The sequence below is a fragment of the Prunus persica genome, chromosome G4, assembly GCF_000346465.2.
Source record: "Prunus persica cultivar Lovell chromosome G4, Prunus_persica_NCBIv2, whole genome shotgun sequence".
Classification (NCBI taxonomy): Eukaryota; Viridiplantae; Streptophyta; class Magnoliopsida; order Rosales; family Rosaceae; genus Prunus; species Prunus persica.
Window position 1 is genome coordinate 16,135,575 of NC_034012.1, and position 131,988 is coordinate 16,267,562.

A 131,988-nucleotide genomic window follows, 5' to 3' on the forward strand; every position below is an offset into this window, starting at 1 on the left:
TCTATCCAAGCAGTCCATCAATAGAGATGAAAATCTTCTAGCTGCTGCCCTTTGCTTCTGGAATTCTACCAGCAAAACGTTCGATTTTCGTGTGGGTCCTATGACTCCAACTCTGCTGGACATGGCTCAGATGCAGTCGGTGATTACCATAGAAGGAAGAATTAGGAAAAGATAAGGAAGCCCTTCACTATCTCTCTAGTCACAATTAACCAGAACTGCTATTTCTCCAACTACCTGAAGAAATTCGGTACCGAGAAGGACAAGGATCAGCAGCATATGTTGTTCCTCTTGTACTGGCTGAACATGATTATTTTCCCAATCGCTCGTCGGCAGTTCTGCTTGAATACAGGCATCTGGCAGAAGCCCTGCACAATCATACTGATGTGGGGCTTGGGCCCACAGTTCTGGCTCATCTGTTCAAGAATCTGCACACTGCCACCTTGGAGAATCCTTTGAACCTGTCTGCTCTTGGTGTGTTTTGGATGATCTAGATCTGGCCACAAGTCTACTTCCCAAAGTTGAGATTTCCTGACATAGTTCTGCCTGAAGACCAAGTTCTGGCTCTTCCCCTGATGTCGGCAGAAGTGCCCAAGGGTTCCATTGAAAAGTATCTGATGTTCTTCCGGCACTGCACTAAGAGATTTGCAGCTCAGTGGCAGGTGATGATTAGAAGAACATATCCTTGGTTCCAGCCTCGATTCAGATTATTTGAGAAAGAACCATAGGAAGAAGTGGCCAAAATTGACTTCAGGAATAAGTTCCTGAGTGTGACACTGCCAAGGGGCCTACCTTTTGGAGGTGGGAAGCCTCCTAACTATCACTTGGGGGCAGAAATGTACCATCTCAACTTCTCCGCAAGACAACTTGGCTGCCCTCAGCGTATTCCACTCAAATCCTACAGAATCTGCAATCGGGCCACTTCCTGGAGGGATTTGGATGATCTGGAAGTGCATAAGGATGCCAGATGTGCGGTGAACAAGATAAACAATAATGCAGATGCTCTTTATCCATCCTAGGAACCTAATTCGTGCAGTTCTGCCGAGTTCGATGCTTGGTGGAAAGCCAGATTCCAAGGTCTGCCTGCCTCAAGTACTGCCCTCAAAGTGATTTTTGATGGCTGGATTTCTAGGCTGTTCATGCAAGGGAGGAAACCCGCAGATTCATGGTGCAGACCATTAAGGACATTAATGCTCAAGTCATAGAAGGTAGATCCCTAATTCTGCCTATTTTCCTTCACTTTTTCTGTATTTATTTTATCCTGCTCATGTGATGGTGTCTAACATCTTGTTCTTTTTGCACCAGATCCTTACATTACAAAAAATATTGGCGGTCAGGCTGTTCAGGCTGGAGAAGTGATTGGTAAACTTCTGAATTTTGTCTTTTCAGTCTTTCTCTGCTGGATTGCTTTTTTTAAACCCTTTCTTTTTTGTGCAGTTACTTCTGTCATAGCCGCTGGGGATTTGGAGCTCCCTTTTGGTGATGAGGAGGATAATTATCAGACTCTGGCAGAACCCAGTGCCAAGGCAATCCTTCTATCAGACAGAACAAAAGAAAGGAAACTACTTAGGCTCAGGACAGTGCTGTCTAGCCAGAGACTTCAGGTAAAACTTGAGAGTTTGAGTTTTCCTGATCTTATTCTGCCCTATCTTATTTAATTCAGCTCAGGTTCTAATTATTTTATTGCCTGTTCTACTAAGTCAAAAAGGCTTAGGAAGATAGTAGTGGCAGAATACGTAGCCATAAAATCTGCAGCAGCTCCTACAACTTCTGAGACAGATGAAGAGCTGAGAGAGGCCTTCGAGGCAATGGAGCAGGAAAAGGAGCAAGAAAAAGAAGGGCCCCAAGAAAAAACAAAAGAAGTAGAAGAGGAGGTGAGTCTCGTTTTCCAACTACGAAAGTAATTATGTCCTGTTTTATTCTTCTATTCTGACTTCTGTCCTTCTACAGGAGGAGATTTCCGTTAAGGTGATAGCAGAGAGTATTGCCTTAGCTAAGCAATATCAGGAAGCTCAAAGGACAGAACCCACTAGCTCAGAATTGGCTTTATTCGATGAAGTCGAGGCAGAACATTTTGCTGCTGTTCCAGAGCCTGAAGGGGAGGCAGAACACCCAGTTACTGTTCCCGAACCTGAGATAACTTTTGTTTTGCCTTTAACTGCCTAGTTTCTGCAATTCTGTCTTGTCTTGCTTCTAATGCCTTTGTCCTTTTCAGGTGGAAAAAGATAGAACAGCTGGAGTTCTGACCGTGGCAATCAGTCCTCTCAAGCCTCCTATTGTAGCTGTAAGTATTTGCTTGTTCTTGAGCTCCTTTTTTATTTTAGTTTTGCATGAAACTGACTTGAGTTCCTCTTGTATATGCCAATCCATTCTATCCCTAGTTCACCAGCCAGGCCTCATTTGCTTATCTAGAACTGGCAGAGTTTGAAGCCATGGATCTGGATGCTTAGCTGGAAAAGCTAGAAAAGCTCAGTTCTACTCCTGGCAAGGCTAAGTCCGAAGCGGTGGACGAGGCAGTAGACAGAGTAAAAATATGGCAGTCAACCGAGCTGGACTTGGATGAGAATAGAAAAGCTGTTGACCAGCTGATGAAGGATCTAGATCTGTTGCACAGGGATAAATGGCTCCCAGACCTATCCTCGAGCATAGCTGAGGCCTAGCAAGAGATGTGCTCGACCTCCACACTCGTTATGAAGATCTTAAGTCATTCTTTAATGCCTATGAATTCTGCAAGGCTACACATGAAGCCAACCTGGCTGATTATCAAAAACAAAAAAGCAAAACTGGATCAGATGGTGGCAGGTTACAAGGAAGCCAAGACTACTACTGATAAGTTGGAGAAACATATTGAAGAACTTCAAGCGCAGCTGGCCGGACAGAGAGAGAAGCAAAACAAGCTTGGGGCTGGACTAGGCACCAAAAATAAGGCCACTTTCCTTGTGCAGAATATGGTCTCAGCCTCTAGGCCAGCATTGGAGACTGCAAAGGCCTCCCTCTATCAAGGGATGCTTCTCAAGTAAGAAATTTCTACTAAGAAGACCGGATTGCAAAAAACCCTTAGAAAACTAGGGCTTTAATTTTGATTTTCTGAATGTAATAAAACTTAGTCATGGAAAATGACTATATTTAATAAAAGCTATTTATTTTTGTGGAACTTTTGCATTTTCGATTTCCTTTGCCTAAATAAAACGAAAGAAGGCAAAAATATACTAAAGTAAATTTAAAGCACAACTCTGAACAAGAATTTACACAACAGTTCTATCCTTTTCTTTTTCAATCCCATGATCTGTTTGCACTGCCCGTGAATCCCACATAGTTGGATAGAACTTCTTCAACCATTTACCATTGGTTAGTGCTGCATGGATGTCTCCATCTTGATCCTGTAATCTGTATGCCTCCAATCCAAGGACTTGCTTGATTATGAAAGGACCTTCCCATGTAGGTGACCACTTTCCATAACCAGCTATGTGTGCTCCAAGGGGCAGAACTGCTTTCCAGACTATTTCTCCCTCTTCAAAACTATTGTTTTTAACTCTTTTGTTGTAGGCTCTTGATACAGCCTGTTTTCCTACTAAGAGTTTGTTGAGGGTGTCAATTTTGTTGGTATCCAAACCTTCTAGTTCTAGCAACATTGCTTGAGAATAGTCTTCTCCAATCAGATTGTGTTGCTGAGCAATTCTGAGAGATTGGACTGCTATTTTCATAGGCAGAATTGCATCATGACCATAGGTTAGAGCATATGGGGTCATGCCAGTTGCCTCTCTCTTTGAAGTTCTATATGCCCAAAGAGTTTCTGATAATTTCTCATGCTATTGCTTTGGATTTTTCTCAAGCATTTTCCTGATAATGTTGATGATCACCTTGTTACTTGATTCTGCTTGTCCATTAGCTTGGGCATAATAAGGAGTGGATTGAAGTAGCTTGAACTTGAATGCTTCTGCCATACCTAGCATTTCCCCAGATATGAAAGAAGATCCATGTTGCTATTTGAGCCATTTCATTAGTTGCAAAGTTTTCTTCTCTTGGGATATGTTCCCAAGTAGCTTCCCTGAATTCTGCCAGAAGGTTTCTGGCTGCCACCAGATAAATAGCTAGCGAAGGATTTAGACACTTGTATTCTCCAGTAATCTGTTTTTACACTAATATAGAATCTCCCAAAATTTCTAGAGACTGGATTCCTAATTATACCAGCATTTCAAGGCCAATGATTAAAGCTTTATATTCAGCCCTGTTGTTGGTGCATTGGAAGTCTAGCTAGAAAGAATAACAGTGTCTGATTCCTAGTGAACCCTCCAAAACAATCCCTGCCCCAGAGGCTATATCAGTTTTTGATCCATCAAAGTACAGTTTCTAGGGTGTGAGGTGAACTGAATAGATGGGATTGTTAAGGCAAGTATGAGCTCTATTCAGTAGATCTGCATTTGCTATATCCAAGGAATCCATGTTTTCAATCTCTTCCACCCTGGATGATCTGCTAGGAAATATGCTACATCTTGTCCTTTGACAACTTTCTGAGGAACATATCTGAAAGCAAATTATGTCAAAGCCAGGGTCCATTTGCCAATTCTGCCTCTCAACATTGGCCTTGTCAACATGTATTTGATTAGATTTGTCTTGGCAATGATGTAGATGGTGAATGGCAGCATGTAGTATCTGAGTTTCACAGCAGTGAAATATAAGGCTAGACAAAGCCTTTCAATTGCAGAATATTTCCTTTCTACTTCTGTTAGAATTCTGCTCAGATAATAGACTGCCTGTTCATTCCCTTCCTTGTTAATCCTAAACTAACAGACTACCAATGGATACTTCTGAAGCAGAAACATATAATTTGAGTAGTCTGCCTTTCTTTGGTGGGGACAGAACTGGTGGATTTGAGAGGTAGTGTTCGATTTCCTCAAAAGCCTGCTAGTGCTATTCCTCCCACTTAAATATTTGTTCTTGCTTCAACCTTAACAAGGGGGAGAAAGGCTGGATTTTTCCTGCAGAATTGGATATGAATCTTCTTCGAAAGTTGATCTTTCTTGTTTTGAGGTGGTAGTGCTTCTATGATGGATTTTGCCTTATTTTTATCAATCTCTATGCCTCTTTGGTGGACCAAGAAACCTAAGAAATTTCATGCTTGAACTCTAAAAACACATTTCTTGGGATTCATTTTCAACTTGTGTTGTCTCATTATTAGAAATGCCTTTTTTCAGATTTGATACATGATCTCCTTTTTCTGGGGACTTGATCACTACATCATCTATATATACTTCTAGAGAATGGCCTATCATGTCATGAAAAACAAAATTCATTGCTCTTTGATAAGTGGCTCCTGCATTTCTCAAGCCAAAAGGTATTACAGTGTATTCAAAAGCACCTATATGTCCTGGACACATGAAGGCTGTCTTGTGGATGTCTTCTGAACCTGGTTATGTAGTCTTGGGCAGTCTCATCTTCACTATGTTTGAGGGCAGCTAGATTACTAATGGTGACTTCCGACTGAATCCTAAAATAGTAGTAATGGAAGACATTTTCCATATGCTCCCAAGTTTGCACAGAATTGGCTGGTAAGTTAGTATACCAGGTGAAAGCTTGCCCAGAGAGAGAGTTTCCAAAAAGCCATAGTTTTAACATAGGGTTATTTTCTATGGCTATGCACTGGACCGAGAATTTGCCCATATGCTCAACTAATGAAGTGTAGGCGTCTTCTCCATTGAAGAAGGTGAATTTTGGTACCTTAAAGCCCGGGGATAGAGGCATTTGATCAACATAAGCCGGATATGGCTTTCTGTAGTTGGGCCTTTCTCATCTTCTGGCTTTAGGCTCCATTATCTCCTTAATCATTCTCTGAAGTACCCCTATGTCATTCAAAGCATTGACAGGATGCGGATTTCGCCCATGTTTTGGCTGGTTGTTCTCAATCATGTGCCCCATTCTGCATGGCCTGGGCAGAACTTCCTCCCTGTGTTCTTCCTCTTCTACAAAATCTGGATGGTTCCTCCAGTTTGCCTCTGGTCTGTTCCTGTCATTGTTTGCAAAAGGGTTGATTCCCCCTCTACCTCTTTTGCCACTTGCTAGTGGAGGGAATGGATTGGGGTCCATCCTTTTAAGTCTGTAGGGCAATACAACTGGTTGCTCAGGCAGAAGTGCCAAGGGTTGATCACGTAGGGCCATTGGTTGTGGAATATGTGGAGGTTCTAGCCGGTTCTAGGGGACCTGAACTAGTGCAAGGCCTTCTGGACTAACCGGAGCCTTGTCCTCTTGGATGGGAAGGGCTCCTCCCCTCTGTCCAGCTTGGATTTCTCCACGTCTTGGCATTTCAGCAATCTGTGCGATGAGAGGGTTCTCTTGGTATGGCCATGCCAGTCCTGGTGGAGGTCTAGCTGCTGAACCACAACATCTGGGTTTGTAATTCTGGCAATAGCAGCCTCATAGTCCTTCTTGAACTGCCTGTTGACTTGCCATTACATCATGGCTGTCATGTTGTTTAGAGTATCCCGGCTCATTTGCATTGTGGCCTCTTGTCGGAACACAGCCTCCTGTATCTGGTTCGACCTTCTAGAACCAGACCTGGAACGTCTACTCCTGGTACTGCCATGGGCTGATTGGCTAGCATCACTTTCTTCATACTCAAGTCCTTCTGGGAGAGCTACCTGATCTCTTTCCATGGCACAACGTGGATTCTGGCTAGAACTTCCAATATTCATATACTAGAGGATTTTTCTAGGAATATGTATACTAAGAAGTCCCACTGGGCGTGCCAAATTGTTCACCCGTTTTATATTTGTTCCTGTGATGGTAGGGTAAAGTTCCCCATTGTCTCAAAAACCATTGACTGGTCAACAAGCCAACTTTCTTTTATGTGCGAGTGTGCCACTGCTAGTAATAAAAATCTTAGCAGACTTCTTAAAAATAGATAACTTGCGGCCCAAGTTACTGATTTCTAAACAAGCGATTGTGAATTCGGGTAAGGAATATCTCACAAGTAAGTTCTTTTCTTGCCACAGACTGATGAGGACTTCACAATTTTTCACAGTACAAAATTGGTCGCTCTTGCCAGAATAAATGATAAGAAAGTGAACTATTTTAGGCAGAACGGCCTTTTACAAAGCTCAAAACAGGGAAGACCAACTCTAAAAAGACAAAATAACGTTGGACTTCAGTTTCTGCCTGGATAGATGCTTCTGATCCGAGCTGGATTGGGTATATCTGTGCCGGATTGGACTGTCAACACCTTCAACGGTCAAGTTTCAACTATAAATCGATACCAACGTTCGAGTTTGGCAGAGCTTTAATTTATTTCAAGCCTTGGAAGGCTTTTGGCATGGGCAGAATTGGAGCCTCCCCGATCTGAAAGGGGCAGAAGTGGCTAAATTTGCTGATTTTTGAGCTGGGGTTGCACTATAGTACATTTTCTGCTTGATCAAGGCTCTCCATAAATTTGTTGAGGTTTTCATATTTGTAAAATCCGAACTCTGCTTGATTTGGCTTATGCTGAACCAAATTTGTAACGAGAGAAATCTCGCTTTGAATGACTATTTCTCTGAAACTGAACTGAAGTTAGAGATTCTGGATTATAGCTGACTTTTTTTCTGTGGCTCAATAAGCTTTTGGTTGCTTCAGTGTTTTGAAGGTTTTATAAGATCAAGTGATCATTTTGAGTTTTTGTTTTTGATTGATTTTTTTGGTTGTTGTCGTTGATCTGTTCACCTCCTCTCATATTTATGGAAAATGCTGGAATGAGGCTTCTAATCTTTTAATAATGGGCGGCAAATTTTCCAAAAACAAGATCTTTTATTTTAAATGCAAAGAAAAAGGGAAGTTACCTGTTCTGACAGAGAAGAACCATCAGTAGTCAGTTTTCATAGAGGTCTTTTCTTTGCTTTTTCTGAAAAAAGAACCAACTCTTCTTTGTTCCCTGTTTGTTCCTTGTAAAGAGAATGAACACAATCTGCTATGATGGTCAGTTTGCTTTTCCTATTGAACAACTCCCTCATTCTCTATTTATCTCTTGAAAGCGTAGCCTGCTTATCTCTTGGAAAGGTCACCTGTTTTGGTGTAGAGCTTCTATATATATATATATATATACATATAAAAAGGGATTCCGATCTTCTTCTTTTGGCTAAAAAAAATAGAGAAGTCTTTCTGTAAGACCTGCCTTCATTAATTTCCTATTAACTTCTCTGTAACAGTTGAAAATTTTGACTTTAAAAAGGCAGGTAGTCACATGGGGTTGTTTAGAAAAGATCTGTTGATTCTGTCAATTTTTGGGGTTGAGATTAAATGGTGCAAAAAGGCTGGGCCAGTCTCTTTTATTGGACAGAAACCCATATGTTTCATCCCATTGCCCTTTCCTGAAAAAGAAATGGGCTTGGGTGTGTTGAGAATTGGCCTAATCTTAAGAAAGGCTCTAGTGGCTGCCCAAAAATTGACATGGGCTTTTTTTTTATTTTGGGCTCCTGATTCCAATTTGAACGAAAAGCCCAAACTTTTTGGATCCTGAGATTGCTTTGTCTTTCTGGGCCTCCAGCATTGGGCTGGGCGTGCAGATTTTTGGCCCAAACAGGACGATAAAGGAGGTCGTATAGGATTAGCTTTATAGCCCACTTCATAATTCGTTGAGAAGTGTCAGGGCAGTGGAGGATTGATCTCAAAGGAAAGTCAGTCATGACGATGACTCGGTGAGGGTCTCAGCTTTTTCGCAGAAACTACAAGGGCTAAAATGAGCTTCTTCAATTTTGTGTAACGAGTCTCTGCATCAAGGAGAGCTTTTGATGTGTAGAATAACAGATGTTGGGCACTACCAAGTACACGAACAAGTCTTCCCCCGGAACTGGCTTTGAGTGCAAGAGACGTGAAGTGAGGTAAGTCTTCAGATTCTACTTGTCTTCATATTCTCCTCGTCCTACTTGTCTTTTTGTCATAATTCAAAGCTTTGAAGAATGGTCTGCACTACTTGGTAGATCTCAAGAGGAATCGATTGAGGGCTGCTGCTCTGCCCGTCAAACTTTTTCTTTCCTTCACTGTTGGAGCATCTCGAGAATTGCCTTGATTTGGTGTAGGTGTGCCTCGATACCTCATTGAGTGACTAGATATCCTAGGAATCGGCTGGACGATACACCGAACGTGCATTTACTTGGATTCAGCTTCATGCAATACTTGTACAGTAGGCTGAATGTCTGAGTGAGGTTCTTGATATGGCCTGCAAGCTCAGGGGCTTTGACCAGCATGTCATCCAAGTAGACTTCCATAGTTTTGCCAATCTACTCCTTGAAAATTTTACTAGCAAGCTTTTGGTAGGTTGCTCCAGCGTTCTTCAGCCCAAAGATCATGACCTTGTAGCAATAGGTCCAACTTTCGATAATGAAAGAGGCCTTCGCCTTGTCATCCTCGTGCATCAGGATTTGATTATAACCAAAGTAGGCATCCATGAAGCTGAGCAGCTGATTGCCGAAAGTCGAATCCATGAGTTAGTCGATCGTCGGTAATGGGAAGTTGTCTTCAAGGCATGCTTTGTTGAGGTCAGTGTAACCGACACAAACTCTACATTTTCCTTATTCTTGTTTCGCCACCAAAACAACATTGACTAGCCATTCTGAGTAGGAGACCTCTTCGATGAAGCCGGCAGCTAGGAGCTTGTCTATCTCGGCTTCAATGATCGCGACTCCCTCGATAGCGAAGTTACGTCTCTTCTACGCCATTGGCTTGTTCGCTTGGTTGATGTGGAGTCGGTGGCAAATGATGTTCAGGTTGATGTCAGTCATGTCAGATGACAACCAAGCGAACATGTCCTTGTTGCTCTGGAGAAAGGTGGTCAACTCCACCTTTTCATTTGGGCTTAGGCACAAGCCGATCCGTGCTTTTTTGTCTTGCTGGTCAATATTGAAGGGCACTAACTCAACGTCATCCTCAGGCTTCCAACTTTTCAGGGGAGTCTTCTGGACGAATTCCTTCGTCTCGATCCAACTCATTTAGGTTTAGACACGACCCGATCTACCCTTCTCTATCTGGCGGGCCAGAATCATGGGGTACTAACTTAACGTCATCCTCAAGCTTTCAACCCTTTTCAGGGGAGTTTTCTCGGTGAATTCCCTTGCCTTGATCCTGGCTCCTTAATTGCTATTACGAGGTAGCAAATCCCTTCCCTTTCGGGTTTGCTTGTGCATCGGGAGTATGACATGCCTCATCGGCAACCTGCATCACCGGTGTGAACTATAACTGCTTGCTCTTCTTGAGGCCTTGGGTTGTGCATCTCCTTACTAGGCTTGGTCACTGTTGATATGCTTGATTTCGCCCCTAGGGATAGGGTAGCAAATCTTCTGGTGTGAAGCAGATATGACTACTTCAATCTTATTGAACCATGGTCGGCCCAAGATCCCGTTGTAGGGGGATATCTCGTCGATGACCATGAAGGTCTGCAAGCAGACCATCGGGGATAAGTGGATGTCAAGGTCAATCATTCCCATAGTGATCGATGTGCCCCATTAAATTAGGTGAGCGATCTGACAAGCTTGTTGTTCTTTGGCTCCAATCCCATTTGCCAGATAACAGATAGTTGCAGGATGTTGGCTGCGCTGCCCTCGTTCACTTGAACTTGCTCGATTACAGCTTGTTCAATCTGGATGCAGATAGCGAGGGTGTCATTATGCGGCATATCAAGCCCAATCAAGTCCTTTTTCTAAAAGCCGATGACATGAGTGTCCTCAATGGATGGATCGCCGGTTGTGACTTGAGAGATGAAAGTCGTCTGCTTGATCTTTCTTTTTCGAGCTTAGGCGTTAGTTGATCCACGCTTTTCTCTCTAACTTGTCAGGATCAAGGGGTATTAGCTCAACGTCCTCGTCGGGCCTCTATCCTTCTTCAGAAGAGACCTCTAGACGGATTCCCTTAGCTTGGTCCTAACTCTTTGATTGCTATTATGGAGTAGTTATTCCCTTTCTTTTCTAGTCTACTCGACTATTAGGAACAAGATCAGCTTCTTTCTCTGTTTGTTCTGCTCCCTTCAGATTTGCTTGACTTACAGGGACGAACTGTGCTTACTTGCTTTCTTCGTTGCGATATGGTCTTCATTCCAGAGTGCGTAGCGCTCTACCTTCACGATGAATTCCGCCAGGGTTTCGCTTAGAGCGATGGTCTTCTCACGGTATACCTCTTGCTCAGCAGGCAAAACCTTTTTGAAGGCCAAGGACGCTATTCGATCATCACATTGTACAACGTTCGCTTTCACAGTCTTGAATCTCTTGAGGTAGTCTCGAAGAGACATGTCAGGCTTATTATGTAGGTTGAACAGGTGGTCTGGCTGTTTTCTAACCGTTTGGTAGGAGGTGTACTCCTCTGTGAAAATAAGGGCAAACTCCTTGAAGCTACCGATTGACGCAGACGGTAGACTGTGGAACCAGTCCTGGGCTACTCCTTACAAAGTCATTGCGAACACCTTGCACATGAAGGCATCGTCTGCCGTGTATAGGATCATAGCACTCTTAAAGTGCTTCAAATGGCTCTCAAGGTCAGAGTCCCCTTTGAACGGTGTGATAGATGGCATTGTGAACCGCTTCGAAGGTGTAGCCTACTCCACCTCGTCACTGAAGGGAGAGAAGTTGACTCGATCAATTTTTCGGCGCAGGAATTTATCTGTGCTTCCTTTAAGTTGGAAACTTTGGAGTCAGTCATTCACTAGCCTCTCGATATCTTCTGCCCGCAAGGCTTGCAGCTCAAGTCGGTGTCTTTGGTGCCTCGAGCGTCACTAGTTAACTTCCTCCTCAGCTTCCAAGGTCGATTCCCTTGGTTGTTCTGCCTGAGAGGCAGATTAGTAGATTGAGCTTGCAAGGATTCCTCTACAGCTTTTCGCATTGGTCCTTGGATACTTCCTTGTAGGCCCAACCTCTCGCGCACATTGGTCCTTGGACCTGACCTCGAATGGATCATCGACCGGCTCAAAGTATGGCTCGCAGATGTCTGTGTCTCGTCAGCAAGATCTCATTCTCTCCCCGGCCCTTTTGTTTCTATCCGACCAGCCTGGGACCTCAAGAACTGTGCGTTGACATGCTCGTGTCTCCTCCTCCTCTCCTCGTCACGGGATCCAAGGTCAGGGCCTTGACTCAAGTTGATCTGCGTTAGGAGCTGACCAATCAAATTGTTTTGATCATCAACCCTCTATGTGAGTTAAGGTCTACCTGACTGCGCAGGTCGGGAAGAGAGGTGTGCATCAGGCCCAATAGCATATGGGCTAGGGCTCTATTAGACGCGTACACGGGTGCATACGTCAAGTGTGGTTGCAAAGAAGGGATGGAATGGATTTGCTCCAAGACATGGGAATGGCCCGAGAAGGCGTTGAGGTAGCCATGAATAATGCTGCTGTCGTAGGTGGTAGTGGGGTTGTGCAGTAGTTATGGCAAGGTGAAGGCCGGGAAGCCGTGGGGTTGTGTAGTAGTTGCGGCTGCTGCTGTGTTACAGCAGCAAGACAGCGCAGCAGAGCAGCGGTGGCTGTGAAGCTCCAACTATGTAGTTTGGTGACTGTACAGCTGTTGCTGGCAGCTGTGAAGCTTCGAGAGGTAGCTTGCGTTGCATTGGCAGCCATGGAAGGCTGCTAGAACTCCCTTAGGAGCTGCTGGAAAGCATTGGCAGCCATGGGAGGCTGTTGGAATTCTCTGGGGAGCAACTGAAACACTCTGGCAACCATGGAAGGCTGCTGGAACTCGCTGGGGGCTGTTGGAATGTGTTGTAGCCATGGGAGGCTGATGCAAAGCGCTAGCAGCAGCTGTGTGGTGGCCGGAGCCTTGTGTGAGAGAGAGAAAGAGTATGACATGACAGCTAGGGTTTATGAGAGAGTATTTCTGCAGAGTTTAAGACAGAAGTTTAGAATTTTCTCAAGCCTTGGTGTAGCCATGTATTTATAGGAGCATCGGAGGCTAGAGTTTCAGAAGAATAATTCCAGAGATGGAAATGAATTATTCTTCCCCAATTTGGAGAGATTGATTTAATTCGGGATTTGATTTTACGGTAAGAATAAAATAATTCCCAATTTGATCAAATAATTCCCAAATTGATTGGTTTAATTATTTGACCTAGGATCCGTAGATGTTTTGCTTCCACAGCTTCCATCATTGGGATGACGAGGAGGTATAAGGAATAAGCTTGAATGACAAAAATTGCATCCATATCAAGAAGATGATGTTGAAAAAACAAAAACAATCAAAGAGAAAATATTGAATGAGGTACTATGTAAGAATATTTTATAAATATTCTATGTGGCCCACATGAAACCTATGTGGTAAATAGATTATTTAATTGGTTTAATAAATATTATTCAAATAATTATATTGGTCAAATAAAGAGAAGTAGTTTCCTATTTTATTACTGCGATTGGTGGTAATTGATTATGGGCTTCACTAGGAAACGGGTCATCTTTCTGCCTATAAGGTGCACATACCCATCTTATGAGTACACTAATGAAGACACGTGTTAGAGTTTTTCTAACATGCAAAAGGCTAGAGAGAGAAACCCATTTCCTTTACACTAACGACTCGCCTATGGATCGCTCAAGACAAATATCTTGATATGGTAGAAGACTAATCATTCAAGGTATGTATGTAATTTAAGGCCAATTGAATTTCCACATAATGCTTTTGTGAAAATCATGAAGTTCAAGATCTTGGATCATGGATTGGGTCTTATGATTTTACCTAATATTAAATTTACACTTCAGTCTAAAATTCGATGAACAACTATAATTTTTTTATGCGGTGTATGAGGTTTTAATTTAAAGATTGACCAAGAGTAGTAGACTGCTCCATTACATTGCACATTGTTTAAATACAAAGTAACTTTTTTTTGAAGTTATTAGTAAATTCATTTAGTTTTTCTTAATCATCATAAATTTATCATTTATCATTTCTCCACATTTGGGTATCAGAGCAAAGAATGATTTGATGTTACTCCAAATTGTGTTGCTCCACATTAGGATAAAGAGAGTTTAATAGAAAGACAAAAAAATTTGATCACTAGTTTCTTAATAGTTTAGAGAGAAGAATTATCAATGAGGAGTTTACCTCTTTTTCAGCTTAACTATAAGATTTTTCAAGTAGTGATTCTATAAAGGATAGATTTTATATGCAACCAATGAAATGATAGGTTATCCATGGAGCTTCCACTCCAACCCTTTAAACTTTGGCTTTGGAGTTACTTGGAAAACCTTGTTCATCCTCATGTTGGAGTACATATATTTTTGGGCATTCTTTGAGGAGGAACAAGATAACACCACAAAGAGTCGAAGATTTGATGTTTATTCATAATAATCTCCGTCTTCTATCAAGAAAAATATCAATTTACAAAGAAGGTGAGACTAAGATGTGGGTTGTTCATAAGGATGGATTTGATACAATAAACATGACAAATGCAGGTTTACTCGAAGTTGCAAACCTTTCATTTGATGAACCAGAATTAGAGCCCATCATGTTTTCTAATAACAATGAAGAAATGCTTGTCTTCGGGCCTTTTTCCGTCGGACTGCTTGGTCGGGCTTTGTTGATTCTTGGACTGCCATACAGTGGTAAATCGAGCCTTCATTGTCCTTTTTTATGAGTTAGTGAGAACTAGGCCCAAAGCATCCAAAAGGAGAAGTAAGTCTTAGGGGAGTACTCTGTTGTTCTTCCAACGGTGGCATGTTTTGTGTTGACATTAACGACATCTCTGAAAATGGGTAAAGATGATTTGATGATGTTCAATAGAGATTGTATGAGCTTGGCATGAGAGCTTGGAATATGGGAGCTAAAGACCCATAAGTTTAGGAAATCAAAATGCATGTGCTTGGCTTGGTGTTGGATATGCTTGAGTTTGGGTGTTGAGAATTTGTTGTTTGAAGCTCTGACTATGGTGATTTAAGAGTTTCAAGATAAGGAGAATGAAAGGAAAAGCTTAAGGCTTGAAGGCTTTGGTGTTTATAGCTGGGCAGACTATGAAGAGGAAGCAAAAGCTTAGTGTTATGCTTGGTGAGGCTTTATAGGGAAGATAAAGGATTTCAAGGCTGAGAAAGTAGAAGAAATGGTTGTGATGCTTACAGCAGCCAAGAGAATAGGTTGATGGTCGCTAGATGCTTGTAGTAGCTAAGAGAAGGGTGATGGTTGCTGGGATGCTTGCAGCAGTCAAAGGATGGAGGTTGATGGTTAAAGAATGATTGTGATAGCTGCTAGAATATTTGCAGCAGCCGAAGAAAGGTGCTCTGATGGTTTCTGGTGTGCTTGGAGCAACTCAGAGGAGAAGGGTGATAGCCAAGGAAAGAGGTCAATGGTTGGTTAGGAAGCTTGCAACCGCTAAGAAAAGGAGGTTCTCATGGTTTCTGAGAGACTTGCATCAACCAAGAGAAGTTGGTTTCTCCCTGAGTCATGGCTTCTAATTTATAAAAGGCAAAGGTTTTCCCTTATTTCCAATGGGTAAAAGGAAGGGATGAAACCATCATATTTCCAACATGTAAAAGGGAGCAATAAGGCATACTTATTTCCTGCGAGTAAAGCTTTGTATAAGAAACTGACTATTTCTTATCAATAAAAGGAAGTGTCGGAATTGGCTTGTTTCCATCGGGTAATAGAGAGTGCTTGAAAAATATCTCATTTGCTCACCCACATGAAAGAACTCAAAGTAATGATCTTGGACTTTGGTGCTCCCAAATAGCCCAAAATCTCTATTATCCAAGAGTTTTCGTGGACTTTGTGGACCTTCTCAACCTTCCACACCACAACCCCTCATGTAAGCCCCGTGAACCATATGACTTGGGTTCATGTGAGCTTAGTAGGTGATTAGCATAAGAAAAATGTATTAGTTTTGCATGGAGTTATTTGGCATGTGCTTGGAATGCTTTGGCATGTGTTACAGTGGCTTGGCCTTTTGTGATTGAGCTTAGTGACATATCATATTTAAAGGAATGGGTTTTTGGCATGGCATGGATACTACTAGAATTTGTATTAAATTTTATGTACATATTTATTTTGTCAAATTAATTCCCAAAAAATATAATTGGAATTAATACAGAACTAATTTATCTCTTATTTAATACATCATATTGGACTTTAAATGCATGTGGGCTTCTCATGACTTTTTGGACCTTAACAAGATGATTGAGACTTGAGATCAATTTATGTTTTGTGTTGTGATGTATTAATTATGTAAGGTGAAAGTACTTTGCTTTATTTTATGGTATTATGAAATTAAAGTATGAGCATGGTATTTTGTTGATTTAAATCAAGCTCTAAAATATCGATGGTATCGAAAATATCGGTAGTCCAAAAATATGGAATTTCGATGGAAATATCGAGATATTATCGATATTGATAAAGATTGAATAAAAATCACGGAAATTGTAAGGAAAACTTGGAAATTTTTATTGAAACTTTGGAGGATGTTTATTCAATCAATTATCTATTAGTTTATCACAAAAAATGGGAAGGAAATGCATTGCATGATGGGTTAACTTATTTAAGTTGATTATATAGCGAGCTGACAAACACTGTGAGTGTAGAAAATATGTAGTAAATAATGAAATAAAATTAACACCAAAATCATTTATATATAATAATTTACTACAATATTTTACACTTTATATATTGCATGGTAAGATACATGAGTGACTTTAATACCACACAGAGTTCTTATGAGGTTCAAATTTTTCACTATCTTCATCATCTTTATGTGTAGAGTAAGTGTATTGTGAAGAGTAGTCAAACGATAAACCCCAAAAATAGTTTTGCATGTAATTGTTCAAAACAAAACAATATAAATATACATATTTTAGTATATTATCATAAAAACATAAGCAACATGGTGATTAAGGTGTTGGAGAAGTGAAATGGCAAGGGTTTGAATCCCCTTTGTGTGTGCGCTTTGTGTTTTTTTCTTCATTTTTTCCATTACATCGATATTTTCGATATTATAGCGATATTTTGACAAAATATTTCTGAAGTGTGAGTGAAATTATCGACATAGATATTTTTCGATATTATCGTCGATATTATCAATATTTATACGATATGTGTATGGATACGTTCCGAAATATCCGTGACTCAAAAAAACGATAATATCCTCGATATTTCGTCGATATTATCGATATTTTAGACTATAGTTTAAATATATATTAGCCTCTCCGCATGCGCTTCTGCGCCTGCGAGAGGTTGTTTTAAAAAAATTTAAATTTATTTTAGAATTTAAAAAGATAATGGGTAGTTGTGTTCCATAAAAATAGGATATATTATCTTATTTTTCTTTTTATTTTAATTTTTTTTAATATGAAAAAGTGGTATTTACCATATTATCATCATTTAATTAATAATTTTAATTCTTAATGTTTGCATTAACCAATGACATTTTCTGATATTTTGAATGTTTCACCATTCTCTGCCTTTGCTTTATATATATATATATATATATAAGCATTATTATAAATTATTTTTTTAATTGCCGTGTTCATATCCTAGCTTTTTTATATTTGTCGTATCCGCGTGTCCCTCTGTTGCATTTCTTTGTCCATGCAACATAGAATTAGGGTTCGTCAATGAGTCGGGCTGGGCTAGCCTGGCCCAAATTTAATGGGCTTGGGCCGGGTTGGGTTGGACTTTAAAGAGGAGAGAGAAAATATCGGGCCGGGCCGAGCCGATTTTTCTTTTAAATTCAAAGCTCAAGCCCAACCCATGAATCGAGCTTGACAAAGCCTATAGGGCCGGGCCGGGCTAAGCCCAATGGGCTGGGCCTAAACGGGCCTTACTATATTAAAAAAAAATTATAAACTTAATCATAAGGGCATTTTAGTCCAAATTTGAGATTAAACTCACTTAATTCCAATATTTTCACATCAAACCAAATTCGTAAAACACTCAATAAAGTCACACAACTTATAAGATTTTTCACAAAAAAAATAAAACCAAGTATTATTTTTGAGGTTATTACATAATTAGATCGTAATACGTTTTAAGAAATAATTCTAAAAAATAGTAAGTAAAAAAAAATATATCTTTTTAAAGGATGGTATGAATAAATATGCAAATATTTAGTGATGTGTTCAAGAAAAGCATCATTATATTTGGTGGTACGATTATGTTTCGTGATATGATTATATTTGATGATGTGATATGTTGTTCATCTATATATATATATATATATATATATAATTGTTGAATTAATAATTGACACAAATTAATGTGCTAATTATCCAATTATAAACTAGGAATGAGTAAAGAAAAGTAAATGAAATGAAACAAATTATATATGTGATTTAAGTGATATAATCTTAAACCTAAACTCTTATTTATACATAATTATATATGTATGCGGGCCTAACGGGTCGGGCTTTCGTGGGCGGGCCGGACTGGGCTTTCTTGGGCTTAATCGAGCCGGGCCTATGGGCCAGGCCGGGCTTCAGATACCCAAGCCCAAGCCTAGCCTGGCCCAAGGCGGGCCGGGCCATCTCAAAGCCCATAACGGGTCAGGCCGGGCTTTTTTTCGATGGGCCTAGCGAGCCCCCATCGGCCCATGAGCCCTCTGACCAAATGATGAGGCCTACATATAATGAATTGAAGATTGTTTCTAGTGTTGTTAATGATTACTTTTGTTGAATAATCTACCAAAATTAATTTGGATTACTATAGGGTTGGTTTCCCCCTATTTGGGCCTATTTTCAACCGTCGTAAATAAATAAAGCAATTGGGCCAATGTATGGCCTGGGGCTCGAAACCGGTGGGTGGAAAATAAACCTTTGAGCTAGTTCAAGTGGATTTAAAGGGAATTATCTATTAAATTGATAAATTATCTAAAATTCCTAAATCATATTGTTTCTTAGCAGTAAAGACAAGTTAATTAAATTAATTGATTAGGTTTGATCCTCATGAATATCGTACCCTAGTAGACCATGGACCTACGAGTTAGGGCAAAAGTCATAAGAAAGGGGAGATAATTCATTGTTAAGACACACAACTTTTCAACAATCAACTTGTGACAAATTCTTCAAGGCACAATAGTTTTGATAATAGCTCTGTCGGTTTCAACGTTGGTATCGATTTTCAATTGATCCCTATCAATTGAAGGTGTTGTTCTTAGTTGTAGTACAAGTTCTTACCTCTTCCCTCGACTGTTACCAGATTTCTCAACACTCTGAAGTTGTTCTAGTGATCCATAGATAACTCAAAGTGGTAACTAGGTGTGGGCATTCAAACTGGACCCAAAAAAATCGAAAAAAAATTGAGTTGACCAAAAATCAAACCGAATCAATTCTAACTGATTCCAGTTTCGGTTTAACATCTCTAAAAACCAGAACACACTGAACCGGACTGGAATCAAATAAAAATTAAAAATTAAAAAATATGAATATATTTTGGTGGCCCAACTACTAATCCTATGATTTTTCTTACTTCCCAAGCGTAACTGCCAACATCTAACCTTACCTAAGCCCCACAACTAAGGCCCATCAACCAACACCTAACCTTAAAGCCACTTTTTCTTTCCTTTCTCTCTCTCGCTTATCTTTACTTTTTCTTCCCTTGCCCACCGCTTCTCTCTGTCTTTCTTCTTCACTTTCTCTCTTTCTCTTTCTCTTTTTTTCTTCTTCTTTCTCTTTCTCTCATTTTCTTCTTCTTTCTCTCTCTCTTTTTCTTCTTCTTTTTCTTTCTTCTTCCTCTTTATGATTCTCTCTCTCTCTCTCTCTCCCTCTTTATGATTCTCTCTCTCTCTCTCTCTCTCTCTCTCTCTCTCTCTATATATATATATATATATATATATATATATATTTTTGTGCTTCTCTCTACCCTCTTTCTATGAAGCCTTCTTCATAAACTGGTTGTGACGATCCAAGGGCTAGATTCAAGGATCAGAGTCTCATGCAAGGCTATGAAGAGCTGCATAAATTGGTCCTTTGTGGAGTTTTTTTTTATATTTTTTTTTATTTTATAAGGTTATGTGGAGTTTTCATAATATGCCGAATTTCTTTTGTGGGTTTCATTGGATTCGTATTTGTTTATAATTTTTTATTTAGATTCATATAGAAGGATAAATGAACTATTTTGGATCTCATTTATGTTTATTATTTCCTTTGGGTTTCTAATCTCCGGTTGTTTCATTTCCTTCTGTCTGTGACTTGCCAGAGAAAACATGGAAAAAGGAACAATGAAATGGATCTTATGATGTTCAGATGAAGGCTAAAAAATAAAAAACAAGAATTAAATGAAATGGGTTTGTATATATTTTAAGGCTAAAAAACCCAAAAAACATTATTTACAATAGGCTCCGGTTTAAACCGAAACCAGTAGAATCGAAATGGAATTTGGGAGGTTCGGATTCGTTCAGCTCTCTCAGTCATTTGTAGTAAAAACCACACCAAACTGGACCGGATGAACAGTACGGTTCCAGTTTTAATTTTAGGTGAGGATAAGAACGAACCGAACCAAACCCACCCCCAATGGTAATAGTCTTAGTTCTACCCATATGTCTATGTCTCAAATATGGCCCCTTGTTTACTCAATTTTTGTCGTTATTTTCTTTACTTTGTATTAGAGAAATATTAAAGTTATTGTAAAACTAATAAGTGGAGCCCACAACTTTCCTCTCTCTAGCCTAGGCCTTGTCAAATTAGAGACTGTGTTGAGAAGAATAATTCTCGGTTGTTATTGATAGAGCCAAAAGGCTAAGTATTTATAGAGATATTACAAGCTTAACTAGGAAAACTAGGTTACTTGGAGACTACTCCAAATCAATTACAATCAACTAATAAAAGAAAAATTAAATAACAATTACATAACGTTCCTAATTTCCAACACTCTCCCTCAAGTTGGAGGGTGGATATCAAGAACATCCAACTTGCACAAGAGATTGTGAAAGGTGTTACTCCCAAAGGTTGCTGATAATGAGGCAGTGGTGTCACTGCTGTAAAGGGGGAGTTGTGTCGCTGCTATAATTGAGGCAAATGAGACAGCGGTGTCGCTGCTATAATAGAGGCAAATATGAGGAAGCTGTGTCATTGTTGTAATGAAGGCAAATGGGGTAGTAGTGTGCTGCTGTAAAGGGGGTTGTTGCTCCTCTCAAATCCGACGATGTATGAGAGTCGTGAGTTGAAGGAAGCAGCACCAGAATAAAGTTATGTTGATGTTCAGCGTATGTTGCATGTATGGAGGCTGTTGTTGATGTGCAACGATGGTGATTTTGTTGCTGGTGCAACGATGGTGATTTTGTTGCTGGTGCAACTGATTGATGATGTTGCTGGTGTAATTGATTGATAATGTTGCTGGTGCAACTAATTGATAATGTTGCTAGTGCAGTTGTACGGAAGCGTTCACCCGTTTTATATTTGTTCCTGTGATGGTAGGGTAAAGTTCCCAATTGTCTCGAAAACCATTGACTAGTCAACAAGTCAATTTTCTTTTGTGTGCGAGCGTACCACTACAAGCAATGAAAATCCTAGCAGACTTCTTTAAAATAGATAACTTGCGCCCCAAGTTACTGATTTCTAAACAAGCGATTGTGAATTTGGGTGAGGAATATCTCCCAAGTAAGTTCTTTTCTTGCCTCAGACTAGTGAGGACTTCACAATTTTTCACAGTACAAAAACTGGTAGTTCTGGCCAAAATAAATTATAAAAAAGTGACTGTTTTCAAACAGAACTGCCTTCTTACAAAGCTCAGAAAGGAAAGGCCCACTCTAAAAGAACAAAAAAAACGCTGGACTTCAATTTCTGCCTGAATAGATGCTTCTGATCCAGGCTGGACTGGATATGTCTGTGCTGGATTGAACTATCAACACCTTCAGTTGTCAAGTTTCGGCTATAAATCGATACCAACGTTTGAGTGTGGCAGAGCTTTAATCTATTTCAAGCCTTGGAAGGCTTTTTGAACTGGCAGAATTCGGACTTCTTCAGTCTGGAACAAGCAGAAGTGGCTGGTTTTGATGATTACTGAGCTGGAATTGCACTGTGGTACCTGTTTTCCTTAATCAGGGCTCCCCATAAATTTGTTGAGGTTTTCATATTTGTAAAACCCAAACTCTGCTTGATTTGGCTTATGTTGAACCAAATTTGTAATAAGAGAAGTCTCGCTTTGAATGACTATTTCTCTGAAACTGAATTGAGGTTGGAGATTCTGGATTACAGCTGACTTGTTTCTTGTGGCTTGATGAGTTTTTAGTTGCTTTAGTGTTTTGAAGGCTTTTGAGATCAAGTGATCATTTTGAGTTTTTTTATTTTTGATTGATTTTTTGGCTGTCTTTCATCTGTTCACCTTCTCTCATTTTTATAGGAAATGCTGGAGTGGGATTTAGTCTTTTAATAATGGGTGGCAGATTTCCTAAAGACAAGATCTTTTTATTTAAAATATCAAAGAAAATGGGATTTTTATCTATTCTGTCAAGAAGCTATCAACAGTCAGTCCTTTCTCTGTTTTTCGAAAGAAAGTCTAATCCCTTTTCAACTCCTAACTGCTCTTTGCAGGAGTTCAATTTGTCGTGATGGTTAGTTTAATTTTCCAGATGAACAACTCTCTGTACCCTACTTATCTCTTTAGAAAATATAGCATGCTTATCTCTTGGAAAGGCCAGCTGTTTTGATGCAGAGCTTCTCTATATATATGTATATAAAAAGATTCTGATCTTCTTCTTTTGGCTGAAAAAATAGAGAAGTCCTTCTGTAAGACCTGCCTTCATTAATTTCCTATCAACCTCTCTGTAATAGTTGAAAATTTTGACTTTTCAAAGCCAGGTAATCACGTAGGGTTGTTTAGAAAAGATCTTCTGATTTTGTCAATCTTCTGGGGTAGAGATTAATTGGTAAAAAGGCTGGGCTAGTCTCTTTTCTTAGTGGATAAAAAGCCCCAAATATTTTGTCTCATGGCCCTTTTTTGAAAAAGAAATGGGCTGGGTGTGTTGGAAATTGGCTCAATCTTAAGAAAGATTTTGGTGACTGCCCAAAATTTGACATGGATTTTTTATATTTTGGGCTCTCGATTCCAATTGAACAAAAAACCCAAATTGTTTGGATCCTGAGATTGCTTTGTCTTTCCTAGGCTTCCAGCGGTGGGCTGGGCGTGCAGATTTTTGGCCCAAACAGGAAGCTATTAATGATGGTGTGCAGCTGCCCATGTGCAGCTAATGTGTGACAATGTGTCTATCTCTCATATCTGCCCCTCATATCCGAAGCTTGTAAAGGGTCGAGATTTGGAAAAAGAGGAGAGAATGAAAAATAATGATGAAAGAGAAATTATAAAAATAAATAAAAAAGGAGCAAATTGGAGACGGTGTTGAGAAGAATAATTCTCGGTTGTTATTGATAAAGCCAAAAGGCTAAGTATTTATAGAGATATTACAAGCTTAACTAGGAATACTAGGTTATTTGGAGACTACTCCAAATCAATTACAATCAACTAATAAAAGGAAACTAAATAACAATTACATAACGTTCCTAATTTCCATCATGCCTTTGCCTAAAAAAGAAGGCTTCCTTCTCATTTGTAAAACACAGGAGAAAGTCTCAATGAAAATATCAGATTTCTATGTTTTCTCTATACCTCAATTCTCTATACAATTCCTCTAGTTTCATAACACATTATGAGCACGAATATCTCTGAAATACCAGCTAGGATATTCGATCAAAGCACTCTGCGGCTTTGATTTTCTTTATTGGGATTGGTTGAGTTGCTCATGCTCTTCTGTGTAGCAATATAGCTTCTGTGAAGCTTTGTTCCCACTGTCTCAGATCTTTACTCTCTCTCTCTCTCTTTGTCACTCTCTATAGCTTCAAAACACAAACCCAACAAAACAAGTTCTTGAGGAAGACCAGACTAGTCAGCCCCCAATCAGGGTTTGTCTTTTTCGGTTACCGGACATCTTCAAAACTTACCAATTTCCCAATGATCAGTACAAGTTGGCTTCAAATCAAGCTGACTTCTTTTTGCTCTACAATTGCAACTCTTCTGTGGTTGAGTCATTTCCAAAGTACAAAGTCGGTTGCTTTGATCAGCCAACTAACAAAACCAGAAGTAATACTTCAGTTTTGGCTCTGCCTCGGGACGAATACCCAAAATTTGGAAGTCACAAGTGTAGATGAGAAGTGGTGGTGGCTCATGCTAGAGGAGGGTATGAGAATGGTGAGGTGGGATTAATACAAGAGGAGGAATCTCCTGAGAAGATTGACCCAGATAAGAACAATATTTAATCTGTCTCTGCACTCTGGTTAAATCTGGATTGCTTCCTTTTTGTTTTACCTTCACTTTAAAGGTCCATTCAATTGATGGTCTTCTACTTGTAGTGTTTCTGTAGGTCTAAGTGCTCTCCGGCCCACTGTATGAGTTCAACGGATTATGCTATGTTTAATGATGTTAACGTACGTGAGGAAGGTGTGCACTATGGAGCTTTTCTCTCCCAAGAGGATCGAGGCTCTCAGAGGCAGACCCATTAGGGAAGATGAGGTCGCTGCCATGGTTGAGTCCATTTTCAAGCATTGCACCAATCCTAACAAATGAGAACGCTATAGCCATGGAAACAGGGGAAGAAGATAATGTTTGTGGGTGTAGATGCCCAAAGCTTTTTCACAAAGAAAACCAGAAAAGTCGCCGTCCCTTTTCATCCAAAGGCAGAGGCTTTGGCATCTATGGGAAATAAAATAAAATAAAATAAAATAAAATATCTTTGCTTTCTTTTCCCTTTCAGATTCGAATTGGGTTTGCTTCAATGTTTGGAGCATTCCCACTCAAGCCTCTCTCTCTTTTATCACAGCCCACCAAGTTGGATTCCAAATTGCTTTAGGTGTCCTGGCTCCCACTCCATCTTTTGTCCCTAGCCTTTTGTCCCTATATGACAAATGAAGAAAGCTAGCAAATGCTGAAAAAAAAAAAAAAAAACCAAAAAGGATAAGCTTCCCTTTTATCTTTTCTATTATTTTGTTTTTAATATGACTATTAGTGCGAGTGAGCTAATGGCAGGTGGAAAAGGAGAGCGTCATATCCATCATGCACTAGTTTCTTTGTTTGCCTGATTATATATTTTATATATATATAGTAATTCTATTATTATACCTTTAACAGCAAGTCCAGCAGCAGGAGGTGGACTCGAGCTGGGGGGGGGGGGGGGGGGTTTGGGAAAAAAATGGGTTTCCAGCAGCGTGAGACTGGGTTTCCAGCAGCCTGGGCAAGAGGTGGGGGCCACGAGATTGGACTGACCCGAGGGCAAGTTCGGCCTGAGCAAGCGCCCGAGGGCGGTGACGTCATGGCTGACGCCAGGCTAGCGTCAGCCCTCCAGCGTTCGAAATTTTTTTTACCGTTGGCGCGTGCATTGCACATGCCAACGTTAAAAATAAAATTCAAACGACGCGCTACAGTAGCCGCCAACGGCTACAGTCCACGTGGCAGCCTATTGGCTCTCTGATTCTTTTTTTTCCTTCAATCCAACGGCAGCCAATTTTTCTGCAAAAAAAAATGAAAAAAAATCGAAATTTTTTAAAAAAAATACACAAAAATTACTGAATTTTTTTTGTATAAATACCAACCAATACTCTTCACTTTTAACACCAAATCCTCTTACATTTTCTTCTCCTTCTACTATTATTCACTTTCTCCTCAATATTTATTCACTTTCTACTCAATATTTTTTCACTTTCAAGTTGTATTTTTGTCTATCATATTATGGGTTCTTCTACTGAAAATGGAGGGGCATGGGGCATGATGGAAGATGTTAGCTTGTGTGAGGCTTGGGTCCAAGTTAGTCATTGTCCCGTAACGGGCAATGAGATTAAATTTTCTCATATGTGGAAAAAAATTCATCAAGCATTTTGTGAAAGGTCAATTTGTTCTACACGTACAGAAATGGAATTATCCAGTAGGTGGAAAGTTCTTAATAAAGAGTTGGCGAAATGGAGAAATGCCTTAGCAAAAGCGATGGACAACCATCGAAGCGGAGAAAACCTTAGTAGTGAGGTAAATTATTTGTCATTTTCGTTCTATTAATTTCTATGTCATATTAATTTTTATTTAAATGTTTCTTGCAATTTATATATTTTGTTAATATGTCTCTAGTTTTTTTTTATACATGCTGCATTTTTTTTAAATTTATTGAATTTGCATTATTTTTTTTTACATGTTGCATTGCCAATATGTTTTTAAAGTTTCTTGCATTTCCATTTAATTTTTTTTTATAGATTATGCAAGCACAAATGTGGTTTGGTGCTACTGGGCAAGGGAAAAAAAGTTTCAACCATACCCATTGTTGGGAGGTGGTGAAGACTTGTAAGAGATTCCAAATTATTCCAACCGGTCCGACGGTAGTCTTGAACGAGACTCCACTTCATGAGACGCCGGCATCGGATTCATCTATGGATTCCCCGATGAGTCAAGACTCACCCATTGAAAAGGAGCCAAGGCCTATTGGGAGGAAGGCGGCGAAGGCGAAGAGAGGGAGTAATTCTAGCAAGAATGCATCTAAATTTTTGGAGGAACTTTCAAAGCACCAAGCCATGATAATTGAAATGGACTTGAAACAACAAGAGCACGATATGGCTATTCAACTAGAATATGCAAAAGAAATGGAGTATGTACGCAAAGAACGGGAGTATGTACGCAAACAAAACATTGAAAAAAAAGATCGGGAAACTATGGCCATGGATACAAGCCATATGTCCCCTGAAACAAAACAATTTTCGAAGCTAGAACGAAGGGATGTTATGAGACGAAGACTTTTTCGTGATGATGGACCTAGCAACGCGGATTGGTTAAATGATGAAAACCATTAAAATAGTTTGCTTGCCTTTCATGTCTTAGTTTACTTGCCTTTGATTTCATTGTATTTTTTTGTTTTGTTTAATTCATGTATTTTAATTTATTAGTTGTATTGCTTTTCTTTTAGTGAATAAAGAAAATATTCAACAAAAATCCTTTTTATTCAAAACATTCCATACATAAAAAACAAACCACAACCAAAGCACTTAAAAAAAAAACAAACAAACAAACAAACCACAACCAAAACATAAAAAATAAACAAACCACAACCAAAGCATAAAAAATAAATGTAATGACCCAAACCTAAAATTCATATTTAATGAGTAATTTATTATGAGGAAAGACAATTTTGCCCTTGGAATAATTTATGAATGAAAAGTTGACTTTTTGACCGAAAAGGAATTTGACAATTCCACATACACCATTGCGTAGAGCACGACGAAATGAGTTCATAGACACGAAGTGAGCTCGAATCGGAGTTTTAAGAACATGCGATTAAAATATCATGAGGGGCAAAATGGTAATTAGGAAAATCAGATTTTTTTTTCAAAACCTCACTTCTCTCTCTTTCTCCCTCAGTTTCTCTCTCTCTCTATCTCTCTCCCGTTGCGACTTCCCTCTTCCCCCCACCGATCGGATTCTCACAGTCGCCGTCGCCGCCACAGACCACCACCGGCCACAAGACCAGTCTTGTTCAAACCGTCATCGCCTCCTCTTCTCATCCCACCCGGTTTCCGTCGCTGTCAGCCACTCCAACCGCCGGAAACTGCAGAAAACCGAACGGAACCGGCATTTCACGGCCGTCGTTCTCCCTCGTTTCTCAACCAAATCGGACGAGCCAGGTATGGATTTTGACCCTCTCGAGCTGTTCTAGCTGCCTGTTAGGTATGAATTAATCGGTTCTCAGTGTAGATAATGAATTTTCGATTTGGAAATTCGGCCGGTTTACGGCCTCCGTGTTCGGCCACTTCCAGTCAGTTTTTGGGGTAGGTCCAAGAACAAAAGTGGTTCCAAATATGGTGTTATACCTAGGGTAGGAGTTTGGAGCCGTGGTTTTGAGATTTTCCGGCGATGCGTTATCGCTTTGGACACCCATCGCTGCCGGCTCGTGCGGCGGAGCGTGGGCGAGGGTGGTGCAGTGGCACTGTGTCCTGATGCGATCCTTAGGTTGTCACTAGCGCATAGGAATTCACGGATCTCAATTTGGATACCGTTTGAGCCTCGAACGAATTTTCCATATTGTGCGATTATCGGGTTCAATAATGTTGAGCCGTTGGATTGTAATCAATTTTAGATATGTTACTCTAGATAATTTCAACAACGTGTAGGATTTGACGGATCGTGAATCGGAGTCCCGGATACTCCGAAATCGCGAATCCTAGGGCTAGGGTTTAGAAATTATGCGATTACACGATCGTGATTAATCCGACCGACCGATCGACACCAATACCCTCGGGACATGTGTCCTAGATGTATTGGACCTTCTAGCGGCATCCGGATCATATTGTGAGGTCATGGACTCGTGGGGTCCCGGATTGACTTTTTGGACTTTACGCTTTTTGAGTCCCAAGATACCGCTAAACTATCCCACGTGGAAGGAAAGCTTTTATGGGCATAGGGATCACTTTAAATTGACGCACGTACTTTTAGGAGCCGGGGGTAGGGTTTTTAATTTAATACTATATTGTATTAATAGAATATTATGGTCATTGAATCAGGCACGGCACCAGTTGACCCGCAGGAGAGACCTTCAAGAGGTCCAGCGAGCTCAGACTATCAGTGAGTGGACTCTTTGTTTTAATAAATGAATTTAAGCAGTTCAGTTTCAGTTATAAGCTGTTTTATGCTATTAAATATGTTATATTGCATGCTGCCAAGTGAAATTTCCTTTAAAGAATATAGGAAAAGATATTCTCGTTAATTATCAAATAAATGGCACCAGAATTTTAAAGATTACAGAAAGTTAATGATTTAACAGTTTTGCTTCAGACACTTTATATTTTCTTAAAATACCTTGTACCCAGATATTAAATGTTGCCTTCGGATTATATGTGTTGCCTTCGGTTTAGTCAGCATGCTTGACAGTTGCCCCACGAGTCCTTGGTACTCGAACTCGTGTGGAGTGAGTAATGCAGATAAAGGTGGACTACGATCCCCTGAATCCTGCGAGTTGCGGCTCGGATTGTCTTCGTGTCACTGAGACCTGCGAGTATGTATCACCCATGGTGATGCAAGGAATTGACGGATATAAGGAATTGACGAAAATAAGGGTACACCTAGGTGATAGTTTTAAACTGTTTTCAAATGTATATCATTATATACATGCATTGATTTCAGAAATAAAGAAAATAAGCTAGTTTGTATAACTGTTTTTACAGTGGGGTTAGTATGTTCATATGTTATTTTCTAAACTTTATTTTTGGGTCAACTCACCCTTTTTGTTGTTTTGCGCCCCCAGGCAGTAAACGTGCACAGGAATCCACCACCGGGCCATTTCCCATCTTCCGCGCCTTTCTTCTGATGTAGGATTTTTGTTTGTAAAAGGATTCACTCCTTCGTAAATTCTTAGTAGTCACTCTGATATTTTGCCCTAGACTGAGATTTGAACTGTTGGAATGTATATATACGTATGCCGGCAGTTGGTTGTATATAGGTATACTTGTTTGGCAGGTGAAAATATTTTGGTATTGAGCCAGTTACAAGGGAAACTCTGCCGGTTTTTCGGTAGAAGTTAACCTTATTATTTTATCGTGTTTTGTATAGAAGGGCAAATAGGTCATATGTGCCCGACATTTGCCAGGTGCCGGACACGCACAGGGTCTGGTTCGGATTCCAAAGCAGAATTTAGATCGAGTCCTGTCAACTTGGTATCAGAGCATTAGGTTTAATTTCCTGTAGACTTTGCACTTTGTGCATCCTCGTTTTCCTGAAAATCTATTTCTTGTGACAGTAAAGATGGGCCCTAAACGTGGCGGTGTCCGTAGAGGGACTAGATAGTCGTCCCGACAAAGGGGACAGGATCCCCAGCTTGGGCAGGAGGAAGTTCCTGTTCCTGCACCGGTACCTGAACCGGTAGAGCAGTCTGTTGTTGGAGGCTCGTCAGGAGCCGTACCTGCTGTGCCTACTATGCAGGGAGATCCCAACTTCCAACAGACCTTGGAGTTGCTAACGCAGGCTTTAGCCAGGACTAGGCAGCCCAGATACATCATGCAATTGAGCTAGATCTGAAGGCAAAGCAAGCCTGTAAGCTACTGGACCCACACGCTCTATAATCTCATAGGGTCCAATATAGCGAGGACTTAGTTTCCCTCGCTTCCCAAATCGCACTACACCTTTCCAAGGTGATAATTTCAAAAATACCCAGTCTCCAACTTCAAATTGAAGATCTTTTCTTCTATTGTCCGCATAGCTCTTTTGTCGGTCCTGGGCTGTCTTGAGTCGTTCTCTAATGATTTGCACTTGTTTCTTGGTCAGTTCAACATCCTCAGATACGACCAATCTGTGTTCACCCACTTCATCCCAATAGAATGGAGTTCTACACTGTCTCCCATACAAGGCATCAAATGGAGACATTTCGATATTCACTTGATAACTGTTATTATATGCAAACTCCATAAGTGGTAACTTCTCATCCCAACCACCCCGAAATTGAAGCGCACAGGCTCTCAACATATCTTCTAATGTCTGAATGGTCCTCTCAGACTGACCATCTGTCTGGGGGTGAAATGCAGTACTAAACTGCAATTGGGTTCCAAAAGCTTCATTTAACTTGGTCCAAAAACGGGATGTAAACCGTGGGTCACGATCTGAAACAATGGATACTGGTACTCCATGAAGTCTCACAATCTCATCTATGAAGATCTTAGCCAGTTTGTTCAAACTATAATTTGCTCTCACTGGCAGAAAATGAGTGGACTTGGTGAGTCGATCCATGATGACCCACACTCCATCATGCTTACTATGTGTTCGGGGAAGCTTGAACACAAAATCCATCGTAATCCGCTCCCACTTGCATTCAGGAATCGGAAGTGGTTGCAATAGCCCTGATGGTTTCTGTCACTCGGCTTTCACTTACTGACAAATTAAGCACCTTCTGACATACTCTACTACTTCTTTCTTCATAAAAGGCCACCAGTAGTGCTCTCTCAGAGTATGGTACATTTTCGTGCTTCCAGGGTGCATTACAAACGCTGATTCATGGGCCTCCTCAAGAATCTCACTTTTTCGAGCTTTATCATTAGGGACATATAACCTGTTACCCACCATTAACACTCCATCATTCCTTACGGAACAATCAGTTTTGTCGCCATTTGCAACCTCCACTCGCAGCGTACAAATCAAAGGATCCTGAGATTGAGCTGCGAGTATTCATTCTACTAGCACTGGTCTCACATGGAGAGTAGCTAACAGCGCTCCCTGATTATCCACATCTAGCCCAACTCTGAGCTTTCTCATTTCTACCATTAATGGAAAATATCTTCCTCAAAGATAAGCTACAGATCCTGAAGATTTCCTACTGAGTGCATCTGCAACAACATTAGCTCTTCCTGGGTGATGCTCGATGGTACAGTCATAATCTTTTATCAGCTCTAACCATCTTCTTTGCCTCAAATTTAATTCCTTCTGGGTGAACAAATACTTTAAACTTTTGTGGTCTGTAAAGATTTGGCAAGTTTTCCCATAAAGATAATGCCGCCAAATCTTTAAGGTAAAAACTACTGCAACAAGTTCCAAATCATGAACTGGATAATTCAGCTCATGCTTCCAGTTGTCTAGAAGCATAAGCGATCACCTTATCATGCTGCATCAGCACACACCCAAGTCCTTGTTGAGAAGCATCACTGTAGATCACGAAGTTCCCACTATCATCCGGAAGTGCTAAAACCGGAGCAGTGGTCAGCCTGGTCTTGAGTTCAATGAAACTCTCCTCACACTTATCTGACCACACAAATTTAACTCCTTTCCTTGTCAAATAAGTGAGAGGTGCCGCTATGGTGGAGAATCCTTCCACGAAGCGATGGTAATACCCGGCTAACCCCAGAAAACTCCGTATCTCAGTAACACTGGTAGGTCGTAGCCAATTTACTACTGCTTCAATCTTTTGGGATCAACATAAATGCCCTCTGCAGAGATCACGTGCCCCAAGAAACTCACTCTATCCAACCAAAATTGACACTTGCTGAATTTGGCATAAAGTTGCCTCCTTCTTAGAGTTCTCAACACAAGGTTTAAATGCTTCATATGTGCCTTTTGACTCTTTGAATACACCAGAATGTCATCTATGAATACAATCACGAAGCGATCCAAGTAACGTCGAAACACTCTGTTCATGAGGTCCATAAATGCAGCTAGCGCATTCGTTAATCCAAATGGCATCACCAGGAACTCATAGTGCCCATACCTCGTTCGAAACGCTGTTTTAGGCACATCCTCTTCTCTAACCCGTAACTGATGATATCCAGACCTCAAGTCAATTTTGGAAAATACCTTGGCACCCTTCAGCTGATCAAACAAGTCATCAATGCGAGGCAAGGGATATCTATTCCGCACTGTGATCTTGTTCAGCTGTCTGTAGTCAATGCATAACCTCATGGTGCCATCTTTTTTCTTAACAAATAATACTGGAGCACCCCACGGAGAAAAACTAGGGCGGATGAAACCCTTATCTACCAGCTCCTGTAACTAAGTCTTTAATTCCCTCAACTCTGCTGGTGCCATTCTATATGGTGCCTGAGAAATAGGCGTTGTTCCTGGAGCGAGCTCAATAACAAACTCGATCTCCCGATGAGGAGGTAATCCAGGAAGATCCTCAGGAAATACATCTGGAAAGTCCTGTACGACTGGAATATCTTCCAATCGCAGCCTATTATCTCTGGTATCAATTACATGTGCAAGATATCCTGAGCACCATTTTCTGAGCAACCATTTTGCCGTCATAGCTGAAATGAGGCAAGATTAGCTAGCGCTGACGATGTCAAGCAATTCACTATATCCACTTTGTACTGAGTCCAATAAATCTCTTGACCTTTCTGCAGAACACCACCTATCAAACGAATATCCTGTTTCAAATAATTCAACGGAAGCACTCTACGTTCGCCATAAAAAGTTACTTCAGGTCATCCGGGACTACGGAATACAACTACCTTCCTGAAGCAATCTACTGAGGCACGATGTCTGGCTAACCAATCCATCCCTAAGATGACATCCAAGTCAACCATGCCCAAGGGAATTAAATCTGCCTCCAAAAACACATTTCCCACCATCACTGTACTATCGCGATACACTGTACCTACCCTAAAAATCTCTCATGTAGGTACAAAGATCGCCAGTTCAGTCTGTAGAGCCGAAAGTCTAACATTGGCATTATGGGCAAAACTAGGTGTGACAAATGAGTGCGTAGCCCCAGGGTCAATCAAAACTCTAGCAGGAATGCCAAAAACCGGTAAAATACCTGTAATTACATCGGGTGATGCATGTGCTTCCTACTGGGACATGTTATACACTCTGCCTGTGGCTCTGGAACTTCCACCACGTCCCCTCGGCTGACTACTGCCTCGACTGGCAACACTGGTCTGAGCACCACCACTGGACGAAGCCTCTACAAACTGTGGTATCTCCTGTGATCTACCCTGCATAACTGTCTCTGGAGTTGACGCAGCTGTGGTCTCTCTAGTCTGAAGGAACAGTGGGCAATCCTTCCGAAAATGTCCAGGTTGTCCACAGTAATAACATCCGGTAGTACCCTGCTGGCAAGGCCCAGAATGGTACCTACCACACCTGGCACATTGGGGGCGACTCCTCCTGCCAGATCCTGACAGCAACTGTCTTCCAGCACCTCTAACTGCACTACCCCCAGAGCGGGTTCCAGAACTGCTACTTTGGTTGGAACCTCCGCTGGAGTTGAATCCAGGTCGGTAACCTCCATAGCTGCGACCACTAGATGATCCCGAACTGTAATTGCCTCTCTTAGATGATCCCTGACTAGGACCACCTATTTCAAACTGCTGCCTACGGAGTTCACCCCGTGGTCTGGCTGTCATCTGGCTACTTTCAATCAGCGAGGCAGACATCACCACTTCACTAAAGTTGGTCAACCACTGACTGATCACAATATCTCGGATGGAGGCCTTTAACCCCATAGTGAACAGTTGACACTTCTTACTTTCATCCTCCACCAGTGGAAGACAATACTTAGACAGATCATGAAACTTCTTCTCGTACTCTAATACAGTCATCATCCCCTGTTCCAGCTGTAAAACCTCTTGCATCTTCAAATTCTGGTATGCTTGTGGGTAATACTGACTGTCAAATGCAGCTCTGAAGACTTGCCATGTAATGGCTAAAGGATCCCGATATCTCCTCTTGACAGAATCCCACCAATGTCTGGCATTCCTGATCAAGAAGAAGGTGGCCAGAGTAACCCTACTGTTCTGTAGAACAGCCATGACCTCCATGATCCGCTCCATCCGTTCAATCCACTCCTCAGCTACTGCTGGGGTACCATCACCATGCGGATAAAGGTGGACTACGGTCCCCTGAATCCTGCGAGTTGCGGCTCGGATTGTCTTCGTGTCACTGAGACCTGCGAGTATGTGTCACCCATGGTGATGCAAGGAATTGACGGTATAAGGAATTGACGGCAATAAGGGTACACCTAGATGATAGTTTTAAACAGTTTTCAAATGTATATCATTATATACATGCATTGATTTCAGAAATAAAGAAAATAAGCTAGTTTGTATAACTGTTTTTACAGTGGGGTTAGTATGTTCATATGTTATTTTTTAAACTTTATTTTTGGGTCCACTCACCCTTTTTGTTGTTTTGCGCCCCCAGGCAGTAGACGTGCACAGGAATCCACCACTGGGCCATTTTCCATCTTCCGCGCCTTTCTTCTGATGTAGGATTTTTGTTTGTAAAAGGATTCACTCCTTTGTAAATTCTAAGTTGACAGGACCCGATCCAAATTCCGCTTTGGAATCCGAGTCAGACCCTGTGCGTGTCTGATACCTGGCAAATGTCGGGCACAAAGTCGCTCTGATATTTTGCCCTAGACTGAGAATTGAACTGTTTGAATGTATATATACGTATGCTGGCAGTTGGTTGTATATAGGCATACTTGTTTGCAAGTGAAAATATTTTGGTATTGAGCCAGTTACAATGGAAACTCTGCCGGTTTTTCGGTAGACGTTAACCTTATTATTTTATCGTGTTTTGTATAGAAGGGCAAATAGGTCATATGTGCCCGACATTTGCCAGGTGTCGGACACGCACAGGGTCTCGTTCGGATTCCAAAGCGGAATTTGGATCGGGTCCTGTCAATAAACAACCCACAACCAAAGCATAAAAAATAAGCAACCCACAACCAAAGCATAAAAAATAAACAACCCACAACTAAAAATAATAAAGTATAAAAAAAACAAAGCATAACTAAAAATACAACATAAACGTAATAAACTAAAAAAAAACATCTTCACTTCACTTCATTCACCTTCATTGCCTTTCACCGCCCATAAATGCTTCATCAAGTCAACTTGACGGTGTTCATGAATATACGACGATTGCATCTCCGTGTAGTGATCAATCATACAGGACATGAAACTACTGTCTCTAACCAACGGTTCATGCTGTACTGGTTCTCCATTTGGCCCCACTGGTTTTTCATAAATTCGTGTTAGGGCCGTGTCCATGGGATTTGGTTCTTACACTTCATCAGCATCGTAATCATATTCATCTTCTACAATCATGTTACGGAGGATGATACAAGTCATCATTATACTCCTAAGCACCTCCTCGTCAAATAGACGTGCCGCGCCCCTGATAATAGCCCACCGGGCTTGAAGGATACCAAAGCACCTCTCAACATCTTTTCTGTACCCCTCTTGATAGCGAGCAAAAAATTTTTGCTTATGGGATCGGGGATGTGGAATTGTTTTCACAAATGTTGTCCACCTCGGGTAGATGCCATCAGCTAGATAATACTCATTCTGGTAGATGTTATTGTTAATGTCATATGTGATATTTGGAGCTTCACCTCTCAAAACATCATTGAACACTGGAGATTGACCTAGGACATTCAAATCGTTTTGAGATCCGGCAACTCCGAAGAAGACGTGCCAAACCCATGTATCAAAACCAGCAACTGCTTCCAGGATTATACTTTTCTGCCCTTTTCTATTTCCGTAATCCCCTTGCCAAGCAGTTGGACAATTTTTCCACTGCCAGTGCATGCAGTCAATGCTACCAATCATGCCGGAAAATCCTCGAGACTCAGCTTTTAAGAGAAGCTGTTGCAGGTCCTTGGGCGTAGGTCTGCATAGGTAGTCTCTGGTGTACAGAGTTTCCACTGCATCACAAAATCGCACCAAGCTATCCAAAACAGTGGACTTCCCCATCCGGGCAATCTCATCCACCTGATCAGCAGATGACCCATACGCCAACATTCGTATCACAGCTGTGAACTTCTGCTCTGGAAGAAGTCCCAAATTTCCAGCACAATTTCTCTTTTGAACAAAATATTCATCATAATTGCAAATATCATGCATGATTTTATTGAACAAATGGGGTTGCATTCTATATCTCCCTCGAAAATGAACATCAGAGTACAGAGATTGTGGGATAAAATAATCTTCCATAAGATTCTTACCCCGAGAATGTCTATGTCTGTCCACATTTGGGCCACGGCCTTCTCATGAACCACGGCGACTCTGGTTTTCTTCCTCCAGCAAAGCAACTGCTATGCCAAGTTACTCATCTAGTTCTCTTTGCGCCCCTTTGCTTGCAGCTCGTCTACGCATTCTTTCTCTAATTTCTCGCTCTTGCCTCTCCAAAACCTCTTGCATGTCTGCCATTGAGAATGGAGAATGAAATCTAAAATATGAGAAATGGAAATGTAGAGAAGAACTGGTGTGGGAGGTATGAGCTGAACCTCTGGTTTTATAGAAAAATGTAGACAGATAGATATGACACGCGGCGAAATCTTAGAGGGTGAAAATCTTATCTGAAATTTGAAATTCAAATGAAATTTGAAATTTGAAATTTATCTGAAATTTGAATTTCGAAATGTATCTGAAATTTGACATTTTGAATTTATCTGAAATTTGAATTTTGAAATGTATCTGAAATTTGAAATTTATCTGAAATTTATCTGAAATTTGAAACCGAAAATCTTATCCGATATGAATAGTATTGACATGTAGGAACCCAAAAATCTTATCTGAAAATATTATCCAAATTAATTGTTTAAGTAAACAAAGTTGTGAAAAAAACAAAAAAATGAATAGTATTTGCCATGGCAAGCCTAAACTGCTGGAAATACACTTTGCTGGAGAGGGCTAGGGTAGCCACTATTCATGTGAATAGTAGCTGCCCTAGGGCTCCCCTTGCCATGGCAAGGGGCTAACTGGTGGAAATGCTCTAAGGGACGGTTTTACTTCTTATATTTTTAGTGGCGGTTTTATCCCCACATTTATTTTATCGCACATTTATTTTACTTATTGTATGGTGTAGTTTTATTACCTATATAATTATATTTGTTTAAGGTGTGGCGCGGGTTTATCATCCACACAATTGCCTTTACTTTTTATTTAAAAGTATGGAGTAGAATTAGTGCCCATACAAGCACGTTTACTTTATCACACATTGACTTTATTATTTAAAGTATGGTGCGGGATTAATGTCCATACATGAAGGAATTTAATTAATGAATATATTTTATCACACATTTACCTTTATTTAAAATATGGTGTGAGTTTATCGTCCATACCAGCAATTTATTTACAATTAATTTATTTTATGAATTAATTGTGCAGTATGATGAGTTTTACAGCATACAGAGATCAGGACCAGAAGTTTCTTAATCCTCATTATACAACTACATCAGGACTTGAAGATCCTTGATGATAATAATGATATGAGAGCTGGCAGTCTCTCCGGTACTATATTTGTAAACAAGTGATCGGACCTGAAGATCTTTGATCCTTGACATGTAAATAAGGACCTGGAGTTCCTTGATGATGAATAGTATCGTATACATGAATAGTGACGTATGCATAAATATTAACCATTATGGGTAAACTGTCATTATCTACAAAAGGAAACCTGTAATTCCTTAAACTCATGGATGAGCAATTAAATGAGAAGCTAGAAGCTCCTCAAAACATGGACAATTATGTAAGGGCCTAAAGTCCCGAAATATGTACGGAAAATTATAAAAATGTCCATACCATGAAAATATGCGATTTTGGCCTAAAGTTCAAAATCTGACAATATTGAGAACCTGAAGTTCCAATAGTTAAATGGACAATTCTTGAGGTATTATTGCAAATTGTGGTACACCACATATTTCTTTGGCATAAGAAAATGATGAATTCAATAAAGTTCAATTATGTTATAATCGACACCTCAAGGAAGAAATATATTTTGTGGATTCCGGTTGTTAAGAATACATCGTGAAATGGATAATATCAAGTAAACCTCAAAGGATGAATTGAGGATCCCCACATATTTTGTTATATTATATGATCTGGGCTGGAAGCCCATGAATCCAAATATATGAGAGGTCCTAAACCTGAAGTTTTGGGTATATAGTAGTTAATGCTCTTCACAACTATATTGCAATATTATCATGGCTTTTACTCAATTTATATCTCATGCCCATTTGAAAAGGGCAAATAAATTTTGAGGTCGTGTTTAGCCCGGGCAAAAAATTCCGGACTCACATGCATTGAAATATGTAATTTGAGAGATTTGATGTGGTTATTTGAACCTATAAGGCACAAGGTTCCAAACTGTCATTTTGAAAAGACATAAAAACCATAAGTGTAAATTTAAGAATTTACCCAATTATTATAACAGGAAAGGAGCATACAACAGATATATTCGCTTCACCTGCAAGGAAGGAGCAGGCTCTGTAAAATCTATAAAATTCCATTATGTTCTGAAAGCCTTTGAAGGAAGAGGATGGCGCCTCTTAGGCTTAGCCACGAGCCTCTCGTGGTCTTCTAGAATCTTTTCATTGGAAATCTGCAGCATGTCAAGCCTTGTTTGCATATCAATAGAGTATGAACTCACCAGTTTCAACAAGGCCTTATTTTCCTCTTTAAGTTTTTCAACCTCTTGCTGAGACACATGAAGCATTCTCCGAAGAGACGAATTTTCAATGTTCTACTCCCGAATCTCGTTCGCTCTGGCATGCAAACGATCAGCCATGTTAGAAACAGAAACAACACTCTGAATGCTAAAATCCATTGAGTCGTCAATAGCCTCTTTGTCAGACCTTCCCGTTAACAGTATTTCATCCATAGGAGTAAGGAAATTCCTAGCTACTATGACAGCAGTCGTATCATTCATCATCACATAATCATTAACAGTGAGATGACAATTTTGGGATATAAAGGATGGATGCCAGACTTTGGCATCACGGGTTATTTTGGGAGCAACATTTAAATCTAAATGATTTAGGGGAGAAGAAGAGGAAGCCATTTTAAAAGAGTTTCAAGGAAAGTCTTAGAAAAATTGAATTTTCAGAAAATGGAAGAAAGTTGAGTTGAAACGCAGTTACTCCAATCAGGCCTTACTAAGGCAATATCTATAGACGAAAATGTGGCAGTGTTTCCAGGATCCCAATATTTTCTCGAATTCCCATATTCTCTTTTTCTTTTCCATATTCCAAGACTTCACGCGGCCTCCATCAAGGTCCGCCGGCACTTTAAGGGTTTCAATGATTATTTTCGTCAAAGCTAATCTTGCTTTGCGGATTTCACGGAGTTACTTTTTCAAAAGCATCTCGATAACCTCACAAATTTATGTGGTTAATTTGAAATTTACCGGATCAACCTATTCCTCTAATTTGTGTATAAATATGTTACTAATGGAATTTTCTTTACAGAATACACCCAATTTTCTCCAATTTTCTCCATATCCAATGATGCAATATTCACTTGTTTTTCCTATCAGTAAGCGCTCGGTGTGCTTGAAAGCAAGACTATCTCTCATCATCCACTTAGGAAGCGAGACTATCCTTAATCACGTTTCGGCAATGTCGGGAAGCTTTAAGGACTACCACATGCTCTAATCTCCTAAAGTTCTTCTATGCTATGAGAAATAAGAGTTTGTTGTCTGTTACCTCATCAGTTTCCTTCCCTGATTACTTACCTACCTTGCAATCAATATCACAATTCTTTGTATCTTTTCTTTCTTTTATAACTCTCTGTTCATTAGGGATTTTATTTTTTTAGAACGAACATCTGAAGAAAGAATCCATATAGTGATCCTAACACTGAGGGTTATTTTTTGACAGAGACAGAAGAATTGTGAGTTTTTCTCTTGCAGGATATAACTAGATCATCAAACATTACATTGTATTTGCTGAGCCGATACGAGCTTGAATGATATTTGAGCGAAGTTTCTCCCACCTAAGGATGTAAGCAATACTTGTGTTATTTCATGCTTGTACTCTTATTTTGATATTTTGTACAACATCCTTAAAGGTAACCAAATTGAGAGATAAGGTCGTTCTAGAAGAACGCCATGCAAAGAACTATTCCAGAAGAATGACTTGCATTATAGATCGTTCCAGAAGAACAACTTGTATTATGCCCATTCCAGAAGAATGGCTTGTATCATTCTAATATGTATTCATGAATTATTATGCAAATTTCACAAATTGCAAGTTGAATACATTGATAATACACTGCATAGATTAAAGTCCCATAAGAATAGAACATACATGGGTATAGCAGTGATCAATATGATGCACGCCTGTTGCGTAGCAAATGATATGGATTGAAGTCCCGAAAGGACAATCCATTAACATGTCAATATTAATACGGTGCATGCCTAATGCGTAGCAAATTATATGGTTTAAAGTCCCAGAAGGACAATTAATTGACATGTATGTATTAATCTATGGCATGCTTGCAACATGACAGATATATGAGTTCTAAATATTCCAACTCCCTGAATGGAGATTATCCACGCCCTATTATAAAAAAAAAGGCTCCATTGGAGGTTAAGATCCACATTCTCACATAATTCATCCTATAAGAGATGTCTGTTTGGAAAGAGACAATAAAAGCCCCTTGAGTGTCTTGGGTACCCAAAAGCAAAGAAATGCTTATAATTGATGCATGCGCATGCACATGAGAATAGTGGGGTCACGAATTGATGAATGACAATTTTTGATTTGGAGTAGCTACTCAAATCATCAATGGGCTGTGTTGATTGGAACCACATTCTATTATTAAATGTCGACAATATCATTGGCCAAAAATGGAAAAGAGGCAATTCCATTACATATGAGAATGAACGTGAAGGAACAAACCCATAGTAGGAACCCTAAAATATGTTAACCCTGAAAGTTATACTTGGGTGTTCGGAATAAAAAAGGAATATACTCAATTTATATGACACAATGTTTCTGATAGAAACAAGGAATGTTGAGGTTCTCCATATTTACAAATACAATTGTGCCTTCTTATTACACATTTATGGAGACCAACATATTATCTTTAAGGGTTATTAAATGCACGAAGCATATCGCCAGAAGTGATTCCCTAAAGATGTACAAGCAGAACAAATAACTAGATATAAAGCTATATAATGTGTCATGAAGTGTAATCCCTTAAATAAAATCCCTGAAGGATTCTAATTGCATGAAGCAGGTCTTTGAAGGACGTGCCTGGAGCACAAATTTTGTACTCAATATTAATATGTATAAATTGTCTCGGTGAGTACATTAATTATAATATGGTTGTAATACTGTTTGGGCCTAAATTGGCACGTCAAAGTTCAAAAGACAGGCCCATGATGAAATTACCTGCCCAGCCCGAAAAGCTTGACAATAACAAAATTAGGATCCAGACAGATTGGGCTTCACGCCAGGATGTCGAAAAACAAAGCCCCCAGCCCAAGAAAGACCAAACTGTCATTTGGGCTTCAAGGATCAGCCCGTAATTTTTGTTGGGTTCAAACCCAAGGGATTAAAAACATACTCACGTGACTACCTCAGCTTTGAAAAGTCAGCAATTCCAACTAAAATAAAATATGAGAGGGACATCTCTGAAGCACTACCAACAGAAGATCAAAACCCATCTGTGTTCGGAGATTTTGCTCCAGAGCAATACACCATCTTTCGAGGAATTCACGGATCACGCTTTCTAAGTTAGAACGGGAAACAGGGAGTTGTTCAGAAAATACAAAAGAAAACCAACCGCCATAAAATTTAGCCCACACAGACGGTGGCGTTGGTTGAAATAGAAAGCTGTCGCCCAGGAAATCAGGGAAGGGACTGCTTTAGGAGGTGACTACTGAGAGCCTATCTGCCATGATTGATAAAAATCCCTTTTACTTTACATTATAGGAGATCTTTTTGCCGCTCATTATTAAAATTAAAAAGAAACCACCTCCCCAAGAGGGTCTCTTATAAAAGCAGAAGTAGGCAAGGAAGGAAAGGACACTCAATTCATCAATCAAAAAAACAAACAACAAGAAAACAACCAAAAGCTCACTTGGATTCCAAGAGAAACCAGCTTTAGATCAGAATTCCAAAGTTCAGACTTAGAAAATAAGTCTTCTAAAATGAGATCTCTCTCGTTACAAATTTGGTTCAGCAAAAGCCAAGGCAAGCAGAGTTTGAGTTTTCACAAATATGAAAACCTTAACAAATTTTACAGTGCAATTCCAGCTTATTAAGTTCTCAAGTCTAGCCACTTCTGCCCCTTCAGACTGAAGAAGCCGCAGTTCTGCCCGCTCAAAAGCCTCCCAAGGCTTGAAGTAGATTAAAGCTCTGCCAAAATTGAACTTTGGTATCGATTTATAGCTGAAGCTAAGCAGTTGAAGTTGTTGACAGCTCAGTCCAGCACAGACATACTCAGTCCAGCCTAGATCAGAAGTTTCTACCCAGGCAGAAATGAGATTCTAGCCATCTTTTTGTCTTTCTAGAGTTGATTTCTCCCTTCTTAATTTTGTAAAAGGCAGTTCTGCCTAAAACAGCCCAACTTCTATCGAATACTTCTGGCCAGAACAGCCATTTGATACTGAGATAAATTATGAAAGTCCTCACCAGTCTGAGGCAAGAAAAGAACTTACTTGGGAGATATTCCTCACCCAAATTCACAATCATTTGTTTTAGAAGTCAGTAACTTGGGGCGCAAGTTATCCACTCTAAAAAGAAGTCTGCTATGATTTACATTGCTACCAGTGGCACGCTCACACACCAAAGAAAGCTGACTTGTCGACCAACGAATGGTCTCCAAGCCAGTGGGGAACTTCGCCCTTCTATCTCAGGAGTAAATACGAAAACGGGTGAACAAATACATTACAACTCCTGAAGAGTTGATAATTGATTAAAACTCCTGAAGAGTTCAAGAAATATTTGTCTCAGCCTGAAGATCGAGAATTATGCCAACGAGATTCTTGTTTATATTAAGAAAGTATTGAAGCATTTTTATGTGGGTTATCCATTAGGCACTTAAATGATTTTCCGGAAGTATACTGGACCGGACATTATATTTTTCAGATAGAGCTCAAGTCCATCACCACCATTTTGGGATGATGTGAGACATATTTGATGCTATCTCCGCATAAAACCATATACGGGGATATTCTTTTCAAGTGAACTTACAAATAGCCCAGGTTTTGTTTGATTCGCGAACTCTAGAAATTTCTATGGTTTACATAGAAATAGCTCACTGGAAATATATTTGCTTACTCAACTACATGAATTATTGATGGCTACATCATTCACTCAGTCCCAAAGATCTTCCCTCTAGAAAGATAGTCATGAAGATATCAGGGGGAGATATTCTTCAGGGGGAGCATTCAACAATATTATAAGATTGACTCACAGAAACAGTGTCAACTATGACATTCAGAAAGATGATCAACAGTGTGGCTTAAAAGATATTTTGCCAAGCATCAAGGGGAGCGTGCTATCAATAAAGATCTTCACACACTGTACTCTTTTTCCTTCGTCTAGGTTTTTATCCCACTGAGTTTTTCCTGGCAAGGTTTTAACGAGACAGTATCGCACGCGTGTCAATATACATAGAATTTTATGTTACATATGGTTATGTACTCTTTTTCCCTTCGACCAGTTTTTGTCCCACTGGGTTTTACTGGCAAGATTTTTAACGAGACATATCACATACATTGTGGTCTCCAAAGGGGAGTGTTGTAACTAATAAGTGGAGCCCACAGCTTTCCTTTCTCCAGCCAAGGCCTTTGCAATAAAAGAAGGCTTCCTTCTCATTTGCAAAACACATAAGAAAGTCTCAATGAAAATATCATATTTCTATGTTTTCTCTATACCTCAATTCTCTCCACAATTCCTTTAGTTTCATAACAAAATTCCTAATTTGTCTTGAGGTATAGAAAATAATCAGCAGTGAATCAGTTTCCTATTCAATACACAATTGTTTGGTTAGAAGTTAGGTTTCTTGGTGCGCAAGTTACTTTAATTTCATTCAAGTATATTAGGGTTTTAAACAGCTAATAGTAGCACACTCGCAATTAAACACAATCTCTTGCCTATTTCTGAAGCTAGGATATTTGTGACCCTTTACGATTACACACAATGAAAAGGGCCTCTAACATCGTTTGTCATAAAAATTTGAAAGTGCTTATGAATTATAAAAATGTTTTTTGAAGAAGTACTGTCAAGTGCTTTTTTAGGACTCGTTTGAGCGTAATTCTAGGAGAGCCAAAATCACATATATGTAGAAGCATCTCCCACATTCTTCTCCTTATAATCACTTTAAGTAATTTTAAGCAATTATAAGAAGAAGCACCTCCCACATACTCTTATATACTTCTACATAAAATTATTTTAAAATAATTATATAAATAAATAATTATTAGTCTATCTAAAATTACTCCCAAAGAATTCTTCATAAAAACGCTTGAACTTTTGATAAAGATAACATACTTTCTAATAAAAGCACTTACGAGTTGAAACAGTTGAAAAGCACACTGAATCCGAAGTTGGGTAAGACCCAACTTTGAACAGCAAAAGGAGCACAATTATATGGACTATGTCGGCCCGAACCCTTAACGTACGTTTCTCCGCTGCACTCTATCACTAATGGCGGTCCCCCCCCCCACTAATACTCCTCCACGCAAGCCCAAACAACATTGGCAGCTATTGAAAAGCGGGACCCAGATGACGCAATCAGCGATCCTATTGGTTATGCAAATGGGTGGAACTACGTCAACCCCCATTTCGCCACAGAGTAGGTTTTCCCATCCCCACCCTTACAATTATTATTTATAAGGGTGGACTGTCGAGAGTTGGACTGTCGGATAGTGGAGCTGAACAGAGTGAAAAATCAAAGACTTGTGGAACTCGCAGCATTTCTTCACGAATTCAAATCTGTCTTAGGGTCTGTTTCGGTGCTCACTTCAGGTTCATCTTTTATACTTTTCCTATATATTTGCTTGTGTCAATAATAATATTTCAAGCTTCTTGTATCTGTTGTTGTTCTTCTCTGAAATGTGATTTTGATTTTGATTTTGATTTTTTTTAATTATCTGTTTGATGGAATTGATAGAATTTGTAATAATAGTTCTTATTGTTGCACTTGAATGGTTTTGACCTATCCACTGTTTTATTATCTGTGTGCAATGTGATATTCTAAGAAAATGATAATGGATTTGTATGAATGTTACAAAAGAATTTTGGATTTTAACGAGTGAAGTATAGCTGCCAACCATAGTGATTTCATGAATAATCGCTACCATTTTGTCAATTGGGACTGTTATTTGGTTAGGAAATCCAGTTTGCTGAGAAAAAGATGCATATTTGAGGTGTAACTCAGTGTTATCTTTTCCTTTTCTCTTTGGGTGTTTTCCTTTAGGTATTTTTGGGCTTGTGACTTCTTTTTTGGTTGGAACGATGTCAATTTCTGTAAATTCATCCGACCGGGTTTGTGAAAATGGAATCCAGCCTGTTGAATTACTTCCTGCAACCAATGATGTCCATGGAGGAGTTATTGTAGACATGAAGGATGCTATGGAAGCTCAACACTTTCTTACTCTGCTTAGGGCTTCAATCTCACAATGGAGGAGAGAGGTGCTATTATCTATTATATATTTTATTAGATGTCAACTTGTTCATTAGACAATTTTTGTTTAATAGTTTGATTGCTTTATTTTTTCAATCTAGTATACATCTAAGTAGGCCTGGGCACAATCCGGTTTGGATCCGTTCTCGCTTAAAATTGAAACCGAAACTGCTCTATTCATCCGATCCGGTTCGATCCGGTTTATAATTAAAATGAGTGGCAAAACCGAACCAATCCGGATCTATAAAGATTGGTTTGGTTCTCCCGGTTCCCGGTTTCAAACTGTTTTTTTTTTTCTTCCTTACACTCATATCTAATCACTTTCCCTACAACCCAAAACCATATAAGAATAATCTCAAACATAAACAAAGGAATACAAATAAACCAAGCTAAAAACATATTCAACAATAACACATCTAAACTGCTAAACATATTCAACAAACAAATGCCCACATATCTAATTTTAGATCTACAAGGAGAGAGAGAGAGACACATAAATAAACCAAATACCAGAGAAAGAGAAGAAAATTGCAGAGAAAGAAGGAGAAAAACCAGAGCAAGAAAACTGCACCAGAGAAAGAGAGGAAAAAGAGAGGGAAAAAACAAAGGAAGAAGAGAAGGAGAGAGAAAGGGAGAGAAAAAGAAGAGGAAGAAGAGACAGAGAGTGAGGGAAAAAAAGAGAAGATGAGATAGATAGAAAAAAAAATTAAATGAAAGAAGACGAAGAAGAGACATTTAGAGTGAGAGAGAAAAGTGAGGGAAATGAAAAGATGATATGATAGCATGTCTTGTCTTGTCGTCAGTTTTGGGAAAGTAAAAGAAAAAAATTTGTCTTTTGTTTTTTATGGTATAAAGTAAACAAAAAGTTGGGCCTGGAGTTTGTTGAAGTTGGGCTTGGAGATGGCTCAAGTATATATATCTCAATAAATAATTATATTTATATTTAATTCGGTCTGGTTTGGTTTACTGCAGTTTTGTGAAAGAGATAAAATTGGATTCAGAACCGGTTTGAACTGGTCCTATTTGGTTTTTGAATTTTTTGTTGACTTTTTAGTCAACTCAGTTTTTTCGGTTCTCCGGTTCTTATGTCCACCCCTATGTATCACTTAGATGTATACTAGATTTAAAAAACAAAGCAATCAAACTATTAAACAAAAATTGTCTAATGGACAAGTTGACATCCAATAAAATATATAATAGATAATAGCACCTCTCTCCTCCATTGTGAGATTGAAGCCCTAAGCAGAATAAGAAAGTGCTGAGCGTCCATAGCATCCTTCATGTCTACAATAACTCCTCCATGGACATCATTGGTTGCAAGAAGTAGTTCAACAAGCTGGATTCCATTTTCACAAACCCGGTCGGATGAATTTACGGAAATTGACATCGTTCCAACCAAAAAAGAAGTCACAAGCCCAAAAATACCTAAAGGAAAACACCCAAAGAGAAAAGGAGAAGATAACACTGAGTTAAACCTCAAATATGCATCTTTTTCTCAGCAAACTGGATTTCCTAACCAAACGAGAATGAAATAACAGCCCCAATTGACAAAATGGTAGTGATTATTCACAGAAATTTGTGAGGTTATTAAGATGCTTTTGAAAAAGTAACTCCGTGAAATCCACAAAGCAAGATCGGCTTTGACGAAAACAATCCTTGAAACCTTTAAAGTGCAGACAGACCATGGAGGCCGCGTGAAGTCTTGGAATATGGAAAAGAGAATATGGGGATCCGAGAAAATATTGGGATCCTGGAAACGTTGCCACATTTTCTTCTTCGTCTTCTTTCATTTAATTTTTTTTTTCTATCCATCTCATCTTCTTCCTTTTCTCTTTTTTTCCCTCTCTCTCCGTCTCTTCTTCCTCTTCTTTTTCTCTCCCTTTCTCTCTCCTTCTCTTCGTCCCTTTTTTTTCCCTCTCTTTTTCCACTCTCTTTCTCTGGCGCAGTTTTCTTGCTCTGGTTTTTCTCCTTCTTTCTCTGCGATTTTCTTCTCTTTCTGTGGTATTTGGTTTATTTATCTCTCTATCTCCCCCCTTTAGATCTAAAATTAGATATGTGGGCATTTGTTTGTTGAATATGTTTAGCAGTTTAGATCTGTTATTGTTGAATATGTTTTTAGCTTGGTTTATTTGTATTCCTTTGTTTATGTTTGAGATTATTCTTATATGGTTTTGGGTTGTAGGGGAAGTGATTAGATATGAGTGTAAGGAAGAAACAAAAAAAACAGTTTGAAACCGGGAACCGGGAGAACCGAACCAATCTTTATAGATCCGGATTGGTTCGGTTTTGCCACTCATTTTAATTATAAACCGAATCGAACCGGACCGGATGAATAGAGCGGTTTCGGTTTCAATTTTAAGCGAGAACGGGTCCAAACTGGACTGTACCCAGGCCTAGTGATACGTGTCATTTAAGTATTGGTTTTTAGTTGCCGAGCTGATGATAGAAATCATAATTAGGGATTTGAATTCACTGATTGAAGGTAGGCTAAATCTAACTGTTCTGGTCACAGTTCATCACTGTGTATACCCTGGTAGGTTGATGTGAATTGTCAAGCATGCTGCCTTTATTCCTATACAAGAAAGAAACTATTCTCGCTTTATGGATGTGTGCTGGGATTGACACGTTTTTGAAGTAATACCAAGTTGCTATCGAGTATCAATCATATCAGAGTCTTGTTTCAGCTACAACTATGTTGCAGGGACATATTTATGATGGGCATCCAATTTTATAACAAGTGTTCAAATAGGTTTACAAATTTCAGTTTATCTTGAGAAAGAAAAGGAAGATTTTCTCAATCTGGTAACATTAGCTCGGAAACTGTTACTCAGCTCTGTCACACCCTTGGCCAAACCTTTGATGGAGTCTTTAATCAATATTTTAAGGATATTAAAGGAAAGGTTGTAGAGTAAATTTCTTCTCCTCTCATTCCGCATCATCATGAAGAGCATAAAGAAAAGTATGAAAAAATTAGAGGTTGTGGATTGCAATAGTCAAGGATAACATGAAACTTTTGGAACAAGAATTATATGATGTAGACGTCAAGCAAGGCAAGGGAGACTATGAAGCTCACAAAACATGGAAACTAAGTTAGGAGTCATGCCATTTAGTGAGCCTGTCAAGGAAATGGTTATAACTATTGATTTTATGTTTCCTGGTCAATCCACTTGTATGGCTGAAAAGAATTCATCTGTTGATCTTGCTACTTGCTACTTCCGGCGCTAGATGAAAAAAATTGGTCGAAGCTCCAAAGTTGCAAACGAGTACTGTGATATTAGAAAAATTTGAGATTGATTTGAGAGTAATGGAGAACGATGAAAATCATAATTTCAGGGATTTTTATTGGGGAATTTTGATTGCAGATTTTAGTTTTAGTTGGTTTTGGATTAGCTCTATATATTAGATTTTACAAATAGACTTTTTTGAAAATATTTATATTCTTTGCCTGTCTATTGTTCTTTTTTCTTTTCTTTTCATTTCTTACTTCTTCTCTGTCTGTCTGTCTGTCTGTCTGTCTCTCTCTCTCTCTCTCTGTTCTGCATCACGCAGTGTGTCAGAGTATGGTGTACTTTGATCCATTTCAATAAGATAATAACCATGATTTATACATCACTTTTATATAATGACTGTGTACTCATTTCAGTTCTATTCTTACTTACCATCTTTCGTTTGAGAGGATTCCAAATGATATTCATGGTTATTGTTGAAAAATGGCTTTCAGTTTTGGAGAAACTGCTCAGTCTCAAAATTTGACACTGGTTTGAAACCAACTTTTAATAAATCCTTAGGTGCCGACTTGAACCCAAGTCATCTCTCAAGATTTCTGTCGGGGTTGATTAATATTTAATAGTGTAACTGAGATACGTGGTAGTAGGTAAAATCTTTCTTTGTTTACAATTTACCATCATATGGTATGATCTTTATCTAATAATTCAGCATGCCAGCCGTTTGACATATACGTAAATCTACTAATATGTATGTATGTATGTATGTATGTATGTATTTATGTTTGTGTATGTGTGTGATTAATGAATTTGGCAACATGGTTTATCTTTATCTTGGTGGATGTTCTGATTGTTTCTTCCTTCTATTCAATCATTTTTCATATTCAGGGCAAGAAGGGTGTGTGGATAAAATTGCCCATTGAGCTTGTAAATCTTGTCGAAACGACAGTTAAGGTAATTACTCTGCAGTATTAATACATTTGCACCGTAACTATCTCCATGGACATTTTAGTAAATACGTATATGTACCATGAAAAAGAAGGCAACGAGCTAATACTCTACATAGCTTCTGGCACAATAGGTTTTAACTTAAAGAAACTAAATTTCAACATAAAAATTAGTTTTATTTATTTTTCTTTCATCTTCTTTTTTTTAATAAATAAAAAATCAGGCAGTTAAGGTACAATGCAGTTATGATTTTATGACTGCTTTATGTCATGTTCTGCCCATTAATCTTGATAAATCTGTTGTCTTGGCTTACATCTATTATGTTGATGCCAGGAGGGGTTTCGATATCATCATGCTGAGCCACACTACCTCATGCTTGTTTATTGGATTCCTGAAACTACTAACACTCTACCTGCAAATGCTTCACACCGAGTAGGTATTGGGGCTATTGTTGTGAATGATAAAAAAGAGGTACTTGCTCTTATCTACCGAGTAGCTGTTGTCTACTATTGCTTATCCATTGGACAAAGGTAGTACAAGAGAATCGTGTAATAACACATCTGGATGCATTTACTGGTTTAGTTAAATGGAATGTCGCAGTCTTCTAATTCAGCCCTTGTGCATATAGTCAAGTTTTTGACTTTGTTCATCGGTCTTCTAATTCTGTGTTTCTGATATAGTAGTCTTATCTTTTGTCTTCAGTTTGTCATCCTTGTCGTCATCTGTTGTTGGTTTTGAAATTAGATTTCTTCTGCGTAGATGCTTGTAGTCCAGGAGAAGAGTGGCAGGTTCCAAGGAACAGGTGTGTGGAAAATCCCAACTGGAGTTGTTGACGAGGTATTTACCTTAAGGTCCTGGACTAAGAAGTTTTTTAATTATTCAAAACTATGATGCTTGTTACTTTTGGACATTAAATGAGCTCTTCAATATAGGGCGAGGATATTTTTAAGGCAGCTGTAAGAGAAGTTAAAGAAGAGACAGGGGTAAGTTCTCAATGTCTATCAATATATATATTGTTCCTTTCATACCTTGTAGTTTATGTTACCAATATTTTGGTGTGATGAAGACCACTGGTTTTAACTGATTCAGATTGATGCAGAATTTTTGGAGGTATTAGCATTCAGGTACAAGTTTGCACAGTCTTGAATCACTGTATGTTTTGATGGAATTGTTATATTATATCGAATTTGATTGGAGTGGGAAAAACTAAGTTATAAATGTCAGAAAAGAAAGTCGACCCAAGTTCTCCTGGTATCTTTGGCTATCTAAATTATATTTCAAAGGATGTCACTGAAAGGGGGGTCACCTTGAAGATTGCGTAATTACTGGTTCACTCTTAGGAAAACCAACCTCATACAAAGTTCTTTTGTCATTTGGGTCATCTAGATGCTACACTCTTTTTATATTGTGCTTTCCTAGAAAATGATAAAATGGAAATAGTTCTGCAATTAGAAAAAATAGGAGATACTAAATTCTGACTGAATCAAAAGCAGGCTTAAGATTAAGCCAATGGTTCTTTCTCTAATCTGGTCCAGCTCCAATTCCATCTCTGACTCCACTACTTTAATCACATATCTCAAGCCATGTTTCTGATGAACATAAATCCTACTAGAGTACTGTGCAGGAGACTGTCAATCATGTAATTTGTTGGTGTTTCTTTTACTGCTTTTGGGGTCCATCAAATGCTTTGCTTCTCATAAATACCAAATTTGTGGAACTTCAAATCTTTTCTTTTCTTCTTCTTTATATATAGTATGATATATAAACATAATATTGTGAAATAGTCATGGTTTCGTGTTACCTTCAGGCAATCACACAAGACATTCTTTGAGAAGTCAGATCTATTTTTTGTGTGTATGCTGCATCCTCTAACCTTTGACATCGAAAAGCAAGAACTGGAGATTGAGGCAGCCAAGGTACTTCTTGGTTGATAATGTGTTTGACATGCTGCTCAAATTTAATTTTTGGTAGATCATAATGTTTCAAACAATAAAAAATAAAAAATTCTCTGTGAACTTAAGCAATCATTGCTTCTCTCATACATGCCAAAATTCAGATTCTTTCAAAAATGAGAATTCAGTCAAATGCATACACCAATTGACTAAAATTTTATGGCATTGTTTTATTTCATGTAGTGGATGCCACTTGAGGAGTATGCAGCTCAACCAGTCACCCAGACGCATGCACTCTTCAAGTACATTCTTGAACTGGGCTCGTTAAAATTAGACAGAGACTATGCTGGGTTTTCTCCACTGCATATAACATCAGTTTTTGACGATAAGTTGAGTTTTTTATATTTGAATAGGCAGCAGATGCAGTGCCTAAGTTCTCCTGATCAATCATCCTAGATGCTTTTATCATTTTTTTTTTTAACCCTACAATGTTTTTCAATTTATATTTCCTCCATTTATCTGTGTTTTCTGTAATGTTGGACTGGTTGATGTAGTAAGTAGTAGGTTGAGAGTATAACGAATAGAGTCATAACTGATCACTTGTGATTCCAAGGAAGAACAGAGCATTTGCTTTTGTGACCAATGGGGAACAAACAAGGACCAAATTTGAGATCTCTTCTAACATTAGAGGGAAAAAAAAAACCACTAAATTAATTAAGACCTAATTGGTAAAAACTAAAACAAAAAATATTTGATGTGAAGCGACTGTCATCAAATTTAAGGTATGTGGACCCACACATAGATTGTTGTTATTAGACTCTCCCATTCCAAAAACAAAACTTTTTTTTTTTTTTTGTTTTTTGAGTTGTCCATATATTGTAGAAGCATGCATGTAAGTTAAAGCTTGTATGCTACCTGTACATTGTTATGACAAATGGTCTGCCATGCGGCACCAAATCCGGGATTCAGAAACCCACAGTTGGAAGCTGGTGGTGGAATTCTACAAAATGAATTAATCCAATATAGCTTCCTCACTCATAATTCATTTCCCATCTTTCCTTCCTATATTTCTTTTCAACTTTTCTTTCTGGCCAGAGGATAGAGAAGGAGGAAGCAATGTTTCCTGCAAAACTTGTTTTTGTCACAGCACTCTGTTTCTCTGTCTTCTTCAACCTTGTTTTCACTGGGGATATCACTAGAGATGCCATATCTTCTCCTACAGATTGTGCCAATTGCCCTACATGTCAGTGCCCTCCTTCCATTCCAAATCCAGGGTACCCTTTATATGGCCCTCCTCCACCAGGACCACCCCCACCATCAATTCCTAGCTACCCGCCGCCGCCGCCTCAACAGCATGGTCAAGGAAAATGCCCCCCAACTCAGCCTGCTCAATGCTGCCAGTACCCTCAATATCTCTCTCCACCAGGTGCCTCAGGAGGATTTGTGCCTTACCCTGATGGCACCCATGCAGGTGCAGCTTCATCTGCTTTGCCAATCTTCCTTTCAGTTATGATGCTGTTGTTGTCCTCCTCAGCTGTTTTCTTTTAAGTCTACATGCTATTTTCTGGTCTTTTTGTGTAGGAGTACATAAATTTTCTAAATCTCATGTATGTAGGCAATAAACCCTTTTTAATATTGTCAAAGGTAGGTTCTACTTTTATTATTATTAATTTGTTTATGAGTTCTGCAACTTGGGTTCATGTAAAATGTACTTAATTAATGTAATCTTCTCACTTTTCGGAAATGGATCGAAATCAATTGGTAATGGGTGGAGAAATCCGCGACGCTATGAGCAACTAAGGCAAAAAGCTTTCATTTCCTGTGTTGGACAAATACTCTCAACATGAACTGCATGCGTGTTACAGAGAGAGATAAAGAGAGATCGGTGGACTTTGAGACAGAGGTCGGTTTGTCAGTCTGTGCCACTGCCAAGTAGCAGAAAGAGCTTGATCTTTCTGGATTGATGTATGCCTAGTGACAAACTTGTGACGTTCTTTGAAATGAACTTATCCACCTTGTGTTTGTATCTGGCGAATTTGACGAATGCCAAAACATGCCAAAACATGTATCAATTGCTGGCGAATTTGAATTGCTCTGCTAAGCGGTACAAAAGACGTGAGCAGCTATAACTCTCATACTTATCCAATTCACATTCTCTCATATTTTTTTGTGCTGAGCTGATATTCATGTTCTTGTGCGTAAGAAATAAGTTTTGGAGTAGAAATAGAAGCATCAACTTGACCATTCCCAATCTTATGAGTCTCGAATTATTCATCAAAATGTTAGATTTCTATGCAAGTGTTCAAGATCTTTAACATAACTTCAAATACATAGAAGACATATCTGGCGTTATCTTCCTTGAGTACACGATCTCAGAATTCATTCGATCTCAGAATTCATTCGATCACAGAATCAACAACACAAGCAAAAGATACGAACAGCTTAAGAATCCAGGTCTCTCTCTCTCTTTATGAAGAGATTAGGGTTAGAGAACGTGTCTGATGAGAGCATGGTCTTAAGCTTATATAGGGTTAGGTCAAGTCGTCCCTAGCCATCACCAAGGGCCAACTTGACTAACACTCTAAGCTCATCAAGCAACAGTTCACGCAAAAGGAAATAAATAGGACCCCTTTAATTGGCTTCAAAACTTTCCTTATTTCACAAGGTTTTGCGCCTCAAGGTATAACCTAATTTAAACTCTTATCAAACCTGATATAATTTGGTATCTAGTGCATCAATCTAAAATAGGAATACAACATTCTCCCACTAGATCAAGCATTAGAGCACTAAGCTTCTATATTGTAAAAGTTTGATAATCTTTATTGGTCATGAGTTTAAAATAGTTAAGTCCTTCCCTTCAAGCTATAGTGAAAACTGATTAGACAAAATGAACTATAGACAAGCACTGCTCTCCTTTATTAAAAACAGGCCATCTATAATCACATAATGCAATCTCAAAACACATGAAACATCTACTAATTCGAACCTTAACATGTATTGATCCATCATGTGAATCTTTATGCTTTTCAGTACACATTATGATCAAACTTGCATACACATGCATACACAAAATGACAGGACCCGATCCAAATTCCGCTTTGGAATCCGAGTCAGACCCTGTGCGTGTCCGACACCTGGTAAATGTCGGGCACAAATGACCTATTTGCCCTTCTATACAAAACACGATAAAATAACAAGGTTGACTTCTACCGAAAAATCGGCAGAGTTTCCCTTGTAACTGGCTCAATACCAAAATATTTTCACCTGCCAAACAAGTATATATACATACAACCAACTGCCAGCATATGTATATATACATTCCAACAGTTCAAATCTCAGTCTAGGGGAAAACATCAGAGCGACTACTAAATTTACAAAAGAGTGAATCTTTTTACAAAACAAAATCCTACATTAGAAGAAAGGCGAGGAAGATGGGAAGTGGCCCGGTGGTGGATTCCTGTGCACGTCTACTGCCTGGGGGCGCAAAACAACAATAAAGGTGAGTGGACCCAAAAACAAAGTTGAGAAAATAGTATAAGAACATACTAACCCCACTATAAAAACAGTTATACAAACTAACTTATTTTCTTTATTTCTGAAATCAATGCATGTATATAATTATATACATTTGAAAACAGTTTAAACTATCACCGAGGTGTACCCTTATTTCCGTCAATTCCTTATATCCGTCAATTCCTTGCATCATCATGGGTGACACATACTCGCAGGTCTCAGTAACACGAAGTCAGTCCGAGCCGCAACTCGCAGGATGCAGGGGACCGTAGTCCACCTTTATCCGCATTACTCGCTCCACACGAATTCGAGTACCAAGGAACTCGTGGGGCAACTGTCAAGCATGCTGACTAAACCGAAGGCTACAAATATAATCCGAAGGCAACATTTAATATATGGGTACAAGGTGGTTTAAGAAAATATAAAGTTTCTGAAGAACATCTTATGAATAATTAACTTTCTGTAACCTTTAAAATTCTGCTGCCATTTATCTGATAATGAACGAGAATATCTGTTCCTATATTCTTTACAGGAGATTTCACTCGGCAGCATGCAACATAAAATATTTAACAGAAGAAAACAGCTTATAACTGAAACTAAACTGCTTAAATTCATTTATTAAAACAAAGAGTCCACTCACTGATAGTCTGAGCTCGCTGGACCTCTTGAAGGTCCCTCCTGCGGGTCAACTGGTGCCCGGGTGCCTGATTCAATGACCATAATATTTTATTAATACAATATAGTATTCAATTAAAAAACCCTACCCCGGGCTCCTAACAGTACGTGCGTCAATTTAAAGTGAGCCCTATGTCCATAACAGCTTTCCTTCCACGTGGGATAGTTTAGCGATATCTTGAGACTCAAAAAGCGCTAAAGTCCAAAAAATCAATCCGGAACCATGACCTCACAATATGATCCGGATGCCGCTAGAAGGTCCAATATATCTAGGACACATGTCCCGAGGCTATTGATGTCGATCGGACGGTCGGAGTGATCACAATCCTGTAATTGCATAATTTCTAAACCCTAGCCCTAGGGTTCGCGATTTCGGACTATCCGGGACTCCGATTCACAATCCGTCCAATCCTATACGTTTCTAAAATTATCTAGAATAACATATCCAAAATTGATTATGATCCAACGGCTCAACAGTATTGAACCCGATAATCGCACAATATGAAAAATCCGTTCGAAGCTCAAACGGTATCCAAATTGAGATACACGAAGTCCTATGCGCTCGTGACAACCTAAGGATCGCATCAGGATACAGTGCCACTGCACCACCCTCGCCCACACGCCGCCGCACGCGCCGGCAGCGATGGGTATCCAAAGCGATAACGCATCGCCGGAAAATCGCAAAACCAAGGCTCCAAACTCCTATCTTAGGTATAACACCATATTTGGAACCACTTTTGTTCTTGGACCAACCCCAAAAACTGATCGGAAGTGGCCGAACACGGAGGCCAAAAATTGACCCAATTCCAAATTGAAAACTGAGCTAGCTACGGTCCAATTCGACGCAAACCTACCCAACCATCAGCTAGAGCATGGAAAATAAGTAGAAATCCATACCTTACCCAACAAATTTGGAAGAGAATTGAAGGAGAACGAACGGTTTGAATTTCTGTCAACACCGATCGGTTTTCTTCAGTTTCCGGCCAGCGCCGGCGGTTCCATGGGCGGAGAGTGATCGAAAAGGGAAGAGGAGGTGGCGGCGGTTCAAACGAGACCGGTCTCGTCACTGGCGGTGCTCTGTGGCGGCGACGGTGATCGAAAAAAAAACAACTGTCAGGGAGGGGGTTTGCGACGGGAGGGAGGGAGAGAGAGAGAGAGAGAGAGAGAGAGAAACTGAGGTTTTATAAAAATTCTGATTTTCCTAATTACTGTTTTACCCTTCGTGATATTTTAATCGTATTTTCTTCGTTAAAACTCCGATTCGAGCTTACTTTGTGTCTATGAACTCATTTCGTCGTGCTCTACACAACGGTGTATGTAGAATTGTCAAATTCCTTTTTGGTCAAAAAGTCAACTTTGAGTTCATAATTTAGTCCAAGGGCAAAATTGTCTTTCCGCATAATAAATTACTAATTAAATATGAATTTTAGGTTTGGGGCATTACGCAAAAGGTTCTAAAGGCAGAAACTTTGTAAACGGATCTGCAATCATATCTTGAGTTTTGATATGATGACTATTAAACACTTTCTGTCAATGTGCTGAAGTCCAGACGACATCTTGTTGTTCATGCAGTGAATGACAACTGATGCATTGTCATTGTATATCTACACTGGTCTTAAAATCGAGTCCACCACCTTAATGTCTTTGATAAAATTCCTTAGCCATACTGCATGAGAAGTGGCTTCATAGCAGGCTATGTATTCTGAAAACATAGTTAAACACAAAATACCAGATTGTTTAGCACTCTTCCAAGCAACATGCCTTAATCAACTAATTTAGGTTTTCTAGTGCGTGTAATTTCCATCCATTCATTACCAACGTAGCTGCTCTTGCCATCTTGAAAAGAAAACTTGAAGTAGAAATGTAATCATCCTTTGCTTTTCCAAGATTCACATCAACATAACCAATAAGCTCCAAATTCTCTGTGCGTCTGTAAATCAACATATAAGCCTTTGTTCTCTGTAGGTACCCTAGAATCTTCTTTCCAGCTATCCAATGTTGCATTCCCAGTTTTGATTGAAATTTCCACATTTTGCGGATGCACAAGGCTATGTCTAGCCTTGCACATACTTGTGAGTACATAATGCTTCTAATTAGATAAGCATACGGCTTGTTCCTTATCTCAACTTCTTCTTCTTTATTCTTGGGCAGTGCTCCTTCTTCAAATCTCCCTTAGCTAATGGAACCTTTCTGTCCAGAACACATACTTATGCCAAAACGCTCGAATACCCTTTCAATGTATGTTTTCTGCGACAAGCCTATTAGACCTCAAGCTCTGTCTCTTTGAATTTCAATGCCTAACACAAAAGTAGCTTCTCCGAAATCCTTCATCTCAAAATTGTTTGAAAGTTGCTCCTTAGTGTCCTTCAATAAATTGTGATCATTTGTAGCCAAAAGTATATCATCGACATACAACACTAGAAAAATAGAACGGCTTCCACACTTATTCAGTTAAATGCATTGATCGGCTAGGTTCTCTTCAAAACCATAGGATGAGACAGTTTGATGGAATTTTAAGTACCACATCCTGCTTGCTTGCTTCAAACCATAAATCGCCTAGTCAACATTTGCAAACCATATGTTGTTTCCCCTCCTACAAACCCTTCAGGTTGCCACATTTGCTTCTTCAAGTTCACCATTTAGGAAGGCAGTTTTTACATCCATTTGATGTAAAAGAAAGTCATAATGGGCCACCAGTGCCATAAGTATACGGAAAGAATCTTTAGTGGAAACTGGAGAAAACGTCTCAGTGTAGTCAATTCCCTCCTTTTAGGTGAATCCTTTTGTTACCAATGTGGCCTTAAATCTTTCGATTTTTCCATCCTTATCCTTCTTTGTTTTAAACACCCATTTCGAGCCTACCAATTTCTAGCTCTTGTAAGGTTCAACTAATTCCCATACTTGATTATTCTTCATGCTTTCGATTTCATTTAACATTGCTTCCCTCCATGTGTCTGCATTTTGACTCTCCATAGCTTTTTTAAAACTCATTGGATCAGCTTCATCTCCAATGTCAAAATATGCTTCCTGTAAATACACATAATCTGATTTCGCTGTAGATTTTCTTGGCCTGTCAGATCTCCTCAGTTGCATTGGTTTTTATTGATTATCTGGCTCAGGATTTTCGACAGCTTGTTCTTGTTATTATTTATCAACTGGTTCTTCAAACTGAGGAGGTTCCAATACAGTTTCTCTTAAAGGAATCAAGGTTGTAACTTCTTGTTCATCATTCTCAATCACAGCTACATTCCCTTCTTCTTCAAAAATAAAATCTTCATTCCCAGTAGCATTCTCCTCATGCTTTATAAACTTTGCACAACTAGTCTCAACAATTCGGATACCATAATTTTCACAATCGAATTTAAAACCCTTTGACCTTGCAGGATAACCAATAAATTAGCAGCTAATCATTTTAGGATCAAGCTTCTTTTCTTGAGGGTTATAGATTCTAGCTTTAGCCTTGCGACTCCATATATGAAGATGTCGCAAGCTACGCTTTCTGGTAGTCCAAATTTTAACAGGTGTCTTTGGCACGGACTTGCTGGGCACTCTATTAAGTATGTAGTTTGCTGTTTTGATCGCCTCTCCCCATAGATGCATAGGCAAATCAGTTTTGGAAATCATGCTACGAACCATATCTTCAAAATTCAATTTCCTCTCCCGGCCACACCATTTTGTTACAGAGTTCCTGGCATTGTGTACTAAGCAACTATTCCATTATCTTGTAGACACCTAGCAAAAGGTCCAGCACATCGGCCTCCTTCATCAAAACATCCATAATATTCATCCCTATGTCTGACCACAATTTTGATCTTTTCTCAAGTTGCATTTTAACTTTAGTTTGAAAAATTTTGAGCATCTCAAAAGCTTGAGATTTTTCTACTATGAGGTATAGATAACCAAAACGAGAATGTTCATTTATAAATGTGATGAAATATCAATTTCCATCAATTGTTCGATGAGGGAATGGTCCACAAATATCTATATGGATGATCTCTAAAAGATCATTACTGCGAGTTGCACCTTTCTTTTTAGTTTTAGTGAGTTTTTATTTAACACATTCAATACAAATATCGTCATCACCGAAAGTCAGTGGTGGCAAAACTTGTTCTTTAACAAGAATTTTCATTCTTTCTTTTGAAATGTGCCCTAACCTAGTAGAGGTTCCCTCACTTCTAATCCTTTTCTCACTTGATTCAACCACTAAAACTTCACCATCTTTATTGTAGTTGAGACAATATAATCCAAAAGCCAGTAGCAAGAACATTGGAATTTTGAGATATTGCGAAGCCATCTTTATTAAATTCAAAGAAGAAAAAAAACCAAGTCTTGATAATCCTGAAACAAAAATTAAATTCCTCTTCATTAAGGGTACTAAAACTACATCATCCAACTCTAAAATAAATCATGAATCCAACTTCAGGTTAACAACTCCAATGGCTTCCACATCTACTTGCTTTCCATTCCTCATGGACACTTTAACTTCCTACTTTCTTGGCTCCCTCTATCTTGTGAATTCCTGCACATTATGAGCTATATGAATCCAGGCACCCGTATCTAACTACCAAGAATTAAAAGGAACATCCACTAAATTAGATTCACAACTCACTAAAACCAATTCTTTATTACCTTTAATCTTCTTGAACCTCTTCTTGTAACAGTTGCAGTTCCTTCATGTGACCATTTTTCTTGCAAAAATAGTAATTTAATTCAGTAGTAGGGGTCACGCCAAGCGGGCTGTTCTTTTGAGACTGATTCTGCTTCTTTACTTCCCATTTTGCAACACCCTTATTCTCATACTTCTTGTAGTGACCATATTAACAACACCACTATGAGCTCATGTCATATTCTCAAGAATAACGATTGTAATCAGGTCATCCATTGTCCAATCCTCTTTTAGGGTGTTATAGTTGGATTTCATCTTATTATAAGGTAGAGAATCCAATGCACTGTGCACTAGATAAGTCGGATCAATAGGTACTTTCAGCCTGTTTAGTTTGGTAGCAATATCCACGAGTCCCATGAGATGTTCTCTCACACTCCCTCCTTCATACTTCGTATTAGCCAGCCTAGACATGAGGTTCTTCGTTTCAGCCTTGTTAGATTCCTTAAACTTCCTTTCAATGGATTCCATAAACTGCTTGGCACTTTTTGTTTCTTCAACTCCGCCAAAAACTTCACTGGAATTTTCTGCAGAACAAAACATGTTAAAAGAAAACATTCTTAGCATAGTAATAGAGAGAGAGAGAGAGAGAGAGAGAGAGAGAGAGAGAGAGAGAGAGAGAGAGAGAGAGAGAGGTGCTTACAATTTTGGTGTTTTTAGAAGTCTTATCTGGAATGATCTTGAAGCAATAGGGTGTGGAAGCTAGACTGTCGTGAAGAGAAGCCATGTCTAAATTAACTCTAAAGATTGGTTGAGTTTTATGGGAAAGCTTGTTATTGGATGTATAAAAACTCTAGTGCTGGAATGAAGAAGAATAAAAATCTGCTATGTTCTAATCGTACAAAAATATCTGCTCTGTTCTCGTGAGCATGTCGTGAAGAGAAGTGACTAGACGGAGTTGGTCTAGTAGTTTCTTTAATTCCCATTTTGCAACACCCTTATTCTCATACTTCTTGGTAATGACCATGTTAACAACACCACCATAAGCTTGTGTCCTATTCTCAAGAATAACGATTGTAATCAGGTCATCCATTGTCCAATCCTCCTTCAGGGTGTTATAGTTTGATTTCATCTGATCATAAGGAAGAGAATCCAGTGCACTGTGCACTAGATAAGTCGGATCAATAGGTACTTTCAACCTGTTCAATTTGGTAGCAATTTCCACGAGTCCTATGAGATGTTCTCTCACACTCCCTTCTTCATACTTCGTATTAGCCAGCCTAGACGTGAGGTTCTTCTTTTCAGCCTTGTTAGATTCCTTAAACTTCCTTTCAATGGATTCCATAAACTACTTGGCACTTTTTGTTTCTTCAACTCCACCAAAAACTTCACTAGAATTTTCTGCAAAACAGAACATGTTAAAAGAAAATATTCTTAGCATAGTAATATATTTATATATATATAGAGAGAGAGAGAGAGAGAGAGAGAGAGAGAGAGAGAGAGGTGCTTACAATTTTGGTGTTTTTAGAAGTCTTATCTAGAATGATCTTGAAGAAATGGGTTGTGGAAGCTGGATTGTTGTGAAGAGAAGCCATGTGTGAATTAACTCTAAAGATTGGTTGAGTTTTATGGCAAAGCTTGTTATTGGATGTATAAAAAATCTAGTGCTGGAATGAAGAAGAATAAAAATCTGCTCTGTTCTAGTCGTGCAGAAATATCTGCTCTGTCCTCGTGAGCATGTCATGAAGAGAAGTGACTAGACGAAGTTGGTCTAGTAGTTTCTTTACTTCCCATTTTGCAACATCCTTTTTCTCATACTTCTTGGTAGTGACCATGTTAACAACACCACTATAAGCTTGTGTCCTATTCTCAAGAATAACGATTGTAATCAAGTCATCCATTGTCCAATCCTCTATCAGGGTGTTATAGGTGGATTTCATCTGATCATAAGGTAGAGAATCCAGTGCACTGTGCACTAGATAAGTCGGATCAATAGGTACTTTCAACCTGTTCAGTTTGGTAGCAATATCCATGAGTCCCATGAGATGTTCTCTCACACTCCCTCCTTCATACTTCATATTAGCCAGCCTAGACATAAGATTCTTCGTTTCAGCCTTGTTAGATTCCTTAAACTTCCTTTCAATTGATTCCATAAACTGCTTGGCACTTTTTGTTTCTTCAACTCCACCAAAAACAGCTTTCGAAATTGTCTTCTTCATAAGCAAAAGACACTTCTTATTCACCATCCTCCAAGCTTCATGCACCTTTTTCACTTCAGTAGGGGAATTCGCAACAGGTCTGGTTGGCTCGTCTTGGGTAATAGCATAATCGATATCATTCATGCCATGAGCAATTTCAATATCAAATTTCCATCTTTTGAAGTTCAATCCTATGAGAGTTTCAATTTGCGAGAAATTGATTGAGGTTGTTCAAAGCTGTAAGGATTTGCAATAGGAAGTATAAGTACTTTCCAAGAAACCAATTCTCAATTTGTTAAGAGAAAACAGTTTTTCAATTTAACTATAATCCACAAAACTAACAAATAACATATGCAAGCTTCCTTAATTAAGCATCACACCTTTGTGGTAAGAGATTACTTATAGCTTACAAACAAATTACGTTTTATTTTGTGTCATCATAAATAGATTACAGGATCAATTTAATTTGTTGAAGAAACTTATCAAGTAATTTAGGTATGGTGCAATTTTGATTATTTCTTTAGGGTTTGAGTATTTAGCTTCGGTTTTGTTATGAAAAATTTGTTGATTCTCATAACAAAAACCAGTTCCTATCTAGCACAGAAAATAACCAAACAAAACACAATCTAAGAGAAAACCTTAAAATTGCTGTGAATAGTGTTTTAGGGGTTCTCGGTGTCCATTTTCGACCCATTATACCTTTCCGAATAGGGAATGTCATAACGAACAAAACTCACTACTTGGTTGTGAAATAAGGCCATTTTTAGGGTTTTAAGGTCATCTAGTAGGTCAAAAACAAGTTTAAAATTTTGAAGATATGAAAAATCAATTTAAACATGCATATTCTAGATTCTTTAATATTTATAGTATTTAGAAAACATGTTTAAACTATCATCAAAATTTTAAACATAACCAAAGCAGTCATGGCATCAACGAAAAAGAAATTGCAATAGGCATGCTTGTGTGTGAATAACCATGTGCTCTGGTACCAACGGTTGGATTTCTATATAAGTGTTCATGATATTTCACACAACCTGAAATACATAGAAGATATACGTGGCGTCATCTTTCTTGAGTACACGATCTCAAAACTCATTCAATCGCACCAGCAGCAAAATGAGCAAAAGACACGAATGACTTAAGACCTCTACTCTCTCTCAAAAACTGTTTCAACTCTCTCTTTATGATGAGATTAGGGTTAGAGAATGTGTCTGATGAGAGTAGGGTCTTAAGCTTATATAGGGGTAGGTCAAGTTGTCTCTACTCATTACCAAGGGCCTACTTGACTAACACTCTAAGTTCATCACACAAAAGGAAATAAATAGGACCCCTTTGTGGGGGCTTTTTCGTTCCAGTAGCTACTGCGAGCCTGGGCTGCTGTAAAGAGCCAAATGTATGAAATTGGCCCTTGAGTTTGAGTTCAAGGATCAAGCCCCAATAGTGTTTCGAAAGGGTGGCTGAGCCTTAGGAAACACTTTGGTCTTCTTCACCAATAAAACAAACAGTCGCTTACAGATAAATTCTTGGGCTTGACATGAGAAGCTTGTGGCATAGGAGCTGAGCACTCACGAGTTTAGCATGAAAGAGAGAGAAAGAGAGAGGGAGAGATGGGGGTATATTGGGTGTGTTGAGTAGTTTTCGACAGCTGACCGAAAACTCTGTCAAGCTTTGGAACAGTTTACCTAAAGGGAAAATGGGGATAGATGGAAGGATGGAGCTTGAAATTGCAAAGGTTTCAGATGTGAGAGATAAAGCTTGCTCTCCAGATGTGTCTTGAGAGAGAGAGAGAGAGAGAGAGAGAGAGAGAGAGAGAGAGAGGAAGAGGATGGAAGAATAAAGCATGAAATTGAAGGGTTCCAGAGGGGATGCTTGCATTTGATCAGATTCCATGGCTGCTGGGAGGCTTGCAGCAACCAAGGTGAGTTTGGTGCGTGCCACCGAAGTGGGTTCTTTGCTGGGTAGAATGTGGCTTCTTTTATAGGCGCTAGAAACCTTAATTTTGTCAAGTCTTCCTCCCACTTTTCTTCACTTTCTTCCATTTATCTTGTTTGGTAAAATTTCCCTAGCCTGAACACATAGGTAGGCAGCTTTTTGGGGTTCCAAGGTCCTCAAGCTGCTGGACTCCTCCAGCAGCCTGTGAGTTTGCTCAAGCTGCTGGAAACAGCCTATTTGATCAAGGTGCTGGATATTTTGGCTATTGTGGGATTTTTCCAAGTGTTTGCAAGCCATTGGATATTTTCCTAAGCTATTGGGCCACTCATTCTCTCTCATGCTTACCCATATATTTGGGCTCAAGAAATGGGCTCGAGTTTTGGTGCTTCCAAACAGCCTAAAACTTCAACTTTTTGGCCCATCAATAGGCCTCGTGAATGCTCGTAACCATTCATACCACAACCCGCTTAACAAGCCCCATGCATTAAAGTGATTTGGGCCCACTTAAGCTTGTAGCGTGGCATGTTGCTTAAATAAGGGCCCAGCTTTGGATGTTTTTGGGCCTAAACTTAGAGTGCAACTCAGAACAACCAAAAAATGATAAAGCTTGAAAAAAAAAAAAAAACAAGCCATAATAATACAAATAAAACACTCACATAAAAGAGGTGAAAAAGTCTAAATACTAAACTCAAAATCCAAAACAAAATACTCGAACTAAAAATGAAGTCGAGCAGATAATCATTTTTCTTTTGTAGAATGTAGAATCTACCTCTAAACATCCAAATCATCTTTTGCATCTGGACAACTGTTTCTAGTTGTTTTGCAACCAGTAAATAATGTTACTAGTTGATATTGGCCTTGGACAGACACCTTTCGTTGTGTTTTTATGGAAACTACCTCACATAGACTAGTAGGTTTTGTGGTTGGGATCATGTGAACCATTTTAAAGGGAATGGGGATGTGATGAGGCCATTGAGGTTGACACAAGAATTGGAAGGCAGCTCATCCTCCATGAGCTTTCCATGTTTCTTTATCTCACTGTCACTATCGAGCATACTAGAATTCAAATCAATGAAAGATGATTACCCACTTTCCTTCGTAGAAACTTCTTTTTCTTTTCATCCTGAAAATAAAATAAAATTATTTCTTATTTCTTGCTTACTTGTCCAATTCTCTCATCAAGCTATTATAAGTTAGGGTTTAACTTTGGAAAATACTTGGCTCCATACGGTTATTTTTTATGTGTTATGCGTTGATTGATTGTTTCGTGTTAAAAAAATACAAGCGAAATTGAAAATTAGTAATTTGAACACAAAACTTTGGATGCCAGGGTAAACCCTCTCGAGCTTAGATTTGTCACATTGGTAGCTACCCAATCAATCATATTTATACATAATCAAAAGGAATTTAGGGACAAATAAAGGTAAGATCGATCGCAAAGAACAAGGTTCCACCAAATCCAAACAATAACAAACCGTATAAAATGACATAAGTAAATAAATCGCATCTCAAGGACGGGACATAGGACTAAACCCGAGTCTCTGCGTTTAGCATTCATGCATTTACTTGCATTTCAGAATATCTCCAACAGACACTTCCATTTCACAAATGCTTCTCTATTTCAAACTTGTCTTTCACAATTCAAATGAAGAAAACTCTTACAATTTTGAGCATATGCAAAATAAAAGCTTTTTTTTTTTTTTTTTGTCTGCCACAAATTAGAAATTGTTGAATGCATAACAATGTAACAAATTAGAAATCATTCACATTAGCTATACAGAAACATTATAAAGACATTGTCCAAAAATTCAATAAATAATAATTAAAAACATCCCAAATAAAAATAACTGAAAACATCCTAAGTGTATATATAGATCCATGAATCTATACCAAGTACTCCACAAACAAAAATAACCACCTTACAAATTCCCCCATAAATTTATAATAAAATAAAATAAAAGTAAAATAAAAACCCAACACACCCACGCACAGAACTATAAAGAGAAAATACCTCAAATTCATCTCACTTATCGCCCAGTGAAAACAAATTAAAATAAAAACTTACAGCAGTAAAAAGCCTACCCACATGCTGAGAACCAATCCCCCAAATCCCAACCTTCCAACCCCAACGGCTCCATTATTATCATCCACAGTCTGATCCGCGGGGTCGTCAGCGGGCGAGTCAGCGGGCGATTCGGAGTCTGGCGAAGGCGCGTCCTTCGTCTTCTTCTTCGAACTCTTCGGCGCGTGGGCCGGTTTCTCAGGAGCCGGCGCCGGCGATGGAGTCAAAGCACCCTTGAAAAGCTCCTTGGGCTGCAGAACCTTGTCAATGGTGTAAATAGCCACAGGCTGCTCGTCGATCAGAGTCCCCGTGATCTTCGCCGTCACGATCTTCGTCTTCAGAGTGACCTCCTGGCCGTCGTTTTGGACGGTGAAGTCAAACTTGCTAGCGCCGTCAGTGGCCAGAGTGTTCTGCAGCCCATTGTTGGACTTCAACGTGGCCATAGACTGGTACACCGGAACGCCATGGTACTCGAGCAGCGCCGCCTTCCCGGCCCTGGTTAAGTTCTTGAACTTTGGCAGGAAAGCCTTGAAGGCGTCGTCCATCGGGCAGAACACGGTCAGCCCGCCGCCGACATTGTCCTCGTAGGTCTTGAAGGCGTCCGGGTTGGCGAGCAGCGTGTCGGCGAAGACCTTGCAGCCGTGGGCGGACATGATGCTGGTGATGTTCAGCTCGGCGGGGCCCGGTGCCGGGGCCTCGGCGGCCTGGCTGGGGAGGATGGAGCTGATGTGGATAACGGAAATGTTGTACGGAAGCTCTTCAACGGATTTGACGAAATGGGCGGGGAAGGTGCCGTCGTTGTCCTGGGGGGTAAATCCGACCTTTCCGCCCTTGAGGTCGGTGATGTTAACGAAGCCGGCGGATCCGGGGGCGGAGCCGGTGGCCTGGAACATGGTGGCAGCGAGGGCGGTGCCGTTGGTGATCTGGTGGAGCTTCTTGGCGCCGAAGTAGTCGAGGAGGATGTGGAGGGAGAGGATGTTTTTGATGGTGTAGATGGAGGGCTTCTTGGCGAGGAGGGCTGACATGGCGGAGTTGTCTACGGCGCAGACGGTGATGGTGGTGTGCTGGTTGATTTCGGCGGCCAGGTGGGTCAGGGTAAGGTAGTGGTTGAAGGTCGAGAACTCCGGGTGCTTGGCCAGGATGCGCGTGATGTTGTGGGCTTGGGCGAGGGTGGTGAGGAGGGTTAGGGTTAGGAGGAGGGCGCCGGCGGCGGTAGCCCGGCGGAGCTGCATTGTGAGTGGGTTTTGGATCTGGAGATTTTGGGTTTAGAGAGAGAAAGTGTGGGATGGGCTTTAGAGAGAGAGCGGGAGAGGTGTGGGTTTGCTTGGTGTAAAGTGAGAGTGAGAGTGAGAGTGAGAGTGGAGGAAAGTATAGGGAGGGGGAGGTTTATAAGAATGGGACTTAGATGTGAGGAAAATTACAGGTGAAGCCACCTGGGTTTGGTCTTTGGTGTCTATTATTGTTTGAGTTGAGTGAAGCATCAAGGGCCTGTGTGTGGGTCCCTTTTCTTTCTTTGTGTTTTGTTGGTTTTGTTCTTTTCTTATGCGGAGAATTTTGGGGGAATTTGTTTGGTTGCGGGTTTTGTTTAATTCATTGGAGAAATTGGGGTTTGGCGATGTTTCGGGTATCTCTAAAGATTTCGAGTTATATAAAGTGGGCAGTAATTAGCCTTTGTTAATAACATCAAATCAACTTTTTGTTCAACTATTTACCATTTCAAAACAATTGGCAGGTGGTCACTGGTCATTCAAGTTTTCAAGTATTATCTATGAAAGAGGAACTTTTTTTTTGGTCGAAAATATAAAAGACAAATTTGTTTTATTATTAGTATAAAAGAGTGAGTATTTTATTAATAATGTAAACAAAAACAAGTACAAAATAACTAAGATGCCAAATATGAATACAACTTATTCAGTAACCGAACACAACAAGAAGTTGAATTGATGTCGGGAGAATATGCACAACCCAAAAAATGATTAAAATCCGATCCCCAAATTAGCAACCATAATCACATATACTCAAACATGCAATAATGATTTGTTGTGTATGGCAGAAAAGACAAATTTGTATCAAAAAGCCAAAAGAAAATAGAATATCCAAAACAAAAAACAAACCACATCAAACTCCTAAATAGTTCATGGGAATTTATAGATTAAAACAAACTAAGAAACAAGATCACCGCTCCACATCCTCTTGAGCAACCCGAAGAGAGCCTTAACGCCACACTGACTAAACCCATAGTATCACACCGGCTAAACCCGGACCCAACACAACCCGACATCATCCCCGCTTTGTAGCTCCAAATCTATATTAAAGGCTGACAACTTGAGCCAAATTCTTGCATGCGTGGGCTAAAAGACGACAACTATATCATGGCGAAGATAACTATTTCCACATCACAAAACAAAAATTGAAGAGTCCAAAGAAAAAAGGAAGGGAAGGAGAAGAAAGGGGATGGAGTAAGAAGGGTGGCCGCCAACCCCTTTGGCTAGGGATTTTCTTTAGAATTTTCTCAGAGAGCAGTTTTTAGGCATAAAAGATAAACTTATAGATTGCAGATTTTGGATTTTGGATTTTTGGATTTTTTTTATTTAAATTGTTGTCCCCAATAAATAAATAAAAAAAACATTTGTGATAAATCTACAAGCTCATTGGAACATTTTTGGACCGGAAACACAAATTAAACCTAAAGTTGATTAATAAGTGAAATTAATTGTATCTCAATGTAGAGTGTTGCCTATATTCATTAACAAAGAGGGGTTATATTTATGATGAAAACAATTCTATTTTTTTTAAGGTTATTTATTGCCCTAAAAAAAAGTGTTTGTATAGCTTTTTTTTATTTGTTTTTATTTTATTTTATAAACGATAAGACATTTACAAGAGATTTTTACAACGGTCCAAAATACTCACAACAAAGCTGCACCACCACAATAAGGTTAGTCACAACTAACTAGGTATCGAACTCATCACATATTTGAGACCTCCTCTAACTAAGTGGAGATAAATATTAATAGACCAAAGACTAATTGGTTCTCATACATAAAAATGATAAGATTATATGATAAATAAAGTTTTCTCTCATATCGTCGAGGTTCTATAATAAAAGCAAATACAAGATCTATTCTCTAACAAACATGCTTTCCTTCGAAATTTTTGAAATTTTCAAGTGGTCACTTTTTTACAGGTGTTTCGAGTACAAAGTCGGGTCAGATGCCATCAAATGAACACGCCGATTCCATGCTTGAAGAACATAAGAGAAAGTGGTTGCCTACACTTGAGTAGCAAGATGATGGATAATATCATGGAAGATTCCCTTCCAATGAATGAAGCATCAGTAAAAAACGCTTTCTCCAACTAATGAATTAGAAGCTTCCACTATTAACAAGTAACGGAAAAAGTGAAACATGTTGCAGTTTTATTTTGTGTTGGATAAATGTGGTGAAATTAGGGCATCTCTAAGATTCAAAAGTTTTACAAAGTGAACAATGATTGTTAGCCCTTTTTTCTTTTTAAATCATCAACCAACCAACTTTTCCTCAACTCTTACCATTTCAAGCCTCCAACTTTTTCTCAACCATTATGCAACAAGACTCCTTACAAGTTACAAGAAAAATATTTTGGCACAGGGGCGTAGCACAATGGTTAGAAGGACAAGCCGGGGCCAACTGTAAACTGTTCGAATCCTACTGCTGTTGTGCGAGTTTCTGATTTACTAGCACACACTACAGGGTCAGTGGTTTACATTACACAGACGAGTCCAATGTGGCCATGCCTTGAAGGGGTTCCTTGATATCAAAAAGAAAAAGAAAAAGAAATTGTTTGCATATTAATGTCGTGTATTGTACATGTTCATTGATAAAGAAAGAGGAGTGAGATTTATGATAGCAAAATAATAGACCAAATAATAGAAGGTTCTATTAGGGGTTTTGGTTTCCTCTCACTGCTTGCTCTCAATGAGAAAGGATTGGCTACTTGATTAGTCTCGACGATCAAACTCTCTCATATATAAGGGTTGTATTGGGTTATTTCCTTAGTCAAGTACAAAAGAGCTTTAATTTGCAGATTAGAAATCTCATATTCGAATTCCCATGGCATCATAATTTACACTATGAGCTTTAATTTGCAGATTAGAAATCTCATATTCGAATTCCCATGGCATCATAATTTACACTATGACTTGTATTGAAAAAAATTAATAATATAAATTTTAATTGGGCAATAACCTGAAGGCTTGAAGCGACAAAGAGGTTCGAAACTTTAAAGAATAATGTAAAGAAGAAGGACGTTAGCAGCAGATCACGTGGTTTTAGCATCTACTTGATCAGAAATCAAGGCACCCTCTCTCTCTCTCTCTCTCTCTCTCTCTCTCTCTCTCTCCAACCCTAAACACCGTCTCGCACGCATAGAATCAGCTACTCGCACGTTTCAAAGTCTGCTACTTGTGGGACCAAGAAAGATATCTGGGGCCCAAGCTCACCCTAATCATTTGCTGCATGCACGACCACAGAGTTCAAGTGGTGATCATCCATCAATACCCGTCAAATCGTCTGAGTGACTGTGCATATGACCGTTGATTTTCAACGGCTATGGCAGGAACGTGTCGGCAAGCAACAGTGGGGTAGCTTTGTAGTTTTAGGGAAATGAGAGGGTGGTTTCGCTGGAAGTTGTGTGAGTGAGTGATCTTCCAGGTCAATGTAGGGCCGATCTGCTACACAGCCCAAAGCATTGCTAGGCTGGCCATAGTCCCATAAGATAAGGCCACGCGGCGGCATGTATCTACCATCTTACATCGGCTGGATCCTCCACCGACAATTGCAATTTGCAATTTGCATGGTTGGAATCACGATAATCCTTTGACAATTAAAAATAAATAAATAAATAATATTTTATAATAGAAATGAATTTCTAGTCAAATAATTAGGTTTAAGAATCGTGTGTGGGACTTTGTTATAAAATTCAACCCTTATTAGTTTTGATGGACGCGAATTTCTTTGACGTGATTTAGACTCCGAATATTATATTTCAATTTACTCTTATACGAAGTATAGATAAATTTTCGGTGAACAAAATAAAATATTAAGCTAAATGGCCTCTGGTTAAACTATAGAATTTGAAGAGTTTTGTTTTTTGTTTTTTGTTTTTTGTTTTTTTTAGAGAGAGAAGAGTTTACTAACTTTTCTTTTTAAATATATAAAAAAGAGAAAAGTGATAGTTATATTTATAAATTAGGCACAAAGACTATCAATCATAAGGGCAAATACCCACAAAGTGGTAATATAAATATAAAAGCATAGTAGCCATGCTGGGTTAATCCAGATATAGGCCACAAAAGGCCAAAGAAATTTCGGCATAAAAGCCACATGCTTGAACAAACCAGACATGAATCACAACGCCCAAATCTACCAATACAATACAATTACCAATGTCGTTGCTATCAAATGAGGAAGAATGTTTTGCTCCTGAGGGGGTGCTTGTGACTAAAATTCAGCGTCTTCTTCTGGCTTTATCCTCCTGTGTTCGTTTTGTCCTCCGTCCTGCCAATAGTATGGCTCATCGTATTGCACGTTATAGTCTTTGAGCGGAGGAGCTTTGTTATTGGTTGGATGATGGACCTCCCTGGCTTCTAGATGGCGTTAGGGAGGATTGGTCTTGTTTTGTTTGACTTTGTAATAGGGGTGTTGACTCTTCTATTTAGTCATTAGCATGAGTGGTGCTCTTTCCTACCTCGGGGTTTTATCCCTTATGGTTTTAACAAGGGCACCATTAACATGTTTGTTCTTACCATGTAATATTCTCTTTGGGTTGAATGCAATACCATTTTCTCTCCAAAAAAAAAAAAAAACCTACAACTTTTAAACTATCACAAGCTCAAAATACGAGTAGAGATAACAATCAAAAACCCAACTCACACGGGGTTGTTGATGCAATTATTACAAAAAAGAAAAAAGAAAAATGCAAACAAACAACAACCAAAAACCAATGGAGCCATCACCACCGTAGTTGTTTTCGTCACCACAATTGTCATTGCCTTTTTGGAGGCAAAGAACACGACCTAAATTGTTGCCACTCACCTTACAACGAAAAACTAACCAACAAAAATCACATATCCAAGTAGATATGGGTATCCAAAACATATCTAAGTACAAATAACCTCTCCATAATTAAAACCCCAAATCTAGTAGTTGGGGAAGAGAAGAAATAAATAGGCAGGTAAGGAGATAGAGGGAAAGAGGAGAGGGTTTTGGAGAGGTGAATTTACTATCTTAATAATAATGAATAAATGAGACTAGAAGTGAATGTCACCTCTCAAGGTAGCTTATTCCAACATTTGTGACTCTTGGTTCCACCTAAGAAATTGTTCTCATGACCTCTAGTTTCACATGGCACATTGCACTTGCATAAAAGTTGAAATTGGGGAGTTTTTTTATATCTTATTCTTCTTTTTATGGAGGTAAATATATAAGATTATATTATGTGCCCTATTTCTTATCAAACAATGAAATTAGGGAATTTTCTGCCCTATTTAGTAGAGGTGGAATTGCGTTATTTTTTGTCAAACAATGAAATTAAGGAGTTTCTAAGTATCCTATTATTCTTCCTAGCAATAAGTATGTAAGGTTACATTGTGTGTCAGACAAGAAAAATAATTACTTCTTTAATTACATCAGAAAATGTCACCTACACAAAACACAAAAAAAATCTCCTAATTAATATGCACAACTCACGCCAACATTTCTAAGAGAATGGTGGCATCTTCAAATCCATACACCATGGTGGGGAGAGAGAGAGAGAGAGAGAGAGGGGAGAAGAGGGGGGGTTTAGTCTTGCATGGAGCATGGATGGAGGCAACACCGAAGCGAAGGCAGTTGGGGAAAAGGGTTGCAACAATATATTTGTTTTTATAATTCAAAATATATGTAGGTGCACTTTCAAGAATAGTGGAAGGGTGTCCAAATAAATGGGGTGCCTAGAGACCTGTTTCTTTTTTATCTTTCCGATATATATGGGCCAAAGTCATGTATTGGGCTTAGCTCATCAAATCGAAAGGTATAATTTGTGCAAATTTTTTCATTTTTCAGGGAAGTTGATTTTTCTATTCCTCTTTTGTCTATTTACACTTTTTTTGTTGAAAATTGTCCGTTCCCGCTTCTTTTTTGTCCACTTACACTCCCTTATATGTTATAGTAAAAAGTATTTAAAAACAAAAGGGAGCGTAAGTGAAAAAATTATCACCCTTTTCCAAATGGCTATAACAGAGTTTTTATTATTCGTATTAACAGCTCATCTAGGAAGAATGTTTTTACGTGGTGCTAACGATTAAATAACTTGTCCTTATGTGTGGTTGCATTCTAAAGTCGCATCTTCAAACCTGAGTTCAATATGGCTAAAGGGAAAGAGATGTGTGTGATTTCCAGTCATTGATGTGTAAATGAATCCCATGTTGGTGGAATTGAGGAAGGCCCATAAACATGAGAGAGTTCAGGTTCATTAGCAATATGTGGCAAAGTACGGCACCTGCGTTGCGTTTGAGTGTGGTGGATAAATTAGAGCCATTAATTACCCTTTTGTTCCATACCCATATCATACAACCAGTCCATTATAGAATTGTGACAGAAAACGACACTGCTATAGAGGAAGGCAGTCCTCCTTCCTACGGAGCACAACATAACACATACGCAAAAATAATTTATCAAAAATATATAAATAAATAAAAATTCTGCACACATGTTAAACTTTGGTTGGCAAGAAAGTAGGGAAGGAGGCAATTATGTTCTTCGGGAAACTAGCAAGGAAAAAAAAAAGAAAAAAAAGAAAAGTAATGATTGAAAAGTATTTCCAGCATTTGTGGTTTTAAGCTTTGTTTTTGGAACACACAAATCAACATCTAAAGGGTTTTTCTTGCTGTACAAGGTTAGAGATGAATAGTGCATAATGTTGCTATTTTAGTGGAGTACTCAGTATATTATGAGGTAACAAATGGAATAATTCGAGCAAGATAATATCATAATTTTGTTAAAACTAACAACAATATTTTCTATGCTTCCTTGTTCCTGCACATAAGAAATCCAGATATAGTCATTGATTGTAGTTGCAGAGCTAACATTTTGATTTTTCTTTTCCTGCAATTCCCAGATATAGTAAACTTTTCCTAATTGAATTAGATCACCTTCCACAAAAGGAAAGGAAAATAAGCAAAGAAAATAAAAACAAGGGGTCAGCTTCTAATTTGTTATATTACCTTAAATAATGTAAAATCACAATTTCAATCAAATATTGGTAGTCTGTTAGATGCAATCCATCGGTCGAGATTAGAAGTATGAAACGAATGCTTAACTTAAATACTTAGCGGAGAATGTCCCTTACAACAACAACAACATTCTACTACTATATGAGCTTCTTTCTCTTTTGGCTAAAAGCACAAACATAAATTGTGACTCAAAATGTAATTATCTGTTGCCATTTCCCAGCATAACAAAAACAACAATAGGCTACAAAAACAGCTCAAGGAACTTGCCTCTCAGCAGCTTCAGCTACAATGGGCAATCTGGGCACCTGACCCAAAAAGCAAGAAGCAGACCCATAAATCAAACACACCAAGAGGAAGAGAAACACAGTGCTATCCAAGCTCATCAGCGCATCCAATCCCAACCCATCTTTTGGGTTGAAGCTTCTCTCCACAAGATCAGGGAAAATCAGCAGCACATCAAGCACAATAACTTGCATAGTATTGAACCTCACATACCTACTAAAATTGGAGTTCCTAACAACACCAAAGTAAAGGGTTAAAAATACCAAAAAACCATTGAAAGGGAAGCTTTTGAAGACCCTTATAGCTGGTATCAAGGGTTGGATGAACATCTGAATGGCAGTGAACTGAGTAATTACATACTTGCCATATTGTATGCCATCAAAGAAGGGGTAGAAGTAACAGACGGCTGAGATCAACCGGTCAGGGACATCCACTGACTCGTCGCTACCCTTGGATTGGGTGGTCACTGGTCTTCTGGGTTTGATATTCTTGGTGGGTTTGGTTGAAATATTGGTGAGAGTGAGGAAAGATTGTTGCTTGAAAGAGAAGAAGAAGGGTGAGTGAAGGAGGGGTTTGCAGGGAGAGAGGGGAAGAGGGGTTATGGGAGAGAGAAGGCTGGACATAGCCATCTCTTTGAGAAATGAAAGGTTTGGTTTTTGGGTGAATGGGAAAAGTTTGTGAGCCGAAAATCTAGAGAAAGACAGCTGCTGGGATTGGGTCATGGCCCAAAAGAATATCTCTGGCATAGGAAGAGAGAAGACACCAAAATACGACATGTCGTTGACATCCAAAATTTTGTTTTCGTTTTTTCTTTTTCCAATCTGAGTTTTGGTTCAAGACTAACCATTACGAGGCAAATATTTTTAGAGTATTTTATTTATCATAATTTCATTGTGTTAATTCAAACACATACAGCACAATGTATGAGAAGTTACATTTACCTTGAGAATTTGGTTCTTTGGCTTGGAGGTGCTTTTTGTAGGCAACGAAGGGATGGTTAACCCTACATTTGGCCAGCTCCCACGCTGACAAAGAGTTCCTGCTGGTTGAGGTCAACAACACAAGACATTCATAAAAAAAAGAGACATTAAACATCATGATCATACAAACTCATTATGACCATTTGGAATCCAAAATTATAAACTCGAAACAAGAAAAGATTTTACTTGATTAGAGGATACATTTTGATTACATACTTCGTAGGAAATGAATTTGAATTCCTTCATAAAGGAGCTTGTGCCATGAAAACAGGAAAAATAAAGACATTAGTAAGTCATTGAGCACACCGATGCTTAAGTCAGTTGACTGTAAGCAGAGAATTAAGGTTTCTTAATTCAATGAACAATTATTATCTCCAAGAGGTGGTGATTGGTTTATATTTCACCATTCGCCATCTCGTATCGTGCCTAGGCCTAGTATGGGCCCATATTGAGAATGAATTATTATTTTAATTGCCGTGTCCTAGTCGCGTTTCCGTATTCCCATACCCGTGTCCGTGCAACATAGGGCCCATGCCCCTTCTCCCCCTCCCAAGTTCACCATTTCCTCCTCCTCATTCCACCTATCTCTCCCCTATTACGCCTCTTTTTCTCACATAGAAATCATGATTACCCTCTCCTTCAAAGCACATGGCCTCCTAACCCTAAATCCTAAACCGAGAAGATATGCAGTTAATCATTATGGTCAATATTGCGAAGTTCAAGATCCTCTTAGCCATAAGTTCTGAATACCATGTCGACAACAACCTCAATCATTCTTAGCTTAAATAATTGGATCACAAACGTATCAAATCAATTAAACTGGAAAATTTTGACACTAGCGTTATAGGTTTAATCTGTTCATCACAATCAATGATTTTGAATGAAACGTTACAATATATATAATAGAAAAAACTATCGTTTATTGGCGTCACATGGTTTATTTTCCATTTATTGGCAACACATTGTAAACTATATACTTGGTGGGATGTCCTAGAAATAGTTTGTACGACATCGACAACTGTGTAGAGCATTGACTTCGATCCAGTGGATGTAAAAACGGCAGTGAGTTCCTTGCAGTTTTTAAAAGTAAACTCATTTCCTTTGAACTCAAACAGTCTCCAAAAGCTAGTTAGTGCAGAAATCTCTCAGACTCAAAAATTTAATCTCTATCTACAGATTGGATGAAGTCTTCGTGATCGATCTTGAAAAGGTAGGCTTCGAAAACTCTTTGCTTTCTATTTCATATGGATTCTATATATGTAATTTGGATTAATTACTGTAATATATATGGAAATTGGATTGATTACCGTTATAACTCTTTGTTTAAATTTCTAGGAAAATTCGTGGGTCGAAGTCCAAATATTTTCCAGAACTTGTTAATCTTCAGATTGGATCTTTTTGCGTTTCTGGGTTTGTTTTCAAATTGTCTCTGCGTTAATATTCAGTCGCAAGTTTTGGGTTTGAGGCTTATACCCTGCAAGAGGCATTGAGTGATTGCCCATTAGTTGGTCTAGTATGTTTTTGGGCATTGAGGGATTCTCAAGATACAATCTGTTTGATTGGTGAGGAAATGGAGGAAAATGAAAGAAATTATGAATGTTAAAACTTTCCAGTGTTTTTGGTGTTGGTGGTGGAAAAACCCTCTCTCAACTAGTTGTATCAGGATTGGAAAACACTGGTTGTCTCGATGTTGCTAATTGGAAAACACAGCTGAGATATATGGCCTTTTAGTTGAGTGTCAGGATTGAAAGCTTTTAGTTTCTGATCTGTTCTTGCTTTTTTTTTTTTTTTTGGTTGTAAAAAACCAAATTGAACCTTAGGGTAATCTGATTGAGTGTGGAAAGATGGATAGTTCAGGTTTGGGAGGTGGTTTTTTGTCTGGTCCCAGTGGGGGGATACTAGACCTTGAATCGTCCATTCCTAGACGCCAAGAGATACAATTGGGTCATCCGTTGTTCGCACATCATCAACATCACATGAATGTGATGAGTGGCGTTAAAGGTGATCATGATCCCATTGGGCTTGTGGAAGTGAAAGGGTCAATCCCAAAAGTTTGTTCGACTGTTGTCAAAGGGAAGGCAGTGGCACCTTTTAATGCCAATAATGGTTACAATTTGAGTGATGAAGACGAGCCAAGTTATACAGATGATGGTGGCGAGAACTTTGAAGGGGCCAAGGGCAAAAAGGGATCTCCATGGCAGCGAATGAAGTGGACTGATAATGTGGTTAGGCTTCTTATAGCTATTGTTGCTTGTGTGGGTGATGATGGTACGCTTGAAAGTGGCGAGGGGCTTAAGAGGAAATCTGGGATTTTACAGAAGAAGGGTAAGTGGAAGACTGTATCGAAAATAATGATTAGTAAAGGTTGTCATGTGTCTCCTCAGCAGTGTGAGGACAAGTTTAATGACTTGAACAAGAGGTACAAGAGGTTGAATGATATTCTTGGGAGGGGAACTAGTTGTAGAGTGGTGGAGAATCCTGCTCTTATGGACTCAATGCCCCACCTGTCTGCCAAGGCAAAGGATGACGTGAGAAAGATATTGAGCTCAAAACACTTGTTTTATAAAGAAATGTGTGCTTATCATAATGGACAGAGGATACCTGATTGCCATGATCTCGATCTCCAAGGTTATTCTTTGCCTCTTGGGAGGTGCTCAAAAGACAATAATGGATCCGATGAAGAAGAGGCTGAAGAACACCATGATACCGAGGATGATGAATTAGACAATGAAGATGATAACGATGCAGATAATGATAGGGAGAGGATGAGAAGAATGGGTGACAGGAAGAAGGCTAGTGAAGAGGATGGCCATTTCTGGCCACAATATGTTCTTCTGGATAGTTTTGAAGTTGAAATGGGTGAGATTTTTCAAGACCCAACAAAGTCATTATGGGAGCGAAGAGACTGGATCAAGAAACAGAAGTTGCAACTCGAAGAGCAAAGAGTCGGCTTCCAGGCCGAAGCTTTGGAGCTTGAAAAGCAGAGATATAAATGGCTAAGATACTGTAGCAAGAAAGACAGGGAACTGGAGAGGTTGAGGCTGGAGAACGAGAGAATGAAGCTAGAGAATGAGAGAAAGGTACTGCAACTGAGACAGAAGGAACTGGAAATAGATTTGAGGAGGTCAGAATCTTCCTTAGAGCCTTCATCTCTTGGGCTAGGAAGAGATCAGATTGATTTGGGCAGGCATCAATAGCTTCTGAGCTCAAGTACTGTCTGTGCAATACTGGAGCGTGGTTGACATAACGAAGTCATTATGTGAGCGCCATCGCTCGACTGTTTTTTCTTTTTTTGGTCAAACACCTATTGTCGACTGTCGAGTTAGTTTTAGAAATTGTTGAGACTTTTGTTGATTGTTGGATGCTTTACTGTAAAGATGCAAGTTAGTGTTTCGACCAAAAAATGAAAAAGGATGTAACATCATGTAAGTTAGTACTGTATTTTTCCATTTTTTGAAGGCTTGTAGTAGGTGTTGTTTGTATATGGTCTAGTCTTCAAAAACATTTGCCAACATGGGTTGTGAAAATAAAAATGAATGATGCAGTCCTCTGATCCTTTTAGCCATTGCTGTAAAACCCCAGTTCTCGTTTCCAACCATTTTTTCTCAACTTCGGTAACATTTTCGCATTGAATTTCAGGAAATTGTTGGTTTTTATTGTTGTTGTAAATGAATGATTAGAAAAAGGTTCAAGCATTTTTGTGTGCTCTAAGGTGCAGTTTTACATCCGATCTTTCCTGTTTTTAATTTTAATTTTTTTTTCCAAGTGCATCTCATTTGATTTGAGGAATATAGTTAGGGCTCACCTCAGATGTTTTCTTTTTTCCGTCAAAAGAACCATTCATTCACATGTAATTTTCAAGTGTTTTCTTTTTTTTACAACAATTTTATTTCAAATTACTCTAATGTACGGGAGTGAGATCAACATTAAATATAAGAGGACTGGTATATTGTATTGGTTAACTAACTTATCTCACGTTTAAATGTAATTTTCAAGTAGCTCTCAACTATGGTTAATAAATTAGCCACTGAACAGTTACGAAGGCCCTTGATTGCTTTGCACCCTGGGTAAATGGAGAAAAACTTGAGTGGGTACAGAGTCACAAACAAGTGGATAATAAGACAAAGTAGCACAAGTGGTATGGCAACCTTAAAAATGCTGTGGAATGGAAGCATGAAAAATGCCACCAATGCATATTTCCCATTTCCCCAAAAACATGGCTTAATTGTCAAAAACCAAAACTTGGTCATCCAACCAAAAACCACCAAACTATACCAATCAATCAACCAAACCAAATTCAAAGAATCATTTTTAATCATATGTGACATGCCAATTTTGTAAGGAAAACATTATCATTCACATTCACATGCCAAATGCACAACTTTCCTACTAAAATCACCCACAAATATATATGTTTTAATTACCGAAAAAATAAAATCATCCCCAACAAAAAAAACCTATATTATATATATTTTTTGCTTTTTTAAAAAAAAAAAAAAAAAAAAAACCATTCTTTTCTTGACGAACCAAAAAAAAAAGAGATAACTTCAGGCTATAAGAGGGAGTGTCCATTTTGGTTTCAAACCCTGCAGTCTACTTGGCATTCCCACCATATCTATCTCCTCGTTAGGCTCTCCTCCTTTAACATTCCGAGTGCCAAGCTCAAAGGGTAACCCTCTTTGTCTCTCTCTGTCTCTGACTTTATCTTACTGCAGCGATCCCATCTCTCTCTTTCTATTAATTTGCGTTCTTTTTTTATTTCTATTTATGTGGTGTTTTTGACCTTGTATTTTGCTCAAGTTTCGGAGTTCACAGATTGTTGTATTTGCATTTTTGTTATAAACAAGCAAAAGGGTCTTTCAGATCCCTGTTTTACTTTTGGTTCTCTTAGATCTCTCACTCGCTTCCTCTCTCTCTCTCTGTCGTATACACCATCTGTTTCAAAGGTATTGTTGCTGCATGCATCTCTGTGTGGTTACATTGTTCTTCTCTTTTACATCATTTGAGGCGTTCATGAAAAGTTTGGATCTTGATCATTGAGTGTTTTGATTCACCTTGTTGCTGATATATGTTTTCTCGCTCATTTTCATTGGATTTGAAGATTTTTTTGGTTTTAATTACCATATGTTAAGTGTTTTTGATTGATTCAACAACTGTTGAAATTTGAATTCCGGATATTCTCCAACATAGCAAAGACAAAATACACTTGAGAAAAGCCATTGGCTATTACTTTTTAGTTTTAACATAGATGTGTTGCGCATAGTCTATTACATCTATCATTCTATGTGAAACTTTTGGATTTGTCTATCTATTTTTTCTTAGTGATAGGTTTTGCTTTCATTTTTTTTTATCTTATAACCAGTCTTTTCAGATCATGTTTAGAAAGTCATCATGATTCATGGTTCTCCATTTTTTTTATTTTTTAATGTTTAATTTTGTGAGTTTGATAAAGGGTATGTTTGGTTGTCTGGAGGCAGCTATTTATTCCAATTGGTCCATTTTTCCCATATTAGTCTTATGTTCTTTTGGAGTTTGGGATCCTAAGCAATGAATTCCGATTCTTATGTTCTATTTATTCCAATTGATTGGTTCTATGTTGCATGATATTTTCAAACTGTTTAAACAATAGTGAATATTTTTCCTTGGCTACCTTTCTGATTACAGAAGTTTTCGAGTTTGCAGGTGTTTGATTTTTTGCTAAGCGATGGCTGATAGGCACCAAGATCCAACTGCTATGCAAAAGTTTTCTGGTCAGCTACATCTGGGTTCCAGCCTTTCTCAAGATTCCCACAGCCACTATGGGGGCTTCCAGAGGCCTGCTCTCAATCAAAGGCGTTTCGCATACGGAAATTATTCTAATGCAGCATTGGAGTATCCAATGAACCACACATGTCGAGCTAATGATCCATTGGTGGCTTCAGGTGTCTTACCTGTGTGTGTCCAAGCCCCAAAAGAGAAAGGATTTTCGGGCTTCGCTATTGATTTCTTAATGGGTGGTGTTTCTGCTGCTGTGTCCAAGACTGCTGCTGCTCCAATTGAGCGCGTAAAGCTCTTGATTCAGAATCAGGATGAGATGATCAAGGCTGGTAGGCTTTCTGAACCCTACAAGGGAATCGGAGACTGTTTTAGCCGAACTATGAAAGACGAGGGAATGGTAGCATTGTGGAGAGGGAACACAGCAAATGTCATCCGTTACTTCCCAACTCAGGTCTGTCATTCCCATTTTTGCCAGTTTTTTAACTACGCTCATCTCTCTCTCTCTCTTAGTCTTACTGCAATGTGCTTATATTGTTGTCTCCTGTCCAGGCCTTAAACTTTGCGTTTAAAGATTACTTCAAGAGCCTGTTCAACTTCAAGAAGGACAGGGATGGCTACTGGAAATGGTTTGCAGGTAACTTGGCATCTGGTGGTGCTGCTGGTGCCTCTTCTTTATTCTTTGTCTATTCTTTGGACTATGCTCGTACCCGTCTTGCAAATGACTCCAAGGCTGCAAAGAAGGGAGGAGAGAGGCAATTCAATGGCTTGGTTGATGTCTACAAAAAGACTCTCAAGTCAGATGGCATTGCTGGCCTTTACCGTGGCTTCAACATTTCTTGTGTTGGCATCATCGTGTACCGTGGTCTGTACTTTGGAATGTATGATTCTTTGAAGCCTGTGATCCTCACTGGAAAGCTGCAGGTAAGTGACTATCATTTCTCTCAACAATCAGTTTGTGTATGAATGGTTTCTTAATAACTTGTGACGATTATCTCACATGTTTTCTATTTTTAATTTTTGGACAATTCCAGGATAGTTTCTTTGCTAGCTTTGGTCTTGGTTGGGTTATCACCAACGGCGCTGGACTTGCTTCTTACCCAATTGACACTGTCCGTAGAAGGATGATGATGACGTCTGGTGAAGCCGTCAAGTACAAGAGCTCGCTCGACGCTTTCTCTCAGATCCTGAAGAATGAGGGTGCAAAATCTCTCTTCAAGGGTGCCGGTGCTAATATTCTTCGTGCAGTTGCTGGTGCTGGTGTGCTTGCGGGTTATGACAAGCTTCAGGTGCTAGTGTTTGGAAAGAAGTATGGTTCTGGTGGGGCTTAAGTTAAAAATGAATGGACAATTCCACAACCCAACCCCCCATTTAGCTACAGATATTGATGAAGAAACAACAAACTTTCATCTTGAGTTATATTTTAATTTTTTTTTGTCAGGGGATTTTCACTCAATAACCTAGTGTTAGAGGATTTTGTCTCCTAAGCATTGTTCCATATTCCAGGAGTTTTGCTCTCACTGTCCTGGCTATAAGAGCTGTTAAGAGCTCATTTTGTTAAATTAATGTTTAAATACTGGTTCTTCTCTTTACATATTTATCTTGGCAGTTCATCCTAATTTTTTACTATTTCTAAAACTAAATCCATGAGACTCCTTCAAGGAGATCCTTAGCTAGAATAGAGAGTGGATGAAGGAAAATCTCCCCATCCTTCTCTTTATTTTAGTCTAGAGTAGTCATATAAAACTGATTAGCCAAAATAGCTTTCTAACACTTTTTAACTCAAAATTAGCAAATAAATAGAGTGTGTTGTTGGAGATGCCCGAATAAATTGAGCATCACCTTCATTGGTCCGTTTGGTAAGTTGGATTATATGGCTGGATGAGATTCATAATTCTGATCAAATGTTTTGGTGGTATGAAAACAACCTGAATGAGATTATGTCCAATCCTACTAGGCCAAAATGTAGTAGGATTATGAATCCCATCCAAAAATTAGGATTACGTTGGATGAGATTATGTCTAACCCTCCTAGGACATGTAATATCATATTTCAATTAATCTAGCTTCTTAATTATGTGTAGTACCAAGCACATTATTGAATTCATGTTATCATCTCCAATTCATTGTAACCAAATACGATCCAATTCTACTTCATAATTCAATTCAGTCCCAGTCAACAACATGCTGTAGGGTACATAAGTTTTCACTATAATTTCTCCTTTTCTTCTTCAAGTTTTGCCTTTTTTTTTTTTTCGTTTTTGCAAATGAAGAAGTTTTTGAGTGTTTGACCAACGGCATTTCGCGCCAGTATCAAACACCAATGCCGATACTCAAACCTAATGCTCATCATCCTCCTCTCTATCTCCATGTCCACCCTCAGAGTCAGACCTCAACGTTTCGTTCCAAAGCCAGTCTCAGACCCTCTCCTTTCTCTATTCCACACCCGCTCTCTCTCACCCCACAAACACAAGCCCATCAATTGGAACACAACCCACAAATCAGTTCAAGCAAACCCACTTCTCTCCCTATTAGAAACATGCAAATCCATGTCCCAGCTGAAGCAGATCCAATCCCAAATGATCCTCACGGGGCTAATCTCAGATGGGTTTGCTTCGAGTCGCCTAATCGCCTTTTGTGCGCTTTCAGAGTCGCGAAATCTTGACTATTGTAACAAGATTTTGTACAATACGCAGAACCCAAATGTGTTTTCTTGGAATGTGGTAATTAGAGGGTATTCGGAGAGCGAGAATCCGAGAGAAGCAGTTGTGTTGTATAAGAAAATGTTGAGAAATGGTGGGTCGAGACCGGATAATTATACTTACCCGTTATTGTTGAAAGTTTGTGCTAATTTAACGTTGAATTTTACGGGTCGCGAGGTTCTTGGGCATGTAATGCGATTGGGTTTATATTCGGATATGTTTGTTCACAATGCTGTGATTCATATGCTTGTTTCATGCAGAGAATTACACGCCGCACGTAAGGTGTTTGATGAAGGTTGTGTGAGAGATTTGGTTTCTTGGAATTCTTTGATTAATGGTTATGTCCGAAGTGGGTTGGCGTGTGAGGCGTTAAGGATTTATCAGGAAATGGAGTTGAAGGGATTTAAGCCGGATGAAGTTACAATGATTGGAGTGGTTTCTTCGTGTGCCCAACTAGAGGATTTGAGACTTGGGAGAAAATTTCATCGGTTGATTGAAGAGAATGGACTAAGTTTGACAGTTCCTCTTGCTAATTCGCTTATGGACATGTATATGAAGTGTGAGAATCTTGAGGCCGCTCAAGCATTATTTGACAACATGTCAAAGAAAACCATTGTCTCATGGACTACAATGATAGTGGGATATGCCAAATATGGGTTTCTGGAAATTGCTCACAGGCTATTGTATGAGATTCCAGAGAAGAATGTTGTGCCATGGAATGCAATGATTGGTGGCTATGTGCAAGCCAAGCATAGCAAGGAGGCTTTGGCTCTGTTTCATGAAATGCAAGCTAGTAATATAAATCCTGATGAAATAACCATGGTTGGCTGCTTATGTGCATGCTCACAACTTGGAGCACTTGATGTTGGGATATGGATTCACCATTATATTGAAAAACAAGGTCTTTCTATAAATGTTGCTGTGGGGACTGCTCTTGTCGACATGTATGCTAAATGTGGGAATATCACAAAGGCTCTCAAGGTCTTCTGGGACATGCCAGGAAGAAACTCTTTCACTTGGACAGCTATTATTTGTGGGTTAGCCCTTAATGGACATGCACATGTTGCCATATCTTACTTTGCGGAAATGATAAATACAGGATTGGTGCCAGATGAGATCACTTTTCTTGGGGTCTTATCAGCTTGTTGTCATGGAGGTTTGGTTGAAGATGGTCGTAAGTACTTTTCCTTAATGACCTCTAAATTCAATATTTGCCCTGAACTTAAACATTACTCTTCCATGGTGGACCTTCTAGGCAGGGCTGGTCTTTTGCAAGAAGCAGAAGAGCTTATCCATAGCATGCCAATCAAGGCAGATGCTGTGGTGTGGGGTGCATTATTCTTTGCTTGTTATATTCATAAAAATGTTTTGATAGGAGAAAGAGCCGCTTCCAAGCTTCTTGAGCTGGACCCTCATGATAGTGGAATTTACGTTTTGCTTGCAAAAATGTATAGGGAATCACATATGTGGGAGGAGGCAGAGAAGGCACAAACTATGATGAAGGAGAGAGGAGTTGAGAAGACTCCTGGTTGTAGCTCAATTGAGGTGAATGGCGCTGTACATGAGTTTATTGTTAGAGACAAATCGCACCCTCAGTCAAAACAGATATATGATTGTTTGGTTGAGTTAACAAGACAAATGGAGCTTGTTGGCAGCATATCAGAAGTTCCTGCATTTTGGGAAAATTCCACCTTGGTGCTGAATTTTAGGCAACAAGTTTGAGTCAGCAGGTGAGGGAGAAGAGTGCAGATGAGAAGGCCTCCATTTCAAACTGTCAGACAATGTGCAACGAGTGCATTTTCAGACTGTAATTTGCTTCGAAGAGTATCTAAAACAAAACTTGGACAGTAATATGATTGCAACAACTGAAGAACTTCTCTATTAATTGTTTATCCTTGGTGCCTCTACTTTGGTATGAATTCTTAAAGCTGCCTTTTTGTTTCTTTTTCTCCTTTTGCTTTCTAATTTGTATGATTCTTCAAATTTGTCCACCCTTCCTTCCGGGTCGACACAGTTTTTGCAAAAAAAATAATATGACAAGTTTCCTGAATGAATTTGTTTCTGTGTTTGTCTTACTGACTGACAATACTTGTTGCACTAACGCCAGGGTTCTTACAAGGAAACTGTTCTTAAGGAGCACCAAAATGTTATCAAGGTTGCTAGCCAAAGTACATCTCAGTTCCATCCTATGCCAAGGTGTTGGAAATTCTCGATGTGCTTTTCGTGATCTGCTCTTTATTAGAGATTTTCTGCACGAGGTAACTGAATATAATTAAGGGTAGCAGAGTTTAGACAGGAAAGGCATACAGAGCTGCCCCTGATCCATTGTTAGTTTCTTCAATTGCTTCCCTTCTTCTGTTGGTCCATTATCTCTCTCACTCACACAATCTTTGGCAGCTTCACCTTTGATTTTCTGATAGCAATGCTGTGTGCAAAATGGTTCCTTTCTCTGATTGTAAGAATAAGTTCTTGTGTTCTTTTCAGGGCTTGAAATGAATCTGTAGTTAAGTGTTTGGTTAGATTTGCGTCAAAAAGAGCATCTCTAAAAATGCATGTGGCTTGTGGAGTTGCAATGAGAAAGAAGAAAGCAAAGTCGTATTAATGGGGCCCCACCCCAGGTAGCAATTGGGACAAAACGCAGCCAGCTTATTTTTGATTGCAAGCGACACGTCGGCAGACAAAAAGAGCAGAGAATATTTATGATTTGTGCTTCACTTCCCTTGCACGCCAGGTTTTTATTCCATCCTCCTCATCACTCATTTCATGTCTGCTCTGCTCTTATTCACCTAGAGCTTTCCCTCTCTCCTTCACATGCCTGACAGCCTTTGCCATTTTGGTCAGACAACCTGCTCTTGTCCTCACCCATGGCACACCAAAAGCTCAAGTCGCCTATCAAAAACTTTTGGGGGGAGAGAGAGAGAGAGAGAGAGAGAGAGAGAATACCTTTTTTTTTCCCTTCCCTTTCATTGTTTCCCACATTTGGGGCAAGTAGCAATAATGTTGATAGCATCACAACTTCATTTTCATTGGTTATTTTGGGTCCTCCAATGGCTATGATGGGGTTTGATTCCCATCACTAGTGATCCCTTGGCTTAGCATCACTTAAATGCAGTAATTATACCTGGTGCTTAATGCAAACACAATAACACAATTCAACAAATTTCGATTAATTCAATATTCTAAAAAGTGAATTATCGATTTAACAGATACAATTGCGTTTACATAACATAGAAAAATCCGTAACTATTAATCCATACCCTAAAGCGTGAAGCCGTCGATGTTCATTTTGGTCCGTTCCATTGAAATTTGGAGACGGTAGAAAATAAAATTGATTTTAATTGAACCGCAGCCACCCACAGACAAAAAAGAGAGAAGATTGTACCAACTAGAAGTGGGATCGGCATTCATCACAAACTTTTGCATGCCCGGGGTTATATAGTTTATTTGTTCCAATCATGTCATGTGTTAAAAGGGAACCACCCCCACCAACAAAACTCCACATCATTATTAATGAAGTCATAGAGAAGAAAGAAACACGGATAAGTTATTCTCATTTCCCTTTTGTTTTTCTAACGCTATTCTACTTGAATCTAATTTAAATTACGGAAAGAGGCTTGAATTCAGGTATAAGGTGAGGAACATATCTGCTCTAACCAACTTAGCTAAATTCCAATATGTCATTTCCCTATTGTTTTAGTTTAGTTTAGAGCACCTTTTTCTTCTAAAGCAAAAATAGCTTGCAAGTTGAGTTGAGAGTCCTAACGAACCTTAACTGACACCAATTTCCTTTTTGGGGGCGGAAGTCAGATGGTTTTGGTGATCTATTTTCAACCAAATTCATGCGATTGCCCTTTTTCCATATGCAAGCCAACCACTCACTGCAACCCCCCAACCACAAATCTTAGTATTTAGATCATTGTTCCGATGGCTGTGGACCCCAAGCCGGTAATCAAATGATTCAGCTAGCGCATTCTACAGCGCATGACTCTTGAGAAATTATTGCATCTCTTATTTCCCCCATTTTAAAGATGAAAAATTAAGAATATGGAGGATAAACGGTATTTTGTACAAACGGTATTTTGCTTTAAATTAATTTAAATTAAGGAAAAAGGAATTTGAACTCGGGTACATAGTTGGAAACACATCCATTCTAGCCAATTTGGCTAAACCCATATATATATATATACACATTCCCAATTTAGCTAAGCTCAAAATATACAAATTCAAATTTACATAATGCTACTCGAGGGAAAAATAAGTTTACATCAATGCAAAATGTAGATATGATTATACATTCCCAAATTCACATGATCTCTAGTCACATATTCTATGAGTGGAGAAATATACATTGTAACGTCTTGTAATTTCAAGGACTGAAATTGCAACATCTTCATTTCCGCTCGCTTGAACTCTCGATTGATCCGCTTCTTGAATTGAATCGATTGATGAACAATACATTTTTCAGTGAATTTGTGTTACCATTATCTTGTTCTAATATAGCCGTAAGACAACACATGTATATCTATTAATATTATAGTATATAGTGTAAAATTTGTCACATCGGATAATAATTGAGATGGATGGTATATTGTTGTGACATACAAATATTTGTCCTAGTAGCTAATAGCTATGATGAAAAGGCAACGGGTAAAGGCAGAGATATGCGATGATTCTTTAGCATAGGACGCGTGACAGGGGATCCCAATCTCCTCATCAAACGGACTTCGCGTGTCACTGAAACCACTGCATAAAGCCATTGCAGACACTCGGGATTCTCTCTCTCCAATTACATACTAATACAACAGAGAGAGAGAGAGACGAAGAAGAGAGAGAGAGAGAGAGAGGCAGAGACCGAAGAAGATAAGCCCTTTTCTTCAAACAGAAGCGGAAGAAGCGCTTCTGAGGAGAAAAGCCAGCAATGTCGGTTCTTTGATCCCTCACTTTCATCCTTATGGAATCAATCTTCTTCATCTTCTGATTATATATCTTTGTTTTACTTGCTCTGATCCGTTCAGACTTTCTCTCTCATTTTCCGTCGTATTTTCTCTGCTTGTGGAGTTTCTTTTTCTATTTTGTTTGGTTGATTTGGTGTTATTAGAGAGCGCTTCGAGATCAATGCCGTATAATTAGGTAGATTTGGCGGACTCTGTTTGCGTTTGGTTGCGGAGAAAGTTGAAAGGAAAGGAAAGGAAACGAAACGAAATGAGAGGAATTTTTGTTTTGTTTTGGATCAAATGATTAATGATTTTCTTTCTATAGTTGTTTCTATTTCCTAGTGATGAATTTCTTTCTAGTTCAGACCATTATATTTTCTCTCCAGCTAATCCAAAAACTAAAACAATCTGGCTGGAATCTGCATTTTAAGTTTAATTGTGGTGATAATGATGCTGTGGTTTCAACAGCGATTCGTTTTCTTATTATCAGTTTTTTTTTTTAATTTGAATTTTTTTCTCCTTTTGTGTTTGGTTGAACGGAAACTATTCCATTAGAGAGTTGATCAGAAAGAAAATTTTAGGCGAAATTCATTGTGGAGGCTTCCTGAATAAATATAAGAAAATTTGGAAATGAGTTTCCTTTAATAACTAATTGAAATTGATCCTCCCCTTAAATAGAAGAAATGGAGATGAATAATTTTAGAAAACTGCTTAGATCTACCAATGCCAGCTGAATTATGAAATTATGGGAAACTATATGAATCTGGAAGCATTTTGATTTCCTTTTTTCGTCCATCTTCCATCCTAAAACTCATGATTTATTTTCTCTGTGTATGAATTTGATTGTTGGTGAGTTCTTGAATTTTCTCTAAGATGAAATTTTGATCCTTGGTTTTGATTTGCAGGAATTTCTAGATGTGCAAAAGTGATTGCACTTTTTGGCCTGAGTTTTGTTATATGATATTGGGTGCTAGAATTTGTCGAAGGATCAGGTTTGCATCTGCCAATTAGTTTTGTTTGTTGACCTTATGGTCTCTTCACCCTGTAAATACTCATTTCTTGTCTTTGTGCCCTTTAGATTGCTCGTCTGTCTTGTAGCTGAAAATGAGTTGGAACCCGCACATGGAAGTTCATTACACCTACACCGGCTGTCCTTATAGCACGGCGGGTAGCTTTATGGAGTATTTTGAAGGTCTTACCTATGAACATGTGAACTTTATTTTTTCAGGCGATTCACATGCTCAGGTACTTTCACTAAATATCAGCATAAAGGTTTCTTTCAACTTTCCATAGATGCTGATTCATTTAATGAGTCTTTACATGCATTAAATGGAAACCAGGCTCAAAATATACTAATGTGTAGTATGAATCAATAGTATTATTCCTTGTCTTTTATCCTGTTTCCAAAATGTAGGATCACTCATACGTAATGAGTTCTTGTTTAATTTTCTACTATCGATAATGCAAATATTTGAACCTTGGATTGTTTGTCTGTATTGTATCTATCAGTGTACATTTCTTTCAATTTCTTGCTTGCAGTGGAAATCACTGCAGATTTTTACATCTTGTTCCATGTACAATAAGGTTTTTCCTTCTTATGTGTGTAGGAGAGTGCTTACCCAACAATGAATACAAATTATTACAAGTTTGGGTTATCTGAACCTGGGAATACTTCATATTATGATCTTGGTTTTGGTCATGCTTATGAGTTGAATGATCCTGACCCAAGAGGTGGTGAACAAAGAAGGCTTTTGCAGAGCTCTTCAACAACGACTAATGAACAAAATGTGGCAGTGAATTCAGAATGGGAAGGAAATGCAAACACTTCTACGCGCGACAACCCCATAGAATGTAAGTTCTAAGTGTTTTTCTTTTCTTTTTTGGGTGGCGATAGGTATCATGATTATGCTCTGGTTTTCTCTTTTCTGGGTCCTATATTAGAGGCCCTGAAGACTGGAAAAATGTTATTTAGAGAATAAAACAATGAATTAGTGACTATTATGTTCATTGGCGATGAAGTTTCCAAAGGTAAGATAGTCTTAGAGCATTCTCTAGTTGTTCTTCTCTTTATGGATGGATTAAAACATTATAGGGCCTGCAGGGACCAGTAACATAGATGATATAGAGGCCTAGTGGTGACTTATACAGTTAGTTGACATATATTTTTCCTCTTGAAAAGAAGAAGTTAATGATTAGGTGTTTGATTGTTAAAAAGTTTGTTATTTTGCATAATGGTTTCATTCCAGTTCCAAGGATTATTACTTCATACATGGGTAGGCATCAAATTCATGGACGTAGGTTTTTGGCAACCACCTTTTCTGAATTTTAATGATAGGACCCACTGTTATAATGTTTACTCGTCCTTGGTTTGTTTCCTCTTGGAGTTTTCTAATAATACATTTTACTTATACAAAAGCTTTTATACTGTTGTACTTGCTCTTTTTCATTTCATATTCTTTTGAATTCAAACTTTCTGCTGTTTAGAGCTACTTGATCTCTCCATGTGGCCACCATGGTTCACCCTGTTAATTAAAAATTTAAAACCATTGTGTGATGAAACCTAAAAGTACAACTTCAAAATATATGGCCGGCTAAATGAGCCCTTATAGGTAACATGGACTGTATATATTAAACTCCACTGATATAACCTTGTGACAGTGTATTGTAAACTTAAAATCTTTGAAGGACTGTGTACTTGCATGTTTCTTCTGAGTTTGACTAAAAGTGATGTTAATTCTGTTTTCTCCTCTATTTCGATCCTTTTTTGCTCCTAATGTCGTTTGGTGTTAATTCTGTTCCCACTCATTTACTTTGCACTTGATCTTTGCCTATTTTTCCAACAATTGAAGTATCATATTTTACATTTCAGGCCCACGGAGAAATCAAAATTCCCAGGATTATCAGGTATTTAGCTTCTCCATGATTTCGGTGCAGAACAAGTTGAATGTTTTTAAGTGTTAAAATATCTCTATCTAGATATACTATACAATTAGGCTTCTGTTCACGTTTGCATGTATGCACTACATGTGCACACAGGCACCTATATTTGGGGCTGAGTAGAATTGATTGCCTTAACATGAATGGAAGCTTTAGATGATTAAGTCATCACAGCCTAGGCAGGCCTTTTCCTGATTTCCATTTATAATTTTTCTTCCTAAAATATCCTAACCATAGATTTTGTACCTGGAATTTTTTCTGTAGATAATTATGACATTCAAACTCTTTGTGTGAGAAATATAATGATTTGAATATATTGAAAGTTGAAGCATTTTCTTACTTGCAGGTTATTTGGCAAGACAACATTGATCCTGATAGCATGACTTACGAGGTTTGCAACTAGTTTTATACTTTCTCCTCCTCAGAATTTGGATAATACATTTCTATTATCATTAAGTAATCTGTCTTATCTATTGAAAAGTTTTGATTTTTCTCTAGATTATGTATTCATTAGGATGTTATGCTAACAAAAAGGATATTTTAGCAGTTCATACTGAATTTTTTTTCTTGATGGTGTAGATTTACTTCATTGGTAGGAAGGTTACTTGTGCTCTAAAAAGTTCATTTCATGACTCTTTTTGTAATTTCAGTTCGTTTTCAATGACATGATTCTTGCAAATTTGTTAGACTTTGGTTCTTTTCTTTTTTATCTCTCAACTGCACAATTTCTGCCTGTTACTGGGCACTGGGCATACCTTGAATTCATACTTTGTTGCCATTAGTTTAAGTGGATTTTTTTTTTAATTTTATATTTTTTTGTTTCCCTGAAATGCTACATTCCTTGCATAATAGTGTAGAATATTATATTCCTAGCTAGTCTCATCAGCCTCATCAGCTTTTACTGATGGATATGATTTTTGGTTCTGGCCATAGAGTTGTATTCTTGGCGGGGATCTGACTCCATAATTGTTAGTGAGTGAATCTCTGAAACATAACCATGTTCTCTAGTTTAAGCTGTTGTATGTCTTTAACACCTTGTGTCGTATGGAAACATCTAGTACTTGTTAAAAACATTTATTTGGTTCCTTATATTTTTGCGTTTTTACATATATTTTGAATAAATATTACTGACAATGTTTTTCATGTTCAGGAATTACTTGAGTTAGGTGAGGCAGTTGGAACTCAAAGTCGAGGTCTTTCTCAAGATCAGCTTTCTTTGCTTCCAATCTCGAAGTACAAATGCAGCTTTTTCTCGAGAAAGAAATCACGAGATGAGAGGTACTCTCTCTCTCTCTCTCTCTCTCTCCCCCACAACAGCCCCTCAAATCAAAATTGGAAATCTAAAGTCCTACTTTATGGAATTGCTTAAGGTTTATTATAGCACCAGACAGTTTAATATTTACTAATGTTTGCAAGAATAACATTTTCCCTTGTTCTACTTTTTTTTATTTCAATTTATCTGAAAACAGAAAGAAAAGAAAATTGGTTTTTCTTGATTTCATTAGTATGGGATTCTGGAGAGATATAGAACACTAATTTATCGGAGAATGAAGGTACCCTTTTGCACAAGGCTGTTTGATCAAAATGTTTCTATGATAGAATGATGACATAAATGTAGCAAATAGGGCATTATAAGCAAGGTAGCTCACTGTCAAGCATAAAAGTAACGACTTGATTTTCTGCTGCATCATGCTTCAGTGGCTCACTGTCTAGGACAATTATGTCGTTTGCTGTCTGTGATAGAAATATATGTCCAACATGTTCGATAGAAATATATGTCCAACATGGTCATTCACTGGGATAGATACTGTTCGGTGTATAGGTGAGAAAGTTTGTAATAATCCTGTATCCACCTATGATTTAAGGTACTGGCTACTAGTCACTAACAAAGTCTTTGGGCCTTATGCTGCAAGACTAAATTATAATGTGTAGTTATATTGCACTTTTCTTGTCACTTAAATTTTATGTCTCATAGAACTCATATCTGCATCTGATGAAAAATTAAATATATATGTCAAGAAGCTTATCATCCATCCAACCTTAGATGGGATTAGATTGGTTTGGATTGAAAAATCTACAAAGAGACCGGTATAAGTATCGGATTGGATTTAGTTTTGCTAAAGTTTTTAATGGTTAGGGCTTCATCTTGGTAAGTGATTTATATAATTAGCTCCCACCCCATATTAGAAGTTTTCGGGATCTGTCTGTGCCTACTACATGGTGCCTTCCAATGGTACTGAGTATTTATCTCCACAACCAAGGACAGAGTTCAAATTCCCCCTCCCACTTTGCGCTCTTTTGTAACAAAACACTAATTTTTTTTTTTTCCGTCATTAACTTGTATTCCCTTGTTGGACGTAGATGTGTGATTTGCCAGATGGAATATAAACGAGGGGACCGACGGATTACTCTACCGTGCAAACACCTCTATCATGCTGGTTGTGGGACCAGATGGCTTAGCATCAACAAGGTAAGCTGTTCTGGTTTTTTTACGATATGAATATGTTGGTGTTTTGAATCTGTTGGATTAAGTTTAGCTGATAGTATTTGATTTTTCAGGCTTGCCCAATATGTTACACTGAGGTGTTTGCTGATGCGTCAAAGTGCGAGAAATAATCCTGATGAGCTTAAAAAAGACGAGAGCCTTCAGAGTCGATGATTTTTCTTCTTCAAACGTGGCGGTTATACAGAGATGTTTGCTTCATTTTTCCACGTTATTTGTAGAAGCATTGTGTTAGCTGTTATAAGAAAAATGAAAATATTACGAAGTGAAGAATTCAGATAAGTAGATGATGTGTCGTGGATTTGTGAGGTACATGGTGTTGTTGTCTTAGGATTATTATGCTTTGTTTGTTATATCATATAGGGCCCTATTTTTTTGTTTTCACAAAAGGCTCCTAAATTCCAGGATCGTCCCTATCACGATTCACAAGTCAACATGGATAATAAGTGCAAAATATAAACATTGAAAATAACACTCTTTGGCTATAATCATATCAAACTCGCAATCATTTGCGTCAAACACCTGCCAAAAAAAAGAACCGACTTTACTACTCCTGAATTTTTCTATGAACATCGGTTTATACATAACTAAACAAAATAAACTTTTCGGGTCTGTTGAAGAAAAATGTAAACCTCCTAACATAATTTCATCACCACTATTTAAATAATGGAGTTTTATTATTTTGATTGCAATTACAAATCATGTCTCTTAATCACATGATGGGATCAAAAATTTGATTGCGATTGCGTCTATTGAGATGTCGCCTACATACTCTTGATGGGATCAAACCGATGTAGTTCCAAGTTTTGAAATTAATGGGTAAATATGACCCACTAATTTAGAATTTGTGTTTGAGAGATTTAATTTAATCATGAACACATGCATTTGTATCCATGCATGATTTGGAGGATTTAAGATTAATGGGCTATTGTGGTTGACAAACTCGTTAATCCATATTGATGCTCCTTTAGTATCTTTTGAGAGTGAGCTTGATGTGCATGACCAATTATTTATTTGGATTGGAGTCACCATCACAACATGATTGAGTCACTTGGCACTCCTTTCTGAATAGCTTCTTTGCCACAGTGATTGATTTCCACATTTCTTAATGGGGCTTTTGATGTGGTTTTGTACCACCTGGGCTTTCACTTGACAATTTGGAAACTAATACACATTTTTGGATTTAAGCTCATTAATTCATAATTTGTGAATTTGAGACTTTGCACCACTTCGCCTATTGAATTTTCAATGGACAAGTTCATTGGGCTTAGAACTTGCACTTGACAGCCTAATATATTGTAATGGGAATAGCCCAGGACTCTATGTAATGGGAATTGCCCAGGACTCTATGTCTTGGGCACTAGGCCTTGTTGCATGGACGAACCCATGAAGCCCATAGTCCCTTATTGACTCAGCTTTGAATTTTGGTGGAACTATATTTATTGCAAATGGACATTAATATGGCTCCTTCTGTATAATTAATACTAGTTCAATTTCATTTTTAGTCACTTTATAATTGAATTTCACCAAGTTCTCCTGCTCAAGTTTAACTTTCAAGTGCTTTAGCTTTGAAAAACCAAGTATATGGTAAATGTTCTTCGTTGTTTTTGCTACATGGTGGGATGGATAAAGCAGTTGGTATAATTTCATCTTTTGTGCAGTGGTCAACATGGGTTTGTGGTTGCAATTACGGGCATAGAAAACATTGGGAAGGGGCTAATTCGCGATGGGACAGGGTTTGTCACATTCCCTGTGAAGTACCAGTGTGTTGTTTTTAGACCATTCAAAGGAGAGATCTTAGAAGTTGTTGTTACTATGGTGAACAAGGTATGCTTTCCTCTTTTACCTATCAAGGTGATGGCATCAATATTCTTTGTTTTTTCAAGCACTTGTGTTCTTTATGCTAACTGGAAAATATGTAATGGCATCTGAATTCTCATAGATGGGTTTTTTTGCTGAGGCTGGTCCTGTTCAAATCTTTGTTTCAAACCATGTAAGTATCTACCCTTGTTTATTAGAGCAACTCCACCCATAAGGGCAAAGTCTAAGGTAAGGGCAAGCAAGGGTTGTCACTATTCACATGAATAGTGGCAGCCTTGCCATTTATGGTTCCACCCATGAGGGCTAAGTCTAGGGCAAATACTATTCATTGTACTTTATTTCCTATTTTTTTAATACTTTAAACCATTAATTTTGATAATCTTTTGTAATTAAATTTTTGGATAATATTTTTGGTTGTCACGTGTCCATTGTTTTTAGAAAAGATTTTCGGATGAGAATCTCGATTGCCACGTGTCTTATTCCAGATAAAATTTTCGGATATTCATTAAAAAAAATTATAATCTCAGATTTCATATAACATTTTCACCTTCTAAAATTGTACCACGTGTCCCATGTCAGATAAGATTTTCAGATATTTAAAAAAAATTATCAAAATAATTGTATGAAGATTTTGTGTGGAAAGTAAATAAAATGGTTAGGTATTTATAGGGAAAAAATACAGAATTTTTTGGTATTTTTTTAAAAAAATTTCAGAATTTTTCAAATTTTTTTTGCAATTTTTTTAGCAAAAAAAACGAGGACCGTCGGATTTCTGGAAAAAAATCCATCGGAGCGTCCCTGGCGCGACACGTGGCTTTTTACCATTGGTTGCTGTCAGCGCTACACCCGCCAACGGTAAAAAAAATTTAAACTCCGCGCGCTGACGTCAGCATTACGTCATCCAACTCGGGCTCAAGCCCAGGCTGAAGTTGCCCTTGGGCCTGCCCGGGCTCGTGGGACCCAGCTGCTGCCCGGGCTGTCTTCCTCGCGCTGGAGCGACTTCGGGCTCACCTAGGGGCCCTTTCACCCGGTTTGGGTCCTGCGCTGGGCTCGCTCTTATGAGCAGTGATAAGCTTTTATCCATATCTTGTTAGAAAATTTTGTCTTGTATGAAGTCATAAGCTTTGGCAAGGACTAAGGTGGGTTGCATTGTTGCTACTGTGTGTGTTTCTCTTTGCCTTCTATTTTTCCCACATCCTTCAAAAGAACCATTTCTACTCAACTTTTTTAATAAAGTGCCACCTCTAAAGAATCATATACTTTTGGCCGTTAAAACGCAGACCTCGCGAATGTGAATGGCGAAGCTGAGGAATCGGAGAGTTCAGTAGATGAGGGCGGTGGTGACCATGAGGCCGGGGTAGAGGATGCCGCCGATGATCCGGCTGAGAGGGTACCAGCTCTCGGAGTCGAACCAGTTCCAGAAGTCGTAGAAGCCCTTCTCAGTCAAGTAGAAGGTAGTGCGGTAATTAAAATAGGGATCAAACTCATGGATCATGGACTCGTAGCGAAGGACGCTCAAGAGGCGCGTAATGAAGGCGAGGATGTAGACTAAGCAGAAGATGGAGACTCGGATCAGGAGCTCATACTGCTTGGTTTTGAGTTTTAGGGTTTTGAACGAGAGGTTGTTGAGGAGATTTGGTTTCAGCCCTGACATGGAGGTGGCCGAGGACAGAGATGGGCCAGTCTTAGTAGTGGCTGTGCCATTGACCGGCTCAAGTTTTTCGACCATGTTTCCTTTGAGAATTGAGGAAGAGGAGGAAAATGAGTTATGGATTTGGAGGTTTTGCTTTCAGAGTTTGGGATTTGTCATTTGGATTGGGTCTATAAGAGTATGCTAAGACTAAGACACCACTCCAATAAGCAAACACTAGACAGGGAAATGTAGACACTGATATGCAAACTATATAGATAGATTCATAGATTCATAGAATGAATGACTTGGAGGCCTCTCATTGTTTAGAGAGAGAGAGAGAGAGAGAGAGAGAGAGAGAGAGAGAGTAGACATTTGGACTTTTTATGGGCCATCTCTTGCCTCAAACTGGTCTTTCCTTGTTTCTTTTTGCCTTTTGTTGGGCCGACCTCTCACCCCATATGCTGCTTTTCAATTTCATGCCTTTGCTAGCTAGCTTTCTTTTTTCCAATTTTAATTGAAGCAAAATAATATCCCTTCCCTTTTTTCTAGAGAAAATATAACCCCTCTCTGTTTTAATCAATTTATGACATATTTACTAAGCTAGAGGGGATTGTTCCTAATTTTTGCTGCGTTTACTAAAATCATGAGGATTGAAACTATTTTGAAGTAAAAAACATCTATATAATATTCATAATCAAATACTTCGGAAACCATACACATTCATTTTCTCAGCATTTTATAAAATTATGGTTGTTCCCAATGTGAAACTAGGAAATTAGAAAAAACCTTAAAATCAAAAGGCCAGGCTATAATGCGGGGTAAGTTATAAGAGGGTGTCTGTGCGGGGTTTCCTTAAGAGACGTCCGATCGATCAAACGATATACTTTTGGCATTCTCTTTATGCTACAACCGGGTTGTAATTACTTAGGGGTGGCAATTTCCGATATTACCCGTTACACGACTCGAAACTCGCACGAAAAAAATACGACACGAACCCGCACGATTAAAAAATGGGTCATTTTCGGGTCAACCCGCCATTGACCCGTTTATAAATGAGTGGATTTTGGGTCAACCAGCCAACCCGCTAAAATACATGTTTAACCCGTTTATTAAACGGGTCGTGTCGCGAGTCGTGTCAACCCATGTAATACCTGTCAACCCGCTAAAAAATGAAAAAAAATTAACACTCCAACACGCACACAATGAGTTTTGAACCCTTACCACTTTCATTCTTCTCTAACACCTTATCCATCTTGCTACACAACTTTGTGATTATAAGCTACACAATTTAATATTTATAATGTTTCTACAAGCTGTTTAAAAAAAAGTAGAATTTCCCATGTACCCTTACCACTTTCATTCTTCTCTAACACCTTATCCATCTTGCTACACAACTTTGTGATTATAAGCTACACAATTTGATATTTATAATGTTTCTACAAGCTGTTTAAAAAAAAAAGTAGAATTTCCCATGTCTTATTTATTTATTTATTTATCTTTCTTTTATTTTTTCTTTAACATTTCAATTGCGACCGGACACATTTTTTTTTCTTCTCAAAATTCTTTTATTTTTCAACTTTAAGAAAGAATGGAGAAAAAATGAATTTATCCCTTGCTCCTTCTTCAAACCAAAAAACAACACATGAAAATGTTGTGTTTCCACACTCCAATTTTCACACCAGTTCCACCTCTGTGCAAGTTGCAAATATGCACAATGAAATCCCAGCAACTATGAACATGCTTACACATACATGTATACATAAGAATTATACACATGCCTATATATGCTAAAGGTTTAATATATACATATATGTGCACATGTGTAAGAGTACACATCACTTTAAGATTATGTATTTTTGACTATACTATATAACAAAAATGCATATATGTGCTTGTTACCTATGAATTATGATAGGAGTATATGTGTGCTTGTCTAGAACAAGACTAACATGGTTTTTTTTTTAAGAATGAACAAATATACATACCACAAATTATTTTTCCATTAAATTGTCATTAGCTAATACCACGTGAAATACTTTCATTTGGTTTTAGATGTACATATATATCTTCTTTATTTTTTGTTACAATGTATATGTATACATAAAACATAAAAGATTTCCCAAGTTATATTTACATAAACCATGATTAAACATACATTTAATTATATCAAACAGAAACTATCTCTCCCTATATAAATTAAACATGCATATAATTATAAGTAATGGTGCTATCTACTATACTAATATTTCCTTTAAAATGTTCATAAATTTTTTTAAAAAGATGAAATAAGATTTAATGAATAAAAGTTACATTAAAAAAAAAATCAAAAACTACTATTTATATAACATTTCTAACAAAAATAGAAAATAAAAAAGATTTAATATGCCAGCAGCCCAATTACGTTTATACCAGGCCATTTCGCAGCAGCCCAAATGCCAAAACCCAACCCTAACCTAATCCCCTAAACCCACCCAAATCACATCTCTCTTTTTCTCCCCGTCTCTCTCCCTCCGAAGTTCTCTGGTTCTCACTCTTATTCAATAGTTGAAAATTTTCTGCCTTCTTGTTTACACTGTGGGTTTTGGTCCAAAAAAGCCCACCCTCCCTCTCGATCTGTCCTGCAGCCGGTCCCTCTTTTTTTTTTTTTCTCTCTCTCTCTGTCTCTCATTCTCTCTTAGCTGAGCAACAGTCGGCGATTGCCACTGCCTCCCTGACGCTGTCAAAAAAGATGTTCTTCCATATAGTGTTGGAAAGAAACATGCAGCTTCATCCTCGTCACTTTGGCCGCAATCTCCGTGAAAATCTCGTGGCCAAGCTCATGAAAGATGTTGAAGGCACTTGCAGGTTCCCCCTCCTCCTCCTCTTCTTCTTCTTCTTATTATTAAATACAACATAACCCTTGCGATTTTCTTTTGCTTTTTTTTTTGGTTGCCTTGTAGCCCTGCGACATTTAAATCCGAGGAAAGCTTAAACCTTTCTATTCTCTTTCTTCTTTTCATTTTATTTGCTACATGCTTATTTAGGAACGGAAACCCTTATCTGTTCGATTATGCTCTAAACTTGGGTAAACAAAAACAAACCAAAAACTGAATCTTGTCAGTCCTTATGTAGACGCAGTAACGTTAAATACATTGAAGTTTGACCCGATATTAATTTATAGATAAATCCCAGATCACATTGAGTTTGTTGAGTGGGGACACTCAGCACTGGTTCTTGTTCAGTTTTGTCTTTGTGAAAGCTCGGACCTTGGCCAATATAAGCTCCAGTACGGCATGTATTTTGCATTAGTATGGCTCCTTCTGTATAATTAATACTAGTCCAATTCCATTTTTAGTCACTTTATAATTGAATTTCACCAAGTTCTCCTGCTCAAGTTTAACTTTCAAGTGCTATAGCTTTGAAAAACCAAGTATATGGTGAATGTTCTTCGCTGTTTTTGCTACATGGTGGGATGGATAAAGCAGTTGGTATATTTTCATCTTTTGTGCAGTGGTCAACATGGGTTTGTGGTTGCAATTACGGGCATAGAAAACATTGGGAAGGGGCTGATTCGCGATGGGACAGGGTTTGTCTCATTCCCTGTGAAGTACCAGTGTGTTGTTTTTAGACCATTCAAAGGAGAGATCTTAGAAGCTGTTGTTACTATGGTGAACAAGGTATGCTTTCCTCTTTTACCTATCAAGGTGATGGCATCAATATTCTTACTTTGTTTTTTCAAGCACTTGTATTCTTTATACTAAATGCGGAAAATATGTAATGGCATCTGAATTCTTATAGATGGGATTTTTTGCTGAGGCTGGTCCTGTTCAAATCTTTGTTTCAAACCATGTAAGTATCTGCCATTGTTTATTCTGAGCAGTGAGAAGCTTTTATCCATATCTTGTCAGCAAATTTTGTATTGTATGAAGTTATAAGCTTTGGCAAGGACTAAGGCGGGTTGCATTGTTGCTATTGTGTGTGTTTCTCTTTGCCTTCTATTTTTCCCCCCTTCCTTCAAAAGATTTCTACTCAACTTTTTTAATAAAGTGCCACCTCTAAAGAATCATATACTTTTGGCCTTTAGGTTAGTAAATGTTGCATCTTTCTTTATAACAGTCATTATTTTGTCTTTTGCTAACATAGTCATTATTTTGTCTTTTGCTAACATAGTCAATGTTATATCCTAATTGTATATAAGAAGTAGTCTACTAGTCATATATATGAGAAAATTTCTATGTAAGTTGAAGTTCAATGAGAGTTATACTTTTTCAACTTCTTTAACTTATACTATAGGTTACTGGTTTATGGAGTTTGAAGTGCTCCTCTCTTGTACCTTCTGAGTCATGGATTCAAATATCATATCATAATGGTTATATCTTACATATGGAGTATATGTTAACGTCCTCATCTTGTGTTGTAGTTGATACCGGATGATATGGAGTTCCAATCTGGAGATATGCCAAATTATACAACATCAGATGGATCAGTATGCTTCAGTTTCATCTGATTCTCTAAAGAGTAGTTGTTTCTTTTCTAGCTTAGTTTATACGGTTAAATTGATCTTTTGTTATTTTGTAGGTTAAGATTCAGAAAGATAGCGAAGTTCGGTTAAAGATAATTGGAACCCGAGTAGATGCTACAGAAATTGTATGCAGTCACTCTGTTTTCTTTTCACTTAGTGATTCTTTAATTTGGCTTTGTTGTTTCCATTTTCCTTGTGCTGTCCATGTGATTTGGAAAAGGGAGTAAAGTCATCCAAGGAATGGTCCTTTTAATTGTTCCTCGATTAATCAGTGCCATGTTTTGAATTTTCAACACTAAATCAAACTGAACGGTGGAGTGATGGGATGATCATATCCTGGATTTCCATGAATCTCTTACTTGTTTGATCCTGGTTAGCTGCCATAGTCAGTTTTTGACACACTTGGTCTCTTAGAACCGCCTGACAAAAGGCTCTTTTGTACAAAAGGCAATCCAGTTTTTGCCATAGTCAGTTTTTGACAAAAGGCAATTTGGATTCATTTTGTTTGCTTCTGATACTAGTTCTCCCTCTGTTTTGCAGTTCTGCATTGGTACAATAAAGGATGATTTCTTGGGTGTGATAAACGATCCTGCGACTGCTTAGTGAAGTTGGGAGTTCTGCACGCATGATGGGCTTTTGCCTGTTTGCCTGTTTGCCTGTTTGCCTTGTGGTTCTGTTGAATAGCTCAGTAGTGTGGATTTTTTTGTTTTTAACTGGGGAAGCTTTTACACATGCTTGTAATCCTATCCTACATTTCCATGAGTGTAATATAATAATTCTGTCCTTATATTTTCATCTTATTTCTCCTCACAGCATTCTTATCTCATTTGTACGTTTCTTTTTTTGTTGGTCTGATATGTGTTCTAAAGGATGAACTATGACGGAAGATATAAGTTATCAACTTATTTGTTAAATGTGTAATCTTGGTGGGCTTCGTGTTTGTTAAATCTTGATTATTTGTTAAATGTGTATTCATTCTGGTTTGGAGCTGAGAAAATCGAAAGGGGATAAAATTGCTTTCCCTCCGCCTCCTTCTGCATTTTGTTCTGGCTCCGGATCCTGCAAGTCACTTGAGTCGCTCTATAGTCTGCGGGCTAGTAGCATCATCTGCAATAGTGCCATATTTAACATTGTCCTCAAGAGCTTCAACTGTTGAACAAACTCTGCCATCCTTACACTTGAAGTGGCATAATCAAGTTATCAGAGTTTGTCTAGTTTGTACAATTTGTGTGATGTTTATGTGAATCTTGCGCTAACATATCCGTATTTTCTGAACTTTATTGTTAGTCTGACTCTGCATTTAGTAACTTAATACTAACGTAATGAATTTGCAGCTTATTGGCGTTCCTGATCAAGCTGAAAAAGATGAGGTTGTTAAATCAGTGATGGATTTGAAGAGTGCTGAAATTGAAGAAGGTTACACCATGGATGCTGTTGCATCTCGCCAGGTTGAGACTTTAAAGTTTTTTATTATATGTAGTAGATATACCAGGTGGAAAGAGCTTTCTGCTAGGTTGTTTAATTTCATCTTTAAATTATTTCTCTTGTGGGCTGCTTTGCAGGGTCTTTTAATGGATGTGAGAGATAAGCTTCTTTTTGAGCCAGAATACACTGGTAATATTAAGGAAAAGATCCCACCTAAATCTTCCCTACGAATCCCTTGGGCTTGGTTGCCAGGTGCTCTTTGCCTCCTTCAAGAGGTACAGATTTGTCTTTGTACAATCTACTTAGTCTAACATAGATTTTTGTGGCTTAGTGTTTAGCCTTCAGCCTTTCAGGCTCTTTTTTTCTTCTTTAAAGAAAAATAAATATTGTTAAACACTAATTTAAGAGGGATTGAATTCTTTACAGAATTTGATTGCTACAGTTTGTCATGGAACTCATTTTTTCACCCATACTTTTCGTTGTGGATTCCTCTTGTAGATACACATTGCCTAATTGCATTTATTAAGTGTGTAACATTATCTTATTCGTAATATTTTAGAATAGTTTTTTCTTGTTTAATTTTTTAAAAAAAGGAAGAAAGGATTTTGTTTTGGAAGGTGGGTATAATGATATTGGATTTCTTCATTCTAGGTTGGAGAAGTTAAGCTTGTGCAAGATATTGGTCATGTAGCTGTTCAGCATCCAGATGCTAAGCCGTATGTTCATGATCTTCTTCTTTCTATGGCACTAGCGGAGGTAAGGCATATCAGCAAAGATGTCAGGATATTGTACCGTCCGTTTTGTTTCAGCATTGTTATGCCTCCTTTTCTTATCCTAGGTGCTTTCTTGAAGTGTGGAACTGCAAAGATTGGTTTTGAGAAGAACAAGGTGTCCCAAGGATTTGAAGCTCTCGCTTGTGCACAGAGCCTTCTAAGGAATAAAAAGTCTTTTGGGAAAATAACATTGTTATCTCAGGTGATCTCCTCATCTTCCATGCGCTTTTGTGTCAATTTTTTTATCTGGTATTTTCTCATGGCATTTACTGGTTCAATCCACTAATTGGCATCTGGTCTGTTGCTCTGAAATGGAACTATTAGAATTCAAATCATCTGACTGTATCTTAGTGTTTGTTTTGCAAAGTAGAGAACATATATCTACATAAGAAAACAAAGTATGGTGGACCAAATGTTGCGAAGTTAAGTTGTTCTTAGTCAGATTGACCTGGTGGTTGAAAATTCTAAAATGTGACAAATTTCTGTTAGACAGCATTTAACTTTATTCCATGCCTGTACTTGCCCTAAAGTAAGCACGTGTTGGTCATGTTTTATAGACAGAAGAATCTTTGGAGGAGCTTGCACCTGCTTGCACATTGGAATTGCTAGGCATGCCTCACTTACCTGAGAATGCTGAAAGAAGAAGAGGAGCAATTGCAGCCTTGCGTGAATTGGTCAGACAGGGGCTTGGTGTGGAAACGTCGTGTCGAGTTCAAGACTGGCCATACTTCTTGAGCCAAGCATTTAATAGACTAATGGCTTTGGAGATAGTTGATCTTCTTCCATGGGATGACTTAGCTATTACAAGGAAGAATAAGAAATCACTTGAATCACAGAATCAAAGGGTTGTTATTGATTTTAATTGTTTCTACATGGTGTTGATAGCTCATATTGCCCTGGGGTTTTCAAGCAAGCAAAAGGAATTGGTAAATTCTTTCTGCTCCTATGTCCAAATTATTATTTTTGAATATGAAGCCTGCTGAAATAGTAATCTTCAAATTCTCTCTCTCTCTCTCTCACTTGGGGCAGAGGGCATTGCTGCATGTTCCATTTTGTTAATTTCAGCCCTTATAATATGGTTGTGCAGATTGACAAAGCAAAGACTATTTGCGAGTGTCTGATTGCATCAGAGGGTACTGATCTGAAATTTGAGGAAGCTTTTTGCTTGTTCCTTCTTGGTCAGGTAAAATTTTCAGTTTCCTCCTAATTTTATTTCTTGTGCTGTTTCATTAGAATAGTTATGGATATCTTGCAGAAACTATGAATTTATTTTTCCTTTTTGTATGTTAGCTAAACTTCATTGATTGGAAAAGAATTATTTGGATATAAGAAAAACAAATGAAGTAACTCTTGTGTGATGAATTTTTTATTTATAATTTTTTAATTTTTACGTGCCCCTTTTAACTTGATGTAAGGTTTCTTACCCTTTAATTTGTGCGGATGTTTTGGGTAAGATGTACAGAAAAAAAAAAGTGTTGAAGTAGGGGACATGTGATTTGAACGTAATTCTAGGATGTATGTGTTTCAGGTATCATTCTTATTGGAAAGACAGGTGGGACTGCAGAAGAGGATGCTGCTGCATTGATAAAGGTAACAATCCCACTATCTTTCAACCCCACCCTTTGAGCAGAGTAGAAAGTTTGATAAACCCTTTTAGCATTTCTATTTATAACATAGTATTCGTAAATATGCTCTACGAGTCAAGAATTGAGTTTTGCTAGGGGGATAACAGGAGAGAATTATCTTTTTGTTGACCCTTACCTTTTGAAGAATCAATTGATCCACATATTTAATTTTAGATGAACATTTTAAGATAAATACTTGATTTATTTTCAGTTAGTTGTAAAAGAAATGGTCTCTTCCCTTTCCATTTAAGGAAAGAGTCCCAACCCCACACACACACACACGAACACACACACGACTCTCAGCATCGTAACTTCTCACAGTTAGCTTCACTGCTACCATCTTTATCTGTTGTCTGTATATGGGTGGCAACTGATTATCTGACCAATCAAACAGGAAAGTGGAACTGAGAAGCCTATTGTTGCTTTTATTGCTGGACTAACTGCTCCTCCTGGCCGTCGTATGGGTCATGCTGGAGGTATATGATTCATTACTCTCTCTCTCTCTCTCTCTCTCTCTCTCTCTCTCTCTCTCTCTCTCTCTCTCTCATTGTCTATGGTTGAGTGTGGTTTCATATCATTCTCATAGCATGATAATCACACATGTGATTGGTGGCATCTGCTTGTGCAGCTATTGTGTCAGGGGGGAAGGGTACAGCACAAGACAAAATCAAGACCCTTAGGGAAGCTGGGGTGACAGTGGTTGAGTCTCCAGCAAAAATAGGGGTTGCGATGCTTGATGTCTTCAAACAGAGGGGCCTTGTGAATTAGCTTGGACAATATCTGTTCATTGGCGGTCACCTGCCTATAATGTTTTATGGCAAGATGCCCAAAACAACATGATTATCTCCAATTCTTCACTGATTATAACTGTGCTAGAGCATTTGAGTGCTCAGAGTTTTCCCTGCCGTTTGCCACATTGGGTGGTGTTTGGGGATCCATTAATTTGTTTATGAGTTTGTCTTCATACATGATGAAGTGATTTTGAAGGGTGTCCAGAATACAAATATAAGGTCTTGCAATAGAGAAGCTGAGGGCATGGTTGACAGATTATGCACGTTTTTTACTTATAAGTTTAAAGCTGAATACGGAGCCAACAGCAATTTTGTAACAATCTGATTAGAGCCCCAAAAAAGGGGGGCTGCGGGTGTGCCGCGATGGATGCGCTGCCTGCACTTAAAAAACCATACCATACACACTATGGCTTTGTTTTTTTTTTGTTTTTTGTGGGTTGATTTATCAAATGATTCCTTCCCTCCCTACCGTTAGAATTTATATTATCAAATGATTGCTACCGTTAATCCAAATGGAATCCAAATGGCGCGAACCTCGTCATCGAAGAAGAAGCGCAAAGAAGAAGAGTATCCAAACCCAGAGGTGACGCAGCGCAAGAGGCTCAAAGCCCTCGCCTTCTCCAACAACCTACTCTCAGAGGTCCCTGCTAAGCCCCACGCGCCTTTCACCCCCTCAAACACTGTTGTTAAGCACCATGGCAAAGGCATTCTCAAGAAATCTCAGCGAAAGAACAGGTTCCTCTTCTCCTTCCCTGGCCTCCTTGCCCCCATTGGAGGCGGTAAGATCGGTGAGCTCAAGGATTTGGGCACCAAAAACCCCGTGTTATACCTCGATTTCTCTCAGGTCTACTACTTTCATCCTTCATCCTTTTCTAATTTCATTTTGCTTGTTTGGTTTCTGAGAAAAATTTTAATTTTGGGGTTTTCTGGGTCGGATGAAGTTGTTTGGGACTATTGTGTTCCCCAAGAACAGGTATCTGACTATGCAGTTCCCTAGGGGTGGGAAGAGTGTCATGTGCGAGGACTACTTCGATAATATGGTCAGCTACTTTCTACAGTCTGTTTGCCGCATTGATTGTTAAGTTTCTATTTCAAATATATTTGGGGTCGTAGAAAGATGCATATCTTATACCATTTTGTTCATAGGCTTGGTTGATGATCAGTGCAGAACTGTAAATTATGATATAAATTTGAAGACAACTTGACCTTTTATCATATCATTTGAATTCTTTTCTATTTTCTAATGATTTTCTTTTGAGGGTTATTAGAAGTCAATACTTGCATGTCTGAATAAGTTAGAATTGCTACTTGTTTTTAACTGGTAACTGATTCAGTTAAGACTCATAGAACTAAGTATTAGTTGGTCGAGAATGAGGCAAAAGCACTGCAAAGCTGATATTTCGTGGAAACTTGTACTCTGAAAGTTGCATCTCATAAGGCAGAAGAACTACGTAATTTTATTCTTGTATCTTTTGGGTTGATTGAAATAGCATGTCTTCATTGTATTCATACTAATTACCCTATGCTTGCAACTCCTCTCTTTGTATGCTTTTATACTTTGTGTACATAATGTTTCAGAGCTATTGTTTCATAAAACTTCCACCAAGAATCTTCCTCTTGTTCTTCTTACAGAGTGTGGTAACGCCATTTTGCAGCCCCTTTCCAAAAAATCCACATCTTTTGTTTTGTTTGTCCATGGCCTTGTGCTTGTTATATGAAACTGAGTTTCTCAAGGCATTTTTTACACATATATATCTCAGCATTAGCTTTTCATGCCCCAGATCGTATTTTCCGATGCTTGGTGGATTGGGACACAAGCAGAGAACCCCGAAGAAGCCCAACTTGATTTCCCTAAGGAACTTACTGAGGTTAGTTTCTGTTCATATAAGTCCGTCGTGTTGATAAAATGTACATATCATTTTTTGATGATCCACTCTCAGGAATTTGTTGGTTTCAGGGACAACACACAGAATATGACTTTAAAGGTGGTGCAGGTTCAACATCTGCAAACAAGCAAAGTGATCGTAAAAATGAAACTACATATGTAGAACATTCCCCAAATGTTAAGGTTGAAGATAATGTATTAGATGATGGAAACAAGGATTTGATGAGAGCAACACCTGTTCGACATTCAGCAAGAACTGCCGGAAAACGATTCAAGTACTGGCCTAAACATTTTATTGCACTCACTAGATACTGTCATAAGAGATCAGAAGCTGGGGGAATTAAGTACACACATACTAAATATGCAAAGTAGATACATATATACATACACATATTTGTACAGGAACATACAAACACACACACCCACACATTGTACCTTACAGGTGCTGAGGCCATCTCTGAATGATAATATTGGAAACAAAATATATATTTTTCATTTGTGCTGCATTACCATATTTGCCTTTTCAGACCTATCTGATATACATATGAGTAAGTAGTTCTTATCATCCAAAAGAAAAAGGGAAAAAAAATAGATGAAACATATTGCAAATAGTTACAAAGGGCACTGATGCTCATTGTCCATTCTGACGTCACTTATTGAAGGCCTGAATGCACTCATTGCTTTTCAGCAGATGAGTTGTTATGTGGAAATGTCGTGTAGCCTCTACGGATATTAAATATGTAAACTAGTAGTTGATTATCTCCATGATATGTTGTGGAACCTTTAGTTAGATTATCATAGATAATTAACCATTTTGATATATTTTCTTTTTACTGGAGAATAATAAAAGAAACGAGAGTGCTTGTTGATCGTCCAGAAGGCACACATTTTCCTGTGATGTGTCCACACATGCTTCAGTTCTTGTTTTGTCACCAATTAATTGTAGATGTTGTATCATGCTTACCTTTCCATTTATCTCTAACATTTTTGTTGGTACAGTTTTGGAAATGCTTCTTCTGGAGATGATGCTTTTGAAACCGATACTTAAGTGAAGGAGAAGATGAAAAAATTGGGGGACTTGATTCATTATCCGGGAAGCATGCTAGTGGGAATATCCTTATATTTGTCTTAATTTGGTGAATTCTGACATTAAAATTTTATATGTACCCACCAGCTATTTTGTAAATTGAGACTTCGGTTTACCATACATTCATTACATCAATCTTCCATCTCAGTTAGCTATACCTTGATTGATTCCCTTAACTGGTAGATACAGACTGAAAATCTCAGCTTTGGAGACGTTGACATTGATAATGAGGATTCTGTGAAAGGAGCTCAAATTCCCAAACAAAATCAGGAGTCCTCTGTGTCATAAGCTAAATCAAAGAAACAATTGCATTCTACCTTTGCAGTGACTACATCTGTGGAGGACTCTCATAGAAATCACAGTTCGCTTATTCAGGCTACTATATCTACATTGTTTAAGAAAGTGGAGAAAAAGGTAAAGTTTTATGGCTTTTATTGTTAGTTTTATTACTCGTGGGAACTTTTGTTTTGTAGCTATGGTATGTTTCGGTACTATTAAGAAGCCTGAAACTGAAAACCAAAATGAAACACCCGGTCAGGGTGGGATCTCTGAGTTTCTTGGGCATATGAAAATAAAATAGTGCACCATGCATTGCCATTTTGCCTTCAACTCCTGCTTAATGCTTTCCATGCTCTGAAATTTCTGAATTTTATACAGAAAGTGGACTCCATTATGCAAAGTCAAGTACAGCTTCCTTCTTCAAAGGTTCATGAAACACCAAAAAATCCAAAAAAACCTGCATCCCAAAAAGGTCGCTATTTTCCCAACTAGTTTTCTTATTATGAATATATTGATATCTGAATACTCAGAACGGTGAAAACTGTTGATGTTTTCCAGTTTCTGGCCAGAAGTCGTGCCAAACTGATTCAAAGAAGAAGGTTAATCAGGTTACTGTCAGTTTTTAATGGTCCTTTCCACTTCTCCCTGCCCTTTCAAACAACAATTCTGGCTAATTTTTCCTTTTCTTAGCCATGGCTGCTTTGCATTGGAGTGTTACCCCAGCTGAGGTTGTTTTTGGTCCTTGCAGGATGGACGACCTAAGGAAAAGGCAAAAACTATCGAGGAAAAGGATTCGGGTCTCTCAGGATTGAAATCCTTCCAGGTGTGAAGACTTGGTGTTTTGCTCCCTCAAACTTGTCTTGAGTATACGGGCCTGTGAAATTTTGAGACCTGATGTTTCCCTTTCAAGTGGAAGAGAACTTGAATTGAAATGCAACCATATATGTGGTGGGCCTTTCTTCTTTGACTTCCTTTCTTTTGGTCTCTGTGCATGGAACAAGCAGCTTTTCTAAAGAGATTATTTTTTGTTCCCCTCGTCGTGGGAGCCAAAGAGAAGGCTTGTAATCACTGGTTGGGGTAATTACATGAAGCCTTCTTTTATTCTCATTCTGGCTACCATCCTCTATACAGCCAAACCAAAAGGAACATGCCAAATTTCTGCGATTTGTTTACTCCCAATACACCACTTGGTTTTGTGATTTGGCCTCTGCAACTTATTTAATTTTGTAGACTCCTCCTGCCTTCTGGGACACGACTTTTGATGAGTCAAATTCAATATTTTATTGGCAAAGGTTTTCTTTGTAGTCTCTGTTAATGGCAGCGCATTCCTTCTTTGAGTTTTCACCGGAGCTTTTGCCGTGTGAGATGCTGGCTTTTCTCTGAAACAAAGGTGGGTTTAGATCATTCTCATTTGCCTTCTTCCTATTTTTGGTACTCATGAACACACTCTTATTATTTGAAAGGTTTTTAAAATTTAATGTTTTGATTTTGTTTTAATATTTTGGCAGTTTTCTTTTATTTATTACGGGAGTTACAATTGTTTTAAATTTTCGGTTTTTATTTTCTGTTCATTGCCTTAAATTTTCTGGTTTAATGTATCTAGAGGTTATGAGTGTTGAATGCTTATAAAAGGCCACTTATCCTTCACATTTGAACATACCACAATCAGAACCCTTATATATTCCCTACTTTCCATATTATTATTGGGCAACGGTTTTGTGGCTTGGAGATTTCTATCTGACTGTGAACGTGCTTATAGCGGACCTTGAGCTTGCATATTGGGGTCGTATCTTAGAGTCTTGTAGACCGTCATTACTTGCACGTAGGGAGGCTACAAAGGCTTTAGGACATCGTCTTTGACGTACTTTCACTATATCAAGCTTGCTTTGTTACTCTTTGACTTATTTTATTTATTTATTTGTTTCTTTATTTTTACTTTACTGTTAAAGTTTTATTTTATATATTATTTATATCTAAATGTTTGAATAAGAGTTTTACAGAAAAGGAAAACACAATTTTTAATTACAAGAGTTTAAAAAAAAAAAAAAGGAATAACACAATTTTTAATTGCCTTTGTAAGTTAAAAGTTTTCCTTACCATATTTGTTGTTGGTACAAGTTCAATATAGGAAACTCAACATTATGCCCAAAAATGTAGGAAACTCAACCTTTCGCACTTGAGAAGAGAATTGGGGCGCAAGTCATGGCTCTAGTAGGGGAGGACGAGGTAGCATCATTTCCTTAGCCGTTTGAATTTTCCTTTACTTCTTTTATGCTTATTAAATTTTCAAATTTAGTCAGCCGAGGTCCATACCACTGGGCACCTAGAGGAGGTATCCACGGAGTCATACGAGACTATTCCCATGCCCGAGGATCACGCCCTGGAGCCTGTGGCCCAGCTAACTGAGGAAGACTTCCCCCACGTTCCGAATTCTCAGGTTCATTGAAATTTTATATCTTCGAAAATTTCTTTTGCACTTGCCCTCAATTCCTTATTTTCAATGTTTGAACATGCTAGCGGGCCATTTTTGGCCCTGAACTTTGTTCGGCCGACACCACGGCCATTGAGGATGAATTTCAACCCTATTTTGCCATAATCCTGGACCCTCGCTTGACTCGCCCTCTCGGGGCCCCTCGAAGTGGCCTAACTTTTCAGATAATCTTCCTCTCTCTTAATGTTTTTTTACAGCTTTATGTTTGTTAAAGAACTCATATCCTCATTTTTTAGGCGGATTTGGTGGAGTCTACCGCCATCACGGTTAACCAATGGATAAAAATGTTAGAATCACCAAATCGGGGATCTCTAATCGGAATATTGAAGGATTTCACCAAGTCTTGGTTGAAATTCATCAAGGTGGTGATTTCTTTTGCATCCTTAAATTCCACCTGCCAAGAGGAAAGCAGGTCGACAGAATCCATGGGTGGTATCTGGATGCTTTGTATAAAACCAAGCTGGTAGCCGGCGGCAGAGGGATAATAAAGCTCACCACCATAATGATAGTTATTACCTTTGTTCACCATTAGGCCATATAGAAGATCTCGGCTGATGAGGATGCTCGCCCACATACTATGTCTTTACTATTTTCTTTCCGCCGTAGGATATGAGGAAAGATCGAGGGCTAGATAATTTGGGAAACGGTGATCTAGGCAAATAGAGAGATGCTCCTAGTTCTCTCCTGACATTCATAGAAAAATCGGAAGCAATCCTCCACATATTGCTTTCGACGTGGGAGCGTTGAGTAAGTGCAAACCTAGAAGAGCTTTATCATTGGGGCAAATAGTGGTGGGATTTAGTTTCGGAAAATAGAGCTGGAGCCATAATTGAAAAATCCATATAGGACCAAAAGAATGATAATCCATGAGTTTAGTGGTTACCTCACGGAGCCCTCTATAAAGATAAGCAAGAAAAATTGGGCCCATGACCACTTGATGGCCATCCACAAGTACCTCCGCCAAGGCTTGGAATTCCTTAGTAATCCCGCCGGATTTTGGGCATGCCAATAACTTGCACAACCACATCACAAGGAAAGCCACATGCTCAGTATAGGATACGCCGTTGATGGAAGGAGGGTCGGTGGGATCTCCGCCATGGCCAAGATACGTCTTCACCTAACTCCCGGAGGTCTTGTTCGATTTGTGAAAATCTAAGCCCACCTTGGCTTTCGAAAAGTTGGCGGCTGAGAAATCATCTCCATGTGGGCAAAGGCCGGCGATAACGGCCAAGTCTAGCAAGTTGGGCGTCATCATCCCAAAACGAAGCCTCATGCAATTGGTGGTGGAAGACCAAAAGCATAGGGCCACGATGACGAAAGATCGGTCGCAAGGAAAGGGGCTTCCTGTACATAGGTGTAACGTATCATATATTTTGATTTTCTTCCAATGACCCTTCAATTTTGGTTCTAATGCCTTGAACAAATGATACCAATCAAATTTGCCTTTCGTCGAGCTTGAGTGGTTTGATTTTTCGACGGCGGATGATGCTTTCTTTGATGGGGCTTCTTTAGTTGTGGCGGAATCCTTTTTGATGGGGGTTCTCGTCGTCCGTCCTTTGAATGGCTTGGAGCTCTCCCAAACGGTGGCCCATGTGAAGTTTGAAAAATAATTTGGGCCATTTCTCGGCTGCGTCATCCGCACCTTCGCTACCTCCTTTGGATAGGTGGAGAAAAATGGGCGGATAATATACTGGGCAGAGTTGGGAAAGGCATAGATGAAGTATGCAAATACTTGCTTGCCCAAGTCTCTGTCCATGGCCACTTTCATATCTTCAAAAAATTGGGCATTATCATTTGGAATAGATTTCATCCTACAAACATGAAGCAAAATCGAATCAAAGGAAAATATAGTGAAGAAAGTGAGATTCGAATCAACTGCAAAGAACTTTAAATATTGACTGCCAAGTTTCACTGACTGATACACTTTCAAGCCTCCAGCCACATTCGAGCATGGCCCAGCAAATCTGGCCGCAACATTCCAATCTTAAACAAAATCCTCATTCGCTCCATCTTGTAGCTCCCAATCACAACACTCAGTCGTGACTTTTGCCCCATTCGAACAAAAACCCAGTTGCAACTTCCAGCACAGCCCGGCCATGAAAACTCCAAGATTTCTGCCGTAACTCCTATTCGAAAATTTGACCGAGATTTTCCAAGATCTCCTCCAGCTGTCCCGACTGTAACAAACTCCAAGCCCGGCCGTATTTTTCAGTTCCTAGCCCCAGTCGCATTCCAATTATATCCGGGGCCAAACTCTGCCAATCTAAATCCGGCCACATATTATGTCAATCCAAATTTGGCTGCATTGAATTCAAAGTCCCAGGCCGCCAATCTTTAATATCTCGGTCGTATTCTATACACCCCGTCGATTTGTGCTTTGAAAAAGTGCCCAAACTTAGTAGATTTTTGCCACCCCAAAACATTGCTCCCTCGACTTGCTTGGCTCGGATTCGGTGTAGAGGTAAGCAAATCGAAGCCCAAAACCTTTCAATTTATGAATTTTGAAACTCTTCGCTTGCCTTGCACGTTATTTAAATTTTGAACTAGGTTGAAATTTAGGAGGACAACACTTTTGAACTTCCTATCCGTTAAAAACCCTAGATATTACAAATATCCAAGTGTTCTCTTTCATTTTCACATAAACACTTCCACCATAGCTATAAGTTTTTAGGAGGTTTTGTCTCAAAACCCATATCCTCTTCTCCTTCGAATTCATCATTTCGCACACCGCATTCACCCGAATCGATGTCAAACTTGAGATTTGCAAGTTTCTAGGTATGGTGCACTAATTCTTGTTTGATTTTGGTATGATTTGGATGCATTTGTAGCTTTGAAAAGTGTAGACTTGAAACTTTTAATGTATGAATATTGCCATGATCTTCTTCGCGTTCTTGATTCGAATCTCACTTTCTTCACTATATTTTCATTGGATTCGATTTTACTCTATATTTGTAGGATGAAATATATTCCAAATGATAGTGCCAAATTTTTTGAAGCTATGAAAGTGGCCATGGACAAAGACTTGGGCAAGCAAGTATTCGCCTATTTCCTCAATGCCTTTCACAACTCCGCCCAATATATTCTCGGCCCATTTTTCTCCGCCTATCCAGAGGAAGTGGTGAAGGTGGGGGTGACACAGCCGATAAATGACCCAACTTATTTTTCAGACTTCACATGGGCAACCGTTTGGGAGAGCTCCAAGCCATTCAAAGGTTGGCTGACGGGAACCGCCATCGAAACGGATTCCGTTGCAACTAAAGAAGCCCCATCAAAGAAAGCGTCATCCTCGCTGGAAAAGCAAACCACTCAAGCTCGGCGGAAGGCAAATTTGATTGGTATCATTGGTTCAAGGCATTAGAACCAAAATTGAAGGGCCATTGGAAGAAAATCGGAATATATGATACGTTGCACCTATGTACGGGAAGCCCGTTTCCTTGCGACCGATCTCTCATCATCGCGGCCCTATGCTTTTGGTCTTCCTCCACCAATTGCATGAGAATTCGTTTTGGGATGATGACGCCCAACTTGCTAGACTTGGCCGCTATCACCGGCCTTCGCCCTCATGGAAATGATTTCTCGGCCACCAACTTTCCGAAAGCCAAGGTGGGCTTAGATTTTCACATGTCGAACAAGACCTCCGGGAGTTGGGTGAGGACGTATCTTGGCCATGGCGGAGATCCCACCGACCTTCCTTCCATCAATGTCGTATCCTATACTGAGCATGTGGCTTTCCTTGTGATGTGGTTGTGCAAGTTATTAGCATACCCAAAATCCGGCGGGATTACTAAGGAATTCCAAGCCTTGGCGGAGGTACTTGTGGATAGCGATCAAGTGGCCATGGGCTCAATTTTTCTTGCCTATCTTTATAGAGAGCTCCGCGAGGTAACCATTAAAACCATGGATTATCATGCTTCTGGCCCTATATGGATATTTCAATTGTGGCTCTAGCTCTATTTTTCGGAACTAAGTCCTACCCCAGTTTGCCCAACGATAAAGCTCTTCTGGGTCTGCACTTGCTCAACGCCCCCATGCTGGAAGTATTATGTTGAGGATTGCTTCCGATTTTTCTATGAGTGCTAGGGGAGAACTAGGGAGCATCTTTCCATTTGCCTGGATCACCGTTTCCCGGATTATCTTGCCCTGGATCTTTCCTAATATCCTTCGGCGGAGAGAAAAGAGGAAAGACATAGTATGTGGGCGAGTATCCTCATCAGCCGAGATCTTTCATATGGCCTAATGGTGAACAAATGTAATAACTATCATTGTGGTGGTGAGCTTTATTATCTCGCCGCCGCTAGCTACTAGCTTGGTTTTATACAAAGCATCCTAATACCATCCATAGATTCTGTTAACCTGCTTTCCTCTTGGCGGGTGTAAGTTAAGGATGCAAAAGAAGTCACCACCTTGATGAATTTTAACAAAGACTTGGTGAAATCCTTTAGTATTCTGATTAGAGATTCCCGATTTGGTGATTCTAATATTTTTATCCACTGGTGGAAAGAGATGTCGGCCGGTTGGTTTTCTCAACCATGCTCAGAGATGGAAGATAGGGTCTTCAAGCATTGCCCATGCTCATCGGTCTTTCAACAAGAGAAAGAGAAAAGAAGGCCCAAGCAAAAGGTAAAATATTTATACTTTTTCCTATTTTAATTTTGGCTATCTTTTTTTTCTTCTAACGCTCCAAATTTCACAGCAAACACTGCCAAGAAGGAAAATCCTCCCATCGACATTATTGAGAGAGAGAGCTCGGCCAAATCTGCCGATGCAAGTACTGGGCGGGGCGAGAGAAGGCCCAACGGCCCCATCCGAGGTAAGCTACTCTAAATGATTATTTTTGCCCTTTTAAAGATTTGCACTTCCAGCTCTCTGAATTCTTGATGGGCACCTCTAAAAGCTTAAAACTCCAACTTTTTAGGAGATACCCCCGCAGGAAATATTATGCCATTACAAACATTACTTTGGCCCAGGAAAGTTCCGCGGAACCTCTCACCTCAAGGTTTGGCCGTGCACCTTTTTTTTTGTTTTTTTTTTTTTGGTTTTGTTTTTTTTGTTTTTGGAACTAAACCGAATTTGCTACAGGTGCCCTAAGGCCGGCAGAGCATCCCTCTTCTTCTCATTCGATCGGGGCCGTGCAATTGGCCACCACTTTGTCTACCATTCCAGTAAGCTTATATTTTTACATACTTTCATTTATTAATTTTGAAGGGCCAAAACTCACCCTTATGCTCAAAAATATAGGAAACTCAACCTTCATGCACTTGAGAAGGGAATTGGGGCGCAAGTCATGGCTTTAGTGGGCGAGGACGAGGTAACCTCATCTCATTAGCCGTTTGAATTTTCCTTTACTTCTCTTATGCTTACTAAATTTTCAAATTTAGTTGGCCGAGGTCCATACCACTGGGCACCTAGAGGAGGTCTCCACGGAGTCACACGAAACTATTTCCATGTCCGAGGATCACGCCCTGGAGCCTGTCACCCAGCTGATTGAGGAAGACTTCCCACACATTCCGAATTCTCAGGTTCATTGAAATTTTATATCTTTGAAAATTTCTTTTACACTTGCCCTCAATTCCTTATTTTCAATGTTTGAACATGTTAGTGGGCCATTTTTGGCCCTGACCTTTGTTCGGCCGACACTACGGCCATAGAGTCCAAATTTCAGCCCTATTTTGCCATAAGCCTGGACTGCCCTCTCGAGGCTCCACGAAATGGCCCAACTTTTCAGGTAATCTTACTCTCCCTTAATATTTTTTCAAAGCTTTATGTTTGTTAGAGAACTCATATCCTCATTTTTTTAGGCGGATGTGGTGGGAGTCTACCGCCATCACAGTCGACCATGTGATGGTCACCAGTGGTGTATCTTCTACTATTCTCACCGACGGAAGTGCACCACCTGAGCCCGTCTTTATGTTGACCTTGGGGGCTCCTGCTTTGGTGATCGACGATATTCCGTCCGAACTCCAACTTGAGGTAAGCTCCGACGTTTTCATCATTTTTTCAAATGTACGGGCCAGTATTTTAAGTCTTATACCCTTTTGCTAGGTTGGAGAGTCTTCATCCTTTGTTCCAGCCGAGATCACCATGAATCCATCGGCGGAGGATGGAAGAAGCTTGGCCATGGTTCCTCACAAAGAGGCCTCTCTACCATCTTTTGATCAGGTATGAAACAAGAAATATATACATATGTAGATATGCTATTTATTTTCCCTACTTAAAAGAAAAAATATAGTGCCCATTTTTTCTTGCAGCCATTTGGTAACATTTTTGACTTTCTCGATCAGTGCGATGCATCTATATCTTCGGCAGAGGCTTTCACTCACCTTGCCACTTCTTCCACCACGACCGGGGCCCTTCCAGATTTTGGGGCTAATGCCCTACTTCGATCATACATAGATGGAGATCTCACGTCCTTGGAGGACAAAGATGAGAGAAACAAGCTCAAGGCCGCCATTGAGAGTTTGGCTAGGTCTAGCTTTTTCCTCGATCCACGCTTGGCGTCTATGATCACTTATCTATTTGGTTAGGTGGAAAAGTTTGCCCCCCGCCGTTGTCCTATTTTGGAGGAGCAAAGGAGAGGCAAAGACTTGGAGCAGAGAATTACCTCATGTAGTGCCACCATGCAATAGGAGGTTGTGGATATCGATGAACAGGTGAGGCAGCTTCAAGAGAGGAAGGTTGGCATCGTTGCCAAAGTCTCCGAGATTGTTCGGAGCAATAGGCCTCTCGAGGCTCAACTAAGGCAGGATGCGGCAGCAGTGGGAGCGTATCGAGAGAGGAAGTTGATGCTTCAGTCTACCTTGTCTGTCGGAGATACAGCGATGGAGAGCCTCAGGACTACCCTTCACACCCTTTTCCCTGATGCTTAGGTTCATGCTTGGCCATTGGTTGACCCAATTTGTACTTAGCTAGTTTCTTTTTATTTAGTCACCATATGTGGTAGAACTAGCTTAGTTTCTAAGCCTTTGGTGGATGCTTAGGCCATTACTTGGCCACTTTTTGTAGTAAACTTTTGTCCACCCATATATATATATATATATACAGTCCCCTTCTATTGAGGGACGCTCTTAAGGGTACCCTATGAATTTTTTTTCAATGATCCGAACAATCTATTTTTTAGGTCTTCATTCATAGATCATCTTTACAAAAAATTAGACAAATCGAAAACCGTTACGTTATCCAATTGTGTCATACAAAATCAATGAACACGGTGCTTCAAGAAAGTACTAAAATTTCAAGAACTTAATTGAATGATCAAATGATATTGGATTCAAGTGATTTTTTGCAAAAATGATCTTTGAATGAGTATTTACAAAATAGACGGTTTGAATTAGTGAAATACAATATGCAGTAGGCCCTACAAGGGGTGTCCCTCAAATAAGCTTATTTGAGGGATCTCTCAATGGAAGCTCTCTGTATATATATATATATATAATGTCTTTTGGAAGGGATCCTTTTATGATGCCCATTCTTCAAATAAAAATCATTGTTTCATTATGAAATTTTTCTTTGTGGCGGACTATCTTTCTACCATTTCCCAAACCATTGGGTAAGATTTTTTCAAAAATTGACCATTGATTAGTGAATCATGTCACCGACCATTTTGGTCACTTAACTTGTAAGCCCCCTTCCCCAAAACTTGGTGGACGAGAAATGGGCCTTCCCAAGTTGGAGACCACTTGCCGAATTTTGGATCTTTTGATCCCACTGGAAGAATGGTCTTTCATACTAAATCTCCGACCCCAAAACTCTTGGCCTTGGTTCTCTTGTCGTATGCTTGAGCCACGGCCACTTTTTTGGCCTACAATCTATCTAAAGTTCCCAATCTAACCTCATCGAGGTCGTCTAATTCTTGTGCTATGGCTTGCTCATATTCGTCCTTACTCTATTGGGCATGGCGAACTACCCTTAGAGACTTAACTGAAATCTCAAGTGGTAAGACGACATCGTAGCCATAGGTGAGGGCGAATGACGTTCGCGTGGCAGACCTCTTTGAGGTTCTATACGCCCATAGAGAGTTGGAAAGAAGAGAGTGCCATTCCTTGGGATTATTATCGATCATTTTTTCCAAAATCCCTTTTATCACCTTACTACTAGTCTCTGCTTGGCCATTTGATTAGGGATTGTATGAGGTGGATTGAGCCATCCTAATTCCCCAATTCCTAATGGCGGCTTGAACAGGCTCGCCCATGAAAGCCGTTCCTCGGTCGGTCATGATGGACTCGGGCAAACCAAATCGGTGGATGATATTCTTTTCAATGAATTCTATCACCTCGACCTGGGTAACTTGCTTGAGTGGGACAACCTCCACCCACTTTGTGAAAAAATCGGTGGCTACCAATATGTACTGATGACCCTTGGATGACTTTGGATGGATTTGACCAATCATATCCATTGCCCAACCTTTGAAAGGCCAAGCCTTAACAATGGGATTAATTGGTCCGGCCAGGACATGTTGGATCGGCCTATGTTTTTGACAATCTTTGCAACCCCATGGCATATTCAATGCAATCTTTGAGGTGGTAGGCCAATAATAACCGTGCCTCCTTAAAAGCCACCTCATCTTGATGCCAGCTTGATGGGCACCGCATATCCCTCCGTGAACCTCGGTCATTGCTACGAGTTGTTCTTTTTTGCCCAAACATTTATGAGCAAGTCATCGGAACCTATGCAGAACAATACTTCATCTTTTATCACATAATATTGGGCCCTATGCCGAACTTGTTGGCTATGTGACCGATTTGGAGCTTTCAAATATTGCGCGATGTCGTGCCTCCAATCCTCCGGTGCTATGGTTAACACCATAACTTCCGTTAGAGTTCCTCTTTCAAAGACGGAGGAGAGAGATCGTTTCTCAACTTTAAAAAGCTCCTCAGAAAGCCCTTCAGAAATTTGCACTTTGGATGCTACTTGGGCCATGGCATTGGCCTAAGTGTTATGTTCTCTTAATAGGTGGGTGAGTCTCTCATCGTCAAAATCCTCCATCAACTAGCTGGCCAAGGCATGATATCTGAGCAAAGCTTGGCTCGTCACCTTGTAGTCGCCGGACAATTGTTTTAAGACCAACATTGAATCTCCCATAACTGACACACTATTTACCCCAAGCTTCTTCAAAATTTCCAACCCTATGATCAGGGCCTCGTATTCAGCCTGATTGTTGGTATAATCAAAGTCTAATTGAAATGAATAACTTGTTCGGAATCCTTTGGGTGATTCAATGATGACACCTGCCTCGCCCATGTTAGATGTTCGAGACTCGTCAAAATAAAAGCGTCATGGAAATAAACTCAACGTGCCCACCTCAAGGAAATCCATCTCCTTTATTTCAATACAAGGGTGGGCTGCCAAGAAATCGGCCAAAGCTTGCCCCTTGACGGCCTGCTGGGGCACATATCGGAAAGTGAACTCTGCCAATGCCATCGTCCATTTTCCTATCCGCCCTATAATGATTGGCCGAGTGAGCATGTAATTTATCATATCAGTCTTGGTGATTATGTGCACCACAGAGGGCAACATGTAATGCCTTAACTTGGTCGCGGTAAAATATAGGGCCAAGTAAAGTTTCTCCACCGGAGAGTATTTCCTCTCGGTGGCCGTTAGAATTCGGTTGAGGTAGTATACCGCTTGCTCTTTCTTCTCATCATTGTCTTGGGCTAGCAGACTTCCGATGGAGTTCTCCGTGGCCGAAATATATAATTTCAAGAGTCAGCCCCACTTTGGCGGAATGAGCACCGGAGGTTTGGCAAAATATTCTTTAATGGCGTCGAATGCCTTTTGGTGAGTCTCTTCCCACTGAAATTTCTCTTCATCTTTGAGTTTTAGCAAATATGAGAAGGGCTCAACTTTTCCTGTGGAGTTGGTTATAAACCTTCGAAGAAAGTTAATTTGGCTCAATAAACTTTGCACACCTTTCTTGTTTTTTGGAGGGTGCGCGTCAATGATAGCCTTCGTCTTATTTTTATCAATCTCAATCCCTCTTTGGTGCACCAAACCTTGAGGTGAAAGGTTCCACGGAACTTTTCTGAGCTAAAGGAATGTTTGTAAGGGCATAATATTTTCGGCGGGTATCTCCTAAAAAGTTGGAGTTTTAAGCTTTTAGAGGTGCCCATCAAGAATTCAAAAAGTTGAAAGTGCAAATCTTTAAAAGGGAAAAAATAATCATAGAGAGTAACTTACCTTGGATTGGGGTGTTGGGCCTTTTCTCGCCCCGCCTAGAATTTATATCGGCATATTTGGCCAAGCTCTCTCTCTCAATAATGTCGGAGGGAGGATTTTCCTTCTCGGCTGTGTCGGCTGTGAGATTTGAAGGGTTAGAAAAAAAAAAAAGATAGCCAAAATAAAATTAGGAAAAAGTATAAATATTTTACCTTTTGCTTGGGCCTTCTTCTTCTCTTTCTCTTGCTGAAAGACCGATGAGCATGGGCAATGCCTGAAGACCCTATCTTCAATCTCTGGCATGGTTGAGAAAACTAACTGGCTAACATCTTTTTCCACCAGTGGATAAAAATGTTAGGACCACCAAACCGGGGATCTCTAATTGGAATACTGAAGGATTTCACCAAGTCTTGGTTGAAATTCGTCAAGGTGGTGACTTCTTTTGCATCCTTAAATTCTACCCGCCAAGAGGAAAACAGGTTGACAGAATCCATGGGTAGTATCGAGATGCTTTGTATAAAACCAAGTTGGTAGCCGGCGGCGGCAGGATAATAAAGCTCACCACCACAATGATAGTTATTACCTTTGTTCACCATTAGGTCGTATGGAAGATCTTGGCTGATGAGGATGCTCGCCCACATACTATGTCTTTCCTCTTTTATCTCCGCCGTATGATATGAGGAAAGATCTAGGGCTAGATAATCCGGGAAACGGTGATCAAGGCAAATGGAGAGATGCTCTCTAGTTCTCTCTTGGCACTCATAGAAAAATCGGAAGCAATCCTCAACAAAATGCTTCAGGCGTGGGGCGTTGAGCAAGGGCGGACCCATAAGAGCTTTATCATTAGGGCAAACCGTGGTGGGACTTAGTTCCAGAAAATAGAGTTGGAGCTACAGTTGAAAAATTCATATAGGGCCAGAAGCATGATAATCCATGGGTTTAGTGGTTACCTCACGGAGCCCTCTACGAAGATAGGCAAGAAAAATTGGGCACATTGCCCACTTGATCGCTATCCACAAATACTTCCGCCAAGTCTTGAAATTCCTTAGTAATCCCGTCAGATTTTGGGCATGCCAAGAACTTGCACAACCACATCACAAGGAGAGCAACATGCTCAGTATAGGATACGCCATTGATGGAAGGAGGGTCAGTGGGATCTCTGCCACGGCCAAGATACGTTTTCAAGTGCGGGTGTTTATGATTTTGGTTCCATTTTGAGTTTTTGATGAGTTCTAATGATAGTATGAAGTTTAGAAGTGTTGTAGAAGCCTTAGGAACAACCTAAGGGTGATAGAATGGTTGAAAACAACTTACAACAAAATTTGGAAATTTGCAGTCCGCGAGCTTCACTTTGGCTCTCTTTTCCTCCCAATTCTTTGCGTTGTTGAGGAATCCATTTAGTGGGTTTTAAACTAGATTTGGCAATGAACAAAAACAAATTGGTTTCGTCGAGTTTGGTTGAGTTTTGATACATCAAACACGTGCAAAATTTGGAAAAAATTCTGTTTTCTGTAGAAAACCATCCACGAGCCCAACTTTGGAGCTGGTTTTCTCTTTCGTTTTAGCTTCATTTTCAGTGTGGTTTATTGGGTTAGAAACTAGAAGTATTAAGCTTCAAAATCACTGCAAGTTTTTCCAATTTCTTTAATGTTAGGTTGGTCAAAACGTCTCACAAAATTTGGGTTTTAGTCTGAAAAAAACAGGGGAAATTTGCATTTTTTTTAAGAAGATGGCGGCGTGTGGCTACTGTATCGGCAGCCTCCAACGCCATATTTTTAGTTCATTCGACTTGATTTCTTGATCTGAGTCCGATGATATATGTTTTGAGTCAATCTGAGGTGTTGCAAAGTATGAGTTGTTGCGGGGCCCATGAGACCCAAATAATAACTTTTGTATAACGGGTGTCCTTGTTCTTGTTTCAGTGTTAACGGGGCATATGACAGATTTTTAGATTATTTTGGACGAGATTTGGCCGCTTTGGACCTCGGGTTGGTCCTAGGGGCATTTTTGTCATTTTCACGCAAAATCTTTGAAATGCATAAGGTTGAGGTTGGTCTTAGGTGAAATAGAGTGAAGATTGCTCAATAATAATTTGGATTTGAATTTGTTTTGGAATTGGATCAAAAGTGTAGATTCGACAACTCCAAGAACTTCCGAAGGGTAAATTTGGTACTTTAACTAGCTGGACATGAGGGTTTCCTAATTTCCCGATGATTGGGCTATGTCACTTTTAATCTTGGTGCTTATATATAGTACTATAAATATGAATATTATTATTGTGTTGCTCGGTGAATATTATTTGATGTTATGTAAATATTATTATTGATGCTTCTTCGTGGATATTATTTGACGTTGGGTGAATATTATTATTCATATGATTAAATCTAAAATATTATTGTGATTATCTATATCATTAATAAGCAGAGATAATTGATGATTGCACTGCATTACATATGCACCATAAATACATTGATGTTTAGGGTGTGTGTGTTGTTTGAGGTATATCTAAGGGGTGGGAGAAGGCCTTAGATATATCTGAGTAAAAAAAAATGTGGAATATATTCAGGTGATGAGAGTAGGGCTTGAATATATTAAGGTGATAGGAGCAGGGCCTCTATTGGAAATTGAAAGTTGAGAAATTCGTAAACAAAAGAAAGATGGGTTAAGGGACAGATGGGCGTGTTCATATTTTAGGGTATTTGGAGTCACAGTGGTAAAACGCATGGTATGAGACATGCAAGCTTGTTACCCTAATGTATGAATTAGTGGAATTAGATGGGAGTGAGTTCATGGCATCACTGCATATGCAAATTTATTTATCTTGTCAGATTGCATAATTATTATATATCTTATGTTGTTTGATGCATGGCACTTTGATTAACTGTGATAGCTGACCTTGAGGGATTTGACGGTACTCTACTGGGCATTAGAATGCTCAGACCCTAATAGATTGTGCAGGATTCAAGGTGAAGTTTGAGGGAGCGGGTTTCAACTAAGCTACTAGGCTTTTGTTGTTGATTTGTGTAATTAATGTTTGTAAGTAGTCAACCGTTTGATAAAGATCTTAGTGTGTTTTTAACTACGAGCTACTGCGATTCTGATTCTGTGTTGTTAAGTAAATTTGTATTTATTTGTGGCTCTATTTCTTATCATATCATGGTTGTAGGATTTTATTCTTATGACCATGATATGACTCACACCATAATTCAAGAATATTCCTTATTTTCGAATCAGGTCGTGACAATATGTGCCCTACGACCCTTAACAACAGACACTTCAACCATCCTGAATGAAGACAATGTAGCTTGCATTACTCAAATCAAAGGAGGATACATCAAGGGTGATAGGACCAAGGACATATCACCAAAGTTTTTCCACACAAATGAGCTTCAGAAGAGTCAACAAGTCAGACAAATCCGTTCAAGTGATAACCTGACATACCTCTTCACCAAATCTTTGCCAAAATGTACATTTCAAAAGCTAGTGCATGGTATTGGATTACGTCGACTCAACAAGCAATAGAATTGAAGCATGCATAAATCAGGGGGAGATATTCATCAAGGGGAGCATTCAAGAGTCCTCTAACACAAGACATATGCGCATTGTACTTTTTTTTTTTTCCCTTCAACTAGGATTTTTCCCACGGGTTTTCCTATGAGGGTTTTAAGGAGGCAACATAAGCATGTCCAACATTGTATCAAGTCCCAAATGAAGTTGTACTCTTTTTTCTTCGCTTAAGTTTTTTTCCACTGAGTTTTTCGTAACAAGGTTTTAATAAGGCAACCAATTAAGAGACTTTTGGGCATCCAAGGGGGAGTGTTGTAAATGATGGATGACCCATAAGTTGAAAGTGAAGAACAATGTTGGAAGTGAAATACCATGTTTTACAGAGAGTTGACTTATAGACTTAGTCATTATTTTCAAATAGTAACAAGTAAATATTGTGGTTGTAGAGTAAATGTTTTGGTTGTGAGGCTTATACCATCTGTCTATAAATTGAAGCAATCTTCAATCTTTGACACACACCAATCCAAAGAGAAAAGTGAGAAAGAAATTTGAGAGTTAGCAAGTTTTATCCAAGAGAGAAAATTCTATCAGTGTAATACCATAAGAGCAAATGCAATCCCACTCCAATATTTAGTGGTATTTTCATACTTTGTCTATTTTATAACACTTTGTGAATTTTATCTCTATTTTCATTTATATATGCGACTCAATAATGAGGTATCTTTTAGAGCCTTGTCAACGCCTTGAACCACCAACCCCAAATAGATCAAATGCAGCAAGCAACTTCATTTTATAGAGGTCAGCGCAACCCCTCTCTTGTCTCTTTTCTTGTGGCCAATGCTCTTCTGCTTCTGCATGCATCAAAACGAAAAGGCAAGACTACTCTTGAATAGAAAAGCAGCAACACTACACAATGCCCAACAAAATCTCGTCGGATAATAACTTAAATACTTGGGTTAGGTATGCACAATAAAATTTAGGATTTAATGAACATTTTTAGCATCATGTGGTTGCATTCGTAAGGCATGTTAGTTCATGTTTTTTTCGATTTTTTGTGAATAGATTTAGATACCTCTGTCTGTGAAATTTGTTACAAATATGGTTCTACCATTTGGGTTTCCGTCAAATCTCCCGTTAGTTGCCTACGTGGCATTTTTGAGTTCCACATTTTTTGTTTTCTTATTATTTAGTGTAATAAAATATTCATATATTTTTAAGCGGACCCTCTCCATTTGTATTTTCTTCATATATATATATATATATGTCTCCCTCTCTACTTTGCCCTCTCCATCTGTATTTTCTTCTCCCCAACAACCCAAACCACCCCAGCTGCAATCCAAGCCCCACTCCCACCCCACCCCTAGCTTCAATCCAGGCCCCACTCCCACCCCTATCCACAACCCAAGCCTTACCCGTGACCAAGCCTCACCCTTTTCTCTGCCTCCTCTCTCTCTCTCTATCTTTATAAATTCAAAAACCAACAAATTGAAAGCTAAAAAATTCAAACACTGTTTGCAGTGTCATTTAGGGTTTTTAGGATGAATCTGGCAGTGGCATTGGGGAATGGGGAGAGGGGTGAGGGGTCTGTGGGTGGTGGTCATTGGGGAATTGGGGAGAAGAAATCCGGCCTCGGTTGGGTGGGTGGTGGGTTCTGGGTTCTACCGGTGGGGTAGGGTGGGTTGCGGGTTGGGTTCTGGTTCTAAAAGTGAGGGTTGGAGGAGGGGCTAAGGGTCTATGGGTCCCATGAAATTTTTTTTGTCTTCAAATTTTAATCAATTTAAAATAATAATAAAAAAGTAAAAATGTGAGACTCATAGTGCCGCATATGCAACTAACGAGGAGATCTGATGGAAACCTTAACGGTGGAACCACATTGAAAAAAATTGAAATGATCAGGGTATCTAATTGCAAAATTTGAGAGGACATGGACTAACATGCCTTAGGAGTGTAACCACAGGGTACTAAATTGTCAATAACCGTAAAACTTATTTTAGGAACTCAATCATACCATATTTTTATGAAATTAGCTCACAACACGCAATTCCATTTGAATATTCCATTCTAGGCCTGCTAAACCTAAATTATCATGGTAAATTTTGCAATGTGAGAACTGGAACATGGAAACTCTTTACTAGTTTTCTTTGGTGCTTACAACCATGAAAGGGGGCCTCGCGGTTCCATATAAAGATGTCTGCTTGCTAAATTGGAACAATGGTAATTTCTATACTTGGAGTGGTAAATTGGTGCATATATAAAGTGGTAAGTGTTGGTGGTTGGAATGGTAGTGTGTGCGCTTGGATGTACTTGGAGTGGTATTGTACTAGTTTGGAGACCCAATCTACCACTCTAAGGCCTTCTTCAACCCATGAGGGGCTAAATTCAAATTTCCCCCTTTCAAAAAGTGACTATTTGGAGGCTTATTATCATTAAGAAATACTGTTTTCGCACGTCCTACGCATGAAAAAATAAATTTAAGTTTGGAGTTGAATAAAATTACAAATATAAATTTAAAGCTTTAATAAGAATGGTTACTTACCACATCATGTAAATTTGAGCCACTTCGTGGGTTTGTATTGGCCTTAGTCAAGCATGCCTTCCAAAGAGAACACTGTTGGTTGATAGTCTTGAAGCGAGAAGTAATGGCTTGATATGTTCGTCACTCGGGTCCACTAATGCCCGAATCATTTTCCAGAAACTTTTGATATACACGCTTCCAAAATGTGTCGCTTGCTTGATTGGTGCCACTAGCCCCATTTTCATTGATAGAAACCCACCCTTTGCACAATGCCTCATCTTCTTCGGGCCTCCAATTCACACCCCTTTGAGATTTTGTGGACATCTTCAACAAGAATGAAAGGAGATTGATGAGATTGACAAAGGAAAAATAATTTGAGAAATAGATAAAATATTTTTGGTAGATTATTTGAGAAATGGATGGGTATTTATAGAGTTTGGAGTGAGTTTTGGAGTTGGATCTGATCTAGATTAATTTAAAATATTATTTTGACCGTTAGATCTTTTTTTTACCGTTAAAATAACTTAGATTTAATCTAGATCGTTAATTTAAAGTTACTATTAGAATTTTTTTGAAAAAGAAAAAAAGAGAAGATTTGAATTGCAACGTCTCTTTGAGCTGGAATAAGTCAGCATGTGGACCCAGTCTCTTTTTAGAGATACTATTTGAATTTTTTTTATAAAAAAAAAAAAAAGGAGACAGCCAAATTGCAACGGCTCTCTCACCTAGTGCCGACACGTGGCATGGGCAACAGAGAAGCCCATCAGAGCTGATCCCAGCGTGGGTCCTAGTGTTTTTCTCATGCAAATGGGCTCTGCCACCTCAGCGTGGGCTCCACTAAATAGTTTTGAGTCTAGGCAATAAGTGGATTGGTATTTGGGTCCAAATTTGGGTCCTTCATTTTCTTGGGTTGGGAGAGGTTTTGAGGGATATTTTGGGTTTAGGTTTTTGGGTTGGAGATGGCCTAAGAGAGCAATGTACTAGTAAGACGATGTGAAAGTGCAAAAAAGGAAGGTAAAATGCTAGGGAGACCACATTTATAGACCACTTTTGTAAACCATCTCTCTCATAGAAGTGGAACCCATTGTATTGGTGGACTCCACCTCTATATTAGAGAGGTGGTTTACAATGTGGTCTATAAATGTGATCTCTCTAGCATGATTCAAAAGAAAAGAATGAAAAGAAAGATACAGTAAGTTGTATTAATAAATAAATAAATATTATAACCCAAGATGAATTTTGAAATCCAGTTATATCAAAACTATAAGGTAAGTAAAAATAGATATAAAAACTTCATTTATTATATATATGTCAGTTTCCTTCCATTGAGGTATCTCTCAAATTATTTTATTTGAGGGACACTCTTTTGGATATCTTGCTAAATTTTTTTCAATGATCCAAACTATCTATTTTTCAAGTCTTCATTCATAGATCATTCTTGCAAAAAATCAGACAAATTGAAAATCATCACCGCAAATTATGCAATCATTAATTAATCATCCCATTGCAATTGGCAATTATGAAACTCCATAGTTGATGCTAGCCAGAATGTAAGAATGAATTTCGATCTTATTATACTCATGCTTCACCATTTCTACTTATTGCTGGAGTTGTTCAAAGCTGTACAGTACATGTCTGCTCCCAACACGCTTTTACCAGCTATGCATCTTGACTTGTTCAGGGCCTCCATGAGGGAACAAAAGAACTTAAAACTTAGTGGGAGACGACATTGGCTCGTCAACGACGGAATAAGAACAACTAGAATTTTAAAAACTACAAAAATCCAGTGCAAGAAACCTAAAGCATCTATCCAGCCTGTTATATTTAACAAACAAATCTGCACTAAAATCCAAATGATTGCAGAGATTGCTATAAAAAGGGTTTGCTTTCATTCATACCAAGCAACTCACTCCAAACAATACTTCTAGGAAATATATTTTCTAGCAATAAGAGCTGAATCGCTAGAAATGGGAACCTCTTTACAGCCGAGGCATTTGCCTCTGGTTTATGCTGTGGCATTCTGCCTCATTGCAGTTAGTGTTGCCGCTGATTATAGGAAGCCTTATATTTATGCTTCGCCGCCACCGCCATCCCAAAAAACGCAACCACATTACCACAATTATCCACCTTTCAAGCTTCCATCAGTCCCAGAGCATTCAGGGCACTACCCTCCATACCCTTATAAGGCTCCTCCATCACCTTATGTGTACAAGTCTCCACCACCTCCTCCTTACTTATACAAATCTCCACCTCCACCATCCCCATCACCGCCTCCTCCTTATGTTTATAAATCTCCACCTCAACCATCTCCATCACCACCACCGCCGTATGTTTACAAATCTCCACCACCA

General features: G+C 38.9%; 13 protein-coding genes, 1 long non-coding RNA gene and 1 pseudogene across 18 annotated transcripts; 12 read left to right on the top strand and 3 right to left on the bottom strand.

Moving 5' to 3' along the window:
* LOC109948648 lies at positions 33,185 to 34,168 on the bottom strand. The gene has a single exon (XM_020562333.1). It carries the CDS (start codon positions 34,166 to 34,168, stop codon positions 33,185 to 33,187), a length of 984 nt encoding a protein of 327 aa, XP_020417922.1.
* On the top strand, positions 44,964 to 52,639 carry LOC18781048 (nudix hydrolase 10). Of its 2 annotated transcripts, XM_020561954.1 has the most exons (9): positions 44,964 to 45,105; positions 45,557 to 45,771; positions 49,876 to 49,941; positions 50,269 to 50,406; positions 50,695 to 50,772; positions 50,868 to 50,918; positions 51,025 to 51,059; positions 51,743 to 51,851; positions 52,071 to 52,639. In XM_020561954.1, the coding sequence occupies exons 2-9, from the start codon at positions 45,595 to 45,597 to the stop codon at positions 52,281 to 52,283; spliced, it is 867 nt and encodes a 288-aa protein (XP_020417543.1). In that variant the 5' UTR covers positions 44,964 to 45,105; positions 45,557 to 45,594; the 3' UTR covers positions 52,284 to 52,639. The 2 variants fall into 2 exon arrangements, with proteins under 2 accessions (XP_020417543.1, XP_020417544.1); XM_020561955.1 differs by lacking the exon at positions 45,557 to 45,771 and having other exon boundaries at positions 44,965 to 45,105.
* Positions 52,944 to 53,375, top strand: LOC109948649 (formin-like protein 20). The gene has a single exon (XM_020562334.1). It carries the CDS (start codon positions 52,944 to 52,946, stop codon positions 53,373 to 53,375), a length of 432 nt encoding a protein of 143 aa, XP_020417923.1.
* Positions 66,494 to 68,266, bottom strand: LOC18780165 (fasciclin-like arabinogalactan protein 1). The gene has a single exon (XM_020562007.1). The coding sequence runs from the start codon at positions 68,040 to 68,042 to the stop codon at positions 66,810 to 66,812; it is 1,233 nt and encodes a 410-aa protein (XP_020417596.1). The 5' UTR covers positions 68,043 to 68,266; the 3' UTR covers positions 66,494 to 66,809.
* LOC18779063 (protein TIC 20-v, chloroplastic) lies at positions 75,099 to 76,119 on the bottom strand. Its single transcript, XM_020562335.1, has 2 exons — positions 75,704 to 76,119; positions 75,099 to 75,574 (listed from the first exon to the last, which is right to left on the bottom strand). Exons 1-2 carry the CDS (start codon positions 76,117 to 76,119, stop codon positions 75,316 to 75,318), a joined length of 675 nt encoding a protein of 224 aa, XP_020417924.1. The 3' UTR covers positions 75,099 to 75,315.
* LOC18778693 lies at positions 77,291 to 79,888 on the top strand. Its single transcript, XM_020563004.1, has 2 exons — positions 77,291 to 77,533; positions 77,659 to 79,888. The coding sequence occupies exon 2, from the start codon at positions 78,168 to 78,170 to the stop codon at positions 79,518 to 79,520; it is 1,353 nt and encodes a 450-aa protein (XP_020418593.1). The 5' UTR covers positions 77,291 to 77,533; positions 77,659 to 78,167; the 3' UTR covers positions 79,521 to 79,888.
* Positions 80,821 to 83,675, top strand: LOC18779281 (ADP,ATP carrier protein, mitochondrial). Of its 2 annotated transcripts, none has more exons than XM_020563005.1 (4): positions 80,821 to 80,992; positions 82,006 to 82,531; positions 82,630 to 83,001; positions 83,112 to 83,675. In XM_020563005.1, exons 2-4 carry the CDS (start codon positions 82,028 to 82,030, stop codon positions 83,406 to 83,408), a joined length of 1,173 nt encoding a protein of 390 aa, XP_020418594.1. In that variant the 5' UTR covers positions 80,821 to 80,992; positions 82,006 to 82,027; the 3' UTR covers positions 83,409 to 83,675. The 2 variants fall into 2 exon arrangements, with proteins under 2 accessions (XP_020418594.1, XP_007211408.1); XM_007211346.2 differs by lacking the exon at positions 80,821 to 80,992 and adding an exon at positions 81,008 to 81,269.
* Positions 84,173 to 88,071, top strand: LOC18778211 (pentatricopeptide repeat-containing protein At2g22410, mitochondrial). 3 transcript variants are annotated; one of them, XM_020563003.1, is made up of 4 exons: positions 84,173 to 86,690; positions 86,886 to 87,105; positions 87,263 to 87,509; positions 87,620 to 88,071. In XM_020563003.1, exon 1 carries the CDS (start codon positions 84,419 to 84,421, stop codon positions 86,498 to 86,500), a length of 2,082 nt encoding a protein of 693 aa, XP_020418592.1. In that variant the 5' UTR covers positions 84,173 to 84,418; the 3' UTR covers positions 86,501 to 86,690; positions 86,886 to 87,105; positions 87,263 to 87,509; positions 87,620 to 88,071. The 3 variants fall into 3 exon arrangements, with proteins under 3 accessions (XP_020418592.1, XP_020418590.1, XP_020418591.1); XM_020563001.1 differs by having other exon boundaries at positions 87,263 to 88,070; XM_020563002.1 differs by having other exon boundaries at positions 86,886 to 87,036; positions 87,263 to 88,069.
* On the top strand, positions 89,411 to 95,562 carry LOC18781001 (E3 ubiquitin ligase BIG BROTHER). Its single transcript, XM_007213772.2, has 9 exons — positions 89,411 to 89,698; positions 90,618 to 90,704; positions 90,791 to 90,957; positions 91,320 to 91,563; positions 92,582 to 92,616; positions 92,996 to 93,040; positions 93,800 to 93,927; positions 95,011 to 95,119; positions 95,209 to 95,562. The coding sequence occupies exons 3-9, from the start codon at positions 90,817 to 90,819 to the stop codon at positions 95,263 to 95,265; spliced, it is 759 nt and encodes a 252-aa protein (XP_007213834.1). The 5' UTR covers positions 89,411 to 89,698; positions 90,618 to 90,704; positions 90,791 to 90,816; the 3' UTR covers positions 95,266 to 95,562.
* Positions 101,123 to 104,021, top strand: LOC18780570 (DNA-directed RNA polymerase II subunit RPB7). Its single transcript, XM_007212088.2, has 6 exons — positions 101,123 to 101,450; positions 102,097 to 102,262; positions 102,384 to 102,434; positions 103,006 to 103,071; positions 103,164 to 103,232; positions 103,648 to 104,021. The coding sequence occupies exons 1-6, from the start codon at positions 101,335 to 101,337 to the stop codon at positions 103,708 to 103,710; spliced, it is 531 nt and encodes a 176-aa protein (XP_007212150.1). The 5' UTR covers positions 101,123 to 101,334; the 3' UTR covers positions 103,711 to 104,021.
* Positions 104,124 to 105,496, top strand: LOC18778912 (plastid division protein CDP1, chloroplastic). The gene is made up of 4 exons (XM_020561846.1): positions 104,124 to 104,555; positions 104,670 to 104,807; positions 105,184 to 105,288; positions 105,371 to 105,496. Exons 1-4 carry the CDS (start codon positions 104,430 to 104,432, stop codon positions 105,380 to 105,382), a joined length of 381 nt encoding a protein of 126 aa, XP_020417435.1. The 5' UTR covers positions 104,124 to 104,429; the 3' UTR covers positions 105,383 to 105,496.
* LOC18779874 (plastid division protein CDP1, chloroplastic) lies at positions 105,917 to 107,698 on the top strand. Its single transcript, XM_007214530.2, has 5 exons — positions 105,917 to 106,231; positions 106,393 to 106,488; positions 106,818 to 106,895; positions 107,325 to 107,406; positions 107,559 to 107,698. Exons 1-5 carry the CDS (start codon positions 105,917 to 105,919, stop codon positions 107,696 to 107,698), a joined length of 711 nt encoding a protein of 236 aa, XP_007214592.2.
* LOC18781321 lies at positions 107,321 to 112,050 on the top strand (annotated as a pseudogene).
* LOC109948548 lies at positions 115,434 to 118,795 on the top strand. Its single transcript, XM_020561847.1, has 5 exons — positions 115,434 to 118,083; positions 118,157 to 118,273; positions 118,379 to 118,459; positions 118,543 to 118,625; positions 118,702 to 118,795. The coding sequence occupies exons 1-5, from the start codon at positions 118,032 to 118,034 to the stop codon at positions 118,723 to 118,725; spliced, it is 357 nt and encodes a 118-aa protein (XP_020417436.1). The 5' UTR covers positions 115,434 to 118,031; the 3' UTR covers positions 118,726 to 118,795.
* Positions 118,841 to 120,526, top strand: LOC109948549. The gene is made up of 5 exons (XR_002271178.1): positions 118,841 to 118,982; positions 119,063 to 119,188; positions 119,262 to 119,433; positions 119,506 to 119,622; positions 119,745 to 120,526. It is a non-coding gene; the product is annotated as an uncharacterized LOC109948549 (long non-coding RNA).

What these genes read in the sequence shown, in the direction of transcription:
- LOC18780165 (XM_020562007.1), bottom strand. Translation starts at nt 68,042, where the DNA reads ATGCAGCTCCGCCGGGCTACCGCCGCCGGCGCCCTCCTCCTAACCCTA.
- LOC18780570 (XM_007212088.2), top strand. Translation starts at nt 101,335, where the DNA reads ATGTTCTTCCATATAGTGTTGGAAAGAAACATGCAGCTTCATCCTCGT. An exon ending in TTGTTACTATGGTGAACAAG is followed by an intron (nt 102,263 to 102,383) that starts GTATGCTTTCCT and finishes GAATTCTTATAG; the next exon opens with ATGGGATTTTTTGCTGAGGC. An exon ending in GAGTAGATGCTACAGAAATT is followed by an intron (nt 103,233 to 103,647) that starts GTATGCAGTCAC and finishes TCTGTTTTGCAG; the next exon opens with TTCTGCATTGGTACAATAAA.
- LOC109948649 (XM_020562334.1), top strand. Translation starts at nt 52,944, where the DNA reads ATGTTTCCTGCAAAACTTGTTTTTGTCACAGCACTCTGTTTCTCTGTC.
- LOC109948648 (XM_020562333.1), bottom strand. Translation starts at nt 34,168, where the DNA reads ATGGAGCGGATCATGGAGGTCATGGCTGTTCTACAGAACAGTAGGGTT.
- LOC18778211 (XM_020563003.1), top strand. Translation starts at nt 84,419, where the DNA reads ATGCTCATCATCCTCCTCTCTATCTCCATGTCCACCCTCAGAGTCAGA.
- LOC18778693 (XM_020563004.1), top strand. Translation starts at nt 78,168, where the DNA reads ATGGATAGTTCAGGTTTGGGAGGTGGTTTTTTGTCTGGTCCCAGTGGG.
- LOC18779874 (XM_007214530.2), top strand. Translation starts at nt 105,917, where the DNA reads ATGCCTCACTTACCTGAGAATGCTGAAAGAAGAAGAGGAGCAATTGCA. An exon ending in GCTTGTTCCTTCTTGGTCAG is followed by an intron (nt 106,489 to 106,817) that starts GTAAAATTTTCA and finishes ACGTAATTCTAG; the next exon opens with GATGTATGTGTTTCAGGTAT. An exon ending in TCGTATGGGTCATGCTGGAG is followed by an intron (nt 107,407 to 107,558) that starts GTATATGATTCA and finishes CTGCTTGTGCAG; the next exon opens with CTATTGTGTCAGGGGGGAAG.
- LOC18781001 (XM_007213772.2), top strand. Translation starts at nt 90,817, where the DNA reads ATGAGTTGGAACCCGCACATGGAAGTTCATTACACCTACACCGGCTGT. An exon ending in CAGGCGATTCACATGCTCAG is followed by an intron (nt 90,958 to 91,319) that starts GTACTTTCACTA and finishes TTATGTGTGTAG; the next exon opens with GAGAGTGCTTACCCAACAAT. An exon ending in GATGGCTTAGCATCAACAAG is followed by an intron (nt 95,120 to 95,208) that starts GTAAGCTGTTCT and finishes TTGATTTTTCAG; the next exon opens with GCTTGCCCAATATGTTACAC.
- LOC109948548 (XM_020561847.1), top strand. Translation starts at nt 118,032, where the DNA reads ATGCTCATCGGTCTTTCAACAAGAGAAAGAGAAAAGAAGGCCCAAGCA. An exon ending in AAAGAAGGCCCAAGCAAAAG is followed by an intron (nt 118,084 to 118,156) that starts GTAAAATATTTA and finishes CAAATTTCACAG; the next exon opens with CAAACACTGCCAAGAAGGAA. An exon ending in GCGGAACCTCTCACCTCAAG is followed by an intron (nt 118,460 to 118,542) that starts GTTTGGCCGTGC and finishes AATTTGCTACAG; the next exon opens with GTGCCCTAAGGCCGGCAGAG.
- LOC18779281 (XM_020563005.1), top strand. Translation starts at nt 82,028, where the DNA reads ATGGCTGATAGGCACCAAGATCCAACTGCTATGCAAAAGTTTTCTGGT. An exon ending in TCCGTTACTTCCCAACTCAG is followed by an intron (nt 82,532 to 82,629) that starts GTCTGTCATTCC and finishes TCTCCTGTCCAG; the next exon opens with GCCTTAAACTTTGCGTTTAA. An exon ending in TCCTCACTGGAAAGCTGCAG is followed by an intron (nt 83,002 to 83,111) that starts GTAAGTGACTAT and finishes GGACAATTCCAG; the next exon opens with GATAGTTTCTTTGCTAGCTT.
- LOC18779063 (XM_020562335.1), bottom strand. Translation starts at nt 76,119, where the DNA reads ATGTCGTATTTTGGTGTCTTCTCTCTTCCTATGCCAGAGATATTCTTT. An exon ending in GATGGCATACAATATGGCAA is followed by an intron (nt 75,575 to 75,703) that starts GTATGTAATTAC and finishes TGGTGTTGTTAG; the next exon opens with GAACTCCAATTTTAGTAGGT.
- LOC18781048 (XM_020561954.1), top strand. Translation starts at nt 45,595, where the DNA reads ATGTCAATTTCTGTAAATTCATCCGACCGGGTTTGTGAAAATGGAATC. An exon ending in TTGGAGGTATTAGCATTCAG is followed by an intron (nt 51,060 to 51,742) that starts GTACAAGTTTGC and finishes TGTTACCTTCAG; the next exon opens with GCAATCACACAAGACATTCT. An exon ending in TGGAGATTGAGGCAGCCAAG is followed by an intron (nt 51,852 to 52,070) that starts GTACTTCTTGGT and finishes TATTTCATGTAG; the next exon opens with TGGATGCCACTTGAGGAGTA.
- LOC18778912 (XM_020561846.1), top strand. Translation starts at nt 104,430, where the DNA reads ATGAATTTGCAGCTTATTGGCGTTCCTGATCAAGCTGAAAAAGATGAG. An exon ending in ATGCTGTTGCATCTCGCCAG is followed by an intron (nt 104,556 to 104,669) that starts GTTGAGACTTTA and finishes GCTGCTTTGCAG; the next exon opens with GGTCTTTTAATGGATGTGAG. An exon ending in CTCTTTGCCTCCTTCAAGAG is followed by an intron (nt 104,808 to 105,183) that starts GTACAGATTTGT and finishes TCTTCATTCTAG; the next exon opens with GTTGGAGAAGTTAAGCTTGT.